The 121,896-nt window shown below is 42.1% G+C and overlaps 1 protein-coding gene and 1 long non-coding RNA gene across 8 annotated transcripts; one reads left to right on the top strand and one right to left on the bottom strand.

Annotated features, from left to right (window-relative positions):
• Nucleotides 1-7,893: 7,893 nt before the first annotated feature.
• On the bottom strand, nucleotides 7,894-100,099 carry KYNU (kynureninase). 6 transcript variants are annotated; one of them, XM_081167846.1, is made up of 14 exons: nucleotides 99,908-100,096; nucleotides 91,504-91,680; nucleotides 79,507-79,627; nucleotides 74,043-74,125; nucleotides 65,982-66,043; nucleotides 63,798-63,869; nucleotides 60,770-60,844; nucleotides 56,839-56,985; nucleotides 45,676-45,774; nucleotides 45,083-45,156; nucleotides 16,388-16,440; nucleotides 14,721-14,806; nucleotides 10,235-10,465; nucleotides 7,894-8,472 (listed from the first exon to the last, which is right to left on the bottom strand). In XM_081167846.1, exons 2-14 carry the CDS (start codon nucleotides 91,670-91,672, stop codon nucleotides 8,329-8,331), a joined length of 1,416 nt encoding a protein of 471 aa, XP_081023972.1. In that variant the 5' UTR covers nucleotides 91,673-91,680; nucleotides 99,908-100,096; the 3' UTR covers nucleotides 7,894-8,328. The 6 variants fall into 6 exon arrangements, with proteins under 6 accessions (XP_081023972.1, XP_081023973.1, XP_081023975.1 ...); XM_081167847.1 differs by lacking the exon at nucleotides 99,908-100,096 and adding an exon at nucleotides 94,958-95,067; XM_081167849.1 differs by lacking the exon at nucleotides 45,676-45,774 and having other exon boundaries at nucleotides 99,908-100,099.
• LOC308572240 lies at nucleotides 24,885-33,368 on the top strand. Of its 2 annotated transcripts, XR_014001649.1 has the most exons (4): nucleotides 24,885-24,977; nucleotides 26,654-26,821; nucleotides 26,935-26,989; nucleotides 33,242-33,368. It is a non-coding gene; the product is annotated as an uncharacterized lncRNA (long non-coding RNA). The 2 variants fall into 2 exon arrangements; XR_014001650.1 differs by lacking the exon at nucleotides 33,242-33,368 and having other exon boundaries at nucleotides 26,935-27,043.
• Nucleotides 100,100-121,896: the final 21,797 nt, after the last annotated feature.

The raw sequence follows: 121,896 nt of genomic DNA, 5'->3' as shown, positions 1-121,896 counted from the left end.
AGGCCATTCACTTCCCTCAGTCTGAGCCTCCCTCTTTCTGCAAACGAATGGGTGGAATCGCCGTGCCACCTTCTGCTGTCAGGTTTTGGAGATGCGCCTTTCCTACAGCTGCAGCTTTGAGGGCATCTTCTAGCAAGGTAGCTATCTTTTAGTAAGAAGAATTACAGTTTAACCTCACCCAGCAGTCACAGGCTACAAGGGCTAGCAGCTGCCTTTCCTTCCAGCAGAACCCTGATACTTTTCAGCACATGAGAGAAATGAGTGCCTAAACAGGGCTCCCATGTGTAAAAAGCTAGTATATAAGGAGAAAAGCTTCTAATCCACTCCTTCCTGTTCAAGATCTCCACTTGCAGGTGGTTTTTAAAAAACCTTCAATACAGAAGAGCGTTGAAAATGTGAACCTACTGTTACATTTCATTCTACTACCTTTCTGCTGCGTGTATCAACTACAGTAGTACCTCAGTTTATGAACACAATCCATTTCAGAAGTCCGTTCTTAAACTGAAAACGTTCTTAAACCAAGGCACGCTTTCCCTAATGAGGCCTCTCGCTGCCGGTGCCCTTCCAACGCTCGGATTCCGTTCTTAGACCGAGGTAAAGTTCGCAAACTGGGACACTATTTCCAGTTTTGCAGAGTTTGTAAACCGAATCGTTCTTAAAAAGGACTGTTCTTAAACCGAAGTACCACTGTATTCTTGGGGGGGGGGGAATACATACAAAACTTGTATTTTAGGGGAAAGTGCATATAAAAAATATGTACCATTTTCAACTAATATTTTATAGGTGGTTGAAGGGATGCAAAACTGGCTTGAAATGGAAACAAGCCAATTCATCCATCCCTGCTTAAAAGTGCAATCTAGTTACATATCCCTGCAGAAGCAAAATACCATTTAGATCAACGGGGATTATTCCCAGGTAAGTAGGCAAAAGATTGCAGCTTCAGGATTATTCCCAATGCTAGTCCAATTCAGAGCAGACCCATTGAAACCAATGGACATAAGCTAACATTAGACCATTCCTTTCAATGGGTCCACTGCAATTCGACTACCCACTGCATCTTTTTGTACTGGTGTATTTTAGCCTCAGATTAGGGCACACAGGAATTAAGGGCTGACTAAATGCCTTAACTTTCCCCACAGCCTTTTGTACTGTACTACCATGACACAAATTCTACCTGCCTGTTGTCTCAATAGTGACTATAGCATATGTCCTTACTTTAAAATACCTGTAATTTCCCCCCCATACAGGGCTAGAATCACATTCTGATGTGCTAGTACAATACTTGCAAGGAATTTGTCAAATGGATTAACAGCCATGTGGGTTGGCAACTGTGACACAGAATTTATAGCCATTGTAGTGCCCCCTATTTGTTGTACTATAACTCCCATTATCCCTGACCATTGGCTATACTGGCTGGGTCTCATGAGAGACACGGTACATCATCTGAGCACCTACTTCTGCCTTATACACTGAAGAACACTCATTAGTTTAACTGCTGGAGATGGGTACAAGGCGAGTAAATAACTTCATATTTGTATTCTTCTAAGAGGTACCATTTAAAAAGATTTGTTGGAGGTAAAAAAGATTTTTTGTCACCTTTCTAACACACATTTTGTCATATATATATATAAAATCTAAGTATTTTGTGTGCATATATTGATTACATGCATACGCCCCTCCAAAATAATACTCAAAAAACTTCTGGAAGGCACATTTTGAATGTGTGATCCATTCCTAGAGGGTTTTTTTTTTTTTTTGGTAAAGCTGTTTCATATTATTTGATTAATGGCTGAAAATTGGAATACAAAGATAAAGGGAACTTTGAAATTCATACCTTGGAGTATTAAACTATACTTTGGAGTAGATGTAAATGTCAGAGAGGGAAAAGATCTAATGAACTCTTTATTGGCAAAATATAGCTCTGCATCTGCACTGAATTTAAAACTTTTCTCTTTTTTTTTGCAAAGCATATGATTTCAGTCTTAAAATAACCATTGAGAAGTTTTCTTACTATTGTTATGAGTTTGGGGAGTTAAAGTGGATGCCAGGCTCCTCTAATCCCTGGATCCAGCAAGTGTTACAATTTAATCAAGGCTTCTAATTCTTGGAATAGCCAGGCTAGCCTCCTGGTGATGGTGAAAGCCTGGGTAATGAGCCATTAAGGGGGATTAAGGGGCTTTGTGTGAGACAGCAAATGGGTGGGGGCCCCTTCCCCAACAGATAAAGCCAGATTTCAGAGTTTTAGAGACGGATGTGACCTAGACATAAACCAGTGAGCTGGAGAGTGTGTCTGAGCAATGTTTGATTTCTTTTTGAATCCAGGGCTATGGCTATGGGACAAACGAGCCTTTTGGGGTGTTAGTGCTGTGAACCCCTCCACTGTAGGTTCAAGTTGTATATATGTATAAATAAGTCATGTAACATAAAGATACCACAGTCTCTGCTGTGCTGTCTTTGCAAAAACAAACCCGAACTCTGGACAAGTGCCTGAAACCCTGGAATCTTGCATCACTCAAGAGATTGGGGCGATATGCAACACTATATTGACCCTCGTCTATTACAATTAAATGCATTTAAGAGCTGTACAGATAGATCACTTTGGCAATGTAGAAGTTGCAGAAACTGGTAGTGAATACAACCATAAGTGATGACTATTACTTCATAAAACTACCGTATTTTTCGCCCCATAGGACGCACCTAGGGGTTTTTTTTTGGGGGGGGGGGAATAAAGAAAAAAACTTTTATTCCCCCCCCCCCCCAGGCACGGGGCTGGGGCAAGGGAAGCCTGAGCTTCCCCAGCCCCCAGAACAGGCAGCTCTCTGCAAGCCTCGGGAGACCGGCACGACTTCCCGCCGGGCTCCCACGCCTTGCGGACATCTGCCTGAAGCCCAAACCAGGTCAGGGAACAGCGGGATGGCGGCGCTGCGCCTCCCTGCTGTCCCCCAGCTTGTGGGGCTGGCGGCGGGGAGAAGCGCGCTTCTCCCCGCCGCCAGCCTCCAAACCAGGTCTGGGAACCGAAGCCAGGGCGCGCTGTGCAGCACGCCCCAGGCTTTGAGATACAGGCTGCTATCCGCAAGCCTAGGGAGCCCGACGGGAACTTCCGCGGGCTCTCCAGGCTTCAGCGAAAGCCTGCATTCGCCCCATAGGACGTACACACATTTCCCCTTCATTTTTGGAGGGGGAAAAGTGCGTCATATAGGGCAAAAAATGCGGTATTTTCTTTTTAGGACCCCAAGTTTTAATCCCCCCCCCCGATCTCTTTCCTGCCACAATAATAGCTTCAGGATTTAAATCCGGTGCTGTTATTGTGACTTCAAAGCTTTTTAAAAAACTGCAGTTGAATGAAGCAGTTCATCTGTCATTATTCAAAGAAGAAGCAATTATGATGAAATAAAGATAGAATTCCATGGAGAAGTGCCCCAATCAATTTTCACTTATATTTAACAGGAAACATAAAATGATGCATAGAATAGTACATTTATGTTAGTTTTTTAAAAATAAAAACATGCTGTGAATGTAAAAAATAGGAATTGCTGATCTTTATCAAGTTCATCGTACAACTGCAGGAGCCATATAAATAGATTTCACAAATATTGACAAAAAGATCACTTTGAAGGGAACAATTTCACATTAGGTGAGGAAACAAAACTATTTCCATATTCTAGATTTGTTTGGATTGTCCACTCCCATGAGGACTACTTCAGAAACCACAATTTTCTGATATCTAGATAAGCTATGGGCAGGAGAATGCAAGTTTCCTGTGAAACATGGCCTGGGTATTTTTTTCAAAATGGTTTCTTGATTGGTGCACGTGTGGCACAAACATATCTGTACTGCAGTTCACCTATCATGTTAAATCTATTAATGCAGATTTTGAATGCAAAGAAAACTGCTTGCCAAGCAGCACAAGGGTTGCTTTTAAATGATTACTAATAACATGCAAAGTGGGGTTTTTCTTTTCTAAGTTAGCAAAGCACTAACTTGACTTTGTTTGATTGGGTCTCAATATTCTAATACAATATGATGTAGGTAGTGATGAAGTAAATGCGAACAAGCAGAAAAAGTTTGTCACCATGCCTGAAAACGTGGTTGTAGATGATTTTACAACATTCCTATATTTATTTCATAAGATTTATATAACACTTGATTGTAAAAAAAAAGCGGTTATCCATTATTCCTGTTCTTTTTTCCACTCAAGTGTTCCATTTTTCTTTTTAGTCATGAAAGTATTATTTCATCAGAAGTCCATTTTTTTTTTTAGTTAAACAATGATATTTAAATGAGTTGCTTGTGATAGAGGTATGAAAACGTATGTTTTATTTGACTCAAACAGGTTGTTTTTCTTGTTATTCCAGTTATCGTAACACAAAGCTTTAGAAATGAAAGCCTGAAACATTTATTTTCTGTGCTGTAGCTCTTCTGGGATATCTACTCTCAGCAAATAATATGTAAAATGCTGACACCTAATGTTAAGTTTGAGTATTTTCCTTGAGATGCATTTTCTAACAATTTTAGGAATAAAAATGCTGTTCTGCAGCTGGTAGAAAATACCCCCCCAAAAGGCCCATGGCTGACATCAAAGCTTTGGGAAGCTCTGTTGCATCATCTTCCAGTCAGTTGTAGGTACACATTCAAGGTGAGCACAACACTTGAAGAAGCATAAAGTATGTTTCAGCTATTTTTTTGCACCCCAAGAACCTATATACAATTCCTGATGCCTCAGTGTTAAATAATCCCAGGAAACTGAGATGAGAAAGACTTGTCTCACGCTTTGAAAAGCTTCTGCCCATCACAATTGTATTGGACCATGCAAACTACTGGTCTGAGCTAGCAGCTCATATATTCTAGGAAAATGGCAGTGTTGAGATATAAAGGCATCATTTGACAAAGCAATAAAACCATCCCGTTCTTCTCTCTCCGGCTTCTTCAAGCTGGGGAACTACAGTTCTGACATAGATTCTACAGAGTAGCAGAACCAGTCCCAGACTCCCAGTGGATTTATATGGTAAATGTGAACACACAAAAAGTTCTGTGCTTATAGTGTCAGCACTCAAGTCTGCAACAGGTCTTTAACTAGTGACTGCAGGACTGTCAAACATAGGCTCACCCTGTGTACCAGCCCCTGCACAAAGGAGAAAACTACAGGGAAATCAGTCAAGGAAACATGGGGAGAGTGAGTCAGGTAGTGCCCATTGACCCCTTATGAACCATTTTCCCTCATATATAACCTTGTCCTGCAATTGCGCTTCTCAGAGTCACTGCCAATACCACTTGTCCCAAAGGTACACTTAGCTCGTACTAGAAACTGAACCCTCTGGAATCAATTACCAGCTGAAATTAAACAATTACTTAGTGTCTTGATATTTAGGTGGCTGCTGAAGATTCTCTCTGTGTTTGTGTGTGTGGGCACGTGTGTGTGTAGGCTTTCCCTGGTTACTCAGTTTTTTTGAAATTTCACTTGTAGAACTATATAAATGGTTTTATTGAGTTTTAGAGTCTAATCTTTTGTATTTTGTCTTACTGTACTGTACACTGTTTCTGGGGTGTATGGGGTGTTAGGGGAGGGGTAGTACTTCTGGTGGAGGAGACATCATGCTCCTTCTGGGCTAGTTTCACCACCTTTGGTCCCCACCATGCACTCAACTCTCACCTGTGGATCCTAGAAGCTGTTACACCCCAGGAAATGGCTTTGGCTGGCTGGTTAAACCAGGTGAGGGTAGCCGATGGGTCTCAAACTCTTGGTGAATTAGGGACTTCCCCTGCATATGAATCTGGCGGATTGAGTGGATGAGACCAGTAGTGGGACAAATGGTAAAAGAAGTTGGTTACAGTGCATGTTGCAGACAGAAATGTGGGCAGATGGGGCTCACCAACCTGGGAAGGTAGCCCAGCTAGGAGAATGAAAACTCTGATCTTAAACCTCTGCTGCCTTGCAGCTATACTCATTTGTGAGGAAGGCTTCAGGAGTAAGGTAAGTAAAAGTAAGGTAAAGGACCCCTGGACAGTTAAGTCCAGTCAAAGGCAACCATGGGGTGCAGCGCTCATCTCGCTTCAGGCCGAGGGAGCCAGCATTTGTCTACAGACAACTTTCCACTTCTGGCACAACAGAACACCGTGACAGAAGCCAGAGTGCACGTAAATGGTGTTTACCTTCCCACCGCAGCGGGTACCTATTTATCTGCTTGCACTGGCATGCTTTCTAATTGCTAGGTTGACAGAAGCTGGGACAGAGCAATGGGAGCTCACTCCATCGTACGGATTCAAACCGTGACCTTCTGATCAACAAGCCCAACAGGCTCAGTGGTTTACACCACAGCGCCACCCGCATCCCTGCTTCAGGAGTAAACCCCAAGGAAAAATCTGTACCCACTGCTTTGTGGGACATCTTCAGGAGAATAAAAGGCTAAGGAGTTACACAAATCCAGAGTGGACTCCCTAAGATGGTTGGATGGTGTCTTATACACTTCCTTCTGGCAACTCCTGCAGCCAAGCTGGTACCAAATTTATTCCTGTGGACCACATCAGCAAGGCCGAGGGGGGTGGGTCTTGTTATCTGAACAGCCCAGGACCTCCAAACACACTGCCCAGGCTTGTGTCCTGGAGGGGCCAGTTCAGTGCTGCTAATGCAGCAAAAACAATGCAGAAGGCAGCCGTTATTGTTATTCTCCATTGGTTTGACTTTACTACCTGCTGTAACTAAAAATGCAAATTTCCAGAGTTACAATTCTGCAAAAAAAAAAAAAGTTTGCTTTTTAAAAGTTACTCTTTAAAGTCCTCATTTTCCTCATTATTTAATAAGTGGCATATATGGAATGTTATACAGCACAGTAAGTTATCATAGGCTTCCTGTGGCTTATTCACACATGGTATCAGCAGTACACTGAAAATGTTGTAAGAATACCCATGTAAATTAAGTATTGGCAGAGAGCTGTCTTATACAAATACATCCATTCAGAACTGGCTATAGTATCATGGCTGAATTCAAACACAAACCCAGATAATTTTTATGAATATCCAGTAAGCATTCAGAAAAAAACGTATTAAAAAGGACTAAAGGATCACCAGCTATCTAGATACCATGTCACCAAGACTTACCAGAACTGTGCTCTCCACCTTTCCTATGTCTTCACACTCAACTCATTTTGCCATATTTCTCTCATACAAAATGTATACTTTATAGATTATAGTTCCCCATATGCAACATATTGGGGGAGGGGGAACCCCTGAAGTACAAGATTAATGCAAAGTTTGTTACAGTGGGATAAAGTGAGTTTGGTGCAATATACACTGATGGTTGATGTACAAAATGTTGGTCTCTTGCTGCTCCTTACATATTCAGACAGCATAATGTCTAAATATTTTTCAGATGGCCCAGTGATTAGACGGATATGGTGGTGGATTACAGTGACAGTTTACTAAGCAGCATACATTTGCCTCAATCATACCACATCTGGTGCACTTACAAGATAAGCCCATGATTCTACACTGAATTAGGAGTCAAGCCCCACTTGCTTAATGAAAGTGTTTCACAATCACTGAGCACGTTGAAGAACAAAACAGTATGATGCCTCAGCATTCCAGAAGATTGGCATTCTTTTAAAACCAATGTCAGAGGTACAATGTCAACACATATACCTTGATGATAGATATAGATCAGGATCAGGATCCCCCTGGATCTGTTCTTCTAAAGAAGCAGGCTTCTGGGCCATTATTTTGCCTGGGTATCCAGGGGAGCTGTAAATCCTTCATAAACGGCTATAAGTGAGCAAAGCAACTCAGCAGAAGGTTTGTGAGAAACGCTAAATACATTTAAACAAAAGTTGAGATGTCTAAAACTTAAGTCATTTGTGAATTCTTAAATTCTACTTAGATGTTTATGAATACAATTTCAGCGCAAATTAAAATTCCCTTTAATAGAAATTGTGCTTAAAATCCAATGCAGGTTATATCCACAGAGTTGCATATAGTGCCTTATTCCACACAGTGACATTAGACAAAGATTAGGTTTGCAGCTGTCTTTCTGTTTCGCCTGTCAGAAGTAAACCAGAATTATCTAAATGAAGAAAGTATCTAGAATGCTAAAGACTAACCCTATTAAAATACATAAAGCATATTAATTTATGGAGCCCAAATAAGTAGAAATAATGAGTTTTAATAAAAAGTGTATCTATTGTAAATAACTATCCAAGCAAAATTAATCTTTTGGGGCAAATGGATGGAATACATATAGCCCAGCCCAAGAGAAACAAACAAACAAACAAAAATTGCTCAGAAGCATTGATGCATCTTAGTAAGAGATTAAAAAGTATAGCTGCACCGTCAGTAAGATCAGGAAAGTGCTGCAGTGTTTGTTCTTTGCTTTACAGATGCCATTGCAGATCCCAGGATTTCAATAAATCTGTGCACGTCATGGAAAGAATTGTAGAGAGGAACGGGGGCAACACGGAGAGCATTGGGTTCCCGAATGTCACACTGCAAAACAGCCAATAAACATCTAGCAAATTAATATAGCTTCATATTTGTTTGCCAAACTCCAAAAGCAGCAAAGCTAACATAAAGTTTGTGCTCCTGTTATAATGCTGGCCAAATGCAATGCTTTCTCCCATTTCTGGCCCATATAAACTGAGAATAGAGGGGAAAGATGGAGAGCTAGGGTTCTTGGTATTGATTTTTCCATGGTATATTTTACAGTGCAATTCTATATATGTTTACTCAAAGAAGTAAGTCTCATGTTTAATGTGGCTTGCTGCTATGTAACTAAGTGTAGGGTTGGGGTGTTAAAATCACAATAAGCCTTTTTTTTAGAAGGGAAGGTAGATACTAATTCATGTTTTGCCATTCCAAGCTGAAAAATCAGGGGGACAAGGGGAAGAGAAATTAATACAAATGAGTTATTATGTGATATTTGGAAACTAGTTGCTATATGCATCAGAATGTTTTCAGAGACCTCTGAGCTCTGGAATAGTCACACCCTATGCCAGAGGACAAGGACCAATGCAGAGATAAAGGAATAAGAAATCCCATTGCTTTAGGAGCCCAGATTGTCATTTCCTACACAGGGAAGGTGTAGGAAACTAATAGTCATGTGTCTAATCAGTTAATACTGATTTTCAGGATTGGTTTCTTAAAAGAAAAGGGAATTGTGGTGGTGGCCCCCAAAGACCTGCTGTTCTAGAATGTTGGTGCTCTGGGATTCTGAGAATTCTTGTGAGGAAAAGGGATTGTGGGTGGGAAATATAGTGGCAGTGGAGAGCAAGAATGATAAAGTAGGTTAGGTCAGGGAAGCTGCCTCTGACCTTGTGCATTACATTATCTTACAAATAAGTAATAGCTGAGAGACTGCCATGGCAGCATATTATTGAAACACATAAGCACATACCGCCCTTTCAAATGATACGTTAAGAAGCCATTTCTAGTAGATTGTAAAAACATCTCACTTTTGTTTTGTCAGTGGCTAGCAAGATATGAGGAAGGTGACAAGCGGGGGCCCCTCTTTCCTGGGCAGACGCCTTCACAGTTTAGTTTCCCCTTCCATAGCACACAACTCCTCTTAATCTTAATGCTGTGGATTTGCTTCAGATCCTTTTCTCCAACTAGTCCCTTCTTGCCTCAGTTTTCCATTTCCTCTGTCTTCTACTCTCAACTCCTTTTGAACTACACTCTCTTCTAACTACTCAGCTCATTACTCACTCTTCTGCATTCTACCTTCAGCCTCCTTACCTCTACAGTTCCTGTTTAGGACCTCTCCCCAGTCTTTAATCTATTCCTGTGCAAGATTTTAATCCTAGCCCAACTGGCAACTTTCTGTTCTCTTCCAGAAGCTGAACTGCGAACTGTTTAGTTCTGTGAGCGTTCCAGGCCATCACACCAGCTCAGTTAATCAGTGCCACTACTATAAGTCCAATACAATATAGACAGCTTCAAAAGTGATTTGAATTAAGCCTTAAAATGCTCAAGATAGTCAAGTGATACCTTTTCTTGCATGCACACATTTATTTTTGCTGGGGAAGTCTACAATAAAGGTATCACCTTATATATTTTATTTTGTTTGTCCCCCAGGGCAAACATAATAACACCACCATAAACCAATTTATGTGTTTTGAAGAACCATATCGGTATTCTGATTCCCCCTCCTCCTTCTGACCTAAGCAGCGGTGAATAGAAGCAATCCTAGAATTATCACACAGCCCACTATCTTTGTTAAATAAAGAAATGCGAAGCCTTGGTTACTTACAGCGACACCTCTTTTTTCCAACTCTTTAAAAATATCCTTAATTGGAACTGAAAAGACCAGTGTGAGCTGGCATCCTCTTTCTTCAATTTGGGAAGGTGTGATTATTCTTACAAAGGGCTGCTCGGGGTCATTTGTATCTTCACTATAGTAATGCTTTATCAAATATTCCAAGTAACCAGTCAGAAGAATGGATTTCCTTCTCAGGAGTTTCATTGTAGTTTGACCAAATACCTATATTTAAAATAAAAACAGACAACTACATCATTGCAGCAAAACAAAGAGAGCCCAGACAAATATAAACTGCATCCTTCTCTACAAAGCCTATATCCTATGATCTACTTTAGCTTTGCAAAAAGTGACCTTTGAGTATTGTAAGATAAAAACTTAGTACCAGAAATAAAGCCAGTCATTTTAATGAAAGTAGATATATCTGCACCTGAGTGCACAAGAGCACTCATATGGTTGGGAAGAACATTTGTGAACATAAATGTATGAATGCCGTCGTGAGTTTCATTCTCAAGCTGTCCACAATATGCAGATGCTGTGCTCAGGAGAAAAATGTTTTCTCTCAGTAATTCTTATAAGAGCACTGCAAACTAGGTCAGAAATGTTATCCTCATAGTACAGCTATATTTAAAGTCCCTTCTTCTGGTCCCCGTTTTGGCTGATGCGAGATGGGTAATGACTGGTGATAGTGGCTTCTTGGTGGTGAGATTTTCCTGGTTCTAAGTCTGTTCTATTTTTTGGCACCAAGTAAAGATCTTTTCATTATCATCTAATGAAATTGTTGTTTCAATCTGATTGCTGTAGTTCCAAGGAAGAACAGACGCATCCCTAGAAAGGAACGACTAGGGATGGGATAATCTTTCAGTTTATGTTCTTCTGTTTCTTATTTTTCCAATCTTAAATTCATTTCTACACATTCTCACATCACTCTGAATTTTTTCTTTAAATGTCATGAAAATTCACCAGAATTGTAGTGTGAATTTCTACCTAATATACTCAATGTAAGCAATCCTGCCTAATATAAACATCTTCCAAAGCAGTTTCCCCTAATCTAACACATTTTCTCTTATTTTTGCTAAAGTTTACATTTTTATGCACACTTGATTCTAGTACATGCATTTTTTTGCATATACATTCCTTAGCTGAAGAACTGTGCTGCAAAATTTGGAGAAGAGTGAATTTCAAGGATGGCCGTGTTCCAGTTTGAATATTGTTTCGGAAAGCAGTTAGGCAGGTTTGCCTTTAAATGTGAACTGAACTGAATTTCTCCCTCTTCCCTAGGAACAGCATAAGGCGATTGTTTTTTGGAACTTGTACCCTACATTGCTTGGAGGGTGGCCTTGAGAATAAGAATGCCACCAGTTTAATGGCACTGAGACTTGGGGATGCACAAGGGGGTAAAAATATTGTGCGCCTTTATGTAGAAGCTGCCTACGGTTGCAGAAACTTAGGGTTTCTTCTGCAAGATTAGGCCGTATAAAGTCTATTCACTTGTGACTTTGCAAGGGGTGTGGGAATGCTGCCAGGAATAATGTCCCCACAACAAAAATTTTCCCCTCGCAAAAGGCAAGAGATTGTCCTTGCTGTGCATTTACACTTACATTGCTTAGTATTTTCTTTAGAAGCTGTACCCTCTGTTTAATGCATCCCAGAGCAAGATGGGAAACAATTTTGCAAGCCATCTCTTGCCAGATACACATTCTATTTCACTGTACTACAGCAATTAGCACAAGGGAATCCTGACTGTGCCAAAAGAGGAACACAGGCGCAAAAAGGCAAGTCCATAGAAACTGATGAGCTCTCATTGCCTTTGACCCCCTGCCGTGGGCTAAATGGCTGCTCCCCCTCCCCCTTATGAACAGCACCATCTGGGTCAGAGCGGAGAAGCATCTCTAAGGTCACATAAAGTTTACAAAAATACAAGAGATGTTTAAGGACAAACAAAATGAATTGCCAAACAGAAGAAAAAGTATTGCCATGCCCCTTTGCAATTTTTCAGAGCAGGAAAAGCAAACAGTAAAATTACTGATAATTCTCTGGCTTTATTTATTTAGGACTGATGATAGCATTTAGAAAATTATTTTTTCCCCAGATGGATTCAGAATGTCCCTAACAGACAACTAAAGGCTGCAATGAATACAAGTACGTTTTAAAAACTTTGAATGTTGCAGGTTACAGAAAGTTATAAAATATTATTTTTCATTCAAATATGCATGCACTAAATTAGCATCTGACAGAAATCAGCATGTAAGTGGCATTATGAGTCAACATCATTATATAATCCCATCCTGAAGACTGCTGATGGTTTTCTACAAACAAGCCAATTTCAGGAATCATCACAGAACACTAGACATTCTGTGCATGGAAATGACAATTGATAGAAGTCTCTCTTTTAAGCTCTGAGAAAATATTTTCCCCCTTAGGAACTCACATATGAGAAGGAAGTTGGGACAATAATGATTCCCTATCTCAAATATTGTTCCAAGATACATTATCTATTTCCATTGTATCTGTATTGGACGCGCACTTTACTTCCTTGTAGAAACCTTGCAGATTCACAAGCGAAACTTTTAGAACACATTTAAATTTCGCATCTACCTTCATTTTGTTCTCCTGTGTATCAATTGATAAATCAAGCAAGGGAGCCATAAGATCTTATTCTACATTATGGGTGACTGCTAGATGTATGTCAAGATACAAACATCTGTGGTCACATGCCTGGCCTTTTGGTACATAGTCCAGGTCAGTCTGCTAAGCAATGAACAGAAAAAATATATAGGTATCTTGAAATGCAAGTGAAAATGACCCTGGAAATTTTATGAGATGAAGCAGTCTTACCTTGTAGCCATTGTAAGAATGGGGAAAATGACCTAGTGACTTGGCACTATGTGTCTAGTAGTGTAAAACATTCAAAATTAAGTGATGTTAAGGAAGAGCAGTACGTTTCCGAGCACAATTCAAAGTACTGGTGTTGACCTTTAAAGCCCTAAACGGCCTCGGCCCAGTATACCTGAAGGAGCGTCTCCACCCCCATCGTTCTGCCCGGATGCTGAGGTTCAGCGCCGAGGGCCTTCTGGCGGTTCCCTCATTGCGAGAAGCAAAGCTACAGGGAACCAGGCAGAGGCCTTCTCGGTAGTGGCGCCCACCCTGTGGAACGCCCTCCCATCAGATGTCAAAATGATAAACAACTACCTGACATTCAGAAGACATCTTAAGGCAGCCCTGTTCAGGGAAATATTTAATATATGATATTTTAGTGTTTTTTGTTTTCTATGGAAGCCGCCCAGAGTGGCTGGGGAAACCCAGCCAGATGGGCGGGGTACAAATAATAAATTATTATCATTATTATTATGGTTGTGATCCAAGATATGGCTAGTTCAAATTAATATTTGTAAGTCAGCCCCATAAGGCTGAGATGAATATTTTGAATGCCCATTCACAGCTGTGAAAGTTGGGACTGTTTTGGCTATTTTTCTACATTGGGCATAAAATAACTATTTTCAGGAGAAAGGGACTTACTGTGAGAAGTGATGTTGGCAGCACACCCACCCTCTCCACACAATTTCTTAACTTTAAACATACTGTACTTTTGTTGCCACTGAAAGCAATGACAATCCAGACAGCACATTCCTTGCCTGGGACAATGTACTAGGATACTGTTAGGGGAGAGGGGATGGCGACATCTACTACTGGCAGCAGCAAAATTATTTTATAAAGCAAGAAGAGGGGAAGGGGCACTGCTACTACTTTTCCTAGAAAATCCCAATGCACCAATCCCCCCCTTACTTCTGTATTTTCTTCTTTCTCTTTGCCCACAGCGCCACCCTATTTTCACTGGGAAAACATCCTTAAGGGACTTTCAGCTCACCAGTAGCTGTATATGACACCTATCTGACCTCTTGATTTCTTGCCAAAAAAATTAAAATCCACATGTGAACACACAAGTGCTGCTTTAGTATAAGTGACAACTAGCTGAAGACAGGTTCATTATTTTAAAAAAAGAAATCATGGTGCTAGAACATACTTCAGCTTTGTTTTAAAATTAATGCCTGTCTCTAGCATTCCATCAAGATGCTACTTCTGCTTTCTCCTCCTCCAAGCAAGTTATGTGGCACAAAATTATTATTATTATTATTATTATTATTATTATTATTATTATTATTATTATTACCCTGACCATATGGCTGGGTTTCTCCAGCCACTCTGGGGAAGGGAAGGAGTGGCATTTTTTTTTTTTTTTTTGAAACCATGGTAGAGGCAGCAACCAGGCAAGAATTCCAGTGTTCTCTTCACTGGTATGCTACAAGCAGATGTTAAGGCTGGCAGTATATTCATAGCAGTGAGATCATCCTTTTTATATTACATTAGTCTTCAACCAGACTTTTTGTTTAACTGCTGTATAGAACACAATGTAGGTTAATACTACACAAATTGCTTCATTTGTTTGTACTTGATCTGTCATGAAAATGTAATTGCTCACCTCTAAACTAGCATGGAGGGCGCACACCAATAAAATCGAAGGGTTTGATAGTCGAAATCCATTGATGCCAGGGCTCAGTTGCAATTCTGCAAGATGAACACATTCTTTTTGATCCCTAGCTTTCGTTTGTTCCCAGAACGAAGAACCAATCACTCACAGGGCTTCCATCTTGTCAGAAAGTACTTTTGGTTTTGTTAGCCCTCATCCAGTGTACCAAGGCATACAGGCACCATACATACAATGCATACAGCGTTGGTTAGGACCTGCATGCTCCCCTCCCCCCCCAAAAAATTAGAGAAATATAGCTAAGCATTATCAACTTCACATATTGATGACACCAGGCTCCAAATCTCTACATAACTGCTCCCAACAGCTTCATATTGGAAGTTTAACTAGCTTTGGCAATGAAATGGTTCCCTATGGCAGAACTCCAGGGATTCATGGTATAATCACCTTATGCTCTCTGGATCCTGCCATAGGTAGGAGCAGAACCGTTGCAAAACAGAGCCTCTCAACTCTTTCCCACAGAGATAGCCTAATAAAACACCATAGTTCATTATATCAAAACCAGCCAAAATATTGAGTGGAAGCCACAGGGTTGCAGTCCTACCCCTCTCTCCATAAAGGTCAATGGGGCAACAGATTATGATTCAGTCCGTGAAATGGGCCTCAACCTATCCTGGGAAGGATAAAGAGAATCAGTATCTTCCAAGAGTTGCTGGAGCTGAAGCACCTTCCTCAAAAAAAAAGTATTAGCAATCAGGTGGTAGCTGTCAAAAGCCTTTGAGTCCAACATCGGTTTTTAAGGAGTAGATGGAATACCATCTTCTTCTTCACGGCAGTATATCCTTTTCCTTCACACAGTGAGACATTCACCACACCCTAGACCCACCTGACCACACCCAGCTCACCTTTATTAGGCAAAGTGAGCAAATCAAGAAGGCTGACAGCTGCAACCACCTTGTTCACATTTTCAGGCCTCAAAAAATGAAACTGATCCCATAAAATGTGACCAGGTGGTGTGTTGGACACTTCATTTGTACCTGCCACAACCAGAACATTCAAGTTCTTGTGAAGACTAATCCTTTTATAATTCAAGTGCTTAGCAAACATGTCACAGCAATCTTCAGGGGGCGCCAACATCCCATTTATCAGGAGAGATGTTAACAAACCTCTCACCACTCAGAAAAACTCTGCTGGACAGCTACTTGAGAGTGCAATAGAAGCGGCAAAAGAAGCTTTCTTTGCCATCCCTGTTGCCGTGAAACAGGCAGAAGTTTATGCTCTAGTACATGTTAAGTCATTGGAAATAATATATATATCTGACATGTTCTTGGCCTTCTCTATTTCTGGCCCAGGGATTTGTGGGACAAGGAATAATTGTTACTCACTATTACAAAAGCCTTTCAGCTCAGCAAATCACAACATAGCAAAATGATATAGCATCTTAAAAACATTTTAATGTCACCAGGCTGTAAAGTACAGCAACTCAAAAAATGACATAAAACTTCGCTCTGCAAAGGCCTGTTAAATCAGAAGTAGGAATGTGGCCTTCTTGGTCATTGTTTGTTCTTCTTTTTATGGTTGGGGGGAAAGAATCTGATTATACAAGCTATATAAACAATAAAATAAATCCTTACATAAAACTGAATATGAAATATACATACTGTTTTCCATGAGAAACCGGGTTTTGAAGTCATGACCCCACCATCCTACCAGCCTAAAAAGAAGGTAAAGGGGTAATAGCATAGTTGGTGACACAATAAAAATATTGTTGAATGAACAATATGACCAGTGTCAACATACACAGAAATGTACAGATGCTGATGAAGTTCTCTAGAGTCTGGCCTGGATGAGAGCTTCAGGGCCTTGAAAAGCTCAGCTCAATGAAGATACAAGCATTGCAAATTCATTTTTTCCCCCTGTTCAGAATAAAATCCAAGCTGGAGGAGCATTCCTGACTAATGCTAGCCCATCTGTTGCTCCCACACACAGACACACACCACCCAAACTCCTGAAATGACAGCTCTGTGAGGTCCAGACAAGTTTCCACTAGGACCTCATCCCGCGACAGGAAGCATTTGCAACCAGAAATCATGGAGGCTCAATAATTAACAGCCGCAAATGGCAAATTTCTGTCCAGACTTCTGCTGGCTGTGCAAAGCTGTCCGAGGCAGCCAAGGGATAGGGGAGGCCTGCAAGTGATGAGGCAGCATATACAAAGATGGTTGAGGGGGAAGCCCCTTCCCACAGTGAACCCTCTTGGTCCACGGAACCTCTGCAGGGGGTGGACTTTCCAACCCAACTGGAGGATTTCAAGGCTGTAGCTCGTTTGTCTCAAATGCTTTATGTACAACCAGGAGAGAGCTCTCCTGACCACACAAGTTTGGGAGCAATTTCTGGCCATTTCTACAGGTGAGAAGGCCCTCAGAAGGTGCAGTGAAGTGACGTGAATCAATTAATGATATCAGTACAACACAAGAGCCAGTCATGTTGTGCTGCAATGACAGACACTGTATTCCATCCTGAGAATATATTCTAAGCAACTCATGAGTTGCAGTGGTTAGTCACAATGTGTGCCAGTGACTATTAGAATAAACTGTACCAAATAACATGTTGATTTTCTAAAACTTGTAATATTAATTTGGGGGGATAATAGATTCTTTACAATCCTCTCTAATCTATAATGGAATGTCATTATAGACAACAAAGTTGAGAAACATCACACTACTGCTTAGTATTATTATGGCCATTCAAATTTCTATTGAAACCACTAACAAAATAATAGCTTTTGGTTATGACACAACACGGAATTGTCAAAATAAATATATAAAGCATCGTAAAATTAATGCCTGAGAGATTTTGTTCATGATGCTTTGAATCACATATGAAAACATCAGCAACCGTTTTACAGTTTCAAGCTACATTTTATATTTTACCATAAAACACAATGTTAGTACATATTCATGTTATTGCAACATCCCAACTAATTCAATTTTGCAGGTCTTGCATCATTTTAATAGGGTTAGTACAGCAAAAAAACAAAAACTAACTCAATGATCTTGATGCTTCACAGAATGACGTTCTAAACTAAGGTCAAAAACACCAGAGCAAATAAACACTCTTTCAGAATGTCTACATGGACAATATTAGCCTAACCATATGACAAATAAGATTCAGATCTTGGGTGCTGACCATGTTGAGGTCACTACACAACCCTAATTTTTCCTGTGGCGGTAGCTCTCCTGAGAGGGGAAATGGGACAAAATGATGTTAATGAAGGCCTTTTAGGATCTCTGAACAACCTTTTCATAAAATTCCAAAGACTGATTAGTAGCCTTCAAATGGGCTTCACATCTCTCTGCTGTACAATCAGCAAAATGACCATCTAGCATACACTGTGAAAAAAAATGACATTTCTCATCTTCCACAACAAAAACACAAGGAAGGGGGAAACAGAAAGAGAGCACAATATATTGAGAGGGTGGAAATGTGGAAGTGCAAAATGCAGATGGGACGGGAAGAAAAATGGCAAGTAATAAAACCTGGGTGTTTATCAAATACACCAACAAAGCTAGCCTTTTATTCTGCTAATGCAGATTCAGGTATCAAGTCATAAAGTGTTCAGTAGCAAAATGTCAACAAAAAAGATGGTGAACCAACATAAAGATTTCAAATAACTGAAAAATCTATTTTAACTCCCCAATTATTTCTGAAGGCTAATTTAGTCACTGCCTTGTGTACGAGATTTTTCAATTATCTGAAACTATGCATTATCCTTAGTGCTATGAACTACCATTTCTTTGGAATGTCAGGAGATGACAGCAAGACAGGACAGGTGGTATTGGGCAGAGGTCATTTGCAGGGGGACAACTGAGTGCTGAGACTGCTGCCTACACCTCCTGCCTTCTTCCATGAGCAAGAAAGCTTTCCCCAGAAAGGCAATATAACGGTTTGTTCCACACATTTTCTCATTAAGAAGGCAACATGTGAATGCATTCTGTAACCCTTGTGATAACCATTCAAAAGTAGTCCATAAGCATTTTTGAGGATAGTGGATACAATAAAAATAAAATAAAGAGCAATTAAATCTCCAAAATGGAGATGTTAGGTTTCAGTGGTGAGCTTCTTGTTCTTTGTGTTCCCTGCCCCCACCCATCCTCTACCTTATCACATGAACTGTTTCTTTAGAATCCCATAGACATAGCTCAGGTTATAGTTGCACTTAATTCTCAGTTGTTCTTAGTTGTACATTTGGGGGCATTCTACCTCCCAACTAATGACCTCCATAAACATTTATGACCTGAGAAGGGGCTGCAAATTGAAACTCTAAAGGATTATTGATTCTGGAAAGGGTGAGGGCAAACATAAAATTAGGGCTGACAAATTTCTGCAAAATATTAGCCTGTGATGATTTGAAATAGCTAAGGTCTTAAGACCTGACTATAATGGCTTTACAAATACATGTTTTTAAAAATAAAATATAGTAAAACTGAATGATAAGATGCTAAAATAAAATTTATTGAGGAGCAAATATTTGGAATGTAAAATGAGTATTTATAATCCATTAATTATTTAGAATATCCTCAGTCTCTAGACACCACAAACATGCTTAACATAAATGGCTTCTTCATTTTAGAGTTTGAATAACCATTTTGCAACAACTTATACTTGGTGGTCCCCCGGGCTTTGTGTCTTGATGTGATGCTACCCAAAAGGCAATTGATAGCTGGGGGTAGTAAAGACATGGGCTGGTTCTGTGCCCATAGTCGCCTGACTGGACTTGACTGTCCAGGGGTCCTTTACCTTTTACCTTTGCCTCTGTGCCTTAGAAGCCAACACATGCAGTGACCACTTTACTGACTGCTTGGTATCAGTGTGAAGAGGCTATGTGTGCATGTGTTGGATTCCTTGCAAGACTTCTGATTGACTGGGATTCCAATGGCCATGGACCCCTATGTGAGTACATATGGTGCCCTATATACTCTTGCAACACACTAAGAGCCTTTTAAATCTACTGTACATTATTTTAATGCTGTATTGTGTGTGTGTGTGTGTGTTAATTTTTGCTGGTTTCCATTTTTTGTTTGGTTTAATTGTAACTTTTTGTAAGCCGCCCTGGGAACCTGTTGGATGGACAGGAGCCAAATTAAATAAAGAAGCAAAACTAAACTGGAGTAATAGTGCACAGCTACAGCAGGTAATAATAGATGGAGTATACAGTTGTTGCCCAATTTCAAGGTGGTAATGTCGTATGATTAGAAATTAAAAGCGTATTTCAGCAGCGTCTGGTTTTTAACCTACACAGCAAGCTCCCGTTTTGCTAGTCAAAGGCAGCAAGACAGAAAATTTCTGGAGAGCAAGAATTATGCCCGAAAGGATCATAATTTGCCCCCATTGCTTTCAAGCATGGTTACGCTAGGGAGCAATCCCATCAGTAAAAGTTTTGTGTGTTTTTATCTAGCTCAAAATTTCCTTTCACATCTGTGTGCTTATAGTGAAGCACTGGGCATTCAAAACTTGACTTGTTTCGTTTGTAGTTGCATTAATGATGCAAGAGCGTGGGATATAATGATTGCTATGTATATGCGGTGTAGACATCAAAGGAGATCCAGTTTAAAGAACGTAAGGGTGGGGGGAATCCTTTGACCTTTGCTTCTGAATAACAGATGAGCATGCTCCTCATTTATAATTTATAACCCGGAGGATCACAAGGTTCATTTGTGTTCTAGGGAGGGAAGGATCCCATCCACACCGACTACTGATTTATATTTTATTTTTTTAAAAAAGAATGCACAAAATTGGGCTTGTATTTATGTGGCTTGAGTTTCAGGGCAAACCTTCCTGTCCATGGGGACAGTCTGTGCATTCCCCACACACCGTCAACAAGACAGAGAAGCAAATGAATGGCAGCAGGTGAAACACCCTATAAAAAGGGCAACTTTTCTATAGCGCTGTAGTTCATAAACATTCCTCTGCTCCATCACACTTGTCTTTTTCCTGCTCAGCTTTGAAAGAGGCACCCTCAGAATTTATGATCACCACTTATAAAAGTGCAGTCAATGCCTGCAAAGCTTACAAGGGCAGGCTTTGCAGAGCAGAAATGGGCAGAGATGGTCATGTCGCACTCTGGACTCATACATACTTCCATTTGTCCCATGTTGTCTAGACATGGGTCTGAGAGGTTCTTCTTTTGCCTTGCCAGTTCCCGCCGCAAAACCCGATGTTTACTGCTGAATCAGAACAAACGTCAACTGAGTCTTCTACGGACTGACGTTTGTTCTGATTCAGCAATAAACTGTGGGTTGCTCCAGGGAAAGTGGCAGGACAGAAGAAAAACCTCTTGGATCCAGGGACGCGGACTTAGAAAAAATATTGGGGGGGCCCGGGAAAGCTCATGAATAATAAATAAGCTCATGAATATGCAAATAAAGTGGCTCCGGCCCTAAATAGGGCAAGCCACGCCCCCCCAGCCAGCCGATTGGCTGGCTGGGAGGTGTGGCCAGTCGGGATTCCCCTGTTCTCGCGGGATTTCCGGCCGGGGCTCTCCGATTAGGGCGCGCGGCTGGCTGGCTGGCGAAGGAGCAGGTGGGGAGGAGGCGGGGGACGGCGGCGGCGCTCTGCTGGAAGGGCGCCCGCCCGAGATTATTGGGGGGGCTGAGCCCCCCCAAAAAAATTTTTGAGGGGGCTCGAGCCCCCTCAAGCCCCATGGAGTCGGCGCCTATGCTTGGATCCATGCCTAAAAATCATGGGAGAAATGGAAGAAATAGCGGGACAAAGGAAGTGGAGCTGAGCTATGCTGAAGCACTGCTGCACCTGGAAATAGGCATACCGTAGTTTTTGCTCCATTACACACATTTTTTTCCTCCTAGAAAGTAAGGGGAAATGTCTGTGCGTGTTACGGAGCGAATGCTTCCCTCTTCCGTGGTTTCCAGCAGGAGAAGAGCCGCTGAATGGGGAGGAGAGAGGGACAGAGTGCCTGCTTCTTTAAAGGAGCAAAGCGGGAGGGGAGGGGCTCGTGTAAGCGGCTCCTGTCCGGTTGGCTCCTTTAAAGCAAGCAGGCACTCTGTCCCTCTCTCGTCCCTACTCAATGGCTCTTCTCCGCTTTGCTGGAAATAGCAGCAAAGCGGGAGAGGGGAGGAGCTGCTTACACGAGTGTAAGCGGCTCCTGTCCGGTTGGCTCCTTTAAAGCAAGCAGGCACTCTGTATCTCCTCCCGCTTTGCTGGAAATAGCAGGAAAGATTTTCAGCTCGCTAAGGGCGGGGGGGGGGCAGGAGGGAGAGAAGCAGAACCTGCTTGCTTTAAAGGAGCCTACCGGACAGGAGCCGCTTACACTCGTGTAAGCAGCTCCTGTCCGGTAGGCTCCTTTAAAGCAAGCAGGCTCTCTGTCCCCCCAGCAAAGTTTTTCAGCTCGCTAAGGGGGGGGGAGGAGGGAGAGAAGAAGAGCTTGCTCCACGCGTGCTCCTTGTCCCTTGAGTGCTTTTCCTTCCCTCCCCACTTAAAACGTGGTTACAAAGCACAGATCCACATGGATCCTCAGGATTTTTGCACTGGATCACCCCAAATTCACTATCAGATCACATAGCATGTCCATGGCTACAGTTTGCACCAAAAAAATCACACACCCACTGTTGCCTGGGGCCGCAGTGGTGCAAAAACGTGGTTACAAACATGGATCCACATGGATCCTCAGGATTTTTGCATTGGGCTACCCCAAACTCACCATCAGATCACATGTCTGTGGCCACAGCATGAACCACAAAAATCATACATCCACTGTTTCATGTAGAATTTTTTTTTCTTGTTTTCCTCCTCTAAAAACTACATGTGTGTTATGGTTGGGTGCGTGTTATCGAGCGAAAAATACGGTATCTATTTTTCCTCCCCTTTCCAACACACATTTTGTCACTCTTCCAGAGTTTTAACCTACATCACATGGCTTTCTAAGGAACAAGCCACATGAGATTTGTAAAATGCATATCTTAAAACTGAAAAGCCAAATAAAAACAATGATATACTACTACACTGTTATACTACTTGTGTTTAAGGAAGATCTGCAGGGGTGGTGCTATAGGTTGAGGGTCTTTTGTGTTAAACTTTTCTTGCATGTCTAATTATCAGTTGTGTCCAATCTACATACTATACATCCTTGCAGTTCATTATTAGCAGATTTCTCTCTTAGAATGCTGTAGCTATCCTATAGTTCTATGAAAATGTTGTAAACAAAAATATCTAGAGTTAACAATAGTCAAATAATGAGACATTTTCATTAGAAGCAAAACTTTTTTTTCCTATTTAGCCTTTTGTGCAGCCCAGGAACAAAATTTAATGAGAAAAATAATGCTTAAAAAAAAACAACCGACAAAAAACCCCCGGTGACTGGCATAACTATCTTGACTTGGTTGTGGCATGTTAAATGCCACAATTTGGAATAATTGTTTTACCCAAGAAGTAACTGGATGTCCTTTCTGATTGCAGCTTTTATTTTCACATTCGGTAGAGAGTTTAATTTAACGGTTGTAGCAAATGTACTTTGTACATGAAAAACGCATTGGCTCTTTGGTCAACCAAGTGCAAGGTGATTTACTGCTGATGGGGATTTGAAAACAGAGGGTGCAGATGTCCTCTTTAAAGATATATTTTTTTCCTTGTTAGTCTTTTAGATTCAGTTCAACTGGGAATACACCAATCTCTGAGCATGTCCCTCCATATTACCCCTCCAGGTCAAAACAAAGGGAGATTGAGTTCACTTTTATAACAAGATACAAGTTTTCTGTGCTCAGAGTATGTGAAAGAGAAATAGCCATTATACTGGGAATCCAATCAGGGCTTGTTGAATTCATACAGAACTCCTCTGGAAGCCTCTGAGGCTTTTGTGATGAGGAAAGGTAATTTCATTCACAGAGAACAGGCAGAGAAAAAGTATGAGGAAGCTGCAAAAAGAATTGAAGTCTAAATTACATCCTAAGAAAATATCTTACCCAAACCAACCCCTCTAAGGCTAATGAAGTTGAATTAAAACTGTTAAATCAGCTTATGATCAACTGTTACTGCAGAGTGTACATATATCACTTTTATTTAACTACATCTACAGAGAAGAAAGGGGGGCAGGAGAGAATACAGCCAGAAATACTTTGGAACAGCTATTGAGAGGATCAATCCACTGCTTTCATTCAGAAATTAAAAATCAACCTGGGAGACAATTTATTCCTACAGATTATTAATGAAGTACGCAGTAATTATTCTAAAAGTATTGGGGGGAAACCAATACCGTAATAGTGAAAAATTATAAGACAATGCCTTGCTGCTTTAAAAAGCCTGTGAAAATGTGATAAAACTTTCTAGAGTGCCTCAAAAAGATTAAAGATAACACGTGCTCTTTCAAATATGCAACTTCTTCCTTAACGTTGTTAGTTGCTGTTGACTCTCATGATAGTTTGTAAATCACTTTGTCTTTCTTTAGCACCATGAATTAATTCACAAAGACTATGTAACTATGCAGAGTCCTTGTAATGCATCCCTCGAAATAAGCAATACTAAAGGGCCCTACATTTCTGAACAGAGAAAATGATATATATTTCTACTAGACATCTGCTATATTAGACAGAAATTAAAGAATATATTAACTGGGTCAAGAATTGCAAGTAGCATTTTGCATTGCCTTCTAAGCTGAATATACTGTACATCTCAGAAATCAATATAAAGCAGTGATGCAAAATTATATTAAATTAAAAATACTTTCCAGTGCTAATAATGCAATAATAATCATTTCCCACAGTAAGGTTTAGGGATAGCCAAATAGAAAAATTTTAATGCACACGTCTTTCACTATGTTAAAAGAGCTAGAATCAAATATAGAAAAGCACCCAAGAATAAATTCTCCTTATTACAAGGTGATCTTTTCTGTTTACCTTGTGACAAGGATCATGAATATATTAAGCTTGCTTATTGTCCCACATTATACAGAATCGTACGATAATACAAGCCAATATACTTATTATGGCTTGGTTTTTGTATCAGTCACATGCTGAATATTTAAGTTTGCCCTGTTTTTGCTATACATATACCGTAACTTTGTAAATGATTACACTTCTTGTGTTGTGTAAAATAAACTGAACAAAATAGCTCTTTTCTTTTTTGAAATTTGTACTCCTTACTAGCTCCAGATGTTCGCAGAACTTTAGATTATTCTTATTCAATTCTCTTGACAGTTTTGGGCATCCTTGACAACCTCTTTCTATCAAATTCCCAAGACAGGTAGTTGTGATCTTTGACTTCTCATGTGCATTTATTGAGAAAGAGGAGCTGAGTGTTGGGTGGAGATACAGAACAGAAACTGATGAAAGGCCTACATATTCAGCACAATATGGTTTCTTAGCTTATGTTAATAGGGAATTGCTTCCAGTATAAAGATGACCTCCATGATGACTCATAATGTGACTATAGAAACTTCTTCAGTCAGCATTCAACAACCTGATGCTTGTGTGTGAAGCTGTATTGTGAATCCTCTCTTTATGATGCATCTGCCTCCCCAAAGAGATTGTGATAATTTCCACGTTGATACAAGACTTTTCAAATCTGCCACACAGAAAAAGCCCAAACTCTTACGCCGTACACATCCCACCTAGTTTCATCTTAGCTTTGACTAGTTTCCAAAGAGGCAGATGTGGAAGTAGTGCTGCATAGTACTCTACTCTGCCTGTTCTGTGAAAGGACTTCTAGAAATCTGGATAGCTTAGCTATAGAAAAGTGCCTGAAAGGGAGAAAGGTAAAAAGATAATATAGATCAACTGTGCAACATTCTACATGCTTAGGGGTATACATGTAAGAGCAGGTAATGAAACCTCAATGGAATCCCAATGGAATCCCATAGAAGAAAATAAGCTAGGGGCATTTTTGAATGGGAAAGGCTTAAGGAACTCAATGCTCACCACTTCTACACTCAAGATTGCAGCCTCTTGAGGTTGTTTTTCATCCACAAAACTTTACATGAATGTGTGCATGACATGTAGGTGCCGCACACTTTCTTAATGTTCCCTCTAATATTTTTTTTAAAAAATGCCCTTGGATATTTGCCATTCACTAGGAGAATCCAAGAATTAAACCCTGCAGGCCTATTCTGTGTCTAGATTGGCCTAATCAATCACATCTCCCAAGACAATGTCCCATTAAACCTAATTAGCCAAAGCCTTTATTCCTAAACTGCCTCTACTCAGGGGAAGTTTTAACTTTTGGTTTTCAAATGAGCTAGAGGCACTTAAAATGCTCTCCCTTCTTCATTTGGCTGCAAAAATAGCTTATTTTTGAGTACAGTCAAGGGTACTTTAAGAAGTTGGTGTAAAATTTTGATACAGCCCATGAACATTTTAATGTTATCTTGCAACATTATATGAGAAATGGGTAGCTGCTCAGATGAGAAATTCACTTTCTTTCCTTTTGTGCAAAGTCTCAATACAAATGCCGTCTAAACCACCAGCATCTAAATAGTTAGAAACCATTTCCTTTATTAGCTTTGTAAATTACTGTCATTAGAATCCCCTTGCTCTGCTTTCACATGACCCTTCTTAAGAAACAATTACAGTCTATCAGTAATAGAAGCAAATCTTTCCAAGGACATTCTCTATATTACCACTAAATTCTTTCATCTCATTCCAGTGACAACAACTTTTAGGGATGTTAATCAAAGCTGACTTGGTTACACTCTTGAAATAGAAGCCTTTCAGGTCAAGTAATTTATTTATTATCAGAATAAATGTGTGTGTGTTTGTGTGTACACAGATAAGATTTCATTGTAAAAGTCATGACATCTCTCCTGTTTCAAATCCCACTTCAAATAAGGCATTTTCCAGAGCAGGTGACAGTGATGCCCTGTTATGCTTTTGACACAGCATCATTGAAGCCATGCAGTTGCTTATTTCTCTTTCTAACCCTAGTGCAGGTTAGCCACACATGAAGGAAAAAACATACTTATGAACTGTAGTCTGAAGCAGAAGAATAAAAGAATAAAGCACAAGAATGAAAGCAATTCACCTCGTTGACAGCCAAGAAGTCATCTGAATGTATTATAAGCTTTCCTTCAAACCAGGAGCCTGCTGTGCAAGGTATGTCTCTCCCTACCCACCCCACCACCACTAAACGTTGAATAGCTGTTTATTTCTATCATTTTTTTAAAAAAAAGATTGATGGTTTTAAAACATGTTTCTTCTCGGTACAGCATCCCACCAAAATATTGCAGAAAACTCTGTTTTATTTCAAGACCCTACCTGCTGGTAAGCCTATGATAAGTTTAAGACTTCATAATAAATCCTTTCATTTTAATACTAGGCGGTGTACTGTTTTGCTTTAATCCTCTGCTGAAGCTTATCTATTATTCTCTTGCCTGCTTTACATATATTTTATAACCCTTTCATCTTTTTGAATTGTACATTTTGAAAGCATTCAGCTTAGGAAAAGTTGTTCCCACCCCAGAACTCAATTGCTCAGAAAAAAAGACTTTTGTTGTGCTGCCTGAACCACGAAGCTGCAACAGCAAACATGCTACCCCTACCCTGGCTTCAGGACGTACCTTACTTAAGGCAAATTAATGATCATAAATATCCTGCCATGGATACCTACCATAAACTAAAGACATTAATGATAGCATCGCATGGCAGTAAGTCAGCTGTCCCTCACTTTGATCAGCCTACGTTTCAGAGATGCTAAAAACATAATGATGCTTGTCTTTTTACTACACATCCAACCACCAAAATTTACACCTCTGAATTCCCATAGCCCTTGCATTTCTGGCTAATAGTCCATATACTGTATTTTTTGCCCTATAGGGCGCACCGGCCCATAGGGCGCACCTAGTTTTCGGGGGGGGGGGAATCAAGGGAAAAATATGATTCCCACCCCCCGCAGCTCTGGGAGCAGCAGACAGGGAATTCCCCCACCTCATAGAAAAGCCCGCAGAAGCTGTGCACCCTTTTCGACTCAGCTTGCGGGCTTTTCGACTCAGCTTGTGGGGCTGGCGGTGGGGGGAAGCGCTACTTTCCCCCACTGCCAGCCTCAAAGCCGGGTCGGGGAGCAGTGCTAAGGCGTCGCGCGCCTTCCTGCTGCCCCCCGAGCTTCTGGGGCTGGCAGTGGGGGGAAGCACTGCTTTCCCCCACTGCCAGCCTCAAAGCCGGGTCGGGGAGCAGCGCTTAGGCGTTGCGCGCCTTCCCGCTGCCCCCTCCCCCAGCTTGTGGGGCTGGCAGTGGGGGGAAGCGCTGCTTTCCCCCACTGCCAGCCTCAAAGCCGGGTCGGGGAGCAGCACTTAGGCATCGCGCGCCTTCCCGCTGCCCCCCCCAGCTTGTGGGGCTAGCGGTGGGAGGAAGCGCTGCTTTCCCCCACCGCCAGCCTCAAAGCCGGGTCGGGGAGCAGCGCTAAGGCATCGCGCGCCTTCCCGCTGCCCCCCCCCAGCTTGTGGGGCTAGCGGTGGGAGGAAGCGCTGCTTTCCCCCACCGCCAGCCTCAAAGAGCAGACTCTCCTGGCTTCAGCAAAAGCAACGCAAAGCCTCCGGAGCACAGGCTTCGGAGGCTTTACGTTGCTATCGCTGAAGCCAAGGAGCCTGCATTCTCCCCATAGGACGCACACACATTTCCCCTCCATTTTTGGAGGGGGAAAAGTGTGTCCTATAGGGCGAAAAATACGGTATCGAAATACTATTTACAATCCCACTGCAGACATCACAGTAAGATCAACTTTCACAATGCACATACCTCACAGTTCAACACACATTTATGACATGAACAGGGACCATTCTCACATCAGCACATGGTTGATACAGGTAAATACCTCTCAGCTGCCATAGTCTATGATGAGCTAGTCATATATACCTGCTGTCATGCATAGACGAAAGTTTGTAGATAGCATATACTTTGCTACAACAGAATGTGGTAATAGCCACCAATCTTAAAATTGGATTAGATAAATTTTTGGAGGATAAGGCTATCAATGGCTACTACTCATTATGACGACTATATACGCCTTCCAGGATAAGAGGCCTCCGAACACGAGGACTACATTTTGAAAAGGCCCTGCAAATTGGCAACTCAACTGTACAGATCTTCAAAGATATCCCAAAATACATTCTGGATCTAAGAAACTTTTACAAGGACCTGGTTCTTTTGTTAAAGAAAAATTCCATCCGCTTTAGGTGGGAATTTCCACAAGGATTGTCATTCGACTACAAGGCAAAGAAGGTGAAAATAAAGACAATTCAAGATAAAGACAAATTCTTGGCAAGAAATCAGGAGGACTTGCAGAAGGGAACTGTGGACGTACTTGCAGAACAGAGGAGAGCACTAGATATTCTGAATCTCTCGATTGGACCAAAACTACCACCATCAGAAGAAGAGCAGCAACTTGGAGCTGTTGGAGGAGCTCTAGGAAAATAACAAGATGGCTCTGCAATTCCTCAGTTGGAATTGTAATGGGCTCAATGGGCCTTTGAAGAGAAGACAAGTATTTCATATATTGAATAGAGAACAGCTGGATTTGATATGCCTACAAGAAACTCATATAACTAGAGCCCACAGGAGACTACTTACAAACAAAAGACTAGGACAAGAATTCGTCTCTTCAGATAAAGTTAAGAAAAGAGGAGTTGTAATATATGTGAAAGAGAAATGGGCTCCAAAAATGATATTTAAAGATGAACAAGGGAGATATCTGGCAGTGGAGATACAAGTACAAGGAGAAAAACTCTTAGTTGTTGGAATCTATGCACCAAATGAAGGCAAATCTGACTTATTTAAGAGACTTCATGAAACCTTGACGGACTATCTGGATTACAATATGATAATTATGGGAGACATGAATGGCGTGGTCTCCACTAATATGGACAAGGCACAAAGACTAACAATAAGTAAGGAAGGGAGACTTCCTAAGACTTTCTTTGAAATGACTGAAAATATGGACTTGATAGATATATGGAGAACAAGGAACCCTCTGGAGAGAGAGGGAACCTTTTTCTCCCAAGCAATGATGACCTGGACCAGAATTGATCAAATTTGGATTACTAGTGGCATGGCTCCAAAGATTAAGAAGGTAGAAATCTGCCCAAAAACTTGCTCCGACCATAACGCCGTGAAGATGGAAATGAAACTTACAACAACTGGTCAATTCAGATGGAGAATGAATGACACCCTCTTTCGAGACAAGGAGATCCTTATGAAGGCCCAAAAAACTTTAAAAGACTATTTTGAAATAAATTTGAGGGCTGACGTCGAGAAAAGAGTGATCTGGGACGCAAGCAAAGCGGTGATGCGAGGCTTCTTGATTCAACAAAACTCAATAAAGAGGAAAAAACAAAATGAGAAAAAAGAAAAGATTTTGGAAAAGATAAAGGAAGGAGAGAAAAAATTAAGAGTAAAACCAAAGTCCCAGGAGATTTTAAGAGAGATCAAGTTATATCAGACACAATATATGGAATTGATGAACCTAGAGATTGAATGGAAGATAAAGCAGATGAAGCAAAAGACATTTGAATCAGCAAATAAATGTGGCAAACTTCTGGCATGGCAATTGAAGAAAAGGCAGAAACTAAATACAGTTACAAGCCTAGAAGTGGATGGAAAGAATATATCTAAACCCAATGAGATTAGAAATTGCTTCCTGAGTTATTTTAAAAAACTTTATACTCAAGGCCTGCAAAATGAAGAAGATATAGACAAATTTCTTGATAAATATGGATTACAAAAAATCTCTCATCAAAGCAAGATCGATCTGAACCAGAGAATAACAGAACAAGAGATAGAGGCTGCCATTCAGAATATGCAACTGGGCAAATCTCCAGGACCAGATGGATTGACTTCAAGATACTACAAATCGCTGAAGGAATGGTTGACTCAACCACTAAAAGAAGTCTGTAATGAGATCCTTGAGGGGAAAAAGGCACCTGAATCGTGGAAAGAAGCATATATTTCACTCATACCAAAGACAGAGACTGAAAAGACTCAACTGAAGAACTACCGCCCAATATCACTACTTAATGTGGATTACAAAATTTTTGCAGACATTTTGGCAAAAAGATTTAAAAAAGTGTTGATGGAGAAGATTCATAGGGACCAAGCAGGCTTTCTCCCTAAAAGACACCTAGCAGACAATGTAAGGAATGTGATAGACATTTTGGAAAAGTTAGAGGTGAACATAAACACTAAAGCAGTATTGATCTTTGTGGACGCGGAGAAAGCCTTTGACAATATTTCTTGGAGTTTTATGATAAAGAATCTCCATGGGATGGGGGTAGGTCAAGGTTTTGAGAATGGTATGGCTGCAATATACTCTGAACAAAAAGCTAAATTGATTGTAAATAATGTAGTGACGGAGGAACTTAAGATAGAAAAAGGAACACGACAGGGGTGCCCAATTTCCCCATTACTTTTTATTTCAGTTCTGGAGGTGTTGCTGAACATGATAAGGGAAGACCAGCAGGTTAAAGGAGTGCAGGTCGGAGCTAAACATTACAAGTTAAGAGCGTTTGCAGATGACCTAGTATTGACTTTGCAAGAGCCAAACACTAGTACGAAAAAGGTTTTAGAAATAATACAACAGTTTGGCCAGGTAGCTGGATTTAAGTTGAATAAACAAAAAACCAAAGTCTTAGGAAAAAATTTAACAGATACAGAAAAGGAGAAGTTTCAAGAGGAGACAGGGTTGACACTGGTTAAGAAGGTGAAATACCTAGGGGTTTATTTGACATCTAAAAATGTGAATTTGTATAAAGACAATTATGAAAAATGTTGGTCAGAAATCAAAAAAGATCTAGAAATATGGTCAAGTTTGAAATTGTCAATGTTAGGCCGAATTGCTGTGATTAAAATGAATGTATTGCCTAGAATGTTATTTTTGTTCCAGACCTTGCAGATTCTGGATAAGATGGAATGTTTTAAGAGGTGGCAGAAAGATATTTCGAAATTTGTCTGGCAGGGCAAAAAGCCCAGAATTAAATTTAAAATATTGACAGATGCTAAAGAAAGAGGGGGTTTTGCCCTGCCGGACTTGAAATTGTACTATGAGGCAGCAGCATTTTGCTGGCTGAAAGAATGGATGCTCCTCGAAAATACAGACATCTTAGATCTGGAAGGTTTTAATAACGCTTTTGGTTGGCATGCATATCTATGGTATGATAAAGTCAATAGTGCCTTTAAGAATCACATTGTTAGAAAAGCATTGTTTAATGTTTGGATAAGATACAAAGATCTGTTGGAAAACAAAACCCCTAGATGGGTCTCACCAGTGGAGGCCAAGGCAGTGAAGAAACTCAATATGGAGGTCGGATGGCCGAAGTATTGGGAAATCTTGGAACAAGATGGAGATAAGTTCAAATTGCAAAGTTATGAGAAACTGAAGCACAAGGTACAAAATTGGTTTCAATATCATCAAATAATGGAATTTTTCAGACAGGACAGGAAAATTGGCTTCCAGATGGAAAAATCAAAATTAGAAACTGAATTGTTAGAACCCAGTACTAAGAATTTATCTAGAATGTATAACTTGTTGCTGAAATGGAATACACAGGATGAAACAGTCAAATCAGCTATGATTAAGTGGGCACAGGATGTCGGTCACAACATCATGTCAGATGACTGGGAATGGTTATGGAACACCGGTATCAAATTTACGGCGTGTAATGCCTTAAAGGAAAATATTATGAAAATGGTATACAGGTGGTACATGACCCCAGTCAAGCTGGCAAAAATTTATCATTTGCCCGACAACAAATGTTGGAAATGTAAAGAGACTGAAGGTACTTTCTATCACCTTTGGTGGACATGCCCGAAGATTAAGGCTTTCTGGGAAATGATCTATAATGAAATGAAAAAGGTACTTAAATGTACTTTTCCTAAAAAACCAGAGGCCTTTCTCTTGGGCATTGTCGGCCAATTGGTGCCAAAGAGGGACAGAACTTTTTTTATGTACGCTACAACAGCAGCAAGAATACTCATTGCAAAATATTGGAAGACACAAGATCTACCCACTCTGGAAGAATGGCAGATGAAAGTGATGGACTATATGACGTTGGCCGAGATGACAGGCAGAATCCGTGACCAAGGAAAAGAGACGGCGGAAGAAGAATGGAGAAAATTCAAAAGTTATCTTAAGGACTATTATAAACTTAATGAATGTTAGAGTGTTGTGGTTTTCAGGAACAAAGGGATGCAGTGAAATAAGGTCAGAATACAGAGATAACTAAGATGACAGAGGTTGGAAAGTAACAATTGGGAGTTGCTATAAAATTATGGACATTGGGATGCAGAGAGGGGGGGTATGGGGAAGTCCCAGAAAAGAGGTTTATGAAAATATGTTATGAAATTATACGTGTATGTTTGTCTTTTTAAGTGTTTGTTTGTTTTCTATAATTCTGTAAAACTAATAAAAATTTTTTTTTTTTTAAAAAAAAGAGGCCTCCGAACACGAGTTGCTGGGTAGGAGGGTTGGGGAAGCTACAACAATAGCAGAGCTCTATTGCTCCTAAGTCCTGCTTTTGTGCTTCTCAGAGTCATTTACTTTGACATGATGGGAACCTGAACTAGGACTTCAATCTAATCCAGGAGGGCTCTTCTTCAAAGTGTTAACGGGCTGAACTAGAACTGGCAAGTTTAGTTCTTTTGAATTCACCCTATAGAATGTAACACCATGAATGTCTCCCTTGTTCTCTTATAAAGGCAATGGTGTCCAAATGAGAGGTGCTGGAGCTGAGTTCTGCTTGCTGTGTCCAGATCAGCAAGAGTTGTTCAGATCAGCCTATTCACTTCCAGTTGCTAGCCTTTTGTCACCTTTCCCTTTTTTGCTTTCTCTTACCCCTGACTCTATACGAATAAAGGTTCTGTTCTCTCTCTCTTTACAAAGCACCTATTTCCACTATCCCTCAAGATTATTTTGAGAATCATTTAGTCCATAAAGCCTTTCCTGCATTACCATAAGCAATGGCTTTAGAGTGCTTCTTTCTACTAGTTAATACACTTCTGACCTTTCCTAACTACTCCTTTATATCCTTCAGTTCTGCTTCATCCAACTTGCTTAGAACACATGGCACTTGATGTGTCCTCACTTTAGTATCTTTTCATATCTAGCACTATGTAAAAGGATAAAATATCCCCTCTTCACTTTTCTCAAATTATGCACAATATTATATATATCCTCTCCCTATTAATTTGCATGGTCTTGAAATCATGTTCAGCAGCCTGAAGTTTCCAGGCATTTAAAATAATAATAATAATGGTATTCCTTTAGCTATCATCTCACCCTCTAAAACAGAGACTGGTGTTAAGAGACATTTACATTTCAAAATGTGTGGTTCAGCAATTTTAAAATTGAGACCTTCCAGACCCAATCTATACCTAGCGACATATTGCTGCTTAATCTATTTACTCTAAAACCTCTTACACGAAGCTTCTGATGTGTGGGGATTCATTAAATTTGTCATCTGAAAGTGATATTTAAGATATGAGTACCTCACCAATATCTTTAGTGAAGATAGATGCTAATTATTCATTTGGTTCTGGCAGGGATCCTGCTTTTAATGCTTTTCACCTTCTTATTGTTTGATTATAAAAAGGGAAAGAAAGCCATAACTTACTGAGCCATTCTACGAACCACTATGAACTGACATCACTTTATAGGATTGACTTTTAGAGTCTCACCACTGGAGCAACAGGTGCCATTTCTGATATGCTGGGAGGGGTTGTTCCCTTCCTGTGATGTAATACAGCTGCACTGATTTGACTGAGGCACTCAATAGGCCCCGCTGTTTACCTGTGTACAAATTATTGTGATGTCTGTGACCAGAAAACCCACTGCATCTCATATATGCAGAAATCAGTTGCCATTACTGAGGGTTGGGACATACTCTGCCTAGTGCTATAGTAGCCAGTTTCCCTCAATTTGATAGTACGGGGCTTGAACATCTACCCTTGGTCTTATATGTATCTGTATGTTTATAGCACTGTGCATAATACATAAATGCATAGGGCAAACATTTTGTGTAACAAGAATTCCTGCAATTGCAGTCATGAGTTTCTGCATGTACCCTGTTCATTAGATTATGTGTGCCCATAGGACTGAAGTTGCTCAAACAGGAAATCTGCGAACAGGTGGAAGAAATGCAGTAATGGCATGAGCTTCTGTCTGAATCAGACCTAGCTGGGATGAAAAAAAAGCATTAATATGCTGGATATACACAACATGTTCTACTCTTACATGCTTCACATGTTGAACAGCTCAGCATTGCCATTGAAAATAAGTGCTGGGTTTAAGAATGGAAAAATGTTTGAGATGCAGGAGTTCATAATATGAGCCCCCTCATCTCAAATAAGGTTGATCAAAGGTTCCTTTGAGCTTTCTCCAGCTAGATGGGGATAATTGTTTGTAGCCAGAGACTGGGCCCTTTCAATTGTTGCTGTCAGGGACTGGGCAGAGGAGGAATGGTGGAGATCACATCCCCATCCTGACCCTTCCAGGGAGGAGGAAGAGGAAGACAGTATAGATTTACAACAGTGGTTTGTGGGAGGTCACAGCTCAGAGGCATATGAGGGGGAAAGTTGGGAAATAATGGGAGAGGAGGAGGAGGAGAGGGAGGGAGGAAGCGGAGCGACAGCTGACTGACAAAGTGTCATTTGAAAGCATCCCAGACCCTCCATCTCCCAGAACCCAGCGAGCCTTGAAAGTAGGAGAGCCAAGAGCTCAAAGACAGAAGGAACGTAGCAACACCTGCAGAAGTGATGAATGAGGAAGTGGGAGAGATGGGGTGGTGGAGATTCACTCAGGACAATGCCATTATCCAAGAGGCTGGGTTCTATGCCTCTCTCTGTAAATATTGAATAACAAAGGATGGTAAGAAACTTTTTCTTGTCTTTACGCTTTCCTGGGCAACCAGCCAGGAGCAGCTGATGGTATCCTGACAAGGGCTTTTAAAATAGAAAAAGAGGTGCCAGCATACTAACCATGAAGTTACAGTAAGTGCCACACTTTTTAATAACAAAAAAGAGGTGCCAGTACTATGTACCCTTGGGTATCCCCTGAAAAAAACACTGGGTGTAGAGATGAAGAAGGGGAAGGAACAGGTTAACAATGTGTCTCCAAAAACATCATTATGGGAGTGACAGGACTCTACACTTTTTTGAACTAGAGCTGTGTACAAATGGACTCTAGAAATTACCCACCTTATTTGTAAGTAGAGAAAACGAGGGACCCATTTCACTAAATCTCTTTGGAGAGGAGAAAGAGAAATTCTCCAACAATTTATTGGAGGCGTAACTCACTATTACCAGTGACAGTAGCAAAGCATATTTTTTTCCAGCCCCAAAGGTATTGTGGCTGCTTCTGCTGCAACGAGTGGAAGCAGCAGCAACTGCCTTAGTAGATGTGGCTTGCTGGGCATCACAAAAGCGGAGAAGAGTATTAGGAGGAAATTCGGCAAAGCAGCCTTCAGAAAAAAAATCTCAGAAATTTTATCAGAAAAATGTTTTCTGTGAAATATGGCAACAGCTCTACTTTGAGCCCCTATATCAATTATTTTCACCAAATACAATTCATTCTTTTTTCATAATTCCTCACGTAACTATTCTTTTAAATTATAGCTTTTTTTGTCTTTGTTACCATATTTTAAATTGTCATGAGCTGACCCATGATAACTATTATTATTTAATTGAATTTATATAATACCCTATACCTGCAGGCTGATCGCCGAAGAATTGATGCTTTTGAATTATGGTGCTGGAGACTCTTGAGAGTCCCATGGACTGCAAGAAGATCAAACCTATCCATTCTTAAGGAAATCAGCCCTGAGTGCTCACTGGAAGGACAGATCCTGAAGCTGAGGCTCCAATACTTTGGCCACCTCATGACAAGAAAAGACTCCCTGGAAAAGACCCTGATGTTGGGAAAGATGAAGGGCACAAGGAGAAGGGGACGACAGAGGACGAGATGGTTGGATAGTGTTCACGAAGCTACCAGCATGAGTTTGACCAAACTGTGGGAGGCAGTGGAAGACAGAAGTGCCTGGCGCGCTCTAGTCCACGGGGTCACGAAGAGTCGGACACGACTAAACAACAACAACAATACCTGAAGGTCTCAGGGCAATTCACAAGATAAAATTGCAAAATAAAAACACAAAATATATAAGCAAAATATATATATAAGCTGAAACAGCCAAATAACCCCCCTCAAAACACATAAAAACCTTTAAAAACAATTCATTTTTATAAAAAAAAATTTTTAAAAAAATTTAAAAACACAATTTAAAAGCAATTTAAAAGAATGTTAACAGTACTATCTGCTGGGTAGCAGCAGTTCTTTTGTAGTCTGTCTTGTGGAGAGAAGGAAGAGGCCAAAGATACAAACTGTACAAATAAAATAAATACAAATAAGCTAGAACGGTATCCTAGACTGATGCTTATGTGCTCACTGGAACACTTTTCCAGCTAGAATCTGTTTCAATATTTTTATGGATGTCATTGAACATCTAATGGCTATCAAACAGTATAGTTCATATATTCCTCTCTGGAGCTCCATGTCCAAACAATTGATGGTGGCCTGTAAGAATGGTAGAGCCATCTATAGTATATCATCACATATCAATATGCTTGTTACTTCTAGGAATATTTCCCAGTCTAGGAAAATTGGGTTCCCTGTGTTTTTCAATAATGTGCTGAACTGGAAGCATGGAAATTCCCATACAGATATGCTTCGCAGCCCCTAACTTATTCACTGATTTTTTTATCCTATCAAGGATCTCAGGCTATCATACATGATTTTTCCCTCCCAGCCCACACCCCATTTTTACTTTTATAACAACAGTATCAGGGAATATGGCTAGCCCAAGATTACCCAATAAGCTTCAGGACTGAGTAGAAATTTGAACTTTGTCACTCCAGTTTCAGCTAAAGACTAGCCATTACATCAGTCCGGCTTTCACAAGATACATTAATAACATCACCATTTGCTAAGATGCAATTGTGGTTTCTAGGGCTTGAAAAATACAAGGCAAGACAGGGAATACTTGAGTGTTCCAGAAATGTAAAAAAAAAAAAGGTTTGTAGCTAATGGTGTTGTTTTATGCTCTGTGTTTTTGAAAAAATATAAAGTGCATATCTGATCCAAAGCAAGATAAATTACATTAGAGACCAAGATTGCATCTTAATACATCTTGTTAAGTCGTATTAAATATTAAACTTCCTTGACAGGTGGACAAGAATAAGGACTCTTCTGTGGCTTACCCCATTGGCATTTTGTTTAAAGAAAGCTATAATTTACAGCATACATTGTAATTTAATAAATTTCAGAAAAATTACTTTCCTATAAATATCAATAAAGTGAAGAGAATATGAAAGATGAGAAGTTATAAACAAATCTATAATGGGCAGGGGAAAGGGTAGCCATAAGTTTGGTCATTGGATGAAAGCAATTGATCAAATCATTTAAATGGCATCAGGAAGATCAAGTGGATAGGAATTTAATTACTTCTTTAGGAGGAGGCTAAAAGGCAAGGAAATGAAATCTTAATACCAGTTTATATGTTGGAATGACCCTGTATGGCCACTGGGTGTCATCCTTGATTCAAACGAGGAGTAAAGACCTTCCAGACACAGCACAACACCTGCAACTTCAACAGCAGTTAAATTCTACTCTATTTGATTGTATGGGATACAGCAAATTGTTCTGCATTTAAATCAGCTATAAAATGGAATACTCTGACATAGACAAATTCACTTTTGTCTCACTCCCTTATTTGGAGACCTGGAACATCCTTGGTGATGTAGGAAGCAAAAAGCAGAAAAACACAAGGATGTGATTGCTCGAAATCAATACGAGGACTAATCTTAAAGTCCCAAATAAATGCTAAATACTAAGGCTAATTTTGAAGGTTTCACATTTCCCATGGTACCCAGATTTAAACTGTATTTGCTTTCCTAGATTTCCCTCCCCATTGTTTATGTTTGAGCATGGAAGGACATGAGAATTACTAGTTTATGTGACTGAAAAAAGCATGCTGTACACTGATACTACAAAATACTTGTACTACTAAGATCCTCCAGCAGACATTACATTTCCATTGCTTTGTTCTGCTGTGTGTCTGAATTCCGTCTCGTTTTTAGTTTTAAAGATTGCACATACAGTTCAGCAGGTGTACAAATCCACATTATTACCATTATTATGCTTTCAGAAATTATGGCAAAACATAGCCTTTTTCAGTATTTGAAATAAAGGGAATCATTGTATAAGTGGCGTTTAACCTTTTATGCCAAATAATGTTGGAAATCCAAAGTTAATAGCTCTGCTCCACAGACTATACTGTCAGTCATAGTTTATTATGAATATCCAGGAAAGGTTGATCTAGAATATAAACCTAGTCAGCATATGCTACAGTTCTTTTGCTTTGCAAAGGCATGGTCTATGCAGCTTTGACTAGTTTCTTAAATGGGGAGGTACAAAAAATGCCTTTTCCAGAAGGCATCAGGTCTGGCAAAACTCATGCCCCTAAATGTTGTGTGCTGAAGAGATGAGGCATTGAGGTCCCAGAGCATCAATGTTTTGCATAATAATGGTAAGTAAACGGTTTTCCAAAACTGTCTAATAATTCAAGTATGCTCCTCCTCCATCTCAGACCCATTACTTCATTCCCTATCCTCTAACTCAGGATAACAGAAATAGATCCAGGCGGTCGTTTGCTAGGCAAATGTTATCTATGTGCAGGTGTTGTTCATTTTATCGGAGCTTGTCTTTAGCTCTGAAGAGCCTTCCACATCCTCTTCAGAAAAGGAGTACTCTTTCAGTCTTAGCATGTTACTTGGGGGACCTGGAGGATGGATGCTCTCCTGACCACTCAATGCTGAGGGATGAGACCCCAAAGCCGTACTCTGCACAAGTATCTCAGCTGAAAGGTCCAACAATAAGGTGCTTTTTATCTGCGTTGAGATCCCCTGATTTAAACAAAAGAATCGAGGGGCCGTGCTTGAGATTAGACATGGGGACTGCTAAAACACCACAAACTCATCCTCAGATGTGGACGAGTCTAAATTTGATGGCAAAATATGTCACTTGTCGTCGTCTGAGAGTCATGTGTTACTCACGATGGAAGACGTGAAGGGGTTCCAGACTCCCTCTCTAGGTCTGTGGATTTTGGACCTTCTCCAAGTCTACAAAAGGCTGCAGTCTACAAAAGCCGTGCAGGAGAATTGACCACACCTTCCCTAGCTCAATTGAGCTAACACTGTAACCGTGTTTCTACTCACCTGGAACTGAGACAGTCCACCGCCAAAGCATGTGTGTGTGTGTGTGTGTGTGTGTGCGCACACACACACACACACACACACACTACTGTTAGGAGGTGCTGAAGATCCTGAATCCTGGCTAGCACACACCCACTAGTGCTCCGACAGCAGCTACTGCTGAGCTTGATGAGCAACATGCACACTGAGCTGTGAGAAGCAGTGAATCTTTTCCTAGATGCCTTTCCCATTGTTTTGATGCTCAGCTTGCCTTCACCAGAGCAACAGAAAGGCAATTGAGGTGTGGAAGGGAAGGGGCCAGAGATAAAGACTATAGAATTTTATTTTATTTTTTAGAACGCTCGGGGGTGGGGGGATGCAGAGAATTTGGCTCAGAAGCAGATGGAAATAATATTAGCCAGAAATTTAATCAAGGAACCTTTGGAAAGGACTGAAGTGGTCGTGGGGAGAGAAACAAGCACCAGACACAGGTAAGAAGCTGCCTGAGAGATTTAAAAAAACCAGGAAAGGCCGAGGTGGAGAGGCTAACCTCACACACAACAATGAAGTCAAGGAAAAGGACAAAATACACAGGCCTGGGGAATCGGGCACAGACAACAGTAGACCTAGATCAAATGGTCTGCTCCAAGCAAAGACAGGAAATGAACTGAGGCCTGAAAGAGAGGGAAAGGCAACAATTTCATTCTAAGTTATAGAGTTTCTTTCCTTTGAGCAGTAGGGGGAGCTAAGCCTATAGGAAGAAATTCAACACCCAAGGGAGAAAAAACACAAGAAATGCTCCTAAAATAGAACGTTTCACAATTTACACTTTAGTCATCTATGTGATGGTTCTTGGATCTTTCTGTCCCAAAGAAAGCTGAAAAGGCTTCCTCCCGGAGCATTTTTAAAACAGACCTGCAAATTTCAAACAAGGTTACAGGAGAGTAGTGGCTGCAAGCATTTTATACACTCAATAGAACATAATTGTCATTGCTAGTATTCTGTGAGAAACAATAGCCTTGTAACCCCAACTATTTTTATTTCTTTAATTTGGATGATGGAAATTGCAGGGGTGTGTGTGTGTAATATTTCTGTCATGCTCCCTTTGTGCATAAATTACCAAAGACAGTGTAAGAAGATCCATGAAATACATTTATAGGGGACAGGAGAGGTGACAGACAAGTGAAAGAAAAACAAAGAAAATAGTTTTAAAAAGCAACAAACTTCTTGACATTTATCTCAAGCAAATCAGAATCTCCAAGAATCAGCTTGTAAATTGCTGTTATCTTCCATAATGAGTTCTTCTCAATTAGAAGTACTAAAAATGATTCCAAGAATTAATCAGAATTATTGTGTCTAGACTGTTGTGAACAATATTATCTGTCTAGACAGCCTTGCTTATAATGCAATTGTGCTTGTACCATAACTACTTTTACTCTGAGATTTGGACTTCCGAATTCTAGCTCATATCAAAATATAAACCAGCAGTGTCTTAAAACATTATCACTAGAAAGAAATATTTACATTTGTTAAGATCTTTTAAAATATATAATGCTACTATTCTTAAAGAATGTGATGTACTGAAAAATATTTGTTTTCATGCAGCAAGCGTACCATCGAAGAGCACTTAATTTTCATAGATTATAAAGGCTTTGATAATGCGTATCTTTGCCTAATGCTTCCTAGCTTTATAGTTGGATATAATTTTAATGAAAACATGACACTATTAAAAAGCCATTAGCCACAGAGCTGAATTTCTCTTTGATTTTGTTCACAAACCAAAGACATTAAAGATACTGTTTAAAAGAATAATTTTAAAAATCAAAACTACTCTATTAAAGCATCTATTTGACCTGACTTGGGGTTACTTATTTTTAAACATTATTTTTTCACTATTAGATGCATTTATAGAAGAAAGCAGATTCCCAGCAGATTGACATTGGATGAACTCCTCAATGCAAAGCTTTGGGATGGCTTCCCTAAACTGTGACTGATGCTACCATGCTACCAAACTGTGGAAGATTTGGCTTAACCCTTCCAGATATTTAGGGGGGGTGGGAGGTGTATGTACACACATACAGTGAGCCTGCCACTTATGTGAGTGTTCAGTTCTGGGGGTCTGCATGCAAAGATAAAATTGTGAAAAGTCAGGAACCCGCAGAACCGCCCCGTCCCACAATGTGGAGTGCTGCTTACTGGGGCCTGGGAAGATCGTAGGAGGGCCCCGAGAACTTCTCAAAGCCTTCCTGTGAATATCCCAGAGCCCGGAAGCGTGAAGGCATCTTCCTTAACAGGCTCTGTGATACTACCAGAGCCCTCACACTTCCTTCCCAAAGCACAGTAAGCAAGGAAAACCCACTGGGTCACTGGTGGTGGGAAAAATAAATAAGTGGAGAGTAGTGGGTTTCCCCCATTTTTTTATTTACTTATTCATCTCCCATCATGTGTAAGGTTGCAACTGCTTAAGTAAAGCAAGCACAAGTTGTGGGCTTACTGTACACACACACACACACACCTTTGTTCTTTGTTTACAAATTCTGCTGCCACCATAAAATCTTTAATAATATTTTATCTTGTCCACTTTATATGTAATTTATTGAAACTTATTTTTTCTTTCTTTTATTATAAACCACCCTTGGGACTGTAGTATAAGGTGATGATTGAATAATGGAATGAACATGCACAGATGTTTTAAAATGTTAAATGAATATATTTGCATTTATTAAACTCTTCGTTTATATAGGATGAGATTCAATGAAGCCCAAGTTGTCATCCACTCATGCAATGGGGCCTCTACTTCCTCTTCTCTTTGCTGAACTGCACTGCAAGTGCCTATGATCAGCTCTGGAAAGTTGGTGAACCCTCCAGAGCAGATATGGGGTGCGAGAGGGGGCTGCAAGTGGGTGAGAAGAGAAACTGAAGACCCATTGAACATGCAGACAAACAGCACTGGATGTTGCCCATACAATATATATTAATAGACTAGACGACCACAGAGACTAGGGCTTGCCGATCAGAAAGTCGGTGGTTCGAATTCCTGCAACGGGGTGAGCTCCTGTTGTTCAGTCCCTGCTCCTGCCAACCTAGCAGTTTGAAAGCATGTCAAAATGCAAGTAGATAAATAGGTGCCGCTCTGGCAGGAAGGTAAACAGTGTTTCCATGCACTGCTCTGGTTTGTCAGAAGCTGCTTAGTCATGCTGGACACATGACCCGGAAAAACTGCCTGTGGACAAATGCCAGCTCCCTCGACCAGTAAAGCAATATGAGTGCTGCAACCCCAGAGTCATCCGTGACTGGACCTAACGGTCAGGGGGCCCTTTACCTTTATATTTAAACTGTTTCTGATTCAAATTTGTACTATTACATTAAGGAAGCGGTTATATTCTTATCTCAGTTTATTGTCCTGATTAAAATCCCAGAAATGCTAAAGGACAAGACTTGAAGCTCTCTCTCTGGATGGGCTGGCCCACCCAAGAGGCAGGCTGAGTCAGCCGCCTCAGGTGGTATAACACTATGAGGTAGTGTCCCTGCAGGCCCCCTGCCCACCCCGCCATTAGTGGAAAAGCAGCAGTGGCCACTCCAAAATCACCAGAAACTGCCATCACCGTTGCTGCTTAATGGGCGCCACCACATGGCCCAGGTAGAAGAGGTGGTGGTGGCATGGCAACAACATCTTCACATTTCGGACTGCACCTGCTCTCTGATTCAGTACTTAATGGAAAGATACAGGGCTGAAAAGAACTGGCAAGTTTCCTTCAGCTTCTCCTGAAGTTTGTCTTTGGGTCAGGTCATACATGTGTCTCGTCTTAAGCCTTATTGTTTCCTGAGGCCAACTGCCTCCTGCTGTCACTCTCATACCTTCTGCCTTCCTTTCATCTCAACTCCTGTTCCTCTGCCTGCTACTTCCTCGGGCTCTTTTCTGCCTGAACTGTTCACAGTGCCCATGCAGGCCACACATTGATCCTTAGCAATTCTGGGAGTGTGCTTTTATACAATTTCAGACCTTTCACCAACAATCACTTCTATTATCTGACATCCCATTGGTTTATAACTATGAGTCAATGTGAGCCAGCAGAATGTTAATTAACTGGCCTTTCATAACGTGACCTTTTGAATCCTCCTATCTTGTATAAATGCTGACAGGTTTAACTATGAACCACAAAGGCCTATAACAGCTTCTTTGTATATGCAGCAACTGACAGCAAGCTGCATATAACCTCTTACACTTACCTACTTCTAAATACAATATTACACACTCACACATTTATCACCATATTACTTTCTGCTCTCCATATTTTCATAGCATTAAAAAAAAAAAGCTATCTCAGTCTTTGTCAATTCTCCATACTATATGGTCAGTAAAACATGAGACTCTTGATCTCAGGGTCGTGGATTTGAACCTGTTATTGTGCTTCTAGCACACTCTTATAGTTCTATCACACAGAAGCGAAAATATATTTCATGCATTTATTTATGTATACAATAAAATGCATTGTGGTACTCTCAGTGTGATCAGTCCCAGTGCCATCGTCTTAGAAAATCAAGGCTGTTTAAAACAACAAAGAATACTCAAGGAAGTAGAAGCAGTTAGTTCCTAGGAAGCTATTTTTCAAAATGAAGAATCACGAGGATGAAGGAGGTGGTTTTCTTGATTACTTGATTCCCTGGTTAAAAGAATACTGCTAAGAAATTTTGGTTTGCTGCTATGTATGACTGAGCTGATATCAATCTCCATGAAGGCAAAATAGACTGTGTGTGCGCATAAACAAAGCAAGTTATCACAATTTTGAAACAGCAATTCAAACACCATGCTTGTTTTATCTCTTCAGATGGGTTTTATTTGTCTAAAAAAGCATTAACACTGTTACTTGTAAAACTGTGTATTCCTGCAAAATAACACTAGCTGGCTTACAGCATCATCTTATAAATGAATGCTCAGGGGGAAAAACTTTTCTGGAAGTAAGTGTGTATAGGACCTGCAGCCTTAGTATACATTTCCATTTGTAGGGTTGGGTTTAACACACAAAAATAAATGAATTGTATATGTTAGTACACACACAAATAAAAAAAATGTGTTTAGAAAACTCTTCATTATTAGGATAGTTTTTTGAAAATGTGAAAGATACTTACGTTGGTTTTACAGTCTGGGAATGTTTCTCATGAATGAAAGCACCGGCTAGACCTCCTGCTCCCGAATTGAGGTACTGTAAGATAGAAGTCAGCATTTACATATATTTTTAGTTTTATCATGCATGATAGCATAACTGACTTCTCTTTGGAAACTGCAGACTGACTTTGATTTAAGTATAATGTGAGCGAGTGTGAACCAGTAAGGAAAGTGTTCCTTAAAACAGCTTTATATTTTAAATTGCATAGCTTCTTGTAATACTGGCTAAGAGCACGTAAAGTGGTTTCTTCAGATGATGCTCCATATTAGTGGATTTCCGTTTTCCTACAATCTTGCAGAACCTCCAGCATATTTTGAAAGCGTTTCTTCATGACCATGTTCTGAATTGCCAACTGTTAAGGGCAAAGCTGTACTGAAGCAGCTTACCTAGCTTACATGTATTTAAAATGTAACACATATAACACAGGTTTATATGGAACAAATAATGAACAGTTCTCTTCAGTCTTTAACCAACTGTTCTGTTTGGCTGCTTTTGCAATATCTGTTGATTTTTAACTGTATTACAAATACTCCAGAATACTAAAGACATTCTCACCTTATAGGAACACCAGCAGGCAAAGTCTACTCCCCATTCATGTAAATGCAGTTCTACGTTGCCTACAGCATGAGCCAGGTCAAATCCAACAAAGCAGCCCTTATGGACAAAGAAGTGATTTTAAGTTTGCTTTGTATATACAGAAATCATTATTTCCATGCAATGTAATGGTTGGAAAGCCACAAAAAGCCACAAAAAGACAACAATGGGTGCATCTGTCTTGAAATGATGCAAGAAGCATCATGACCCTTCCACAACTATGCTCTGCACAACGCTATTGTAATAGGACTGCTAGCTGTGACCCGAAAAATATGTGACACAACCACCAGTATACCAAAACCATTCAACCCCAGGACTCATGAAAGCAAATGCAACTCACAACCTAGATGGGGCCTGCCTGGCACTACAGACTTCCTGTCAGCTCTTCTGTGGTCCCAGGCTCCCTCTCCCCTCAGTCACAGGCACATAAGCAAGCAAGGGTGGGTGGGCTGGATTTACTTTGGTAGGATCAAATATTGTACATGCCTAGAACATGCTCTTTTCCTACCTGAGAATGCTAGTTGTGGGAAACATACCTGAACCCCCAGCAAAGAACAACTGCACCTTGATTAAACAACAGCATGACCCTTTGGGAAGTCTCAAGTATGTTGTTTGTTGGCAATGATGAACTCAGCCGCATTTACATCTGAGTAGATATGCATAGGATTGCTCTGTCATCTACTGTAGTTCCATACTATGGAAATAAGCTCCCCACAACTGGAAGCAAGCGAAGAAGCAGGTTCTCAAAATCTAATGTGGATTTCTGAGGGAAGGCAGGCTCTACAGAGCCTTACGTGCATTTTGATGTGAAACTCCAAGAAAATACTAGAAATGAACTATGTAAGCATGCATAGAAATTACCACTTGATGGCAGCATTTTTAAAGTAAGGAATAATACAAAAATTAGTATTATAAAGCTGCAGTATTCATGAAACTGAAGAAAAACGATGGTACATTTTGTGCATGGACTACAAATTAAAGAATATTTTACTCCCCCCCCAAAAAAAGGTCTCTTTATAAGCAAGGTGTGAAAATGAATAGCGAGGGCATAAATTCCTGTATCTTTACCTAAAAATAACACGAAAGCTTGAGACTATTGAGTTCTTTCTTATGCTCCATCTAAATTATTAAAACAATACTTCGGTATATTAAATCTCCTCTAAACTATGTAGCTCTCAGAAAGTAATTGCATTTATAAGTGTGATGTGCTAATTCTAATGAAGCCACTAATGAGGCTGTCAGCCTATAAAATTCTTTCAAAATGAAGGGATGAACTTGTAGGCCTCATCACTTGTCAAATGTAGCTAGAAATGATGGATTAAAAAAAACTATATAAGGGGTGGGCAAAAGAGAGACAATATTCTATTGACAGATTGCTAAGATTCTTGCAAAGAATCTGGACAGGGCAAGCATGATTTGAACTGGGAAGACATTTTGTATGTGATTTTGCAAGAAGGTGTACTCAGGAGGATAACCTAATGAAAGTTAATTATGGCTTAACTATGGATAGAAGCTGAGTATGCGTTACACATTTAAAACATGTTGGTGTGAAATTACAAGGCAGATAAAGGCAGATATCATCTAGTGACTAGGTAACATACTGACTGAAAGTACTTGTTCTTCCTCTTTCACAGCTTCTTATCATATGCAACTATGTAAATGAATCATCACACATAACATCACAGCAAACAAGACTTCTTTTCAATAGAGTTAGTACAGTGACCTGTTTCACAGAAGCTTGTAGCCAATGCAGTGCTGAGTGTCCCATCAGCACAAGGATTTACACTTGTGCAACAAGACTTTCTCTCCCTCTCCTACGCCCCACACAAACTGCTCCCTCCCAACATCTGCTCCAGAGGGTTTGGGGAAACCCCAGTACAGTTACAGGGGGTGTAAGGGGCGGGGGGGGGCGGGTAGAAGGGGGAATCCTACTACAGTGGTACCTCAGGTTAAGTACTTAATTCGTTCCGGAGGTCCGTACTTAACCTGAAACTGTTCTTAACCTGAAGCACCACTTTAGCTAATGGGGCCTCCTGCTGCTGCCGTGCCGCCGGAGTCTGATTTCTGTTCTTATCCTGAAGCAAAGTTCTTAACCTGAAGCACTATTTCTGGGTTAGCGGAGTGTGTAACCTGAAGCGTATGTAACCCGAGGTACCACTGTACACAAGTCAGTCAATCAATCAATCAATCAATCAATCCTTTATTCGACCGATAGTCATAAATAAATGCTTGTGCTGACAGAATGCTTACTTGGTGCTGTGTTAGATGCAAGTGACACAATTCTAGCTCAACTGCATTGGCTGCCAATTAGACTCTGGGCCCAATTCAAAGTGCTTCTTTTGACCTATAAAACATTAAATGGCTCAGGATATTAATATCTCAAGGACCGGCTTTGCCCATATGACCTGACCCAGACGCTGCAATAATTCTGAGAGGCCTGGAGGGCAGCAATACAAGAAAGGGCCTTTTATGCCGTGGCTCCCCATTTGTGGAATGCTCTCCCCAGGGTGGCTTGCCGGGAGACTTCATTTCATATCTTTATCTGCCAGGCAAAAAGTTTATCTATAACTAGGCCTTTGACTAAGTGAACATTTCATGGACTTTTAAATGTGTTTGTGGGAAGGGGTTATTGGTTGGTTGGTTGGTTTTCTTATTATGTATTCTGCATTCTCATTTTGTATTTTTATATTGTGCTCTGCGCTGTGATCCTTGGCAGAAGGGCAGTATACAAAGGTAATAAGCAAAATAACAATAAATAATGCTAAACCATAGATTAGTACTATGTGAAGGGACAGAAGTAAGGCTTGCACAGAAGCAAGCTCTCTTTATACAGCTATAATTTAAACTAACCAGAGTTTAGCATTAAACCCAATCTGGCTATATGCACGGTAAGGAGAAAGTGGATAAAGAAAAGATTTTCTGCCTCTCACGTAACACTAGAACTTGGGGCCATCCAATGAACCTGAATGCCGGAAGATTCGGGACAGGCAGAAATAAAGTACTTCTTCAGACCATGCATACCAAAACTGTGGGCTTCATTCAAAATCTTCCCTCACTCTAAACCTGCCCCCTGATCTTGAACTCAGTTGCTTCAGAGTAAGTCTAGATCTGACCATCAAGTGAGAAGTCAGCTGAGAGCACAGATCAATAGTTCTTACATATATACTTTCTTATCAAGATCCATGTTCCAAAGTCTATTATAGACTGGAAAGCTTAGCTGAACTCTCCAGCAGTAGTTAAGGTTTCATTTGCTGAGCTTCTCTTGCTACCATTACCATTTTGCCAACACAGGTTATTGCAGAACTATGCAATATGTATAGTATATGCAAGATTCAATGTACAGTGGTGCCTCGCAAGACGAAATTAATCTGTTCCGTGAGTCTCTTCGTCTTGCGGTTTTTCCGTCTTGCGAAGCACGGCTATTAGCGGCTTAGCGGCTATTAGCGGCTATTAACGGCTTAGCGGCTTTAAGAAAAAGGAAACAAACTCGCAAGAACTCGCAAGACGTTTCGTCTTGCGAAGCAAGCCCATAGGGAAATTCGTCTTGCGGAATGACTCAAAAAACGGAAAACTCTTTCGTCTAGCGAGTTTTTCGTCTTGCAAGGCTTTCGTCTTGCGGGGCACCACTGTATATATATAAATACTATAAAAGCACAACCTTATAAGAATACTGGAATATACTCTGCTCCTAAAACAAGAAAATCCCTTTGAATAAAACAGTTACACAAAAAGAACTGGTTTGGGGATGACTTATAAAAGGCTTTATGCATTGGAAAGATGAAATGGCTTGTATTGCATGGGTGAAAACATATTAATGCCTCCACAAAAATCCAAAACATCATAATACTCAAGCAGTGACTCTCTAAGATAGTTAGCCATCTGAAGTGGTAATCTTATATACACTTCTTTGTCTCATTTAGCATGTGGCATTTACTTCCAAGTAAACAGTCACAGAAGCATTATGTACTTAAGAAAAACTGAGGTGAGGAGATTTCACAAATTACAATACCATCACCTAGCTTCTATTCATGAATACCAATACAGAAAAGTTGCAGCAAAAACCTCATTGTCCTTTTCAGTATTTTTATCATGTGCCAATGTTAAAAGTGTGATTTAGCTATCTGGACACAAATCAATTGATAAGATGCAATGGAGACACTGTGGTCTAGACTTCTTTCCAAATATAGATTTCATTCCAAATATACCCTTATACATGTACTTTCTTCTGATGACATTAGAAGTGTTTTTAATTTTTAATTATATAGTTACTCATCTACGTGAATTATCACACCACTTTTAAGACAGACATTGGGAGTGGTGAACATGTTGCCCAAAACCATCCACCTTGCTTTAACCAAATTAAATGAATATAATGAGCAGTTCTCTGAACAGTGACTTGTTTGAGTTGAGGCCATGTTTGAGGCCTCATTACACATGAATAGTGATGCACCCTACAACCAAACACACCCCACAGCCTATTATATGGGCTACAATAGAATGCTTCTTTCAAACCTATCTTCAGCCAGAGGGTGATATCTTGTGGGTACCAGGGAAGGCCTCTGATGACGCATGAGCACCATGTTGGTGACGCTGACAAAGATTAATAGCAGACTCATAATGAATTTGCTAATCCCTATCTTGCCAATATGACACTATTTACAATCTAAAGGGAGACATGTACCAGAAGAATGAAATGGAGAATCCTAGAGGTAAGCATTGGTATTTGAATGAAACTCTGAACATGAGCAGTCCCATGCAGCATTTTATCGCAGGACCAGTTTTAATAGTGAACTCATTAATTAATAGTGAACTCATTTTCCAACCATCCATCCTTATCCTGTCACAAAGGCACCACCCACAAACAATAAAGAAGCAAAAGCAGACTCAGAAGTACCCCCCCAAAAAAAAAATATATGCAGGGGGAAGCCCTCTAAGGGGCCAAATCACAACCACCACCAAACAGTCCAATGAGGGATGAACAGGCTCAGTTGCCGCATCATGTTGAGAACAACAATAGCAGTAGTACAGTAGTTTAAACTCGTAATTTTCACAGGTAATCAATGTGAAATATTTCTTTTATAAAATATAAAACTGGGAGAAAGAGTCATAAGTTTTCTGAAACCATCATTTTTTATTTTTTATTTTTAAAGCTTTCTGAAGGGGTTGGGAAAAAAGCATGTAATATAAAAGTGGATTACAAACTCATGACATAGTTAGTGGTTGTGTTTTGGTAAAGAAAAAGCATCCAACCATGCTAGGACAACTATTTTGCAAAATGCTTTCAAACTCATCCTCCACCACCAATCATGGCAGGAATGCATTTTGTGTGCGGGTTCCTTCTTTTATATTGTGTTTAAAACTTGCTTACAGAAGCAAGTTTTCAAACAATGATTACAAACTTACAAAAGGAAAAACTGTCTTTTGATTTCTTTTGTAAATCTATCTACTAAATAAAAAAATATTTGCACAGCACAGATTTTCACAAAATGGCTCTCATCTGCTTTCCTTCTTTTATTAATATTCACGATTTCATTTTTATAAGTTATGAACTTACCAATGTCATGGTGCTCTGTGCTTTCACTCTCACCTCCCACAAGTGACAGCTAATAATATTGAACAGGGGTAGGCCAACACAGGGTGTCGTGACATCAGGAGACAAATATAATCTATTAGATAATATAGAGAATAAACTGGCAACAACAGGTGTGGCTGACATTTTTGATAGCAGAAATATATTCACCAAAATGTCTAGCTTGGCCCAAAGATAAGATTTGTAGCTTAATGTGTTGAATGTTCTTACTTACAGAAGGAGATGCAATGATCTACCAGCCTTTTTCAACCTGTGGATCCCCAGATGTTGTTGAACTACAACTCTGATCACCCCTAGCTAGCAAGGCCAGAGCTCAGGGATGATGGGAGTTGTAGTCCAACAACATCTGGGGACCCACAGGTTGAGAACCTCTGATAGGCCTACCAGGGAACATTTTTCTCAATATGAAACCCATCTGTTAAGAAAGCTCAGCAGAAGAAGCCTAGCTTAAGGCTGTCCCTTAGCTCCACCAAACATCCAGCTATTAGGACTAGTACATGGTGTATGTGTACTGTATTTCTCATGAAGTAGCCTTCTATTTCAGACAAAGGGAGAATTTCCTGATCCTAAGTTTAGAGATTTTCAGAACATAATGGAAAGAACTTGTATTTACAATAATGCTTGGTGATCTTATTGAAGTGAGTGTTACATTTTAGTAAACTATTAATCTGTGCATAAAGACTAGCTACTTTTTAGATACAATGTCTAGTTTTAATATTTAATTAATTGAAACTCAACTGTTTACATGAAAATGAATTTCTTACTACTGTAAGATGTCTAGATCATTTCTGTTTAGACACAGTTCAAATTTAATAAAGCTAAAAATTGTACTGTTTTAGAAAAAGTATCAACAGTTTGTGCAACAATTCTTAATCAATAGAATGATATGTATTAGGATATTCACTTACTATTTAGCATTGCTAGCATGTCCACTGTGACTCTCTCAATTCCTGCAATGCTTTTTAAAAATGTCTCTAGCTAGATAAGGCACATCCAATAAAAGATACACCTCCTGAAATTCTGTTGACCTCTTGATAAGAACACTTAATTGACAATTGTTCTTTCTGATTCCTGAGGTTAAAAAGAATCCCTGAGATATGTCTGTAGAGTCTGTCTTTTTTGTAAATTCCCCAAGGATGAGTCACTGAAAATGAGTTACCTCATGGAGGTGATATACTCAGTAATCTGCCTGTCTCCTGTGAAATTGCTGAGCTGAATAGGAATACTGTCAGTACCACCAGGAGCAAACTGGCCCTCCTGATAGAATGCAAAATACTGCAACAGCAGATGCTATTGAGTTGGGGGAAAGGCAGTCACTGAACCAACTGTTGATGAAATACACAAACACCTCTTATCTTGAAGCAAATTAAGCTTCAACTTGCTTGACCATTTTTAATGTGTTGGAACTAAAAAGGAATACAAAGTTTCAGTGGATTTGGCTATGTTGAACTGGCCTTGCAATTGCTCTAGTCCCAGTACAGATCATTCTGAAAAATAAAGTGAGTAAAACATGACAATATGGATGCCCATTTAAAAAAACAAAACAGTCCACCATGCAAACTGTGCCTAATTTTTTCCTTTATAGCAGGGGTGTGGAACTGGATCCAACCAGCAGACCAGATCCTGACCTTCGCCCAGCCTCCCCCTCCCTCAACCCTTTCCAATTCCACTGCCCACTTTTCAGTCACCTGACATCACCATGAAATCAAACCACATCAGCAAAGGCAAATGAGTTATGAGCTCTGACAATCAGTTGAAATCAAACCACATCAGCAAAGGCAAATGAGTTATGAGCTCTGACAATCAGTTGATCAATATCTGTAATCCCTGCTTTCAGAAAGGAGCCACTTCTTTACCTGCCCCACTCCAGACTCCATAGGTGCAGGGCAGGTGGGCATGGCTTGGGGAAAACTGCCTTGCGAGCCAAACTGGGCCCCTGCCAGGCTTAATTACGCCAGCAGACCAGTGGTTCCTTGCCACAACTTTACAAGATTAAATGACTAAATTAGCAACAACCTCAAGGCCATAATCATGTGGAACTTGTACCGAGTTTATAGCTCACAAATGCCAGTCTTGCCAGAATAAGCAGCAGTGTCGAAGGCCCAGCAGTGAACATTTTCCATTAATCCACTCCACTTCCCAGTGGGGAGGAGTTGCGGTGGACCGCGCGGTCACCCACTCCCTACCGGGGGCAATGGGGGATCCCAGCCACGTCAGAGCCCGGCCAGCCAATCCGCTGGCCAGGGGGCGTGGCCGGGGCTCGCTTCCTCAATCATCCGCCCTCCCTCCCTATTTTGCATGTTCAGAACTTTCATCAGGCTACTGAGAAGAGCCAAGAGCTGCAGAGAGTACAGCTGTCCTGGTGAGGAGAAACTCCACCCCCATGGACCAAAACCTCTAGTCCTACCTGACCCTAGTTGCTAGGGGGCAGGGAGAGAAGAGAGAATAATTTCCCACTATGGCCATCATGGTACTTTCAAAGAGCAGGAGTTTAAGCGGTATCTGCAACAGTGCTATCTGCAGCCTGGGTAGTGAACATTTCCCATCAGGGCTTTTGTAAGACATCACTGAATTGCAAAGGTATCATATTATGTATCCCTTGTAAATAAGTTCGTAACAGTTACTAGCCTGAAAAAAATGTTTGCTAGTAGGCTCAGGGTTGGTGGAAGGAGGTTTAAGAACACCATCCCTCCTGCAAGAGCCTACTTCACATTTATGTGAATATGAATGAAGCACTCTGTCCCTCCTCCATCAGCCATTCACTCTCCTGCATGCACTCACCAACATCAAGTTCCCTTCTTACCTATGTTTGTCAGGCTAATGCGTAAATACAAAGCTGCTTATGTGTTTTTTATATATGAATTCTTCTCTTATTAGTACAGTGGTACCTCGGGTTACGTACGCTTCAGGTTACATACGCTTCAGGTTACAGACTCCGCTAACCCAGAAATAGTACCTCGGGTTAAGGACTTTGCTTCAGGATGAGAACAGAAATCGTGCTTCGGTGGCGCGGTGGCAGCAGGAGGCCCCATTAGCTAAAGTGGTGCTTCAGGTTTAGAACAGTTACAGGTTAAGAACGACCTCCAGAACTAATTAAGTACTTAACCCGAGGTACCACTGTAACTGCATTGGAGGAGGCATAAATATTATAAACAAGCAAATAATACATTGTCACCTATTCCCCAAACTATCAAAGCAAGGCATGCTAAAAAGCTAGATTTGTCAGGGTTGCACTTCAGGGTTCCTTCACCCACCGAGATAGGCTTCTTGCTCCCTGCAGAGCTCCTGAACGGAAGCCCTTTAAATTCAACATGGCTTTTAAGAGCTGGTCAAGAAGATTGCTATGTATACTCTGCATTAATAAAACCTTAATCCCTAACCAAAAAACATCCTGCTAGTTGAACATATTGTGAATATTAATAAAAATGTGCATTCATTTGCAAATTTTAATGTATAGCTTGGCATGCCTGCTAGCAAAGAACAAAACCCTTTACATCTGGAGGTCCTGTTTCCTTCCCTACTTTATTTTAGCATACATTGCCCAGATGTTTTCAAGTATAATTCCACAGCCTAAGCAACTAAAACAATGGCCTTAAACAACCAACCCAAAAGATTACTTGAAAGTAAGTCCCACTGAACTCAGATGAACTTACTTCTGAGTAAATGTGTACAAGACTGTGCTGTAAAAAACAACCACCTTTCTTGAGATTCTGGGTACATAATTCTGCATGTGTGATTTAGATGAACAGAATACACCCAGATCTTAGGAAGCAGCTGTCAATACTAATTGTATAAAGTTGATTACAGGGTTTTGGGGGGTTTTTAAAGGAAGACCTGAGAGGTTGTGCTTAATTCTTGGATTTTTTTATAAATAAAATTGTTGGTGCCACTCATCGATGAAAAGCTTCTCACACTCAAAATGGTTGGCTTTGAAATATAAAGACTCTCCAGAGAATTAGAGGAATGGTTTTTCACAACAGCAGCATGAATAGATCTTTGAACTATGTGAGCACTTGGGTATTTCTTGAAAGGGTTGGGACAAAGAACTAGTTAGGCCTGACATGGTACACAGAAGAGCACTTAAGGAGTGTGAATGCAGTCAATTTGGAGATCATTTTATACAACATTTCTGGAGTTTAAGGCAGAGAATAGGTTCCAATGACACTGGAGGAACTCAAGTGTCAAATGAGTGAAACTTCAAGACCTTTCAACTTTGTCTACTAGCTAGTGTTAAAGGAGTCAATGAATAGAAAACACAGCCAATCTTTTGCTAAGTAGGTGGTAGTTTCGAACAAACACAGGCACGTCTCATTTTAGGCACACCACACTTTCTTGTGCTTCACAGATATTGTTCCCGATGAGGATTTGGTGCAGCTCCAGGCAGCTGGCCACTTCCAAAGGAAGAAAGCCCCTACAGCCTCTGTACTGTCCATGGGAATGGAGTTGGCTAGGGCTGGAGCTGAGTTTTTCCACTTCCGCCCCTGCAGCCAAGGGGGCCTGGCTTAATAGACTATGGTACAGTTTAAAAATAACTTTTAAGTGCACTGGGAACCCAAAATTTCTTTGACTCATATTATTGCGACATTCACTTTATTGTGGTGGTCTGGAACTGCAATATCCCTGAGGTATGCCTGTACAGAAAAGCTGACGCATCAGGTGGAGCTCTACGTTACAGCACATTTAGCATAAGGTTAGCAGATTTTTTTCAATTACCGGTAATCCGTGGACACTTTTCAATTTCAATGGATTTTGCATGGGGACTGATTTGTAAATCCAGGGAGTCCCCAGGAAACGGGGACATCTGGTAACCTTAATTTAGCACATTGGTTAATTCAGTCTGGCTGCCAGGCTTAATAGCAGAAAAAGGGTGCAGTTCTAATATTCTATTTTGACAAGCCTCTCACTTCCCAGCCCTATCCCTCAACAGTATCTCCTGAATTGACAATTTTCTTTAAAAAAGATAATTTAAGTATCAGTATTGTTAAGCAGGCTGCTCATTATTATGTCAAACACTTAGCCAGCACAACTGTTCCCTAGCAGCAACCAATATACATTTGCAACAAACCATTTTTTATTTCTACTTGAACCATTGTGGGCAGAGGCGCCAACTTGCACCCAAGATTCAGGGGCCCGACGTGCGGTACAAATGTGATGTTATGTGTGTATCATGTGTGATATCATGTGTGTGACACACATCATGCATACGTTACATCGCCTGGAGAAGGCCAAGCACGGAGACCAGCATGGCGTGGCTTCAATGACCAGAGGCTCCTACTCTCTCGTGCTCAGCAGGAGCCAGCCACTGAAACTGCACCATGCTCAGCCTCTTCTGCCCCGAGGGGGCCCAGCCCCTTCCCAACAGATATTGAGGGGGTCAAAGAGACCTTGGCCCCATAGAGTTGGTGGGCCTGGTTGTTGGTGACATTTGTCATTGGTTCATTTTCACAAAAGTGTCAAACCTGTCAAGAACATGAGGGGTTTGTGTTTTTTTGTGGGGAAGGATGTGTGAATCTTTACTACTGTAGCAACTGTACCTTCTCTTGACCAGCCTTTGTTATTCTTGGGATGTCAAACAGCTGTCCTGTGTAGTACTGCACACCACTGAACAGAATTATGGCAATAGAGTCCCCTTCCTTCTCAATTACAGCAAGGATATCTTCAGTTCTCAAGGTCTCCTCCCCCTGAAATAAATTTAAGCACATATTTTATATCAACCCTGGCAGTGCTGAAACTGTCATTTCTTGTTTCATAATCTATTTTTTATGATGTGCCTTGCTGACTTCAGTAAGCGATCAAAAGCAAATCCTTAACATGGCAGTAATCTATGAAAGTAAAAGCCCTGGAGTAACCTTTGAATGGGTGAATGATCATTAGTAACATAGCTTCAAGATGGTAAATTATTTTTATTACTATTCTTATCATTATCATTATTATTAAAAAGGATATTCACGTTGCTTCCTTATATGTTTTGCTTGCCTGAACACTTCAAGATTCCCTTAACTGGATTTGTTTTTGTTTTTTAAGATGTAAAAAGATGTAAATTTTGATTCAAAGAGAATACACAGAGGGGGAGATGCTGGTGACTACTGTGAGCCTTCCCCAAGAAGCTAGGGCCCAGCTTGCCATTAACGATGCATCATCAATAGAAGATTCAGTTTTCCAATCTAAAATTAAGACACTCGCAATTGAGAATGGAAATTATGGTATCACCATATGGACACATGACAATTGTCAAAACATGCCACATTTCTATCTCCTGTGAGCCTTAATTTAGTCGTATTATTTGCAGCCTTTCACAAAATGTTATAATGTGCACTACTTCATATAGTTTTAAAAATCCACAGAATATGTGTCTATAAGCATAGGTATTCATCATGGCAGTATGTGGAATGTATGGAACTTCAAGATTCAGAGTTAAATATGCCGCTGAATAGCAGCTTCTGAGGAATAACAGCGGGAGAGAGTTAACGCCTTTGAACTGCACTTGTGGACTTACCAGAGTTACATGGCTGTGGGTAAGAAGATGCTGGTATAGATGGGCCTTTGTTCAGATTCTGAAGAGCTCTTCTTATGTGAACCTGTGTGTATAGCCTAAAGCATAGCCACACACACCCCAGTTGATGGACACTGCCATTCTTAAGGGAAAAGCAGTGTCAATCACTTTGCATTCTGTGGTTCCCTGCCAAATTAGGATTTCAGTGACATCCTAATTTGTCCCAACTGACATATACACAACAACATAAAGATGTCATGCTGGTCAAGACTCAGCAATCTATTTATATGACATTTTCAGTTCTGACATCTGCACAAGACTTAAAAAGCAGCCCCCCGCATCCCTCTTCACACTTTTAAGAAAAACTTTGTATCCCACAGAAAGCTATTAAAAATGTTACTGTATTTGTCTTTCAGAAACAATAGCGTTCATATAATTCAAAAATGTAAAAACCCTTAAGTCATTAAATATAGAGAAATTTGAAAGGGGGTGGGGGGTGGAATCACTTTTTATCCTTTAAAGCCTGTATCCCCCACTCCCTTTCCTCATTTCCTCTTAGCAAGGGATCATGTAAAACACACCATCACCAAGGGATCAATTAAGCAGTGAAAACTCCAAATGAAATTAGACAAGGCACTGCAAAGAGCTGAGATAAGATTTGCTGATTTGAAAGTAGCTCCTATTATCTTAACGATCTCTCAACATCTATCAAGGACTTGAGAGTAGCTTCTCACTTCTCTGGAAAGGGACTTTTTTTCAAGAAGCAAAAGGTCATCAACAGTTCTACTATAAAGTAACAAAAGTTCTTCATGGTATTCTTTTATAACGATTCTAATTACATACTCCTCCAAGCAGAAACGTGTTGCTGTAGTAATAAAGGAAACTGTATGTAGTCTTCATAGAACTTCTATAAAACAGAGTATTCTACATACTGAGACTTACATATACTGAAGCTCACAAATATATATACTCAGAGGAAGTACAGTATGAGGAACATACAAGTATCAGTGTAGGAGTATTCAATGTAAGGAATATCATCTTCCGATTATTCAGTTTAGATTTGTAGAAACATTTAAAAATAAATAAAAAAACACATACAAAATAATAAAGTGGGAACATATTTATTTGTGTAAATTCCCTTAATTATGAATAAAATCAGGATAGCTAATACTGTAATAAAGTAAAAACAACCCACAATGAAACAATGGTTTTAAAAATGTAAGATTTAAAGCTTAGAGGAGTGGATAAAATCTATTTCATTTAAGCTAATGCTTCTTCTTCTTTTTAAAAAAAGCTTTTTCATCATACCTGCTTGGGATATGTATCTATATACAGTGGTACTTTGGTTTACAAACTTAATCTGTTCCGGAAGTCCGTTCTTAAAACAAAGTGTTCTTAAACCAAGGCGTGCTTTCCCATAGCAGCCAGCGGGGGACTCAATTTACTAATGGAACACACTCAATAGGAAGCGAAAAATGTTCTTATTCCAAGGCAAAGTTCACAAACCAAAATACCTACTTCCAGGTTTGCAGCTTTCTTAATCCAAGTTGCTCATAAACTAAGCTGTTCTTAAACCAAGGTACCACTGCAGTCATCTAAAATCTACTTTCCTGTGTTCAGAGAATAAGTCCCCCTGGAGAGGCGAAGTTCTGGTGCAAGGAGAACATTTTTTCACTGTGGGTGTGGTTCTACTCTACTGAGTGCATCTCAGCAACAATTCCCCCCTCAACCTGAAATCACACTATGTTCAGGGTTCCAAGACTAGTTATAGACTGAGAATGATGAACAAAAACTAGGGCAGCAACACAAAGGGAAATTTTCAGGTGCACAAAAGACAAATATTGTCATCTGTACTTTTCTGAATAGAGGGGTATTTGGGCTTTAGGTGAGTGTGTTTCAGCATGAATTGGAAGGACATATAAGGACTCAGGGCTCTCAGCAGCCAATTGATTTGGGGCACAGTGTTGTCTTGAGTGAAATAATACACAAAGATTTGGCTTTGGTTCAACCAAATGTTGCCAGGCTGATATATACAGTGTTCATATATAGTGTAAGGGCATTCTCTTTTCTATTTCAATGAAATGTCAATGAGACCTGAAAAATAAATCATTTCCAAATTTGTTAGGTTTTGCCAGCTAAGATATCCAGAAAAAACAAGAGAATTTGAGTCAAGGTAGGGACAAAATGCAGGGAGGCACTGATACTTTCTGGTAACACCTATAAAAAAATGACTTTGCCTGGTGTTAAAAAGACATATGGGCTGATTCCATGTGAGCAAAACAACAAGAACAACAACAACAACACATACACCCTTTCCCCAGTTGCTCCTGCCCATGTTTTTATGGTCTGTGAAAATGGGCAGGCTTCTATGAGGGAAAGTGGTCCTTTAAGTATGCAGGTCCAAGGTCATATTAGTGACAATACAAATTATCTCACATTAGAGACAAAGAAAGAAATATAGGGGCTGAGCAAGTAAATCATAAATACAGGTTCCGATCCAGATGATCTGAATGCACAGCACAATGAAGTTATAACAATTCACTGTCAGTATTTTATACACCTTCACAATCAATGCTGGTAAAATCCCAAATCACTTCTTAAACTCATGAATGTTTAAAAGGATGTGGGAATTTGCTGTGAAGAACCACTGGAGGGCTGCACTGAAAACTGAATATATACTTTAGCAAAGTGCTAACAGAGATGTACTATATTAGACAGGGTGTGATGAATAACCCCTATACAGTCAAGTATAGCATCAGCAGGGGTTTCACAATCATCCATCGACATGGAAGCTTTTTAGACAAAAAAGTAGATCTGGGAAGACAAGGAAATTCTAAGAATAATATGCATTTAGTTTTCTTGTCTCAGAAGTTCACAACAGGTTATTTATAATAAGTTGCAAAGAAAATAAAGCATAAGCATACCAATATCCATTCTTGATTAGATATCAATATAAAATACCCATTACAAACCTCTTGTGGTTCTATCATAAGCATACTGCTCTCCATATCTAGCCCATGAAATTGGAGTTGAGACTCAACAGCATACTGTAAATAAAATATTGATTGTTTTAGTGAGCAAATGTAAACAACAAAAGAAGCATTTCTTTCGCATAGCAACAATCAGCAGGATGTGTGTGCATGATGTGCTTGGGCAAATCTCTGAAAAATGTTTCCAGTTCTACATGGTCTCTTCCTCTTTGCAATTCAGGGAACCATAGAAACATAGAATCATAGAATTATAGAGTTGGAAGGGACCCTGAGGTTCATCTAGTCCAAACCCCTGCAATGCAGGAATAAGCAGCTGTCCCATACAGGGTTCAAACCTGCAACCTTGGCGTTATTAGCATCATGCTCTAACCAACTGAGTTATCCAAGGGCCAGTATCCAAGGACATAACTCAGTGGTAGAACACATGCTTTGCATCCATAAAGTTGTAGGTTCAGTGCCTGGCATCTCCAGTTTAAAGGGCTAGGTGGCAGATGATATGGAAGACTTCTGCATGAGAGCCTGGAAAGCTACTGCCAGTCGGAGTAGATAATACTTGATTAAGTGGTATGGTTGACATGTTCTAACAGCAAAAGGCCCTGCTAAGCCAACACAGATCATTGCTATCTTCCTCTTGCTTCAGTGCTTCTAAAGGTTATTGGGGGTTGGGTTTTCCCCAATGGTTTTTCCCAATGCTCTTCGGATATAATGCTATATGCAAACACAGGAATTTCTGTCACTTTTTTCTTGGGACCCACCCCTTATCTGAGTGCAGCTGGATGGTGTGGAACAGGCAAATTAGGAATTCACTCTCAAAACACTTAGCTTCCATCCAAACCCCTGGCCTGAAACCGGTCGTCTGGAGCTGTATCCATGGCTTGATACAAATGAAATAAATAACTTTCCAACAGCAACCTCTATGGTAGATTATGCATAGTATTATGAAGTAGGCTTGCTAAATAGGTATACTTGGGGAGACCAACAGAAATCATAATAAAAATATACAGTAGTTATTGCAGAACAAAATGAAATTCAGTATAACCATTCAGTATTTGGTAGTCAAAAAATCAGCAAGTTGTATTAATCTCACAGGTGCACTGCCCCCATTCCCCATACTCAATCTCCTTTAAACTGAGAGTTAGTTGCAGAACTGTCGTGTGGTATCAGATGGAGGAAAGGCATGCTACTATCTTTCTTTTTAAAATCTGGGTAATGTATGCCAGAGCACATAAGAGGAATACTCAGCCTGCAGAGACAATCAGGGAGAAAACACACTAGGCAGAAGACACATCGGATTTATCACAGCTACAAGGGTTAATGGTAAAAGACTGAAGAGAAAAGACCTTTGAGGGGTCTTTCCCACTCAGCGCACTGGGAGAGAAATGCCAACTACATGGAATACACTCATGCAATCTGCCCTCCCTGGATGTTTGTATTATTTCTATGCAGCCCTCAGCCGTTTGAGACCAAAGCACAAAAACACAGCTCTTCCTTGGTTTCATATTGTTATAGATCTGGGATACCAGAGTCTGAAGGTGCAAAGGCCCTCACAATTCTAGGAAGTTAGTGAATGTTGAAAATTAATGAATGTCAGATTTTAGCTAATATTTGGGGTATTGAAGGAGACATACAGGCTGCAGAAGTTCTCCTGAACTGGGCAAAACGTGGAAGTTTAGCTTATGCAATCTAGCCTGGCTGGGCTAGTTGAGTGCAAGCCATTATGAAACAGTGGCTGGACATCAACACATCAAAGAAAGATCCCTGGGTCTGTGCAAAAAAGGGGTTGCCAAGTTTACAGGGAAGGGGTGTGATGCCAATGCAGGAAAAAAAAGTTTCCCTTTTAAAACAGAAAAGTTTGGAGAAGTGGAGGCTTAACAAAGCTTGGGACGTAGAAAGAAGGTTGCCAGAACTTGAACTAGAACTCCATGCGGGGGCGGAAGGGCTAAACCATACTGGTGGGCTAGCTGAAGGCAGGCTGGGGCAGAGACACAGAGATGCCTTGGAATCTGTCTATGGCTCAAACAACATCTAACATTAGTTATGCAGTTGTGCCTTTAAATGCAGGGTTTTCTAAAAGTAAATTGTCAGTGCATACATAACTCCCTATCCCAAATTCTTACATGGGTAGGGGTCTTGAACTCTTTGTCCTCCACTATCATTCCAATCCAAGTAGGGAACCCCATGTATGCATTCCATAGAGGCGGAAATGTTCCCACTGAAGTGAAGGAGACACCCATTCATGTAAAGTAAATTACAGGTGCAGTTTCCAAGCTGAAAAAATGTTGTAATATTCCCAAAACTAACTACTGCATTGAAGGAAGATGTCTGTATTTCATACAACATATGAGCAACAAAAGAAAATTAGCTGGAAAAAGGTGTCATGTCAACTAATTGTCTGGCAGCCCAGAAAGGGTCTGAATTGCACCCTATGTGAGTTGCATTTGTAGAGATTTTTATAGTGCATCAGTGATCAAATATCCCATCAATTTCTGAGTGTTTACAGAGTTTGATAAAGTAGCAGTGAGTCACAAATCCGAAGATTAATTTGCTGCAATCTGTGATGCATGGGCTATTGTCTCATTTTATAGCACACAAATGATGTTTGAATTAGTAATCTAAAGCACCATGGACAAGCATTTCCCTATCTGTCTAGGGATATAAAACTGTTAATGTTGTGAGCTTTGTATTGATTTGGTTTCATAAAGTAAAACAGAAACAAGAATTAATAAAACATTTACAACCTGTTGTTGATTTAGACCAACAGCTTGTTCAATGTCTTTAAAAGGACTAATAAATCAATATGGCCATTCAATCTTTTCCTTGTGCAAGGTTTTTATTTGAACAAAAAGAATAAAGGCATGATCAGTAAAATATGCCAAGCCCAAGAGTATATGACCAGATTTCCTGTTATTTCTAAAGGAGGATCAGGTAATAAATAATGAGACAGGATTGCTGGTATGCTTTTGAAAGTCACAATGGATAACACAAATATTATGCAATATTAATTCCTTACATGGTCGGAGGGGAAAGCTTTGGCTTCCAGAAGGATTTTATAGCGATCTGCGGTAGGCTTAAAGAATGATAACTGTAAAAAAGGGTAAAATATTTATTAGTCCATAATTATTAACACTTATTCATTTCATTAGTTTAAGGTGGACCTACCCCTAAGTCGCAACTTTTTCAGAAGTAACCAGCCACATCAACATGGTGCAAGATACAGTTATGAAATTTATGGATGCCAATATAAAATAGATATATAACTGTCCAGAGTAGCTGGGGAAACCCAGCCAGCTGGGCAGGGTATTGATAACAACAACAACAACAACAACAACAACAACAACAACAACAACAACAACAACAACAACAACAACAACATATAACCCAGTTCTTTGGAAATTGATGGAGGAACAAGATGAATGGTTCCTGCATGCTGTCATGGTGGCTAAATGCTCCAGCCTTCCTTCTCCCCACAGTTGCTTGCGTTGCTGAAATGTGTCTGCACTACGTAAGTAAATTGAAAGCATGAAAAGAACCAGAGGTTGGCAGGGAAGTAAGTTTGCTGGGTAGGGTGGGAATTTGTTTCTGACTTGGATTTTGATCAAAGCAGGAGAACAATTTGGGGCTCCTAATACTTCCTGAAACTTATATCCTAACTCCAAAAATACAAGTTCCATGGGCATCTATCTCTATTTGCAATAGAAAGACTGCTCAGAACTTGGGAAATAAAGATTTTAATCTCAACAATTCTCTATTTCTAGTCCTCACTCAGTGACAGTGATATGTCGGTGGTGCGTGCAGTATACTAGCATGGGTAGTGCAACATGGGACCTGCAAATTTTTATATCTATGAAAGAGGAACTGCAATCTCACATGAATTTATGGCTCTCATCATACACTGCTCACAAGTATGCTACTCAAATAAACTACTCTTTAGTTTAAGCTGGTAACCAAGTATATTGTTAGAACTGACGGCAAGAACCACACAGTAACAAGTCTGACATACTCAGGGTACACACACCAGGGCCTATCCCTCCCTATATCCCTGACCCCACCTTGATTGTCATGCATCTAATATATTTAGTCTGCCTCTGCCAATGACCTCTGAAAATTTACTTCTACACTCTTTTGGCAAATAAGTGGTTCGGAACTACAACAGTTTCTGATAAATGTCAGGAAAGCATTCAAAATATCATTTTAGAGATGAATGTGGAAGCCTAAGAAGCAAGTAACAGGAGTGAGCATCTGATAGTGGTTTGAAAAGGGTGAGGTGGGTGGGTAGAACTCTGAGAGGAAATTCATAGGGCAGGGCGGTTGGGAATGAACTAACAATGGGAATGAACAATTGGGAATGAACTACCTTGTGTAAACAAGGTAGCCAATGAAAAGTTTCATGAAAGCCCTGCAGATGCTCACAGCAGCAAAGGGCTCTTTGCAGTTAGGCTTCCAACCTGAGATGTCTTCCTGGGATGACCTTGTTCCAATTCAAACTGTTCAATGAATATGTTTATTAATGAAAAACTGGGGCTTTGACATTAGGGATAATTGTGGTAAGCTGTAAATTGTAAACGAAGTATTGCACACAGATAATTAGAAGACCACTTATGATTCCTTATAAGGATTTTATGGCCTCACGGGCTTAGAACCATATAATCACAGAATCAAAGAATTATAGAGTTGGAAGGGACCCCGATGCAATGCAGGAATTTCAGCTAGATCATACATGACTCTGTTTAGGGCTATAAAAAGAAGTAACCCTGACACAACACCTAAATTATAATGCATTTTATTATAACCTACAGAATGCATAGTTTTGAAATATAGTGCTGGAAAATATGTTAGAAGACTTTAAAAGGGCATTCAACTGATCCATCCAAGTCAGACCCATGATTTTAAGTAGGCAAGCTTTTTCTAATTTTATGGTTAATTTTAACTGATTTATTATTTTATTTTATGCTTTATCCCTTTGTTATCCTTCCAGTATTCCTAGTAGACATTGCTTAGAAACTATGGTATTTATATAAATTATTAAAATAAAAAGACAACTAAAATAGAATCTTCATGTGCACAGACAGTGTAGTTTTCAATATCAGATGCTCATGGACAAATAATACCTTCATACACAGACGGAGGAATCAAGCTCTCTTTTAAACACAATTCTGAACTAGATATATCTAGCAAAGAAATTCTTATGACTTACCATTAGGAGATGCAGATTAACTGTCAAGCCGTTCATTAATGCTACCTCTTCTTTATGAGCCCCTGAAAAGCAATAAGGCAGATGTTTCCTTATTTCTTTTGTCCTGTGCAAGGTCTGTGCCAGTGCTGTGCAAAACCTCATGACATTGGCTTGCAGTCAATGTCTCCCTAATGACTGAGAAGTAAATACATGTTTGATGTGTCACCACGGAGAAATTTAAGTAAAAAAAGTTCCCCTGTTGACATAGTACACCATTCTAACAGGGAAATATTTATTTTTACCATTCTGTTGTGGCAAATAAAGCAGATAATGAAGCAGTAACACTTCCTTCCTTGAAATCTACCTGTTGATTTGTTGCTATCATTAACAACTTGGTCAAATTCAGTACTAGTGTGCCTTTGCCCATTAAATATATCTCCAATATAAAGGCCTAAATTGTCTTAGGGGCAATCATCTATTTTTAAAGTGGCCATTGTAATGCCAAGCTAAAATGTGCCCTTAATAAAAATAAAGAGTCTTGCCTAACGATTATTCAGACCTTCATTACAGTAGACATAACGGTGGTCTGTACGACAACTGGTGGAAAGATGGGAACATGGTTAATCTATTGCATTTTGGTCATGGATTCTGAGCTTTATGGCAATTAATAAAATAAATGAAATTTAATGGGAATCAGAAGCACAACAAATGGATTTTTCCAATACACCAGAAACAATAAGGTGCTCTCTGACTCCTGTTAGTCAATACGGTGAGAGAAAAGGATGAATAAATTCACATTACGAATGGAAGAACACAAAGAAAAAAACCATCCCCAGGGTTTAGATGAAAATAACATGAACCAGAAAAATATGCAAGCATTATAAGGAGCTTTTAACTCTGATGTGGTCTGTTAAGTCATAAAGAGGAAGGTGTTATTGGCTGGATTGTTTTTTGTCATCTTTTTTCTCTATCAATGGTTCCTAGTTCCTCATTTTTCTAGCCGTTGCAAGGGAGATAACCAGGAGAACAATCACAAAGGAGAAAAATGGATGGAGATTGACAACAACAACAACAGCAAAACCAGGACAACAGGTTCTCAGGTTCTCCTTCTCTGCATGTTTCCCTGGGATTTCTCTGCTGAGGAGGAGGATTGAGCTCTACAATTTCTAAACGGGGACAGCCATGTTGCTTGCGTGGTGAGCATAATATGTAGCTCCAGTTTCTTAAATCGGCCCAATTCAAATTTACACAAATGTATGGTACATTGTCCAGAGTTTTACTCTTAAAGAAAAATTCCCAGGTATAAAAAAACAATAGTAGTCCACACTGCTGCACTACACCTCTCTTCTGGATTTTGCATGTATCAGACATGAAGTATGTGAATATATTGAACTGTATGCAGAACAACAGCACATACGCTCCATAAGTGAGAAACATTTACTGCTAAATGACATTATTTTTATTGTAGATTTTGGTCATGTGTGCAGACACACAGAGATAACTGCTATCTGCATTCTCTGATGCCTTTTCTATTCCAAGAGAGATCCTGCAAGTCTATACAATTCTGCCCAGGGGTGGCGCGTCCTGTTTTGCTGTGCACACCCCACTTCTGCCCCTCCCACGCCTCTGCTGCCTGCATTGCGTGGCAAGAGCTTGCTGAAATCTCATGAGATCTCATGCGCTCTGTGAGATCTCGCAGGATTTTGGTGAGATCTCACCAATAAAAGGTGCAGCTTGTGATGCAGTTTTTACGCTGCTGGCAAAGACAGCAGGATGGGTGGCAGACGCAAGGTAGGTGTGAGGCAGGCATTGTGTCTAGGGCTTCTTCCACTCGAGGGGGGAGCTTCAACTTGGCTCATCAGTGGGCTGAGCCGGATTCTGCCTATGAAAGTAATGCTCCTAGATGTACACTTGTTGTTATCTGTATGTCTCAAGAGACAATGGAATGTGCCTCCAGGGGTGAAGTCAAACCACTAGAGAATCACAGTGCCTGCTGTGGCCGCAAAGACCATTGATTCATAACTGCTGCCTGCTGCGTTGTTTTTGTTGCATTAGCAACACCAAAATTACCTCACCTAGATTTGGGGGGGGGGGGGAAATAAAGGCAAAAAAAATTTATCCCCCCCCGCCAGGCGCGGGGCTGGGGCGGGGAAGCCCGAGCTTCCCCCTCCCCCAGAACGGGACCCAGAGCCATGCCGAAGCTGCGTGCAGCTTTGGCATCGCTCTGGGAGCTTGCGGGGCTGGGGGAGGAGGAAGCCTTCTGCCAGCCTCCAAACCATGTCGGGAGACAGCGGGATGGCGCGCTGCGCCTCTCCCGCTGTCCCCCGAGTTTGCGGGGCTGGGCCAGCCTTCTAACCAAGTCGGGGGACAGCAGGAAGGGCGCGCTGCGCCCCTGCCGCTGTCTCCCGAGTTTGCGGGGCTGGCGACGGGGAGGAGCAGGCTTCTCCCCCCGCCAGCCTTCTAACCAAGTCGGGGGACAGCGGCAAAGGCGCGCTGCCCTCTGCCGCTGTCTCCCGAGTTTGCGGGGCTGGCGACGGGGAGGAGCAGGCTTCTCCCCCCGCCAGCCTTCTAGACAAGTCGGGGGACAGCGGCAAAGGCGCGCTGCGCCTCTCCCGCTGTCCCCCGAGTTTGCGGGGCTGGCGACGGGGAGGAGCAGGCTTCTCCCCCCGCCAGCCTTCTAGCCAAGTCGGGGGACAGCGGGAAAGGCGCGCTGCGCCTCTCCCGCTGTCCCCTGAGTTTGCGGGGCTGGCGACGGGGAGGAGCAGGCTTCCCCCCCCGCCAGGCTTCTAGACAAGTCGGGGACAGCGGCAAAGGCGCGCTGCGCCTCTCCCGCTGTCCCCCGAGTTTGCGGGGCTGGCGACGGGGAGGAGCAGGCTTCTCCCCCCGCCAGCCTTCTAGACAAGTCGGGGGACAGCGGCAAAGGCGCGCTGCGTCTCTCCCGCTGTCCCCCGAGTTTGCGGGGCTGGCGACGGGGAGGAGCAGGCATCTCCCCCCGCCAGCCTTCTAGCCAAGTCGGGGGACAGCGGGAAAGGCGCCCTGCGCCTCTCCCGCTGTCCCCCGAGTTTGCGGGGCTGGCGACGGGGAGGAGCAGGCTTCTCCCCCCGCCAGCCTTCTAGCCAAGTCGGGGGACAGCGGGAAAGGCGCACTGCGCCTCTCCCGCTGTCTCCCGAGTTTGCGGGGCTGGCGACGGGGAGGAGCAGGCTCCCCCCCCCCGCCAGCCTTCTAACCAAGTCGGGGGACAGCGGGAAGGGCGCGCTGCGCCTGTCCCGCTGTCTCCCGAGTTTGCGGGGCTGGCGACGGGGAGGAGCAGGCTCCCCCCCAGCCTTCTAACCAAGTCGGGGGACAGCGGGAAGGGCGTGCTGAAGCCTGGAGGTTGTGGGGCTGGTGGGGGGGAGAAGCAGGAGCGCCGCCATCCCGCTATTCCCCGACCTGATCTGGAGGTTGTAGGGCTGGTGGGGGGGAGAAGCATGCTTGCTTCCCCCACCCCCAGCCTCCAGATCAGGTCGGGGAATAGCGGGATGGCGGAGCGCCGCCATCCCGCTATTCCCCGACCTGATCTGGAGGTTGTGGGGATGGTGGGGGGGAGAAGCAGGCTTGCTTCTCCCACCCCCAGCCTCCAGATCAGGTCGGGGAATAGCGGGATGGCGGCACTTCGCCATCCCCCTATCCCCCGAGCTTGTGGGGCTGGGGGGGGAGAAGCAGGCTTGCTTCTCCCCCCGCCAGCCTCCAGATCAGGTCGGGGAATAGCGGGATGGCGGCGCTTCGCCATCCCCCATCCCCCGAGCTTGTGGGGCTGGGGGGGGAGAAGCAGGCTTGCTTCTCCCACCCCCAGCCTCCAGATCAGGTCGGGGAATAGCGGGATGGCGGAGCGCTGCCATCCCGCTATTCCCCGACCTGATCTGGAGGTTGTGGGGATGTGGGGGGGGGGAGAAGCAGGCTTGCTTCTCCCCCCGCCAGCCTCCAGATCAGGTCGGGGAATAGCGGGGTGGCGGCTCTGCGCCTCCCCGCTGTCCCCAGCTTTTGGGTGCAGGCTGCTGCCCGCAAGCCTTGCGAGCCCGCGGGACATCCCGCCGGGCTTGCAAGACTTGGGATAGCTTCCTGAAGCCTGGAGAGCGAGAGGGGTCGGTGCGCACGGACCCCTCTCGCTCTCCAGGCTTCAGCAAAAGCCTGCATTCGCACCATAGGACGCACACACATTTCCCCTTCATTTTTGGAGGGGAAAAAGTGCGTCCTATAGTGCGAAAAATACGGTAACTACTGTTAGTTCACTTGCTGTTCAAAGCACAGGCCAAAAATAAACGGTTAATCTAAAGTTCACCTTTAGATGCATGCCAATATCCTATATTGAATATGACACCACATTTGTCATGTAAGTCTTAGACTCTTGTAAATGATATATTTATTAAAAGCTTTTCCTTATTGGATTTTAGTGCCCACAAAACAAGCCTTTTCTGTGCCCTAGGAAAATCGTTATCCTTCATAGCCTGCACTGCATTTCGGAAATGATGCTTCTGTGATCCAATTAATCTATTACAATATTCAAAGACAAGTATCCAGTAGACAAAATGAAGTTTGCTCTCTCCAACTCATTACTCAGCACCACATATCCTGGACAGCATAAACCCCCATATGTCCTTCCTGATAAATCTTTTCTGTAATGGAAAAAAGCATGACTTGTGATGCGCCAACCACTATTTCCACTGTAACTTTGGAAAGTATAGCCGTTGCATTAGTGCAACATGAACCAAGCCCTTGCCTGAAATTTGTGTGTAAAATAAAGGGAGAAATGGCTGGATGAACTGGGAAAAAGAAAGAAGACAAGACTTCACAAAAAGAAAAGACAAGCCAGTTTGGGTATTTCAAATAATCCTTATAATTCAAAGTTACTGCAAAACAGCTCAGTGTACATTCTCTCTCAGCACAAGCATAAGAAGGAGCAATGCAGTTAATCTTACGCCATCAGAAGGTGATACTGCCAAGGTTGCAATATATTAATAACATGCTGTGGAAAAAAAGAACAAATTTTTATTTTCCTGTTCTTTTGCTTAATATGGGAATGAATGGAAAAAGGGGTGGAGAGAGTTTGGGTCTCTGGTGACCTTGACTCTGCATTTCACAACATATTTACTATTGGAGTCTTCATTTAACAAGAAAAAGGTATGCTCATTTAATAAGCAAGGTGTTATAGAGACATAAACCTTTAAATGGCCCAAAGGAAAAACTATTTACTGCCTTTATTGTATTCCTGAATAAATCCCACAAGACAACACTCACTTTTTGTTCCACAGATAGAACAAGCTCCAGCGGTTCTTCCTCCTCCATAAAATGCTAAGCATAAAAAAACTAACTTAAAAATTCAGTTTATTTTCTCTTGTCAAGCCTACCACAGGAACACAAATCCCTTCTTTTCCTCCATGTAACTGCATCCATTGTTACTGGAAAGAATGCATATCCATCTTAAATACGATGCTGATGGACAATATTTTAATAGTGGTTTATTTTGTATTTTCTCCTTTTTGCATTTTTTCTTTTTACCTAAAGGCAAATGATGTAGTCATTAACCAGTTGAGATTGTCAACATAATGGGACCATAATTTGGAATTCTTGAAAAGTTGTTTTCCTTTCTCATTATTGGGGAGGGGGGCAACTCACTAACAAGAGCAAAATCAATAAAGTGAAATTTAGCCACAATAAAATAATGCTAATACTTGGAAGCTGAATGCCAAGCCACACTTTGAAATTCAGTTGTACAGCCACTGAGGGGTGTGGCGGGATTATCTGTACAAGCGAGGAGGGAGAGATCATGATAGCACTAACATGATAGCAAACTTAATAGTCCCTGGTGTGCAACAGACCTATGAAATACTGCCCAAAGCAAAGCAAAACAGGTTAAGGATGTGAAGATCTTTATTCATAGTTTCTTTTATAGAGAGCTTAAAACATGGTTCCCCAACATAGTGAATACAAATAGGCTTCTGCATACAGATCTACTGTTTTGGGTATGGAAAACTTAGCTGGTGGATAATGGGCAGAAGGGCCTCACTGAGCAGACATAAGCTGTGTGACAGTGAATAGAGTATGTTCCTATTAGTTCTAAAACTCCACTTGTATTTAAAGGCAAAATAACTTCCAAACTTTAAAAAAAGTGTCTGAATGCTAAAGGCATAGTTGAAAGAGCAAAGCTTAAAAAATCTTTTTTTAAAAAAACAACAACTCTTCTTCTTTTCCTTGAGAAAATGTTGTTATATTTGACTGCATATGTGGGTCCCAGATCTAAAAATAACAAGATTCTTTTTTTTCTGACCAAGGTGAACAAGGAAGTGTAAAACAGATTTATTGGCTGTCTAGCAGATTTTACATTAAATTTTCTCATGTTACATTCACAGCCAGTAATTGCTTTGTTTGTTGCTATGTTGTTCTGTGTCTCTAGCTTCCCTTCCTCTTGGTTTGCATTGCTATTTTCTGGACCCCATTTGTTTTTTAAAAGGACACTGTGGACCGTGGCCTTAACTGAAGATTTTGCTAAAGACAGAATGGCAACCCTGCAGCAGAGAATTAATTGTGTGTGGCATGCATTGCCACAGACATTAGGTAAGCTCTGACTCTCTAGCTGAAGCAAGAAGTCCAAACGGAGGCAGAAAAACCAGATTTTGCAGCCAGCCACTGAATTCCATATCCACCCCTCTCTAGTGTATTCACTTTCACATCTTACAGCAGCCCCACAGCAGAAGAACAAGAGAAGGACAGCCAAGGCCACACACAAGATATGAGACCAGAGGCAGCACAGCAGTGCCTCTCTGGAAATACTCACAGATGTGATGAAGAACTTCAATTAGAATAATGAACAAGCAGTCTTGTGATACCTTAAAGGCTCCCAATTTTATTATGTTTTATGCTTTCAGGGACCACAATCCACTTCATCAAATGCATAAAGTTACATGAAGGAAGGTAAACTTTCCAAGACATGGATGTTTTAATAGAAATTCCTGCATTCGACTAGATGCCATTCAGGGTCCCTTCCAAGTCTTTGATTCTATTAATTCTTATATAGTATTTCATTAATAGAGAGGCACACACAAGCATATGTGCTGTTGGGGGTGTAACTAATAGAGATATTAGATAAGGCAGGAGAACTTAACATGGGGCCCTCCAGATGTTTTTGGACATCTCCCAACATCCTTCACCACTGGCTATTCTGCTTAAAGCTGATGGGAGCTGGACTCCCAACATTTGAAGGGCACACTGGCTACCCGCAATAGTGTCTATTTCTGTATAATCAATTTTTGCACAGTAAATATACACCTCAGATTTGATCTGTATGCTTGCATGTTTCCTTCAAGGTAGTACTGTTATTGAGAGGATAATTTATGTTCATATCACTCACAGTAAAATAATTATGTCTGAGAATAAGCAATGCCAACCCTTACCCTGGGTATTGCATCCATTGCTTTTGTGACCGCTTTGGGGGAAATGGTTGTTCAAGTGTTACAGTCATCTAGTGACTGCTGCTTGAGGCATAATTGCAGAGGAGTGGCACCACTATTCACACCTCCACTGTTTACTTCATTTCGATCCCAAGTCCTCTCACTTCCCTGAAGATTCTTTAGACAATTTGACAGGTAGTATCAACTCTAATTTTCATCATTTTCTGCACTATTAATTCTTTTTCAAAAAAAATTGACTTCCTTGACAGCAATTAAAGACATTATCATGTAACAAGCAGCTATTGCTTTGTAAACAAAAGAAATGATCACTGATTCATGGTGACATTTGTAGGGGTGCCAAGTTTTCTTTGGTTTCATGCATTAGACTAAATAGTTTATGACGATCCCAGAACCACATACTGCAATTAGTTTCAAGATATACATTTGCTCATATATTACTGTCTGCATTAAATCTTCTCAGTTCAAAGTTTTAAAATGCAGTTACTTCACATACTTACTGAGAAGCACTCAGAGCAGAACAAAAAAAAAACCCGGTATATGTTTGGAAGAAAAGTTCCATTGTCTGATTTTTTTCTAGTGCTACATAAACAGTGGGAAAAAAATATGAATTATTTTCCCCAAAAATATATTTTCTTACCCACAATATCAGCCACAAGCTCCACAATGCACTCATCCCCTAAAGCCCAAGGTCGTTTCCCTGTGAAATGACCATGAACGCCCCTGAAAGAGAGAACAAATGAAAATTTATATATGTGTCTTTGGTATAGTCCTAACATCAAGATTGCAACACTCATTGGGGAGCTGGAAGAGAAAATAAATAATTTTATTGCACCACATGCACCTGTAGCAAACAAGCAGTCTACTGTACAGTGGTGTCTCGCAAGACGAAACTAATCCGTTCCGCTAGTCTCTTCGTCTAGCGGTTTTTTTGTCTTGCGAAGCAACCCTATTAGCGGCTTAGCGGATTAGCGCTATTAGCGGTTTAGCGGCTATTAAAGGCTTAGCGGCTATTAAAGGCTTAGCGGATTAGCGGCTAAAAGGCTATTAGCGGCTTAGAAAAAGGGGGGGGGAGCAAAAAAAAATCGGAACACTCGCAAGACATTTTCGTCTTGCAAAGCAAGCCCATAGGGAAAATCGTCTTGCGAAGCAGCTCAAAAACGGAAAACCCTTTCGTCTAGCAGGTTTTCCGTCTTGCGAGGCATTCGTCTTGCGGGGCACCACTGTAGTTTTGTATTGTACACAGACAAAACAAAGTCAACAGACACGGGACAGATTCTAATGAGCCATCTTCATGCTTTGTTATAAGAGAAACAAAAAATAGCAACAGCCCTCAGCGAAGAGCTAGGGAATAGAACTGTGAATGGCGGAAAGTCACAGTAAACCAAGTTCAGAGTAAACTAAGCCAGGAAGCTTAGGTTATCATTATGTGTGAATGCAGCCAAAGCGAACCTGCAGCCAGGGGCCTACAATGCAAAACACTCATGTCTCTTCTATGTCAGGTTACTTGCTTGTCCAGGAAGCAAGATGAAATGGTGATAGCGTACAAGAGTGCAATGGGTCTGGCAGGAATGGGTGACGGGCTAATTTCTCAGTTCAGAGGCAAAACCTGGCTAAATAATGTACTAGAAAGTTAATGGTGTGTCCTCTTTTTATATTACACATCTTTGTCCTCAGTTACTTAGTAGGATTTAGAAAAGTGCCCGCAAATGAATCCTCTCATTTGCTCTGTCATTTTGCAAGATTCACGGTTAAACTTCCTCGTTCTCTGCCAATTCCCCAACAGAAAGGATCTCACATTTTAAATATTTTATGTAACATTCCTATGAGCTATTACAGATTTTTCAATGTGATTATTATTACAATGGGGAAAGATCTGTGTACAATAAATCCAAACCCAAGTAACTAAATTAAACATAAAGAAAAGACAGTAAGAAACAGGTTCACTTGAGTCACTTGAATGAAAAGTTTCAATTATCACATAGGCAGAAGTATTTCTTTAGTGACTCATAGATTAATATTTAATCTAGACTAAACAGATTTCAGTGTCGCATTTTCCTACCTTCTTTTTTTACATAAGATGGTAGGTCATAGTTTTTCTATGTACTTAATTCTGAAGTACTGGGCATACTATAGATTCAAAGTTCTGAAAACAGCTGTGAAATTTTACAATATACAGCACCCTAAAACACACCTATATCAAATTAGTTTTACCGTGTATCAGACTCAGCCCTCGCTTATCCCCGACTCCCAACCTGAAAGGCATATGGTCAATATGATATGTTAACTAATTTCATGAAGCAAAAGGATAGATGACCTAGGCCTGGTTTTCACATTACATGAAACCATAATTAATATAAACAAGCAATTTGCTGATATATAGTGCACCAAAATTCCAACCTTGTCCCCACTCCTGGCTGTGCCACAAGCAACATGCTACATGTCTTGGTGTGTCATCTGTACTTGGGTTTGTGGTTTGTTTCTCTTCAAAGCATAAATAGTAGCCAAGGTCTGATCTTGGCAACGGAAGACCAGTTTAAACATAATTTGGGGGTAGTGTTGGTGATGAAAAGCTATGTGTTTTATAAGATACCGGGTAAAACAATGATGTTGTACCCCTTTCTAACAGAATACTTTCAAACACTGTCACATCAGGCTCTTCATTAACAAATTGAAATCACTGTAAGATAGATGTTATAGTAAAATATTATAGCCATGAAATATCAACCTTCAGCCACAACAGACTGGCACTGCCTTCAGATAGGACCAAAAGGTTTCCAATTCATTTTTCAGAAGTCTTTAGCCTTCTGAAAGGCTTGCATTTGTACTGGATTTTGGGCACTGACTTTTCTAAATATAAGCTGCTCTTCCCTTACTGTTCTATTTTGGTCTGGCCTTATTCTGACATTTTCTTTTCTTTCGTTTCTCTGAAAGAACAGACTGCTATCTACTTCTAATATTTTCTCAATACGTTGCTTTGGCCTGAGTTTATATTTTTGAAACTGTCTTATCTACACAATCTAAACTAATGTTTATCTACAATTGGGCCCACCCACACTATATATTTAAAACACATTTAAAGCGATGGCTTTCCCCACAAATCCTGGGAAATGTGAAGGTTGTTGGGGATTGTAGCTCTGTGATGGAACAACTCTATTCTTTGGGGGAAGTCATGTGCTTTAAATGTATGGTGTGGGTGTGACTGGAGTGTGCATGTATGAGCACACAATCATACTTAATATCAGTCTTTCTATTTCAGAGGTGAATGTTGATACTTTTGTACACAAAACAGCACCATGAACATATTAACAGGGATGTATTAGCAAGCTTCAAGCAACTCCAATGTTTGCAGACATACCAAAAAACTGCTAAGGGAGAAGGACACCGCCGCCCCCCCCCCCAGCCAAAAGAGGAATGAGCATGCTCAGAAAGCTGACTGATTGGCATGGGGCTGTAAAACCAGGTGGTAGGAATAATAGATTGGAGCACCATGGAAAAGGACATGGCTGGCTTGCTAGCTGACTGGAACACTGAAAAGGAACACTGCTTGTCCACACTGTTGTAACTGTAGTTTTCTAGACCAAACACAATAATCATCTCTTTTATTTATATCTATTGGCATTCATTCTGTATATAAAATTAAGAGTGAAGATAGACCCAAGCAAGGGAGGCTGCAATCTTGTGCACAGTTTATCTGGCAGTAAGCCCCACTGAATAGTAAACATGTTGTAGGTGTGATGGGTTTGTTTCGTTACAGGAGTGTCAAAGATAAGGCAGAAACTGTATTCCTTGTTTCATGAAAGGTAATGGACCACAGATACATATAAGATATACAGAATCATATTTACTTCTTTTCACAAACTGAGAAAGAAGGGGGAAATTGATTCTGCTACCTGAAAATAAATGCCTTGGACTGCAGTGAATTTTGCTCAAACTATTATCACCACACTTAAGTACATCGGTCTTGAGTATAAAATTTTTTCATTGTACCCAAGGCAAACAGATGCATGGAAAATGAACAAATGCAAAGTTAATGTGTGAGAAATGAAATATTACCTCTCTTGGTCCCTTTAAATGGAGAAGAGAGCTATTTAACTTTAACTTCTTGAATGAAGTCAGCCATTTCCCTGAGCTACTACAATAATCACAGAAAAATTGACAGGATTGCATTTTCTTAAAATGGCTGGCAAAACTGCAGAGCTGTGCTAAATGAACAGAGAGAAGTGCTAACTGAAGTTCATATGCTCCTATTCCCTCCTTCCTTCCCTCACAGCTATCTAAAAAAGTAGCTGCCTTTTTATTATTAATTGCAACTCTCCTGTTTTAACAAGAGAATAGGTAAGGACAACTCTTTTCTCTGAAGTCCAATTGTGTTCAATTGTGCTTATTCCCCAGTAGGAAGATGTAGGATTGAACTGCTAGTAGGTGATATCTAAGTCATGGTCAGAACAGACCCACTGAAATCAATGGGCATTATCACACAGCAAAGTCAGATTGTGTGAAATCAGTCTTAAATCTAATATGATGGAGTAAAAGATGAGCTTGAACCAATAGAAAAACTTTAAGGACATGAGGAAAAGTATTTCAAGAGTAGATAAAATACACCATTTTCTTGAATGATATAAACGTTTCCTGGATATAAGCTCTCTTCACAACTTAGGCGGGAGCACTGATTTCTTCAGGCTGCTATGAACCTCAGCCCAGCATAGCCCTAACTCTCTGGGCTTGATTCTCCCTTCCTGAACTTTAATTATGGCCACCAATCCATGCTTACTCACACTCTGTCATCCTTCCATCTTCCACCACCTTCCTAGGGCCATTTCTCCTGGGAGGAGTGTGAATATGGGCAACTGAAATAAACCACTTGAAGAATTTACCATGGACACATAAATGCTGGTGGGACTAGTAAATGGGGTTCAGTGGCTGATTTTAGTAGTAATGAGGGGTCAAGGAAAAAAAGAAAGAAATAGTTGCAAGCACAGCAATATTGCATGCCTGGAGTTCCACAATTTCAGATTTTGAAACTGAACCAAATTCATGACAGACCTTATTACAGTTTATGACAGACCTTATTACAACTCTGTTTTATTTTTTGAAATGCAAATTTCAGATTTCAGAATGTGAATTTTACAAGCATCTCAAATGTTTGAGGCTATAAAGCAATATTCTTTATTCTAGTGTCTCAGATTTAGGATTGACCAAGCAAAGGGTCAATCTGAATACTGCTGAAATAGGCACCAGGTTACCTATCAAAGGACATCTAAAGATTTGTGGGAACTACAATTCTCCCACCAGAGCTAGAGTTCCCAGCACACTCAACAAACTACAGTTCCCATGATTATTTGGGACATACACATTATCTATGGATAGATAGATAGATAGATAGATAGATAGATAGAGTATAGATACAGTGGTGCCTCGCAAGACGAAATTAATCCGTTCGCGAGTCTCTTCGTCTTGCGGTTTTTTCATCTTGCAAAGCACGGCTATTAGCGGCTTAGCGGCTATTAACGGCTTAGCGGCTTTAAGAAAAAGGAAACAAACTCGCAAGAACTCGCAAGATGTTTCGTGTTGCGAAGCAAGCCCATAGGGAAATTCGTCTTGCGGAATGACTCAAAAAACGGAAAACTCTTTCGTCTTGCGCGTTTTTCGTCTTGCGAGGCATTCGTCTTGCGAGGTACCACTGTATAGATATAGATATAGATATATAGATATAGATATAGATATAGATATGGTGTATGTAGCCTGAAATGCACAGATCAAGACAGAAATGATGAGACAAGGATTGCATGAGGTAATCACATAGACTAGTAGCAACAACTACACATACAGACAATAGGTAAGACTTGAACTAGGACCATTAAAAAACAATTAGGCAAATAGCTGTAAGCTGAGGAGGATCCTTCCAATATGAGCTGGTTAAAGGTTACTGCAGCCATTTCTTGTTTTCCTATTGTTGGGAAAGCACTGACTATTCATTGTATTTCCATGACAAAGGGATTTTAACAGAATATCACCATATTGAGGCCCATTTTCAAAATGAAATAATTTTTCTTTACCCTCAAAAAAGCAGTTAGTGATTTATGTCACTAGGAACTACTCACAGTTTAGCCCACTTGTCAAGTTCTTCATCCAAGTAAGTCTTAACTTTCTTTGGCTGAAGACCAAGAGAGTTCCCAGCAAAGTAGACGCAGGTCTCATTCTTATGCACTAAGGCTAGATTGGCTGAAGGAGGAAAATCCAAGAAAGCCATTAAAAATGCTGCCACCATTCCCTTTCTTATCTACACAAAAGATTCCCCATGAAAAATGTCATATCCATTCACTAATGATGAACCCAATATACAACTATATTCCTGAGATAGCCCTCCAATTAACAAACAGGTAAAATTCATTTCATTTAAAAAACACTTATTATGTCATAGATTCTATGAAAACTATGCCAAAAATACTGACATAAAATTCACCATAGTACAGACAAGTGTAGAAAAATATACCAGCTGTGTTAAAAGTATAGTAAAAGCAACCTATTCCCTTTCTCTCAGTAACAAAAGGCAAAACATCTGAGAAAGGATGATGCTAGACTTCTATTCAGCAGTTTGTTGGGTGCTAGACATCACACAAAAGCTATACGTTCCCCAAGTTCCAATACAAAATATAAATGTACAGTCATACCTCGGGTTAAAGACGCTTCAGGTTGAGCATTTTAAGGTTGTGTTCTGCGGCGACCCAGAAGTAACAGAACGGGTTACTTCCAGGTTTCACCACTCGCACATGCGCAGACACTCAAAATGACGTCACACGCATGCGCAGAAGCAGCGAATCGTGACCCGCGCATACGTGGGTTGTGTTCTGCTCAGGGTGCGAATGGGGCTCCGGAACGGATCCCGTTTGCATCCAGAGGTACCACTGCGCATGGAACAAATTCCATGGACCTGATATTGTCTTTCAGTGGATCCAAGTCAACATGATACTCCAAGCTTAGTCAACAGTGCCTGTTCATATAAATGGCAAAAATAAGAGATCTAACATGGGTTGTAGACTCAGTGGTAAAATATTAGCACAAGATTCTTCCATACCGTATATCACAGCTTCTTTTTTAAAGACAATTCCTAATGTTTACTACGAAAAGGGCAAACTGGGGACATTAGAAGCTCAAATGCCATTGCACATGCAGTTAGATAAGATTAACTTAACTCAGAACATCAGTGAAAGGAAAGGAATACTATACACTAGCATATGATTTCACATTTCTATCTTTTGTTTAGAGGGATGTATTTGCAACAGTGAACTTTAATTCCAAATTTTAAGCAAAAAATAAATAAATGTTTTGAAGTGGTCCCTCTATATCATTTATTCTAGTAGCGGGGGGAGTCTTGTGCTGCTCAGAAATTTGTAGAAACCAAGAAATGCTATGATTTTTAAATGGATAGTGCAATTTGAGAGTTTGGAGTTGTCATGCTTTGAAATGGTGCCAGGCGTCCAAACATCAATGAAGATAACACATCCCTGTTTAACACCTGATCCCACTGTGAATGGTTTACTTTGAGAGCCATTGTATCCAGTCAGGGAAAAAGGGAGGCAGACTATGTTTAGGGCACCTTTTCTAGCCCATTCCCGTTTTGGGGGTGAGCAGAGTAGATCCTAAATAGGACTGCTCAGTTGTGGATACAGCTGCTGAGCTACTCAACTGCCTCATTCCTCGAGTCAGAACAAATGAATCTGTATCCACCACTCATGTGCAGGTCCCTGACTAGGGGTTCCAGATTTCACGGTTCTGCCCCCGTTACCATTTGCTGATCACCATGAGACTTTTTGGGTTTGGGATGGGTTTTTGGAAGATGCCTATGCGTGAATTTGCTTGATGTGAGTAGATCAGTGCTCGCTGACCAATGCAGATTCTTCGCGGTATGGCTCTATTCCGATGGCATGAATATCACGACGACCAGTAGATTCTTATCTGCTGCAGCCTTCATCTGCCTTCACAGCTGTTGTAACATACCGCTTGTTATCTTCTGCCTGTTCTGCTATTGAGGACTTCTTGGATCATTCTTTGTCTAGCTCCTGCCCCTTGACCTTACTGTCTTGGGTGACTCTACTGGGAGTATGAGACTCCCAACAGCTTCGCTCACAAGATCATAGGAACATGCAAGCCCACTTACCATGACAAGGTGATGATCCAGCGAGAAGCAAACATGTATATGACTGTAGCACTAGTCCTCTAAAAACTTAATTAAAAAATATAGGGCAATATCCAAGTAAGTTGTATTCAGAGTAGATATATTCATTTTAATGTATTTAAGTTACTTAAGTCCACTGAGTTCAATGAGTCTACTCTGAGCATGCCTAGTGTTGGATAACACTCATCTTTTTTGATGGATAATGCAAAATATTCCCTAAGCTGGAAATACGTATATTAAAAATTTAAGTATTTCTTTAGACTTTCATAAGTTGCCAAGATGAAATGTGGGCAAGCACAGTTCACTTGTGAAGGAGGAAAATATCTGTTGAAAATGTTTTCTGCTCAGTAGGGGAAACACAAGCTATTATGCCTATAAATGATAAAAGGGGTGATTAGCCCTTTTCATCACCTTTCATTCTATATGCTACTGTTTCCTGCCAAGGGTCATAAGGAACAGTGCTCATTTTTGCATGTCTCAGTCATCAATAGCTTATGCAAGAATGTATACAAGTCAGCAGCTTGAGCAAATGCATTAAAATTTACATAAGCACTTCTAACATTATATAAAGAAGAATAAGTTTACATTTGTCTGAGGCAATTTCATTTTAGGGCTATAGGGAAACATTAAACCACAAAGCTACTCAAACTACATTTTAAAGATACTACTTTGAACTCAACCACTAATACATTTTCCAGGCGTAAGAGACAACGAAGATAACTTCTTAATTAAAGCTTTAAAGGCTTTTAAAAAGCCTAAATCACAAAACCAGTTTCAATCTAATCTATATTACTGACGCTCTCCTTGTTTTCATCAGCATCCTTTTTAAAATGAGCAATAACAGAGGTGTAAATATTATTCACACTTCCAAATTGGTTCTGTTCACAGGCCTTCGTTATTCTGAAGAACAATAATGGAGTCTCATTGAGATTAGAGGAAGCAAGTATTTTATTTGTGGCTGGAGCAACCCAGTCAGATTGGTGGGGTACAAATAATAATAAAATTATTATTATTATTTATTATTATTATTATCTTTGAGCAATTTTCAGAAGAATTCATTGAAATCCAGTCAAGCATTAGAACAGGCAATGTTAAGGTATGTTTTCATCTGCTCCTTCTATACCACTTAGAGCTTAATATATAAGGCAGTTTTAAAGGTTTTTAAATATACAAAACCATTGTTCCTGATCATTGGCGCACAATACTAGATTGCTACTTACTGATATTTTCTTAACTGGGTGTGGTATCCAACCAAATTACTGTAGCATGGATCCATTTCCATGAGCGTAACAGAACTTTCTCTCCCTCTCCCCCTCCGGTGCAGATGTGCACACGCACAACACACACGCACATGCACAATGTGCTCTGGGTTTTCCACAACAATCCACAAGAACCATGTTGGGGTGACCTTTTACTTGCAGATATCATTCCACGTGCACAACGATTTAGATGGACTCAACCCTTTTAAGTCCAGATTTACACAATTTTGCTTGCCCATTCCACTTACATTTTTTCTATCTAAACGCCACTACAGTCCATCATTCACAGCACCTCAATTTCACTAAATAGATCCTTGCTTTGCAGTACTACTTCTCCTGTTGTCTGCACTTCAGTGTGCTCATGATATTAGCTCCTCTAATATTTCTTCTGAAGACGTGACCTCTAAGTGGTGAATAGGGTTTAATAATTCTAGAGGGCAAACAGCACTGATTGCTTGGTCCACCTTGTGAGTGAGATCATACCTTGAATATGTACATGTTTGTGTGAGTGTAATAAAGAAGCTGGGGAAGCTATAAAGATTAGCGGATGAAAAATAAGATTAGTTAGAGTAGATGTGGGGAACCTTTGGTCCTCCAGATATTGCTAAATTAGGGACTTCCGGGTTGGTGCCTCTGGCAATGGCGGAGTTCCTCTGATCAGGAGGAACTTGCCCCGTGGGAAGTTGGGTCTGTACCGCCGCGGCGAAGGCGGAGACCCGTAAAAATCACAGGCGGGAGAAGCCTGTGAACGTGGGATTCGGCGGGCACCTTTTGCGCCTCCCCAACTCACGGGGGAACCCGATTTAGGGGACCCGGAGCGACGTGGGGTGAGTGGCGCGGTGCTTCAAATCGTCTGCTTCTTCCACGGAGCGAAGCCGCATAGCTGTTGCCGGAGCGCACTGACTTTTTCCTGTGGACAATTTGACTCCAAAGTAATTACCCGTGAGTAGAGCTGATACGGGAGAATCGGATTTTAAATGTTTAATTTGGCATCGAAACGGGGAGGTTCAAAACAGGAAATCCGCCTTCCCTATTTGTAAATAGTCTGAGGCAAGGAGTCTGTAAGCTGAAGTCTTGGAAAGCCTACACAAGATCTACCCACCGTGGAAGAATGGCAGATGAAAGTGATGGACTATATGACACTGGCTGAGATGACTGGCAGAATCCGTGATCAGAGGAAAGAGACGGCGGAGGAGGACTGGAAGAAATTTAAAATTTATCTTAAGAGCTATTATAAAATTGATGAATGCTAAAATGCCGAGGTGTTGAGAGAAAAAGGGAAACAGGGACATAAGATTAAGCTAGAGAAAGGATTAAGAGGACACATATTTGATAAAATTGCTTAGAAGCTGCTGAAATAATTTTGTAAATAGGGATGCAGAAAGGGGAGGTATGGGGGAGTCTGAGAAACGAAGGTTATGGAAAAAAGGTTATGAAATTATACATGTTTGTTTGTCTTTTTATTTGTTTGTATTGTTTAAAAAATGTTGTAAAACCAATAAAAATTTATATTAAAAAAAAATGAAGTCTTGGAAAGCCTTTTGTAAAAGATTAAAGTTCTATTGGTAAAGAGTATAAAATCCCCCATGGAGCCAGGAGAAGAGGGGGGGAGGCTGTGGACTGAGTATGCCTGCAGGAGAGAGTAAAGAGAGTTAAAATACTGCCGCTCTGACCCTGGAAACGGGCTGCTAGTGGACTGATGTTTTGGAATGTCCATTGACAGCACTTAGAACGTTCCTTGACAGCTAGCAGAATAAGAGAGATATATTGTTTCTACTGTCTTCGGCTGCTTCTAAAAAGGAGTAATAAAGTAACTGAAAACTGAAACTAACTTTGGATTGTACGAGTTGCGCTTAAAGGTGACATTTTTTACTATTATAAATAGAAACTGTTTCCCCCTAGTGGAAGTTTCTGAAATTGGTTACTTTATAAGAGCTGGGCTAGGGGAGTTTCCAGCTGCAAGATAAAAACTGTGTGACTCTGGGATTGACCTTGAATTTCTTAAGTGTTATGGCAAATGGAAAGGAAAGAACAGATGAAATGTCAACAGAAGAGGCCTTAGTGGTCGCATTATTGAAAATAAATGACTCGCTGGAACAGCTTCACAAGAAAACAGAAGTGATGAATGTAAAAGCGGTTTCTGTTAACACCAACACAGAAACCACCCAGAAATTGACACAGGAATCTACTTTAATACGGCAAACTGCGGATGAAGTCAGGGAGAAAACCTTTGCTGCTGAATGTAAAACAACACAATTGGAGTGTGAAAGAGCCCCATACATTCAAAAGCAACTTGACGAATATAAGCTGACATTTGCTATGATGGAGCTTAAAGAAAAACAGATGAATCTGAGGATCAGAACCCCACCAGAACTGGGAAAGGAAAGTTTGACAGAGCTTCAGGAGGAGACAGGATCAATATCGGCTGAGAAAGAGAGATGTTGGGGGGTCAGTAGGACCATCAAAAATGTGAATTTACTCAAGGGTAACTGTGAAGGACGTTGGATTGAAGAGAAGGGGGATTGGGAAATATGGACAAATCTGAAGTTGTTATGGTTGGGCCGAGCTGTTGTGGTGGGATTGAGGGTTGCTGTGTTGCCGGGGATGTTGCTTTTGTGTCAAAAAGTGCAAGTTTTGGATGGGAGGGATTGTTTCAGGAGGTGGCAGAGGGATGTTCCTGGATTGGTTTGGCAGGGCAGGAAGCCTCGAGTAAAACTTAAGATATTGACGGATGCTAAAGAAGGAGGTGGACCTGCCCTGCCAGACACCTAAACTTTGTTGTGAATCTTCTGCTTTTTGCTGGCTGAGAGAATGGCTGTCTTTTAAAAGCACTGAAGTGTTGGATAATGGCAGATGAAGTTGATGGACTAGACGGAATTGGCGGAAAAAACTGGCAAGATCCGAGACCAGGGAGAAGAGTCGGTGGAAGAAGACTGGGAAAAGTTTAAAGACTATTTATAGAAATATTGTAAAATTAATGAATGTTAGAAGAATGTTGGAATGAAATTATATGGCTTCAGTAGAAATGTTATAAGGAATTAAGTATAAATAGATTAATAGAGTATTAAAGGAAAATAAGGTTAAAAGGTGTTAAGATAATTATAGGATAGAAAACAGGGGAAGATGGTAAGGAATTGCTGAAATAATTAATAGAAGTGGAATACAAAAAGGGAGGTGTGAGGAGGCCGTGGAAATATGGGAAAGAAAGATAAGATATTGGAAGTTTTTTCTTTTTTCTTCTTCTTCTTTCTTTTGATGTGTTTTTAAAGTGTTTTTGTTTTGTTTTGTTAATTTTTATGTAGTGTTTTTGTATTATAATGTATTGGGGGTTTTCTTTATTTTTTCTTTTGTAAGTGTTTAAATTGTTGTAAAAGTAATATTATTATATATAAAAAAAGATATTGCTAAATTACAACTCACACCGGCATTACAAGCATGGGCAATGACTAGGGATGGTGAGAGCTGTAGTCCAGCAACAGCTAGAAGGCCAAAGTTTCTGAGTTAAAAGTTTCTTACAGTCCTTTTTTATTTCAGTCTTTACAGAGAGAGGCTGAAGAACCCAGCCTCTTGGATAATGGCGTTGTCCAGAGTGAATCTCCACCCTCCGTCTCTCCCACTTCCTCATTTGTCAGAATCATCACCTCCTCTACGGGTGCTGCTAAGTGCCCTCTGTCTTCGAGCTCTTTGCTCTCCTACTTTTAAGGCTTGCCGGGTTCTGGGAGATGGTTGGTATGGAACACTTTCTAATGTCAGCCAGGTGCTGCTCTGGCTCTCTATGATTTCCCAACTTCCCCCCTCATCTGCCTCTGAGCTGTGACCTACCTCAAACCCCTGTTGTTAATCTATACTGTCTTCCTCTTCCTCCTCCCTGGAAGGGTCAGGATGGGGAGGTGGTCTCCATTATTCCTCCTCTGCCCAGTCCCTGACACTTACCAATCAAGACTGTCTAGCTGGAAATATGGAGACTGGTTTCATTCTGAATCTGTTCCTTTTAATACAATTCCAATATGACATTTGGTACCATAACTTATTGTTGACTCATGTTTACATTAAACTTCAGTGACTCAAAGCAACATTACGAAAAACTATTTTAAAGGAAAACCCTCCCTACCACCCTCTCCCTGCCAATTAAACAAAGGTTGCTTATTACCTGCTTAGAAGAAGTTGAAATGATACTACTGGAGTTTGAACACTGAGGTTCGAGGACAAGATGTATGTTTGTGTGAGAGGGTAGTATCTCTTACACAACTCACTTCTGCACAAATTGAGACAAACTGCAAGGTATCTAAATGTAGAAATCTGTTTCAACATACAGAAGCATATCTACATCCGGGTGTCTTGATTAATTTTTTTATCTACACAAATGATGTGAAGGCAGACAAAATATGTGGCAATCAAGTGCTTTAACAAGTACTGGACAGAACATTTTGAAAATAGGTCTGTTGTATTTTCCCTTGCACATTTCTTGATTACAATGGCTAAATCTCTGCCACCATAAACTGCAGAAAGAAGTGGAATGCAAAAAAACCCTTTGGCAGCTTCTCACTTGATTTATGTCATGACTACGTAAAACAAGCTGTTACTAAAACTTAGTTTTGACAAGATTAATATATAGTTTATAAGCTTCTCCCCTCCCCCTTTTAAATGGCATACCTGCTTTATAGGATTTGCTCTACCCTGCTTGCAAGACAATGCTGTACAATGTTTTATGTAAATATATAAAGAACTTGGATTATCTCTTTTAGCTTCATGAGTGAGACATCCAAGATCCATTTGGTGCACAGATAAATGTCAAGCAAGATCACTCATGCTTGTACACACCATGTAAATTTATGTTTACCCCAACTATTATTTAGATCTGTAACTGGCATTAGTGACAGCTAAAGGGAGCAATCTTAACTTCCAGCTGGAAAGCAGCAGGGCCAAACGGAGTGACGTAGCCACTGCCACAGCCCAAGCCCATCTGCTTGTGTTGGCTAGGGCAGAAGGTTTATGTGGGGGCTTTAAAAGGGCAAAACTAAAGATCTGGTAGGCGATTGAATCTTTCCTGCAAAATAATGACACTGTGAAGGCACCCTCAGAGCAGTTTGATTTTGCTGTCTATTTGAACAGACTGTTGCTTTTTTTGGTTGGTTGGTTGGTTTCTTTAAAAAGATGATTGTTATAGTTAACTGTACTTTTTTGTTTCTTAACTATCTTGTTAGCCACCCAAGGAGCATAAATTTATGCAGAAGCTGCAGGATACAAATCATGTAAACAAATAAATAGAAAGCTACAAAGTTTTGAGCTCTAGTTGCTGTAAACCAAAGGAGGGAAGCGTGCTCTTGTGCGCGAATCCTGCTTGCAGGTTTTGCACAGCTTTGGCCACTGTGAGAACAGGATGGTGGACTAGATGGGTCACTGGCCTGATCCAGCAGGGCTCTTCTTAGGTCCTTATTATCTTACCTGAAATCATCATCTTTCTGGCCTTTTTGATGTATTGATTAGTTTCACGGATTATACAACAATTTCAAGATCTTCCATTATTATATATTCTGTTCATCTTTTTTAGCCTGCTAAATGACTGGAAGCCTTAGACTGGTGTTTTGCTAAGTGCCAGTGGTAAGCTAACACAAAGCCATTAAAGATGTCCAATCAATTAAGCTGCCTAATTATCTAATTTATGGTAGACTAACAAAAAAAAAACCCACCCCCAGAAAGGATTACTTTCTGTAAATGATGGTTCTATTTTAACCACATTAAAGATATTAGGATGGTGTATGTTTTTTTCAAAAAACACATGCTTCAGAATAAAGGTCAGATCTTGATATCTTTAAACACAGCAGACAACACTTTCATAGGCAGTAACACCAAGCTGCATAGATCTGTTGTACAATTCAATGTCCTAGTTTAGTAGATTGTTGTTTAAAAAGAAAATCACCAGTATCCTGAACACTCACACCTTGATCCCACATTTTTAAAAAACACATGGGAAATCAGGTGAACAAATAGAGAGAGAGAATATTTTACACGCTTACACAGAGAGAGAAGTTCCCAGGATTCACAATCCACACTCACAACCACAACATGAACTCAGAGTTGCTCCACAGTGCTTATTTTGGACTTCAGACTAAGAAAATTACCACAAAATTGATTAGCTGTCACAAACACAAGGATGAAAAGTGGGGATTTCTAGCCAGTCTGCTTGCTTAATTATGAAATAAACACTGCAGAATGCTCATAAAGAAGGGTTGCAAATGTATATTTGAGTGTTTGGGACAGACCTCCCTCCCCACCCCTGAATATCAACCTTCAATTAGGAGACTGGATAAATGTCATGTGACTTTGTATATTATGTATGTTTTTTACATTTTCAGTAGCTATCTATTCCCAAACTAGACTGCCTGCCAAAATCATTAATAAGAATTATTTAAAAGGTATTTCAAAGGCAGAATGGAAAATAAGATCTTTCAATTGCTATTTATATATCAGTTAGTGAATAATTCTGAAAAAATAACTGAGAAAACACTGATTTGAAAATAGTTCATAAATGGGGAATCTGAAGAATTCTTTAAAAAGAGAAAGGGAGCATTCATTACAGATTCCTTGGCCAGATTTACTTTTGACTCAAGAACCTTTAGCTTAAGAACCTTTAAAACTTTATCACCATAAACTTCATTACTTTTTAACAGATATTCTAGTGAAGTTTTCCTTTTCCAGGCACAGCAGAATAACTTTAGGGACTTGTTAAAACTGAACTCAAAGCAAAGATAAGCTTTACAAGCCCCTGAATTCTTCTCTGGCTCAAATTAAAATCTGACACACAAAAATTGTTGGCTTTCCTGGCTGACATGTGCTTTGTAGGGCCAGGATAGCTCTCCAAGGCCAGCAAAGCTTGCAGGGGGGTTGCCCATCCCAGGCTCAGAAATTCCCCATGGCTGTCTCTAAGCCAGGGCTGGGCTGGTTTAGGAGCCAGAGATCACATGAACTGACAGAGTTATCATTCAGTACAATCCCCTGCTGCCAAAGCAGGTAGTTCAGCCTATGGATTCTGGGTAGAAATAAAAGATGAGGGAAAACCCAATTTCCTGCTGCAGTCCCAGATGTGGTGAAGTCCCCTACACATCCTTGGACTTTGCACCTGAAATCTCATAAAACTACTCCTATTGAATGTAATGGAACAGAGTTAAGGAGACATGGTTCATATTTCGGGTCATGAATTGGCCATAAAATTATTCAATATATTCCTCTCCCCTTTTCCTTCCTTCCTTCCTTCCTTCCTTCCTTCCTTTCTTGCATGCTTTTTTTTTTTTTAAAAAAGATCTCATTGTATTATGTTGAATTGGCTTCCCATTGCTACTTTTTCACATCAGAAGCACATCTCCTAAAACAAGAAGAGTTGCAACCTGAATAAAGAAATCTTAGCCAATGAATTATATGTGTTTTAATATATTACTTGAAAACATATCATACACACACATATTACGACAGGGGCATAACCTGGTTTTCAGCACTGCGATATATCACCAGCTAAACATCACAATATACCGATATATCACAATGTCTAAAATAAGAATGGAGCTACTATATAGAGAGGCATTGGCTGGCTTCAGAGTTTCCCCCCACATTGTGATTTTTGCATAGCATGCACACACACACACCCCATGATTTGTGATATATTGCCAGGTAAAAAAATATGAAACCAATATCAAGATATGGACTTCAAACTGGATTTGGGCAATATATTGAAATATCGCCCAACCCTAACACATATTTTTTCCATGTATAAGACTAGGCTTTTCCCTTTAAAAATAATGTCAAAAATTAGGGGGTATCTTATACACAGAGCCGTCTCCCCCCATTTTCTTAAATCTTGAGTGCCCCCAAATAGGGGACATCTTATACATGGAGGCATCTTATAGATGAAAAATACGGTAGTTCAAATTTGAATTTAGGCAATATATGCAACACTAGCAGCATTAGCCATCTCAGAAGCAGCATTCTCACCTGTGTATAACAAAAGCAGCGTGTCATGAGATGGTGATTGCTGTGACATTAAAACCTGCTGTCCAATTAATCAGGGACATTGGTTTAACTGATCAGAATATTTTGTCAATTAATTTATTTATCAACTCAAACAACATTGTAACCCTTATACCTGGTATAAGTATTCAGAAAGACTCTTGTAGTGCCACAATAACCACGCACGCAACCCTCCTGCCAAGTGTGTTGTTCCTGCTCCTTCCAAATGAGGTTTGTGCAGGAGGCCTCCCCAGTGGATTCCAATCAACCATAAAAAACTGATAGTGCAAAACTTTCCTGAATGCCCAAAGTAGTAGCTTCTTTTGGCAATAAGCACCTGGAGGCAAAGTAGCTCAAATCCATTAAAAAACACTCCTGCCTATAATTTTCAATCAGTCACTATATTGTTGAAAGAGACTGAGTGACAGCCTAAGCACAGCATAAGTGCTGTATTGTAATCTTCCATTCTAATCAGAATGGGAATGAGAGCATATAAGGCACTCAACTTGAGGTGCTGATTTTACAACGCAGGGGACATGCGGTGATCAAAGATGTGGCGCCAATCGCTCCATTTATCCTTTAGGCAGTAAGGCTTCCTGCAGATTTGCAATAAACATATGCAAGGAGATACAAAGCCACCTTGGTATAACTGTGGTTCTTACTTGGAGGCAGATCCTTCACTCTGGGAATATGAAAACATGCACGCAGGTGTTTTAGTTCATCTTCTTCATCTAACTGAACAGCAACTTCCTTATCCACTGGACTGCATGCTAGCTGTGACGCAACAGTTTCTATAATGGCTGCCGGCGAGGCATAAGAAGACAGATCCATTTCTCACTCTAAAAATGAAAAGGGAGAAAATATTTTTGTTTAGATTCTGTGCCGTGCATATTGGCTAGTGTCTGATGCAGAGATTATAGCTATGTCTGCTCAGGTACAGCCTTCCAGCTTTAAAAAGTGAAATACTTGGGAGTGTAAGGAAAGAGTGGGAAGTTCTCAATTCCAGCATTTTTCAAGGCAGCATATTGCTGTAGCCCTAAAGCCATTAGTTTTAAATACAATGCTTTCTCTATAGAGCTACATCAGCAACTTCTGTTTTCTACCACTGCTCCAATAGCAGTAACAAATTCTATAGTGTCATTCAAACTTGCAGAATCAGAAAGCCGCAGGCAGCATTATTGTTTCTACAATCTGTGCTCCTGAAAATGGCAGGTGCATTGCCACATTTAAACTTGCATTTTCAAGCCTGAGCAATCTTTTGGCTCCTTTAGCTTCTTGATGTGGATGTGTAAGTTTTTAGCTTGGGAGGCACGACTGGAATAGGCAGACTAGGCACTAAAGAAATAGTGCAAGAGGAAATTTCAGAATAGGCCTCTGCCGGAGAAAAGCTGTTTTCTCACAAACCACAAGGATATAAAATCTAAACAGTTGTCCCCTAAAATTCCTTTTCACTGACACCAAGATTTCCTATAGAGCCAGATTCAGTTTCTGGCCTCCATCTGCATTTATCAGATTGTCTGCATCACTGGAAAACACATCTTGATGAACTAGTGTGATTCTTTCTGTGTGGCAGAAAGAAGCTCAATGCAAGGTACAGATGAGATCCCTACTAAAAGTGAAAAACACAACCACATATTCAAAATTGTTTCTGTAGTATTTTTTATTTAGTTTTATTTAGTTTCAGCATCTCCCCAGGCCTCATTATTGTATACTCTTGCCTTCCTATTTTCTATTTCCAGTCTAATCCTGATTCCACTTGTCTTAACTCAGACAACATTCTAGTTGACTAAAATTGTGTTGAGCACAAATCTGGCAACCTGAGCATTCAAAGTGGTCACCACTCATAGTGTCTTCACTACCTTCATGTTTCAGTTAAAAAAGAATAAGATCAAACAAAAGCTACAAGACAAATATTTTCTTTTACATATTTCTGCATGCTCAAATTTGAGGCCCTAATGAAAAGCCATTTTTATGTGGAAAGTGGCCAGATAGTGGCTTTCAAAAGGTTTATTCAAAACTTAGCCACTTCCATTGATTAATGCAAATAATGAATTAGTCATTTATTTGGTGGTAGGTGATGAATCAGTCTACATCCACTATGAAACAAGCTTTTTCTGCAGCACAGAATCCATTTGCTACTAATTAAAGTAAATACTGATTACTAATTAATTACTTATCCTAATTAATAGAAGAGCACCACTTGGTCACCTTCAAAACATAATTTGCTATTCACCTAAGTTCCACAATTGAGCAAGAGAGTTATTCTTCCTCCATCATTGCCCGTGTTGCCCACAGAATGCTTCAAAATACAGCCACATTTGTACTATCAGACACAATAGAACTCAGCATCTGGAAAACTGATCAATGGGCCTGTTTTGCACATAACACTAAGCCAAACAATAGCTTACCACAAGCAAGCAAGTGTGCTGGTAGAGAAAGAGAAAGTCACAGCCACTTTGCTTCTCCCCTGCTCCTGCTGCACTACCAGAAGCTAGGCCATGGTAAGGCTCAGTGCTATGTGCAAACCTGGGCTAGTGGTTTGTCTAGCTTCAAACAAACCATGCTGTAGCTAAGATTTGCTCTTGGTTAACTACTTGTGGTTTGTTGGAGGGAAACAAACCGTGAGTCTGGGTTAGGATAATGCTAAGCCAAATCATGACTTAGCTCTGAGTAGTATGGAAACAGCATAAGTGGGGAAAGAACGAAGCAGCTGAAATTTTCTCCTTGTGCTTGTTTTTGGTAGGACATAGTCTGGCATAGTGCTATGTGTGAACAAGGCCATTGTGCACCATGGGCCAAAACACTGATCCAGCTATTCAGAACCATATGACAATGGGATGGAGCTGGCACATACAAGATTTAAATGCATTTCCCTTATACCCAACAATTATACAAAAATCATACAAATATTCAATATGAGGCAGTTTCATTCACATCATGAGAGCTAGTATGGTACAGTGGTTAGAATATCAGACTAGGACTTGGGAAACCAGGGCTCAAATCACCCAAGTTGGCCATGAAGCTCAATGGGTAACCTTGAGCCAGTCAATGCCTCTCAGCCTAACCAGTGTTAGAAACTGAGATATGAAAGCTAGGAGCTAAATGGCATCTTATCACTAGAGATGAAGAACCAGATAATGTGGTTCTGCCACGGAATTATAGTTTGGAGAGAGTGTGAGAGAGAAACAGCATTAATTCATTTTCTTTTTGTGCCTAAAATAAGAACAGCCCTAATAGGTACCAGCTAGGCCCAGATTACAACTGGTGCTTGCAGGAAAAAAGTATTGCATTGTACCAGTCGGCCAGCCATGTTGTCTGAGCATATTGCATTTGATCCCTATCCCATGGTTTTCCAGTTATCCTCTTATCAACAGATCAACAGTCAGCCAGCATTCTGGGTTTTTTGTTTTTTAAATACTTCTGCATCACTAGGGCAGTCGATGTGCCTGAACAGTGATTTTCATTAAATCTGGATACTTAAGTTATATTAAATTTTGACATAAATAGAGCAGTAAATGCACAAGTCCTGTATCTAAGAGGAAAAATGGAAAATATTCAATTTAATATAAGGATTATGAAGTGCAATAAAATAACTAAAATGAAAATCAATTAAATACTATGGATTGAGTTTGACCAAACTGCGGGAGGCAGTGGAAGACAGGAGTGCCTGGCGTGCTCTTTTCCATGGGGTCACGAAGAGTCGGACACAACTAAACGACTAAACAACAACAACTAAAGTCTAAACTTTAGGAAACCAATAAGGAAAATATATTTTACTTGTAGAATAACAATTAGGGTAGTGACCCAAGTCAAAAGTTAAGCACTTTTAAGTCGTCCTTTCATTTCAGTGGGCGATTGAAGTATACATGCATTTCTACACCACTATTGATATTACTTTAAAATGCCTAGCTTTGGCTAGATTACACACTAGATTTTATAACAATGAATAACTTTCCCTTGCATTAATTAAATACTGTGACTACTACTAGTTACAAGACCTTTTGCAATTGGCACCAAGAATAATATCAGTTTTACTAAACCACTGATTCTTCTAGTAATCTTAAATTAGATGAAAATTAATGTGTGCTGTGTCCCTCTGAAACAGATTTTGCTTACCTTCAGCTAACAATGTTACTTCTTACAGATTCATTCTCTTTTCCCCTTTGCACCGTAACCACACACATTTCCCTCCCCTTACTATCTCCTCTGTTTGCTTTTCCTTTCTACTTTTTGGACTTTGACCTCTTTTCACCCCCACTTCAATCTGAAACTCGAGCATACTTGTCAGCAGACCTGCTCCTATCTCACACAGCACAATTCAGTGGTACCTCGGGTTACATACGCTTCAGGTTACATACGCTTCATGTTACAGACTCCGCTAACCCAGAAATAGTACCTCGGGTTAAGAACTTAGGATGAGAACAGAAATCGTGCGGCGGCGGCGTGGCAGCAGGGGGAGGCCCCATTAGCTAAAGTGGTGCTTTAGGTTAAGAACAGTTTCAGGTTAAGAACGGACGTCCGGAACGAATTAAGTACGTAACCAGAGGTACCACTGTACAACAAACCTAAAACCTCCATATGCTTAAACTGCATTTTAATTTCATTCCCCAAATCTTTGATTTAATGCTTAAGGAGATTCCAACTAAACATCAGGAAGAACTTTCTGATAGTAAGAGCTGTTCAACAGTAGAACAGAATCCCTTGGGAGGTTGTGGACAATCCTTCATTGGAGTTTTTAAGTAGAGGTTGGTTGGCCATCTGCCATTGATGCTTTAGTTGAGATTCCTGCATTGAAGGGGGCTGGACTAGATGACACTCAGGGTCCCTTCCAACCCTTCCACTTCTCATACTTATTCTTTAAGTGTACATATTCTGTTCCACTTCTGCTTTGTAAAGTTGCTATCAGCTTCCAGTTCTCATCTTTTAGAAAATGATTTCACAAAACAGAACTCACCACTAGCTTTGGCAATCTATATATTTAACAGACAAGATACAAGATTAAGCTAGGGAAAATCTACTCTATTATTCTATCAGTATAAATATCTGCTATACTACATATTAATATCGCTTTTAAAAACAACATGAAACAAACCGCAATGACATATAGTCCATGGAGATGCAAAAACTATCACACTGCAGAAGGAACTTGAAATATTTTAAAATATTTGCTAGTGCACCAATAAAGTGTCTCGTATAAAGAATAAAGAAATGCAGTCTCATGTAAACCATCATACAAAGACACAATGCTAAAAGTTTTGGGTTATATTTTGGAAAGAAAAAAATGCACACATGCAGTTTATTATTATGCATGTTTGTTCAGAAATAAGTTCAGCTGAGTTTAATGGGACTTGTTCCTCAGTGTCCAACTTTCCTTTGCTGTAAGTTTAACTGAACTCTGAGATGTGGTTCCAAAAAGATGTGCCCATGATCAGATGTCAGTAAACATTCATAAGTGTATTACTGATGCCATAGCTACTGAATGCAAAATCAACCATTCAGCAAACATCTAATCGTGTAATTAAGTAAGTTATGCAATATGGTGCTTGCATCTGGAATAACAGACTGTGGCATGGAGGGTGGAATGAGAAAGGGCTGAGTTACTGAGAATAATTTGTACAGTCCATTTACCTTATCAAAAACTGCAACAATGTTGGAAGTTTAAGACTCCATAAATAAATAAATCCTGTCTCTCACACAGAATTGAGAAAATTTTGAAAACTTGACAAATTTCAATTTAACTTTTTTAAAAAAATGACTTCACAGCTAACTGAAAGAGAGACTGGACTGACTGACTGACTGACTGACTGACTGACTGACTGACTGACTGAATTCACAATTCAAATTCTGACATAGTAACTTTTTTGACATCCTGTTTTTTCTCAGGTGAAAAAAATACCAAAATGCTATACATTTGTCAACGTTAACATACTGTCAGACTTCAAATACTAAATAGCACTAGAGGTCAACTTGTCAAACTGTGTATCAAGTTAGAATTTTTCCAGACAAATATTTTGAGGAGGTATGGGAGGGGAAAAATCAGATTTATCTACATTATAGTAAATTGAAATACTTATTTACAATTACAGCCTTGCAATTAGTCATTCAGAGGACAAGCGATATGCAAGATCCCACTGCTCTAGCTGTGGTGGGAAATATGAATGGGTTGATGTGTTTGTTTGTTTTTTTAAAGCAAGAATTTATGACTGGAATGGACAAGGATTTAAATCAGATACATGTTTCTGAATGCTTATCTGTGTTGCTTGTCACATATGTACCCAAGTAGCTCAACTGAAAAGGTAATTAAACCATAAGCAGATAAGTAAACAGCAAGGCAGTGGAGAACATAGCAGTCAGTTTATGCAGGTAGCAAAGAATATAGCAAAAAGATTGGAAGGCATCTGCATAACAATAGTAGATGTGTGACATAGATCCAACACTCTGTTTGAGAAAATCCTACTTTATTTTTGTTGATATTGACACAATTAATAAAAAGCAATTGCTTCTCCGTTCATCCTTCAACCTGTCCAATAAAAGAGGGCAGGCAGTGACTGCATGCTTATAATATAAAAGTTTAAGGCAACCACAGCAGCAGCAACAGACAACACAATGAACTACAATAAATTCAGCTGCTCTGGGGGGAAAATGCAAACGCTGCAAACGTGACCAAAATTAAAAACTACATTTCTGGGCGTACCTAATTTGAACGTAAGTTGAAATCAATGGTATTTGTTTCTCAGTAAAAATGTATATACTTCAGAGTGAGAAAACCTGCCATACTTCAAGTGTTATGTTCTCCCTTGTCCGCAGTGTGTGGCAGCATAACATCTATTTCAATATAGAAAAATAGGTTTAACACTGTCACAACTATTATTGATTTCAGGCAGTTTACAGTGTCTGGTGTGGCTTATGGTGAGGATCCAAATAAACAGGCTAACTAGTGGCCAATACAACCACATTGCCTACATGGTAGGAAAATGTTGAGGGGTTTCAGAAAGCTCACATGTAGCTCAGTACCGTGAGCATCTGTGGAACCTAGGTGTGTGGCAGGCCTGTTAGCTCCCAAACAGGCCGGGGCCTCAAAGTGACAACCGAAGATCCCTTAAGAGGGTCATCCAGTGAGGAATCATTTCTGCTTACCCCTGCAATAGATCCAGTCACGAGTTGTGACAAAACTATGCACCACACACTTTGTCCCTCTACCAGGCCAGCACTCTTGCTCACCTGCTCTGTTCCACTCATAGTGGTCAGTGGGACTCTAAGTAGCAGGAGGAGGAGCAAGTCTCTTTGGAAAAGCATGTTTACACTCACGAAGAAAATGGAATTAGAATCTTCAGGAATCTGTCCCGAATCCTTTGTGCCTGTTCGTTATTAAGACCTATAACGACTTTAATGCGTTTTGTACTTCTTTTATGAATGCAACTTTATTGTAAGTTTTATGTTGTCCGCCACCATATTTCCCCCCTTAATGTTAGCGGTGTAGAATTTTTCTCAAATAAATTAAATCAATAATGTATTGACAATAATGTATTTTCTTTTCTTTTTTTTCTTTTTTTGTCTCTGAAGAACTGTGGGGGGTGGGAGAAATAATTCTGGGTTTTTACCAGGTCCTCATATTTCTATCTTACTCATTAAGTCAGTATTCAATCTATTTAATGGAGCTGCATCCTACCTGGAGCTGAATCCTCCCTGCAATATATTTACAACGCCTATGAGTCATGAAGGCCACTCCCTGCAAGGCCTTTTCCACCTGGCTGAGAGGGCGGGGCCCAGACTCACCCAGCTCTGTTACAGAGGCCCCTGGGGAGACTGGAGGAACATTGCTATGCCTGACAGCAAATCCTAATTACTGTACAGTGGTACCTCGGGCTAAGAAGTTAATTTGTTCTGGGGGTCTGTTCTTAACCTGAAACTGTTCTTAACCTGAAGCACCACTTTAGCTAATAGGGCCTCCGGCTGCCGCTACGCCACCGCTGCACGACTTCTGTTCTCATCCTGAAGCAAAGTTCTTAACCCAAGGTACTATTTCTGGGTTAGCGGAGTCTAACCTAAAGTGTCTGCAACCTGAAGCGTCTGTAACCTGAGGTACCACTGTATAGGCACTGCTGCAAAGTTCTTAACCCGAGGTACTATTTCTGGGTTAGCGGAGTCTGTAACCTGAAGTGTATGTAACCCGAGGTACTACTGTATTGGATTCCTTTGCCCCATCTTTTTGTTACTGCCAAACAGCCGTGTCATGCTTATAATATTTTGTTCTCGTTAATTATGCTGTTTTAAATGTGCATTTTATATTTGACTTCACTTAGCAATGTTTTACTTGAAATGTTTAAGATTTTGTTTTTGTTTCTTGTTAACTTTGTTTGTGTTAAATATGTATTCTGTAGTTGACCTCCGCTGTAATGTTTTATTTTGAAACGTTTGAGATGGTATTTTGGTTTCCTGTTAATTGTTTTGCTTTGACTGTGTACTTTATGTTTGACATTCTTCAGAAATGTTTGATTCTGCATTTTTTTATTGATGTTTAATATGCTGTACACCACTTTGAGATTTTTCTTAAAAATATAAAGTGGTATAGAAATGAAATAATAATAATAATACAACATATATTGGGGAAAATACAAGATTGCATGCTCCTTATTTACTTGCCTACATTGATATTCAACACAACAACCCTGCTAAATTTTGTAAATTGCTTAGCGGCTTTGCTACAGTCAACATACATACTTACATCATTTTATTTTTATGCTACAACCCTGCTAAAAGTAAGCGGTTGCAATTGGTGGTGGTGGTAAAAGCAGTAACTGTAACAACAACAACAACAACAACAACAACACAGTAAAAGGTGATTTATAGCAAAACAAAACACAGGGCCTGCTTCCACAAGGAACTAAAATTCTTTACTTTGTCCCCATTATTTTTTTTTAAGAATGTATAAAATGTAAATAAATGAATTAATAATAAGAACAATAATAAACAAATTAAAAATCTTAAGTGTGACAGAAGTGGGAGAACGGTAGCAGTAAATTGGGGAATGGTGGGGGAAACCACAGAAAATTAATATGTACTTACAATTAATCGTAACTTGAGGGAGAAATGGAGACTGTCAGGGCCTAGGCCAGCTTGAGGCTTTTAGGACAAATCTGAATGCAAGGAGACCTTATAAGTGCTGAGTTCAAGAACTACATTTCCCAAAAGCCTTTCTGCCTTCCTTAAGACTGAAAGCCAGAGAAAAATGGGGGGGGGCGCTGGTTCCGGGAAGTAGGGAGAGGTAAACTGGGAATGAAATTGGGGGGGGGGGGGTTGCAGGTGAGCCCAGATGTGAGAGCTCAGGTGGGGCCTAAACAGGTTGCAGCAACTGAGGTAAGAGAATGGGCTGTGCCATTCCAGGCAGCAGGGGGGGTCGTTTTTTTGACTGCTGTCCTGCATTCAAAACCCAGCTTCAGTTGAAAACACAGCAAAACAGCACAGTGACCAAAGGGGTAGATCTTTCCTCCCGGCTATGCTCCTTTTCTGTATTCTGGCAGGTTTTCGCGCAAAGAAGATTTGTAGTCCCCCCCCCTATACACACAGTCTGAAATGGTGCAACCCACTCCACCCTCTCAGCTTTCTGTGTTTCCTCTGTACTGCAGAACAAGTCTCTCAAAGCCAAACCGTAAACAAGTGTAGTTCTCTTCTGATGGTCTGTCTCTTTCTTTCTTTCTTTCTTTCTTTCTTTCTTTCTTTCTTTCTTTCTTTCTTTCTTTCTTAAGCTTGTTTTGTAGTTTCTATAAATAAATAGAACAAACAAACCCCATGTACCCACCCCAAAAAACATTCAATGCAAATACAATGTAAATAGTCCTGTTGCACACCTAGGTTTGTAAATGATTTACAGTTGCTTTCATCAGTTAGGAGTCTTCTGCTCTCCATCTTAACATATTATCCCAGGTGATTGTCCTCTCCAATGTCCTGAATAAACATGTACTAGAACAGGTTAAAAATAATTGTTGATCTTCATGTTCCTGAGCACACTTAAGATGCTTCATTTGTTGCTTCATAAGGGCTATATTAAGGGACATGGGTGGCGCTGTGGGTTAAACCACAGAGCCTAGGACTTGCAGATCAGAAGGTCAGCGGTTCGAATCCCCACGACGGGGTGAGCTCCCGTTGCGTGGTCCCTGCTCCTGCCAACCTAGCAGTTCGAAAGCACGTCAAAGTGCAAGTAGATAAATAGGTACCACTCCAGCGGGAAGGTAAACGGCATTTCCGTGCGCTGCCCTGGTTCGCCAGAAGTGGCTTAGTCATGCTGGCCACATGACCCAGAAGCTGTATGCCGGCTCCATAGGCCAATAAAGCGAGATGAGCGCCGCAACCCCAGAGTCGGTCACGACTGGACCTAATGGTCAGGGGTCCCTTTACCTTTACCTTTAAGGGCTATATTATTCCATATTCCCCCACCATGCCCCTGATGGCTTCCTAACACATTATACAGACTGCGCGATGAAAGCCTTGGAAGAGCCCTTGGAAGGGCTTAATACTGAACTGCAATCACAGAAAGATTTGGATTCATTCATTTTGAATCCAGTTACTATGTTAGAGCACCTGGTTTGGTTAGCTGTATGTCATTTCGATTTCCAGGGAATAACAGGGTTAGATCATTAACACAAGTGGTGTCACCACGTGTTTCCAATCCAGGTTACACTAGTTTATCTTCTAAGTACACGAGAGAAAGGAAGAACTTCAGAAGAGACCATTGAATCAGGCTAATGTCCCATCTAGTTCACCACCCTGTTTTCACATGACTAGAAAAGGGAACAAGCTACACCTTTTCATTTACTTCATTTTAATATATAAATACAGTGTGCCTCTGGTTGGTCTGAAACCTGTATATTAAAGTAAGCACATATTTGATTAACTCGTGGCTTGACTAGTTATAATTCCCTTTTCTTGCCTGCTGTAAGAAACCAGAGATTTGCTGAGTATTGCATCTCCTGTTTTCCATTTAGTGCATATTGCTAATGTGCTCCATTATACTGTTTCTGCTTCATATTTCTGTCCATTTGTATTGAGTCTTCTGACCTTGTAAAGTGATAATTCTGACACCACTTAAACCCAATTTCAGATTTTCAGACTTCCTACCTTGTTTCTTTGTCCTACAGCTAGTTCTATCCCCTTTCTTCCCCTTTCTTCCTAATGAGGATCCTTCCTTCTAAATTTATAGAACAGCATGCTGTAGTGTCTCTAAAACCACAAACTGCCTTTTTCACAACCATGCTGGAATCTACTTGCTTGTTCGACATTACTTTTTCTTTCCTGTTTTTATTTCATCTGAGCTTTGGGGAACACCCCCTTTGCTACATGTGGCGGTTCTTCATCATATGACCTGTTACTGACCTCTCTCTGTCTTTCTGCTTCTATACCAAGTAGTGCAGTCTCTTTTCAGCTTTTTGAGCTCCAGCTCCTGGTACAATAGGCCATATGGCAGAAATAAGCACACCTTCATATGTAGGGTTATGTCTGTTAGCAGTTGGATTTCACAGGCATATAGGTCGCTGCCTTATACCAAGTCTGACCACTGGTCCATCTAATTCAGTCAGTCTTGCCCAGCCTGGTGTCCTCCTGATGTATGGGGCTACAACTACCATTAGCCTGGCTAGCATCTTCCCTTCTGGCTGGTATGTGCAATGGTGGTTCAACTTCCCTAAGGCCTGCTGGGCAGCCAGCGATCAAGGTTTCGATTGCACTATCACTTAACCAGCCTGTAGTCTTCTCTCTTAAATATGTCCTAGAACACTTTCCAGTACTCTTTATCTCAAGGTCTTCCCAATAGTCCAAAGCAGTTCAATTGATATAGCTGATGGGGTGGGGGAAAACACAACATGCTTTATTATGGTTTAAATGTTATATTTAACAATAACGACAAAGAGTCTTGTGCCATCTTAAAGATTGCAGCATAAGCTTTTGTGGACTACAGTCCACTGATACATGAAATGTTTGGAGGGAAGAGGAAATTATAAACAGAGAGGCCATAGGTAATGAAATGCAGAAAAGCACAGATGTTGATAATGCCATATATGACATTCCAAAAAACAGCTGGGTTGATAACTCAGGCATCCTGGCATTGGTGAGCCACCCATGCATGCACACACCTCCCCACTGGCCCCACCTATCACTGACATACAGCCATCAAAACTGGCCATGAAGCAATGCGACAGTTGTGCTGAAAAAGTTCCACCACACCTGCTTTCAGCCCAAGCCACCATGAACAGGAAAATTAGTACAGGCCCAACCAAGATGAAGTCTCTTCGGCATTTCACTTTATACATATATATATCTAATAGAGCTACATTTGAACTACAGCTGACTTATCTTTTAAAGGGTCCTTTATTAGTACTCCCTGAGGCGCTGCTAAAACATTTTTAAGCCAATTGCAATTGTCTCACTTGTGAAGAGAACAAACCTATCAGTTTCTGGTGAGTTGCTTCATAGAAGGTTACAGGTCTCCATAGGGACTGCCTGTGATCTTTAGAAAGTGCATTTCCCTCCAGCAAGGCATAAACACTCAGGAGAATTGCTAAATGTCACTCAGAACCTATTACTGAACACTCTGTTGTTGCACTTCTCATTTTACTTACATTATGGTACAATCTCCTTTAAGTATATGAAAATCCTTCCTAAATGAAAAAAGTGGATTCAGTCAGTTATGTGGAATAATAGTGTGTGTCACTTTTCCCAGCCTAGAGAAAATAACTTTTTCTATAATCTATATAAAAAGCTGTTATTTCTGCTCCAACAGGATGGAGCATGAAAAAGGGTTCATCTTTTTCACTGTTGTGCTTTCTTTTGGCTATTTCAAAATATTGTCTCCTGAAGTTTTAACAATACATTGATGTCAGGGGTTTAGGTGCAGAGGCACGGGCAAGGGAGGAAACAGAGAGCGAAGGGGAGGAGACAGAGGAAAGGATGAGTGATGACGACGACCCGAGATCTCCCAGTCTTTCCAGTGAATCAGAGGATTCACAGAAAGGAGCACCAGTGGCCAGGGCAAGGGGGGAGTCTAGGGAGGCACCCCAGGAAGATAGAGCCAGAGGAGACTCAGGGGGGAGCAGCTGGAAATCGGGACCAGCGTCACCGCCAGGAAGCAGGGAAGAGGAAAGGAGCCAGGGGGGAAGCGCTGGCAGCTCACCACAGGAGGGAGGGCAGGAGTCAGGAGTGGCCACACCTCCATCAGGGAGCGAAGAAACGGTTAAGAGGAAAGTGGAAGGTTGGGCGCGCGCGCCAAGTTCAAATGCAGAGGAAGGCGGCGCAGTGAGCAGCCCCGAAAGGGAACCAGGTCCTAAAGCCCGGCGCAAGGAGGCAGAAGGGTCCGGGTCAGCGTCAGAAGAATCCCGGAAGGAAGAAGCCCCGGGGGGTAGAGGGACCCAGAGGAGGACAGTCAGGAGGAAAAGGTGGAGCAAGGCTAGGATATTAAGTTGGTGCGCACGGGGCGGAGACTCAGACGGAGCCTCGCCGATCTAGCTAGTAGACGTAGAGTTGCAGACAGCAGCGTGAGAATGGAAACTGTAATTCAATAAAGACTTTTACTTAATGACCGCTGGCTAGCGTGATCCTCTGTGAGCTAGGATCTGGAAGCAGCTCTGACAGTAGGCTCCGTCTCAACATTGTGGGCATCTGCAGCCTCGAGGAGGGGAGAGAAACAGGCGCCCACTAGCGAGCTCACGAACGGCAGGAGACATGACGGCTGAGCAGCAGATAGAGGACCTCAGAAAAGCAGTGGCACAACTGAACGCCGAGGTTCTTGCATCCAGGAAGAGAGAGGACGAGGCAGCTGCCGCCTGCAGGGATCTCCAGGTCAGGTTAGACGTACTGGCAAAGCAAACACCCCGGCAGGAGGGAATTGGGTTGGCGAGACGGACAGGCGGGCTGCTCTCTCACTTCGATGGGAACCTGCAACAGTATCCCAACTTTAGAGCCGACGTACTGTGCGCACTGCAACTGTTACATAAAGACTTTAGAGATGAACAGGAGAGAGTGGGGTTCATCATGTCCCATCTGCATGGGGAGGCGAAAGCATGGTTGCGCAATTTATGGAGAGATAACGATCCGGCGCTCCAGAATGCGGATGCCTTTATTAAAGCGATGGATGGGTGTTTCTTATCAAGTATTGACATTGATCTTGCACGGAAGGAGGTGCATGGGCTGAGACAAGGGAGGGCCAGCGTCAGACAGTATCATGCCCGCTTTTTCGCCTTGGTCAGCGCCCTGGAATGGGACAGAGATTCGGCTCCTGTAAGAGACCTCTTTTGGGAGGGACTGCACAACTCGATTAAAGATGAGATAGCGAGGGGGGAGAGACCCCGAACCACCCAGGAGGTCGTTCAGAGGGCACTGACAGTGGGGGTGAGGCTGGAAGGACGTCCGTGGAGCAAGGACGAAGGACGTGGAGGGCGCGAACCAGCCGGGGGCCCCTCCTTCTTTCCCAGAGAAGCAGCGCGGGCGCAATCCACGCCTCCGCCAGGAGGAGGAGCCGAACCTATGGAGGTTGGAGGTGCAAGGGCTCAGTCAGCAACCAGAGCCCTAGCACCGGCAGCAGTGAAGGCGAAGCCTCCTAGAGGGACCAGGAAGTGTTACGTCTGTGAGCTGCCAGGGCATATGGCGAAAGAGTGTCCCCAGAGGCCCCACAAGCTTACTGCAGCCTCAGCAATGGTGACTGCAGCAACGCAGCAGGGAGGACCACAGCAGGGAAACGACGATGTCTGGCTGGAGGAAGAGGCACTGGGGCCCAGCCAGACGTGTTAGTGACGCAGTCCCCAGAAATTTTACAGCCAGTGAACCCCCTCCCGCCCAAACCAGTAGTGAGGCTCACAGCATCTCTCCAGCTGCCCAATGGAATCACCATGGACGTGCCAATCACCATCGACTCCGGCAGCAACGCGGACTTTATAGGGCAGGAATTTGTCGACAGGCACGCTGTGCAGTTGCTGCCGGCCACACTGCCCCTGCAGGTTGTCACGGTGGATGGCAGGGAGCTGCTAGGGGGGCAAGTGGTGAAGCAGACGCCACCAATGGTGATGCGACTTGGGAATCACAGGGAAGTCATCAGCTTCAACGTCACTCAACTGTCTGACACGCCCATTGTATTGGGCATGAGTTGGCTGGACAAGCACAGCCCAACGATGGCTTGGTTCCAGAGGCAGCTGGTCTTCGGCTCTTCCTTTTGTGCTGAACACTGCATCGTACCCAGGCAGGAAGGAGACGAAGAGGAGTCACAGCTGCTGCTAGGCACGCTGCAAGCGATTCCCCACAAGTACGCAGAATTTCTGGAAGTTTTCTGCGAGAAGGAGGCGGACAGGCTACCCCCTCACAGACCATATGACTGCAAAATTGACCTGCTGCCGGGGGCGGCGCTGCCTAAAGGGAAGCTGTATTCCATGTCTGAGGACGAACTGCAGGAACTCAAAGACTTCATCGATCATAATTTGGAGCGCGGTTTCATCCGGGAGTCTAAGGCAGCGGGGGGCAGTCCTGTATTCTTTGTTAAGAAGCGAGACACGCCCCAAAAAAGACTCGTAGTGGATTACAGGATTTTGAACAGTGTGACCAAGCCGTCGGACTTCCCCATGCCCCGCATCGACGACCTCCTGGCGAAGGTACGGAAGGGAAAGGTGTTCACCAAGTTGGACCTGCGGGGGGCGTACAACCTCATTCGCATGCGGGAGGGTGATGAGTGGAAGACAGCCATGTTCACGCCACTGGGTACCTACGAATACAGAGTTATGCCTTTTGGACTGCAAAATGGCGCTCACGTTTTTCAAGCATTTATGCATCACGTGTTGGCGGGACTTCTCTACAAGACGTGCGTCTGTTTCTTGGATGACATCCTGATCTTTTCGGAGTCGCAGCAAGAACATGACAAGCACGTCAAGGAAGTGCTGGGCAGGCTAAAGCAACACAGGCTCTACGCCAAGCTGGAGAAGTGCCAATTTGACGTGCCGGAGGTGGATTTTCTGGGCTACAAGCTGTCTGACAAGGGGCTCGCCATGGACAGCGCCAAGGTTCGAGCAGTGTTGGATTGGAAGAGCCCACGCAACCGGAAGGAGGTCCAACGGTTTGTCGGCTTTGCGAACTTCTATCGCAAGTTTATCAAGGGCTTCGCGATGCAGACGGCGGCCATCACTGACACCCTTAGCTCCAAGAAGAAGAAGTTCATCTGGACAGAGCAGGCGGAGCAGTCCTTTCAGGCCCTCAAGCGTCTCTTCGCGTCGGAAGAGCAGTTGCTTCATGTCAACCCCAGCATGCCGATGAGGGTGGAGACAGACGCTTCGGACAGAGCAGTGGGGGCGGTCCTGCTGCAGAAGGACCCGCAGGGCGTGTGGCGGCCGGGAGCGTTTTACTCCAGGAAGCTCAGCAAGTCCGAGCAGAACTACACCATATGGGACAGGGAGTTGCTGGCCATTCATGCAGCGTTCAAGGCGTGGAGGCACTTTCTGATCGGCGCCAAGCACACGGTGCAGGTTTGCACGGACCACAAGAATCTGGAACACTGGCGCACGGCACAGTTCCTGAACCAGAGGCAGATACGTTGGGCTGAGTTCTTTGCGGACTTCGACTTCCGCATTGAGTATGTCCCGGGGGACACCAACATCATGGCAGACGCTCTCTCCCGCAAGCCACAGTATCTGGAGGACGCAACACCAGCGGCCGCCATGCACATCTTTGCACCGACAGTGTGGGCGTGCGCCGCGGCGACCGTGGACCTAGAGGCGGTGCGGCGAGCGTTGCAGGGGGACTCCTTCGCACGAGCAAAGATGGCAGAGGTGCAAAGGGGCAAGGCAGCGGCCGACGGTTTCCAGCTACGAGATGGATTGCTCATCCGTAAAGGGGCCATCTACGTGCCGGGTGACGAACTTCGAGCCAAGGTGCTACAGCAGCTGCACGACGCACCCACGGCCGGGCACTTTGGCAAGGAGAAGACGGTGGAATTAGTAGCCAGGGATTTCTGGTGGCCTGGAATGAGAGGGGAGGTCGCAGACTACGTGGCGAGGTGTGACACCTGCCAGAGGGCAAAGCCGGTGCACAAACCGCCGGCTGGACTGTTGGAGCCGCTGCAAACTCCGGTCGAACCTTGGGAAAGGGTGGCTCTGGACTTTGTCACGGATCTGCCCAGCTCAAGGGGCAAGACGGCAGTGTTGGTGGTTGTGGACCTGTTCTCCAAGATGGCGCATTTCATTCCGTGTGCTAAGGTGGCCACGGCAGAGCAAACCGCCAAACTGTTCATAGACCACGTGTTCAAGGTTCACGGTCTGCCACGGTCTATTCTGTCCGACCGCGGGCGGCAGTTCATCTCGAACTTCTGGCAGAAGCTGATGGGCTTCCTAAACGTCAAGATCAATCTGGCGTCGGCAAGACACCCGCAGACCAACGGGCAAGCGGAGCGAGCCAATGCCATCATGCAGCAGTACCTGAGATGTTATGCAAACCAACAGCCTGCGACGTGGGTGGATTACCTGCCGCTTGCAGAGTTTGCCTACAACAACACGAAGCACGTATCCACGGGCGTCACGCCGTTCTTCGCCAACAACGGGCGGCACCCTAGAACCTTCCCGGGACTGGAATGCAGGGGAGAAGGGGAGCCGCAGTCAGCAGATGCGTTCGCGTCGGAACTGCAGGAAGTCCACGATCAGCTGCGGCGCCACCTGGAGCTGGCTAAACACGCATACAAGGTACAAGCGGACAAACACAGAAGGGTTGGCGAAGAGCTCCACGTGGGAGACTGGGTCTGGTTAGCAGCACACGCAGTGCCGGCCAGGTCGTTGGCCAAGAAGAAACTAGGGCATAAACAACTGGGGCCATACCAAGTCGAAGAGCAGGTCAACCCGGTGGCTTTCAGGCTGGCGCTTCCGGAGGGTTCCAGAATGCATCCGGTGTTCCACAGATCGGTGCTCACTCCCTACAAGGCACCGCACAGGTTCCAGGAACCCGGAACGGCGCCGAGTCCGCTCAGAGAAGGAACGGGGCACGCGGGAGTGGCACAGGAGGAGCGCATCAACGAAGTCACGGAGATTTTGGACTCCAGATGGGGGGAAGAGGGAGTAGAATACTTTCTCGCCAGGGAGGGCACCCCGGCCAGTGCGAACAGCTGGGTGCCGGGCTACGCTTTGGACGAACCTCTGCTCAAAGACGAGTTTCATGCCCTCTTCCCACATAGACCTATGCCAGCAGACTTTTTCGACGACTGGCTTTTCACGCCCACGCTTTCGGACAGCACGTTCAGGGGGTTCGACTCGGACGAGGAACCAACACGAGACGTCCGTTCCCCGGAGGGGTCACCCTCGGGATCTGTCTCAGAACCCTCGTATTGGTGGGACGATAGGCCGGAGGAGCAGTTCCGCAGGAAGTGGCTGGACTGTTCCGGCCGAGCAACGCCGCCTGGAGGAAGTGCGGGAGAGACGGACATGGACATTTTCGGGGACGACCCGGGTTTCGAGCACGGCGGCACAGAGATGGAAGAGGAGGTGACTGTCGTCAACGAGAGCAGAGAGGAAGACCCGGAAGAGTTCCGATGGAGGCCTGCCACGGGAAGCGACCGATATCCGACGTTCGTCCCTTTGCAACAGCAGCCCCCAGCTCCAGCACCGGAAGGAGGGGAGGGGGGACTGGGGGGCTTCGAGGGGGGGATGGATGTCAGGGGTTTAGGTGCAGAGGCACGGGCAAGGGAGGAAACAGAGAGCGAAGGGGAGGAGACAGAGGAAAGGATGAGTGATGACGACGACCCGAGATCTCCCAGTCTTTCCAGTGAATCAGAGGATTCACAGAAAGGAGCACCAGTGGCCAGGGCAAGGGGGGAGTCTAGGGAGGCACCCCAGGAAGATAGAGCCAGAGGAGACTCAGGGGGGAGCAGCTGGAAATCGGGACCAGCGTCACCGCCAGGAAGCAGGGAAGAGGAAAGGAGCCAGGGGGGAAGCGCTGGCAGCTCACCACAGGAGGGAGGGCAGGAGTCAGGAGTGGCCACACCTCCATCAGGGAGCGAAGAAACGGTTAAGAGGAAAGTGGAAGGTTGGGCGCGCGCGCCAAGTTCAAATGCAGAGGAAGGCGGCGCAGTGAGCAGCCCCGAAAGGGAACCAGGTCCTAAAGCCCGGCGCAAGGAGGCAGAAGGGTCCGGGTCAGCGTCAGAAGAATCCCGGAAGGAAGAAGCCCCGGGGGGTAGAGGGACCCAGAGGAGGACAGTCAGGAGGAAAAGGTGGAGCAAGGCTAGGATATTAAGTTGGTGCGCACGGGGCGGAGACTCAGACGGAGCCTCGCCGATCTAGCTAGTAGACGTAGAGTTGCAGACAGCAGCGTGAGAATGGAAACTGTAATTCAATAAAGACTTTTACTTAATGACCGCTGGCTAGCGTGATCCTCTGTGAGCTAGGATCTGGAAGCAGCTCTGACAATTGATTACACAGAATTTTCGAGATCCTGCTTTGGAACAATTTCCTTGATGGAAATTAAGGCAGCAATCCTTACCTGGAGGTTACTCCCACTGAATTTAGTTGGACTTACTCCTGAGAAGTCTTGCATAAGTTTGCATTGCCAAGAATATAGGCTTGAATAAAGTGAAGCCTCTCCTGCTGTTCAAAGTGCTTCTGCACCCATGGATAGTGGCAAGTTGCAGGGTCTGGCAGCAGTTCCTTATCCCACGTGGACTTTTGCAGGGAGGCTGTTACTGGAAAAGAGAAGTTGAAATTGCTTGCAGGACCAATCTTCTCCCTTTCTGGATCTAAACCTTATTGAGGAAATGACTGTGACAAAAGGTAATACAGATAACCTTAAAAAAACAACCCTTACAGATCTGTCATCTATGACACCTTGTTCACAAGCATGTTCATTAATGAACAACAATTCAGAATGTGAACATTTCATTATCTGCAAAAAAAAATATTAAAAAATTCCATGGAATGTTAGTCTTGTGAGGAAGTTCCTGTTATGTATTGAAGTTCTCCCCCTGGCCACCAGGAGTATCGAGTTGCTTCCTTAGAAGTCTGCTCACCTTTGCGGTGGGCGGTGTTGTGGCTGGGCATCGGGTCATTGCGGTGATCTGGCATGGGGGTGGGAGGTTGATGCTCCCCTCATGCTGACCCCCCGCTGCGTCACGCCCTTGCCAGCCAATCAACGCTGGCAGGGGGCATGGCTGCAGGAGATTTAAACCATGGTGCAGCCAGGGGCATTCCTTCTTTTGCCTCCTCGCCGGATCTCCTAACCCACCTGCCCTCTTTTTATGCTTTGGTATGACACAACCTGGCTATGGACAAATGTTGGCGGCCATATTGTTGGGGTTGGGTAGGAATTTTTCCACTTGGCAAATTGGCACCAGCCATTTGGTTTTCGCCTTTCTCGTAGCAATTGTCACAACTTTGTAAGGTTAGGCATTATGTAAGCTTTTTTTAATGGAGGGGAGGTTGTAGCTTCCGCCTGCCCCTCCTCAATAAGGGTATCCTGTTAAAGGGATCCAGGGGTGTGGATCCTGTCAGATGCCCGGACATCAGCTAGGGCCATGCCACGACCCCAAGAGGGACCCCTCAGGTGTCCCTATTTGCTGTAAGTCATAGGGCTCCCCTTTTGGTGGTTTACTCTTAGTTGAACTCGCTGCAGGATGGGTGGGAGTCAAGATATAGGCTGGCTTCTCCCAATGCTTAAGCCAAACCACTCACATCTGTAACCAGTAAAGTTGTGGCCTTTTTTATCCCATGAGCCTAAATACTCATGGCCGTGTGTTTATTAATCAATAGGGACCTGCGGGGCATGGAGCCTCAGCATGCAAGCATGAAATTTTTGTATTATTTCATTCATATGTTCAGAGACACCATAAAGTTGATGATATTCTGCTCCTTGGAACAGCGACACTTTTGTGTGAGAGATGTTCTACACAAAATAAACATGCTACAGATTTCTAATGGCTATATTATATATATCAATTTATATAAAATAGATTTTTTTAAAAATGAAAAGAAAAATCTTGCATTTAGAAAAGTAGCACATTAGGTAGAAACCAGTCCAGAAATTTGTTTTTCTTTGTAATTATAATATCCAAAGGAGCATGCAGTCTCATGTGATTCAGTCTCAACAGCGCTGTATCCCATGAGTCTTTACAGTGAGGGAAAATGGCATATAATCAAATCTAGGCTACATCACAACCAATGAGACTATGAAGGCATGCCTTTATGCCAGTCTCCTATACCTCCAATTTAGCATATCATTCTCAGTCTGAGAAGACAAAGCTGTACGGAAAGAAAGATTGTATTCCATGCTGCTCAGGTGGATTGTGGTGCTGAGAACAACACCATTCTCATCTAGTTTCTTAGAACTTCTGTGAGGGCTACCATCGGATCAACATCAGTAAAATAGTGCACCAGAGCCCTGGGTATAAGAAGAACAGGTTCCCAAGGGAAAAGGCTCATAAAGCCAAATTTCAGGTTATAGCCACCCCACGGAAACTGCTTGAAATAGCCTCCATATATCACCTTCTCCATGGGATGGCTAGGATGTACACTCTCCATTCAACAGTGACAGTGGCAAGCTACTGTACAAATTGTGGTAATTTGAACACCCTGCAATAGCAGTTAGAAATTTGGGGCACTAGTGTTTTAAGGGGTGTGTGTGCTTTTTTTAGTGTCTTCACAAATAGTGTGCACGTGCTGCTGCCATCAATAAATAGTGTGTGGCTTCCCTGTTCTGCTTGTTTCCCCTCCAGTCTTGCTGTACTTCTTTCCAAGAGATGGGGCAGGAGGGGTGTGTGTGTGGTGCACTCCTAGCAATAATTATATTGTTCACCCCAGAAAATGAATCCATATTAGACTTGTTAAGTCCAAGACTCTGGGGTTCTAGGGTTGACTGTTAAGGTTCATCATAGGCACTTGTGGCAATCTTTTCATACATTTTATTTGTATGAGTTGGGGAATGAGGCCTTCCAGGCTCAGGGTGGGATGCAACTGAGTCCCATCAACGGAATCCTTGTGGAAAAACTTCTGCTTGTGCAATGGGACTCCCTCCTCTTCTCCCTCTGCATCCCACCCGTGTTTCCTGAAATTACCATATTTTTTGCTCTATAAGACACACTTTTTCCCTCCTAAAAAGTAAGGGGAAATGTGTGTGTGTCTTATGGAGCGAATGCAGGCTGTGCAGCTATCGCTGAAGCAAGCAGACTAAGAGCGAGAGCTGCGCAGCGCCTCTTGTTCTGCTGGCTTCCCAGCAAAGCGGGAGGAGGAACGGACGGGAGCCCTTCTGTCTCTCATCCTGCTTCGCTGTGAAGCCAGCAGAGCAAGAGCTGCTGCGCAGCTATCGCTCTTGTTCTGCTTGTTTCAGCGATAGCTGTGCAGCTTGCTCTGGCTTAGATGCGTCTTTTGGTCGGGTGCGTCTTATAGAGTGAAAAATACGGTAAATTCCCTCCCAGAAAATTTGGGAGGGAGGGGATCATTCTGTTTGGCAAGCCAAAAAGCTTGTGCTGACAGAACAATCAGAAGAATCATAGAATCATAGAATCATAGAGTTGGAAGAGACCACAAGGGCCATCGAGTCCAACCCCCTGCCAAGCAGGAAACACCATCAGAGCACTCCTGACATATGGTTGTCAAGCCTCTGCTTAAAGACCTCCAAAGTCGGAGACTCCACCACACTCCTTGGCAGCAAATTCCACTGTCGAACAGCTCTTACTGTCAGGAAGTTCTTCCTAATGTTTAGGTGGAATCTTCTTTCTTGTAGTTTGGATCCATTGCTCCGTGTCCGCTTCTCTGGAGCAGCAGAAAACAACCTTTCTCCCTCCTCTATGTGACATCCTTTTATATATTTGAACATGGCTATCATATCACCCCTTAACCTCCTCTTCTCCAGGCTAAACATGCCCAGCTCCCTTAGCCATTCCTCATAAGGCATCGTTTCCAGGCCTTTGACCATTTTGGTTGCCCTCCTCTGGACACGTTCCAGTTTGTCAGTGTCCTTCTTGAATTGTGGTGCCCAGAACTGGACACAGTACTCCAGGTGAGGTCTGACCAGAGCAGAATACAGTGGCACTATTACTTCCCTTGATCTAGATGCTATACTCCTATTGATGCAGCCCAGAATTGCATTGGCTTTTTTAGCTGCCGCGTCACACTGTTGGCTCATGTCAAGTTTGTGGTCAACCAAGACTCCTAGATCCTTTTCACATGTACTGCTCTCAAGCCAGAAGAGTGCTATGCTGAATTCCTCCATTTTCTGAGTTGGCTTTTGAAACACTTTTTTCTGATTTCTGAAATCCTATCCACCTTCCTCAATCAATATTCTTGAATATATGGCCAATTATTTTAATCACATATGAAACCTCCATCGTTATCATATTGTCTCCCTCCCACTTTAATCAGCCTGCTGAGGGTTTATTGTTAACTGGGGCACTTCAAACAAATTTTCAATATGGGGTACAATCAAAATACTTCCTTTCTTAATGGGGAAGTAGGGCTGCCAAGCTTATTTTGTGTTTTGTTTTTGATTTATTATTTCGCAGCATGTTGAGTGCCTTTGTCTAGTGGCGGGGGAGAGAAATAACATTGCTTTCTAATATGAACTCAGTAAAATCTTTGCATTAAAGTCAGATGTTCGGTACAGTGGTGCCTCGCAAGACGAAATTAATTCGTTCCGCGAGTTTTGTCGTCTTGCAATTTTTTTCGTCTTGCGAAGCACGGTGTCGGGGAAGTTTTGGAAAAGCTTCAAAAATCACCAAAGTCTTTAAAAACCTCAAAAAAGGCTACCACACCGCGTTCTATGAGTTGCTCCTCGAAGTCAAGTCGCAACTGTATTAACGGTGTTAAGAAAAAGAAAACAAACTTGTAAGACGTTTTCATCTTGCGAAGCAAGCCCATAGGGAAAATCGTCTTGCGAAGCAACTCAAAAAACCAAAAACCCTTTCGTCTAGCGAGTTTTTTGTCTTGCGAGGTACCACTGTATTAAATATCCAAAGCTAAATTGGTGTCCTGGGTTTTTCTATTATAAACTTTATTCTACATAGTCATGCTTTGTTGTTGTTGTTGTTTAGTCGTTTAGTCATGTCCGACTCTTCGTGACCCCATGGACCAGAGCACACCAGGCACTTCTGTCTTCCACTGCCTCCCACAGTTTGGTCAAACTCATGCTGGTAGCTTCGAGAACACTGTCCAGCCATCTTGTCCTCTGTCGTCTCCTTCTCCTTGTGCCCTCAATCTTTCCCAACATCAGGGTCTTTTCCAGGGAGTCTTCTCTTCCCATGAGGTGGCCAAAGTATTGGAGCCTCAGCTTCAGGATCTGTCCTTCCAGAGAGCACTCCGGGCTGATTTCCTTCAGAATGGATAGGTTTGTTATCATGCTAGTCATGCTAGTGCTAAATAAACAAACATTCTGGGTCTATTTTCCTAAATTAAGCATGCTTTTTCTTTAACAGAGCTTTGCTTTTGTCTAGATGTGGGAAAGCAGCTTGAAATGCTACTTAACAACATATTTGTCATGATTTAGTGCGGAAGAGCAGTCAGATATTTGGAAAGGCATCTGAATTCTTTTTAAAGTGTTCATGGATGTATCTCAGCTCAACTTCTGACACTGGAAGAGCACCAGGATGTTCACAATGAACAGGTTGTGCCAGCTAAGTTTACCCTGATTCACTTCAGCATGACTGCCTCCTCTTGTTCACCTTGAACCGTAATTGCAGAGCTTGCATTTGCAAGCTATAAAGGTGGCTATAAACTCCCAGGCTGCAAAAGGCCTCTGCCACAAAGAGGAAGATAAGAGGCAGCAAAAGTGACTTTGTGGAAAGGGTGAATCAACACTCAAGACACAAAGAGAGGACCAGTCATTGATAAAGGCATGCCTGTGCTTGCTTACTCAGAAGTAAATCCAACTGAGTTCAATGATACTTACTCTCAAGTATGGATGGCTAGCATTTAGCCTTAGGATGGGTTGTTTGAACCTGTTCGACTGCTGTTTTGCAAAGTGGCTAGCTGCCTCTTTTTAAACTTCACTAGCCCTGCAACTATTTCTTTTTCCTCTATGGCATTTCTGAATATTATTACAGTTTTCTGATGTGGCATTTTGCCAGGCATGGAGCAAAATGATGGATAGCTAGTCATGCTGTGAGCAGTTTATTGTAGTTAAGGTCAATTCTTGAATCATCTCAGCCCATTTTTCCCCATTACGCTTGAGGGGGAAAGCCCTTTTCATATTTTCCATAGTTTGCTTAAACCTTTCAATTCATTCCCTATGGGAGGGAATGAGCTGCTGCTTAGAATTATTTAAATGCTTCAGTTGATAGCATCGTATGAAAAGGTTGCTCTTAAATTCTGGTTCTTCATCAGATTATAACACAGGGAGGCAGCTGACAGCACAAGAAGTGTTAGCAAGATCACTTTACAGATAGCAAAAAAAAGTTTTTGGCTCCATTAATATAATGTATTAGCCATAGTCTCCCTCAAGATCAAATTCAGAAATGTAGAGCTGATGGGTTATTCCTATTCCATCTGGCTCCATGCAGTTAAGACTGTAGCGTGTCTGTATTGCCAACCAGAAAATATGGAGAACTCTCAAGATTCCACTATATGGGGGGGGGGGTTCTAAATATATTTTTTGCCATATGTTGGCTCAAGCAGGGTTCTGCCACAATACAAGACAAGCCAGAGCAAAACTGAGCTACTCGACCATTCGCTTTGGAAGCTATTATTCCTCCTTTCCTACTGGTTGTGGCAGGTACATTTCTATGGTAGCCCCATGGTTTAATGGGTTGCTGGACTTGATGCTTGGCCTCGGGGAGGGCACATAAAAATGGGCCCTGGGCCACAGGTTGCCCACCTGTGCTTTAAACATTCAAACTCTAATCCCGACTTCATCTATTTCCCTCCCCTCCCCTCATAGTGCCACCTGAAGCAAGTTGTTTCACCCTGTTCATGGTAGAACCAGGCCAGAGCTGGTTGTGGTATATTCAGTGACACAAAAGTTATCGTAAGAATCTCAGTAAAATATCTGGGAGAAACTTTGCACTTGAAACATCCACATTGGTAATGCGAGCATCACAGATGTAAAAATTAGCTGCCAATTGCCCCCCCCCAAAAAAAACCACCCAACAACAATATTACTGACCACATCACTAGTTTGACATGAAAATTGCTTATTGATTTTCCCAAACCATGATAATATAATTTATGAATACTGGGGAAATTCCATATTTGCTATAACACGAAAATCTGTATCATTATTACCTGGGCAGAATTACCGTATTTTTCGCTCTATTGGACGCACCGGACCACAGGACGCACCTAGTTTTTAGAGGGGGAAATCAAGGAAAAAAATATTATCCCCCCCCCAGCCCCAAAGAGCAACGGACAGGCTGCATGCAGCCTGTCCACTTCTCCCAGAGCTTCTCGGGGCTGCGGGGGAAGCCCGGGTTCCCCCCCCCCAGCCCGAAAGAGCAAAGAAGCCAAGACAGCGCACGGGATCCATGGCCGCGCAACCTCTCCAGCCAGGAGCTAAACCTCTCCAGTGCAGCTAAAGAAGACAAGGCAGCAAGCGTGATCCATCCCGCTCATTGCCTTGGCTTCTTCTTTAGCCTTGCACAGCATCTTTAGTCTTGCGCAATGGGATGGATTGCGCCCGCTGTCCACCGGGGCTGGACTAGATGACTCCTGGGGTTCCCTTCCAACCCTGCAATTCTATGACCTTGGAAGGTGTTTGGGGTCTCCACCACTGGAGGCTTTTAAGCAGCGGTTGGGGGACCATCTGTCTGGCGTTCTTTAGCTGTGATTCCTACATTGTGAGGGGGCTGGGCTAGATGACCCTTGGGTGGCCCTCCCAACTCTATACAGTCCTACAGTTCTGCGGCAGGAGATCCACAGCCACTTCACACAATGCCCACTCCCAATTTTCATCTGAGAGACATGTCTCTCAGTACCCCCCTACCTGCCACACTTCCCCCACCCCACTTAAGCTGAGGGAATTCCTGCCCAGAGAAACTCCCAGCAATCAAGGAGGAGGAATCCGCTGAAGCCGTGAGCAGCGGAGGATCCATGGTCCCCTTCCTTCTCTCCTCCGTAGTTGCTTTGAAGCAGGAAAGTGGGAGAGGAGCTGCTTACACGAGTGTAAGCTGCTCCCCTCCCACATTGCCGCTTCAAAGCAATCACGGAGGAGGGAATCCGCTGAAGCCTCCAGCAGGGGAGGATCCATGGTCCCCTTCCTTCTCTCCTCCGTAGTTGCTTTGAAGGAGGAAAGTGGGAGAGGAGCTGCTTACACGAGTGTAAGCTGCTCCCCTCCCACTTTGCTGCTTCAAAGCAATCACGGAGGAGGGAATCCGCTGAAGCCTCCAGCAGGGGAGGATCCATGGTCCCCTTCCTTCCCTCCTCCGTGTTTGCTCTGAAGGAGGAAAGTGGGAGAGGAGCTGCTTACACGAGTGTAAGCTGCTCCCCTCCCACTTTGCTGCTTCAAAGCAATCACGGAGGAGGGAATCCGCTGAAGCCTCCAGCAGGGGAGGATCCATGGTCCCCTTCCTTCCCTCCTCCGTGGTTGCTTTGAAGGAGGAAAGTGGGAGAGGAGCTGCTTACACGAGTGTAAGCTGCTCCCCTCCCACTTTGCTCCTTCAAAGGGAGCCCGGGAGGAGGGAATCTGCTGCAGCCTCCAGCAGCGAAGAGGATCCATGGGTCCCCTCTTTCCTTCCTCCGTGGTTGTTTTGAAGCAGGAAAGTGGGAGAGGAGCTGCTTACACGAGTGTAAACTGCCCCCCTCCCACTTTCCTGCTTCAAAGCAATTACGGAGGAGGAATCCGAAAGTGGGAGAGGAGCTGCTTACACGAGTGTAAGCTGCTCCCCTCCCACTTTGCTGCTTCAAAGGGAGCCCGGGAGGAGGGAATCTGCTGCAGCCTCGAGCAGCGAAGAGGATCCATGGGTCCCCTCTTTCCCTCCTCCGTGGTTGCTTTGAAGCAGGAAAGTGGGAGAGGAGCTGCTTACACGAGTGTAAGCTGCTCCCCTCCCACTTTGCTCCTTCAAAGGGAGCCCGGGAGGAGGGAATCTGCTGCAGCCTCCAGCAGCGAAGAGGATCCATGGGTCCCCTCTTTCCTTCCTCCGTGGTTGTTTTGAAGCAGGAAAGTGGGAGAGGGGCTGCTTACACGAGTGTAAACTGCCCCCCTCCCACTTTCCTGCTTCAAAGCAATTACGGAGGAGGAATCCGAAAGTGGGAGAGGAGCTGCTTACACGAGTGTAAGCTGCTCCCCTCCCACTTTGCTGCTTCAAAGGGAGCCCGGGAGGAGGGAATCTGCTGCAGCCTCGAGCAGCGAAGAGGATCCATGGGTCCCCTCTTTCCCTCCTCCGTGGTTGCTTTGAAGCAGGAAAGTGGGAGAGGAGCTGCTTACACGAGTGTAAGCTGCTCCCCTCCCACATTGCCGCTTCAAAGGGAGCCCGGGAGGAGGGAATCTGCTTTAAAGGGGCTGCGCGGCTTCTCCTGGCTTTTCTGGGAGGTGGGGGGATTCCCCCACCTCGTAGAAAAGCCTGCAGGAGCCGCGCAGCCTTTAAAGAGGGTGCCGCTCTTGGGGGCTTTTCCCCCAGGAGGGAGAAGGGACTGCTGCATCCAGTCACTCCCTTCTCCCTCCTAGAGAAAAGCCCGCAAGAGCGCACGAAGCTTGCGTGCAGCTCTTGAGGGCTTTTCCCGCCTGCCTCCCCCCTGCATTCGCTCCATAGGACGCACACACATTTTCCCTTGCTTTTTAGGAGGGAAAAAGTGCGTCCTATGGTGCGAAAAATACGGTAGGTTCAAAACACACACACATACACACACACACACACACACACACACACGTGTGTGTGTGTGTGTGTGTGTGTGTGTGTAATAAGTCATTTGTTACAATCCCACTATCAATTCATATAAAATAAACGTTAAAATTGATACAAATGTATGTGAAATAAACAGAAAATTGTGTGCTTTTCCTGAGTAATTCTAATTTGCAGAAAATCAATGCAACCTGGCTACAGTAAGTGATTTTCAGCCATTTTCCATTTTCAGCCAAGCAACAGTGAAGCAAGTAATTGGGATACATCACTACTGGATATATTACAACTAATAATAATAATAATAATAATAATAATAAATTTTATTTATATCCCGCCCTCCCCAGCTGAGCCGGACTCAGGGCGGCTAACAACAATCAAATAAACAATCAAATAATGACACATTCTAAAAAAATTTCATTATAAAAATTAGTTAAAATCACATTGGTGGCAACCGATTAAACAAAATTCTGTGCAGGTTGCCAGAGGAGGGGGTCAGGCTGCGCCCTGACTAAAGGCCTGGCGGAACAACTCTGTCTTGCAGGCCCTGCGGAAAGATGTCAAGTCCCGCAGGGCCCTGGTCTCTTGTGTCAGAGCATTCCACCAGGTTGGAGCTGCAGCCGAGAAGGCCCTGGCTCTAGTTGAGGCCAGCCTAACCTCTCTGAGGCCTGGGACCTTGAGGGTGTTATTATTTGTAGACCGTAGGTTTCTCTGTGGGGCATACCAGGAGAGGCGGTCCCGTAGGTACGAGGGTCCTAGGCCGTATAGGGCTTTAAAGGTTAAAACCAGCACCTTAAACCTGATCCTGTACTCCACCGGGAGCCAGTGCAGCTGGTATAGCACCGGATGAATGTGATCCCGCAGCGAAGACCCCGTAAGGAGTCTCGCTGCGGCATTCTGCACCCGCTGGAGTTTCTGGGTCAGTCTCAAGGGCAGCCCCACGTAGAGCGAGTTACAATAATCCAGTCTGGAGGTGACCGTCGCATGGATCACAGTGGCTAGGTCAGGGCGAGAGAGATAAGGGGCCAACTGCTTAGCTTGGCGGAGATGGAAAAATGCCGCCTTTGTTATAGCTGTAATCTGCGCCTCCATAGAGAGGGAGGTATCGAAGATTACACCCAAACTCTTAACAGACGGTGCTGGCACTAATTGCACCCCCGCAAGAGATGGGAGTTGCCCCCTCGATCCCATATCGTCCCGCCCCAGCCAGAGGACCTCTGTCTTCGAAGGATTTAACTTCAACCGGCTCCCACGTAACCATCCAGCCACAGCTTCCAGACATCTGGTCAGTGTGTCTGGGGCCGAGTTAGGATGGCCATCCATCAAGAGATAGAGTTGGGTGTCATCAGCATACTGATGGCAACCCAGCCCAAAACTCCGGACAAGCTGGGCGAGGGGGCGCATAAAGATGTTAAAAAGCATCGGGGAGAGAATCGCACCCTGAGGCACTCCACACACCAAGGAGTGACGCGATGACAATTCCCCCCCAAGCGCCACCCTCTGTCCCCGATCAGAGAGAAACGAGCGCAGCCATTGAAGGACTGTGCCCTGGATCCCCACGTCGGCAAGGCGGTGGTCCAGGAGTTCGTGATCGACCATGTCAAAGGCTGCTGACAGATCTAGAAGAATCAGCAGCCCCGACCCGCCTCGATCCAGCTGCCTGCGGAGATCATCTGTTAGGGCGACCAGAGCCGTCTCGGTCCCATGACCAGCACGGAAGCCGGACTGGAATGGATCCAAAGCAGATGTTTCATCCAGAAACCTACCAAGATTAAGTGTATACTATTACCCCCACAAATAAAACTCATAACTCTGATACAATCCTACGCTTTCTTCGGATGAAAATACATAAAGTATATATGTACAACAATAACCTACCCACATAACATGATTACACTTGCTCCTTAAAAATAGTGTTCTTATCCCTGCTTGCGGCTTATTCAGCACCACTGGAAAGATATTAGTCAGGTATGCAGCACGACACGGGCTAGTCAGAGATCCACCAGCTGTATAAATTGTTTACAGAAGGACTGGAAAATAAACTTTGCCTAGAGATCTGATCGTTACTTTAAACAAGCGTTTTTCAAAGATGCTTTCGATGGCATGCAGTCTTGGTACCATAGTGAAAGCTGGTAACTTAATGGTTGGAACTGCTTTCCTTGCCTAATTCCAGTTTATTGGGGATCACATAGTGAATACAGGCACCTCCCCACTTATGAGCATTCGACCCACTCATGACCGTGTATATGCACGGCTCCAGGAAATAAGTAAATAAATGGATTTAAACTGCAAAAAGGGC

The sequence above is a fragment of the Podarcis bocagei genome (assembly GCF_964188305.1).
Source record: "Podarcis bocagei genome assembly, chromosome: 1".
Classification (NCBI taxonomy): domain Eukaryota; kingdom Metazoa; phylum Chordata; class Lepidosauria; order Squamata; family Lacertidae; genus Podarcis; species Podarcis bocagei.
This window is presented reverse-complemented; position numbering and strand designations above follow the sequence as displayed.

What these genes read in the sequence shown, in the direction of transcription:
- KYNU (XM_081167846.1), bottom strand. Translation starts at nt 91,672, where the DNA reads ATGGATCTGTCTTCTTATGCCTCGCCGGCAGCCATTATAGAAACTGTT. An exon ending in TTAATCTGCATCTCCTAATG is followed by an intron (nt 63,870 to 65,981) that starts GTAAGTCATAAG and finishes CCTTTTTTACAG; the next exon opens with TTATCATTCTTTAAGCCTAC. An exon ending in TTATGATAGAACCACAAGAG is followed by an intron (nt 56,986 to 60,769) that starts GTTTGTAATGGG and finishes AATTTATTTCAG; the next exon opens with GGGGAGGAGACCTTGAGAAC.